This window comes from Macrotis lagotis, chromosome 5 (genome assembly GCF_037893015.1).
Source record: "Macrotis lagotis isolate mMagLag1 chromosome 5, bilby.v1.9.chrom.fasta, whole genome shotgun sequence".
Taxonomy (NCBI): domain Eukaryota; kingdom Metazoa; phylum Chordata; class Mammalia; order Peramelemorphia; family Peramelidae; genus Macrotis; species Macrotis lagotis.
The window spans coordinates 138,532,399-138,676,577 of NC_133662.1; the positions used below are offsets into that span (position 1 = coordinate 138,532,399).

Genomic DNA, 144,179 nt, shown 5'->3' on the forward strand with positions numbered 1-144,179 from the left:
TCACTTTTATTGGTAAACTTAAACCACACTAAAATTGCTGGACATAAATTTCACATTATGTAAGGTCTTACACTATCCTTCTAGCCTTGATGAATTGAAATTAGATCAAGCAAACTAAGAGTTGAATGAAAAATGTCAAGTAGCTGTTTGAATTTCCATTAGGCAGTTATTTCATGAGAAGGAATTATTTAAAAAAAAAAGCTAGGGCCAGTTGAAGTTTCACATCTTGGCCTTGAAAGATTACTAAAGTAGATGGACTGGCTTTTTTTCCCCTTTTTCAATCTAAAATTCTAAGATGTAAATTATTTGACTTCTATCTTCACAGAAGCAGACTGTCTGAATATAAGATTACTTTTAGTGTTCAAGTTGTTAAATTGACTTGATTTTCAAAATTAATTTTATGGAACATTACTCTCCAATATAACCTAATTGCTTTGGCAGTAATAACCAAGATAACTTTCTTTTTAAAATGTAAGTGGTGTGTGTAGTATTCCAGTGTGCGTTTTCCTGACAAATAGCTGTGAAATTAGGATGTCATTCTAGAATTTTTTTCCTACATCTGTTTGAAACTATATTCAGTTTCTCCCTTGCATTTATGCACATATTCTAGAGTTAAACCAAATGGAGACCAGAGAACAAAAAAAAATAGCTTCCATGAGGAAGTATAATGCAATTCTCTTTTAACCTGATTTATTGTTCAATAGATTTGTATACACTACCAATCAAATCACTACTTCTGAAACCTCTCAGATTCAGGGAGTAAAAATCTATTGTAATAATGTTTGCCAAGAAAACACATCAGACCTCACTCCAGTGCTAGTTTCTTGAAAAATTTCAGTTTTACCTTTTGTCTCTTATAAGTTAGCACTCTTCAAGAAACAAATTAAACCAGAAGAAAATCAGTTTGTGATAGGCTAGTCAGAATATAAATCTGCCTTAAGTTTTCATATAATTAAGTGGAAATGACTAACATAGACCTAAAAATGGGAGTAAATGAATGCTGGGGGGGTATTGATAAAGATAATGCTAGGTTCTTCTTATTCTTAAAGTTCATCCTAGATCTTTTTTTCATATTTTTAAAAATTTTCTTTAATTTATTTTCACATTGCTAAAATAGTCTTGTTTAAGAATAAACATAATACCCCTTCCACACAAAAACAAAAGACAGAGGAAAAAAAATGTTTCAGACTGTTCTGATACCATCAGCTCTGTCTTGGATGGATCACTTTCTTTATCATAAGTCCATCATAGTAGTTACTGCCATATTTTTCCACAGTTGTTGTAATGCTGATTGTAATTCCCTCCAGTCATTCCTCCCCACTACCATCTATTATATTTTCTCTCTCCTTTCACTCTGTGCCCTTTCGAAAATGCGCAGTGGTGCAGTCAAGTGGCACAGTGGACAGAGGCCCCAAGTCTGCATCCCACCCCAGAGACCCAGCAAACACCCAGCCCCTTGGGCCCAGACAGACTACCCAATCCCAGCACCTTGCAAAAAGTAAAAAAAAAGAAAATGTGTTATCTCATTTTCCTCTCCCATGATCTACCCTCTCCTCTATCATGCCCATCCCTCTCCCCTCCCCCATCCCTCTTCTCTCCTTTTTTTTCTAGATGTCTATATCCTTTTGAGTGTGTATGGTATTTCCTCTCAGCCATTTCTGATGAGAATGAAGGCTCCCTCATTCTCCCTCGCCTTCCTCCCTTCCATACCCTTGCAAAAGCTATATGAGATATCTTTTATATGAAATATCTTAGCCTATTCTACCTCTAATTTCTCTTACTCCTAGTATATATCCCTTTCACACACTGACCCCATTTTGCCATATATTATATTTTCAAATTCAACTCTCTCCTATGCCTCATCTCCTTCTACCTACTTTATTAAATGAGAAAGTTCATATGAGTATTATCAGTATCATCTTTCCATGCAGGAATACATGCAGTTCATTATCAAGTCCCTCATAATTTACCCTTCTTTCCCACTATCTATGCTTCACCTGAGTCCTGTACTTGAAGGTCAAACTTTCTGTTCAGCTCTGGTCATTCCTTTAGGAAAATTTGAAATTTCCTGTTTTGTTGAATGTCCATCTTTTTCCCTCGGAAGAAGATATTCAGTTTTGCTGGATAGTTGATTCTCAGTTGCATTCCAAGCTCTTTTGCCTTCCAGAATATTATATTCCAAGCCCTATAAGTCCTAAATGTAGTTACTGCTAAGTCCTATGTGATCCTGACTGTAGCTCCACAAGTATCCTTCTGGCTGCTTGTAATATTTTCTCTTTGACTTAGGAGTTCTGGAACTTGACTATAATATTCCTGGGAGTTGGTTTTTTGGGTCTCCTTCTGGGGAAGATCAATGGATTTTCTCAATTTTTATTTTACCCTCTTCTTCTAGGATATCAGGGCAATTTTCCTGTAGAAATTCATTAAAAATGAGGTCAAGTCTCTTTTTCTGATCATGAATTTCAGATACCCCATTAATTTTTAAAATTATCTTTCCTGGACCTGTTTTTCCAGATCAGTTGTTTTTTCAATAAGATATTTTATGCTTTCTTCTAATTTTTCATTCTTTTGGTGTTGAAGCATTGTGCCTTGATTTCTCACAAAGTCATCAGCTTCCTTTAGCTCACTTCTACATCTGAAGGATTTGTTTTCCTCAGAGAGCTTTTTTATCTCCTTTTCCATCTGGCCAATTCTGCTTTTTAAAGCATTCTTCTCAATAATTTTTGAACAGTTTTATCCATTTGACCTAAACTAGTTTTTAACATGTTATTTTCTTCAGCATCTTTTTGGATCTCTTTGACTAAGCTGCTGACTTCATTTTCATGTTTTTCTGCATCTCTCTCATTTCTTTTCCCAATTTTTCAAAATCCTTTTTGAGCTCTATCATAGTCTGAGCCCAACTTCTATATTTCTTGGAGTCTTTAGAGGCAGAAGCTTGGACTTTCTCATCTTCAGATTGAGTATTTTGATCCTCCATGGGACCAAAGTAATTTTCTATGGTCAGGTTCCTCTTTTTTTCTGTTTACTCATTTTCCCAGCCTGTGCCTGGTTTGGGGGTTCTCCCTGAGTTTTTGAGTTTTATTGAGACATCCCCCCACAAGGACCTCTCCTGGTCTGTGAATGACCACAAGTTTTCCCCTCTACCCTGGAGGCTGTGTGTGTGTGTGGGGGGAGGTCCCTGCTCTATGGGGGGGCCTAGACTACAACTAGGGTCTGATTATTGTCATAGCCCCAGAGTCTGTTCCAGGGACAGAGGACAGAACTTGGCAGACTCCCTCCATTCCTTTACCTTCCTTGGACTGAGTTCTCAGGGTGCAGCTGCCTGGAGGCTCCTGCTGCCATCTTGCTGTTGCCCCCTCCTCATCCTAAATCTAACAGTTACTAGCTTTGAGACCTGTAGCAAGTCATTTTACTTTTTCTAAGATTCAGTTTCCTAATCTGTAAAATGGGGATAATCCTTATACTGTTAACAATATTGTCTTGAATCAAATCTTTTATATTGACATTGGTATTATGGTAATTTGTTATCATTATTATTATTACTTTTACTGTTAATAGGGTGATATTGACTCAAAAGAATATTGGCATCTTAGATCATGGAGACCCTTAAAATTGCTTTATCTCTTGCACATTCTTATTTTGGTGAGGTTTAAAATGTGGGAAAAGTGTCTAGTCTTCCAACCTTGGTCACATGTCCAAGAAATAAACATTTCTCTATAAAGTATAGAGACAAAATAACACTTATATCAAATTTTCTTTATGCATTTTGGAGGAAACTATACCTATGATTTCACTGGTATAAGTAATTCTTATATAAATTTGAGAAAACTCTCTGCACTAATGGTATCTGCCCTGTAATTTTTAGTTATAGAGAATTACCTGGGTAATTGAGGGGTTAAGTGTCTTCTCTGAGGATACACAGCAGATCACTTTTAATTGTACAATTTTGAACCTAGATGAACCCCCTTGCAGAATACTATGCTGGGAAACTACTTTACTAGCCAGTTTAGAAGGGATAGTGGTTCTTCAATCCATGCTAATACCCTTAATGAAGTTTTGACTTAAGGTCCTAGATGTTTGAATCAGTCTACCTATTGTCTGTCTGTCTGTCTATCTGTCTCTCTTTTTTTGTGAGGCAGTGGGATTAAGAGGCTTGACTATGATCACATAGCTAGTAAATATCAAATGTCTGGGGGCAGCTAGGTGGCATAGTGGATAAAGCACCAGCCTTGGAGTCAGGAGTACCTGGGTTCAAATCCGGTCTCAGACACTTAATAATTACCTAGCTGCGTGGCCTTGGGCAAGCCACTTAACCCCATTTTCCTTGCAAAAACCTAAAAAAAAATATCAAATGTCTGAGACTGGATTTGAACAACTGTTAAGAACTCTTAGATATCTACTGCCCTGTTCACTGGTGACTTCCTCATTTCTGTCTGGCCTATGGTCTCTTGGGAAATAGCAGTTGCCTCTAATTCAGCCCGTAGTTAGTTCCACAGCTTATTTCATGAAAAATTCTTCACTCCTTTATACAACACGATGTAGTGCTTCACTGGTGTCTGGTACATAGTAGCTGCTTAAAAATTTTTGTGGGGGATTTTTGCAAGGCAATGGGGTTAAGTGACTTACCCAAGGTCATACAGCTAAGTAATTATTAAGTCTAAGGCTGGATTTGAACTCCAGTCCTCCTGCCTTCAGGGCCTGTGCTCTATTCACTCTGCCACCTACCTGCCTCAGTCCTTAATAATTATTGGCTGGGAAAGAGAATAGCCTAGAAGTCTAAAATCTTGGTGTCTATTTCTTGTTCTCCTGCTTGCTGTGGACAGTTCACCACATCTAAATTATGTACCAGTGTCAGGCAGAACTGTAAATTGGCCTTTATTTAGTGAATGTTTATAATTAGGGATGGCTAGTTGGTGCAGTGGATAGAGCACAGGATCCAAAATCAGGGGAACTGAGTTCAACTCCTGCCTTAGACCCTGAACACTTACTTAACGTGAGACCCTGTGTAAGTCACTTAAACTCAGTTGCCTCACAAAAATATTCATAGTTATCTTTTGTAATAATAATTTTTTTTTAAATTTCACAGTAACATGGAAATTAAACAAAGAATAAGAAGACTTGCATTCTATTTCTGATTATCTTTATAACCTTAGGGAAAAGGTATAACTTCCCTGCGACTCAGTTTTCTCATCTATAAAATGAAGACAATGAGGGTGGAACAGGCTGGACCAGACAGTCTTTAAGGTACTTTCCTATTCTAAAAATAATTTGAATCCAGGATCACCTTCAGGTCTAGTGGCCCAATCTTTACTTGGCAGTGCAGCCACAGTTTAACTGTACTGGAGAATTTAGTAATTCTCCTCTGGGTCTGCCTTAGAGAAACTACTCTGGTTTCATACCTCCTAATACTAGTTAGGTCTGTTGTTCACACCTTTGTGATCAGGGCTCTCTGCCAAATAGGGTGCTATTTTACACAAAAGGTGATAAGGCTGAAGAATGTCAACTTCTATTTTTTAGGGGGTTGGGAAGGCAGGAGAGAAATAGGGCTGAGAGCACCACTTCGATTTGTGTTCTATTCATCTCCAAGGAAAGAAATGCAAACTAAATAAAAAAGAAGCTTCAGTTAGGTGTATTAACTGTATTCTTGTGGTCTCTGTCCAGAGAATAGAGATGTTTCTGACTTCTCTACCTGTTTTATCTATTAAGAGAAAGGAGAAATAGCAATTTTTGTTTGGGAAGGAAAGGGAAAATTATTTTCTCATTTGTGTTTTGAAAATTCAATAAACATATCTTAAATGTGAGTATGAAATTTATATTTGCTATCAGTCTAATAAGACTGATTATCTGTCTTATCCTGAGTCTGGTAAGAGAATAGGACAGATAATTATAACATACCACATAACACAAGTCCATCACAGAGGTACAGGCAATCTGAGAAGTAGACAGATTTCTGAGCCTGGAAGATGGAAGTTCAAACCCTATCTCTGATACTTCCTAACTATGTGATATTGAGTAAATTACTTAAGTTTAGATAGCTCTCTAGGATCATAAATTTAGACCTGAAAGGGTTTCTAGAGGCCATGTAGATCAATTTCATTTTTAATAGTGAGTAAAGTAAGACTTAGAGAGAAGGAAAAATGTTGCCTAAAGTCATAGGTAAGGTGGTTTGATTCAGGTCTGATCTATAATTCAAGAAGTTCAGCAGATAAGAGAAGTTGGCAATTTAAATTATGATCATAATTTTATATTGAAAATGTGCAAACCTCTTCCTAAATTGTCTTTATGCTTGTGTTATTCTTTTCTACCATAAGACAATTTATTATCATAGAATAAAGCTGGCAATTTCTGTAGAATTAGAGAAAAATTCTTTACTCAGCTAAAATCACAGATACTGAGCAAACCTCATTCTCAAGTAACCAATAATTGTTTTTCTTCAGGCGTCTTTATGCTTCTTGAGGGCAGAATGTTCTGTTTTTATTGTGTCTCAACCCCCTAGCATATAGAAGATTCTTCTTAAATTCTCTTTTGAATTTAGCTACCAAACATATTTATTGCTATTTGGGGACAGAATTTTTCCACTGACCAGTGTTATTGAATACCTTCTACTTAAAGCCATTTAGGTCTAAGATTTCAATTCACATTCTAAGACCCCTGAAGTTAGTTGTTTAACCAAAATAGTAAAAATCAGAGCTGTTAAATAATAGTAGATTGGACTTCCTTTTTCACAGAATACTATCCTCCATCATCTTTCTGTCTGTTGAAATTTTGCCCAACCATTAAAATCCAACTAAAATGACACTTCCTTTGTGAAACCTTCTTTGACATTCCCTAGGAGGTAAAATGATTTTACTTTTCTTATAGCTAAAACAGCACTTTGTTTACCTTTCTGATTCATATTAGCTAATATAATTTTTAAATGTGTTTCATTTTTCTGCTGTACTTTAAGCTTCATAAGATCAGGGTTGATGTTTTGTTGCTATTTGTACATCCTTTTTTAGGTTTTTGTAAGGCAATGGGGTTAGGTGGCTTGCCTAAGGCCACACAACTAGGTAATTATTAAATGTCTGAGGTGGGAATTGAGCTCAGGTCCTCCTGACTCTTGACTCTATCCACTGTGCAACTAGCCGCCCCTATTTTTACATCTTAAAAGAAATCTTTATTGATGCTTTCTGTTTTAATATCAGTCATTTCCTGATATACCTTATTCAGTGAGTCTTGCCTTACAGAAGGAAAAAAAAAAAGTTCAGTTAAACCACCTATACAGCTACATCTGATAGTGTTTGCAGCCCATGGTCTCCCTACTTCCCCAAAAAGGTATGTTTCCTGTACTTTTTTCTCTAGGGTGTAGATTAATCATTTCAACTGTATAGTAATATGCTTTATTTTGGTTTTCTTTTCACTTATATTACCTTAGTCATTGCAAGCATATTGTTTTCCCAGTTATCTTTGCTTTATTCTGCATCAATTCAAGCAAGTTTTTCCATGTCTTTCTGAATCTTTATATTTTCTGTTTCATTTTTGACAATGTATTATTAGATTCACACACTATAGTTTATTCAACTACTTCCTTATCATTGAGTACCCACAGAGTGTGGCTAGGTGTTGTAGTGGATAGAGCATTGGCCCTGAGAGTCAGGAGTACGTGAGTTCAAATCCAGCCTCAGACACATAATAATTACCTAGCTGTGTGGCCTTGTGCAAACCACTTAACCCCATTGCCTTGAAAAAAAGTAAAAAACAAATCAATGAGTACCCACTTTGTTTCTGGATTTTAACTATCATTTTAAAATGCTACTGTCTCTTCATAATGAAATGTAATTCAGTACTTCTTATTTATATTAGCAAATGAGCAGGTTTTTTGCATTTAATTGTAGAAAACTACTTCACAAATTATTTCACAAAATTGTAGAAAATAATTTCACAAAATTTCACAAACTAGATCATGTAGTAATTTTTTGGCATTTTCCTGCAGTTTTTCAAGCCAAGATTTTATTGAAATTTTCTTCAGCAATATTCAATAGTGCCATTGGTCTGTAATGCTCTTTTTTTGCTTTATCCCTCATTGATTTATGTCTTAGGATAATATCTGGCTCATAAATGGTTCACTGCCAGCCTAGGTTAATATTATAATGTCATGTTATACTGTAGCTGACCTTGTATCATCACTTTTATTAAACTGTAGTTGTACCATATGCAATGAATGATATCCACTGTCCATACCCTCCCTCCATATACACACACATATTCATTGTTTTCTTTACTTCTGAAAAAAAGTGTTTTACAATTGTGTTCATGCAAGTCCTGAACATATCTTGGCAGAACACTTCCCAGACCCTCTGCATTGCTTGGCAGCCACTGTTTCCCCCAGTTCTAATTTTTACCACACAGAAATGCTGATGATTCCTTTGGGCCAAGTCTGCATTCTGATAGTTAACCAAAAATATCGGTTGTTTCAATTAGTTTCTTTGCTGATTCTCTGGGAAACAAAGTAAATCGTTATGTCATCTGTTAATTGGGATAGTTTTATCAATTCCTAACCAATATTTGCTAGCACTACTAGTTCTGTATCCTGAAGAGATCAAGAAAAATAATAAGGATCCCACATGTACAAAAATATTCCTAGCAACTCTTTTTGTAGTGGCAAAGAATTGGAAATTAAGGGGATGCCTATCGATTGGAGAATGATTGCACAAATTGTGGTATATGTATGTGATGGAATCCTATTGTTCTATAAGAAATCAGGAGGGAGAGATTTCAGAAAAATCTGAATAGATGCTGAGTGAAGTGAGCAGAACCACAAGAACATTATACATCCTAACAACATGAGGTGATGATAAACCTTTTGATGGACTTGTTCATTTCAGCAGTACAATAATCAGACACTTTTAAGTCTTGTGATGGAAAACACTACCTATATCCAGAGAAGGAATTGTGGAGTTTAAATGAATACCAAAGCTTATTATCTTCAATTTTTAAAGATCTGTCTTATGTATTATGGCATTTTTCTCTCTCTAATGTTTTCTTTCTTCCATTTGAATCTGATTCTTCTTTCACAACATGATTAGTATGGATCTTTCTTTAGGATGGTTATGAATATAGAACATATAACAGATTGTTTTCTGTAAGGGGGAAAGAAGAGGGAAGGAGAAAAAAATGTAAAACTCAAAATATCCAAAAAAACTCAATTGTTAAAAACTACTGTGGCATGTAGTTGGAAAAACAAATAAATAAAATATTTTAAGAAAGAAAGTTGCCAATAATTCTTTATTTCAAACAATACTAGAACCTGAAGTATTATGTAAATAGTGCCATTTTATGACTCTGTCCATTGGGATAAGAATAGTAAATAAATATTAATAGCTAGTACTTATATGGTGCTTTAAGATTTGTAAAGCACTTTATGAATATTATCTTATTTTAACCTTACAACATTAGAACAGTACTTTAACAAAGACTTTTATTGCATTCATGGATACAATAATGCGTTGGATTATTTTTTAACCATTTTTGCTTTTAATATGTTTAATCACCTCAATTTTTTCCATTGTTTTACTACTCAATTTTCTGCTCTTTAAGTCTAACTAGATCATTTAGTAATTTGGGGGGTATTTTCCTGTAGTTTTTTAAGCCAGGATTTTATTGAAATTTTCTGCAGCATTATTCAATAGTGCAATTGGTCTATAATGCCCTTTCTTTGCTTTATCCCTCATTGATTTTGGTATTAGGACAATATTTGGCTCATAAAGTTTGATAGCCTATTATCTTTCTCAATTATTGAGAATAATAATTGTAAGATAGGTGTCAATTTCTTTTTCAACTTTTGATAAAATCACTTGGAGACCAGAAATTTTTAATGGTTTCTTTAAGGTTAATCAGATTTTATTTTCAGACAAGTGGGTTAATATTTCTAATTTCCTGTTGTTTTAATTTGGATATTTAATGTTTTGTGGGTAATTATGTCATTTAAATTCTTAGTTTTGTTAGCAAATATCTATTATATTCTGGTGATTTTTATTTCTTCTCATTCATATACCTTATTTGATTTTTAAACTTAAAAAAGAACATTTATTTGAAGAAACATAAAATCAAGAAACTCAAGGGAAATAATGAAAAAAATGAGAGACTTGCATTTCCTATATCAAACTATATTGCAAAACAGAAATCAGCTAAACTATTTGGCACTAGTTAAAAATAGACATGTGAATCAATAGAACAGATTAAGTACACAATACAGAAACTAATGAACACAGTAGCACACTGTTCAATAAATGCAAAGACCATAAACACAAAGACCATAACTCCTGGGAGGGTGGGGTAGATGATAAGAATTCTAGACTAGGAGTCAATAAGACCTGGTTCAAATATGACATCAGATACTTTACTAGTATTTGCACAAATCACTAAACCCTATTTGCTTCAGTTTCCTCATTTATAAAATTAGCTGGAGAGAGAAATGGCAAACTACTCCATAATTGTTGCCAAGAAAACTTCATATGAGAACATAAAGAATAGTAATGACTGAAAAAAATGACTAAATGACAACAACATAACTACTGGTATAAAAATTCACTTTTTACCATCAACAATTAGGAAAACTGGAATGATGTCTTGCCAAAACTTGGTTTAGACAATATCTTATACAATGTAATGAGATAAACATGTTTGTAACTAATATAGATACTTGACTTAGATATAAAGGGAGAATCCATAAATGATCTAGAGAAGCAAAGAAAAATAGTTTTTGGCAACTATGAATAGAGAAAGAATTCATTTTCAAATAAGATATAGAGAGGATCAGAGAAGTTAAAAATGAATAATTTCATAAAATTAGATAAAGTATAAATACAATTTTTAAAATAATAAAATCTATATAATGAAAAATAAAATTGGTATCAAATTTAAAAGTTATAAAATCAAAAACTGTAATGTAGTTGCAATTAAAGGGAAATATTAACTGGAAAATTATTTTGAAGTAAACATCTCTGAAAAAGAGTACCATATATAATATATGTATAATGCATGTATGTATGTCAAATCAAATAACAAAGCATTTACTAAATGTTTAGTATGTGCCAGACATTGTATGAAACCCTAAGTATACAAAGAAAGTGAAAAATAGTCCCTCAGGAAGGTCACATTTTAATGAGGGAGGAAACATGCAAACAATTATGCACATACAAGAAATATACTGAGTAAATTTGAAGTAATCTTAGAAGGAAAACAGTAACATTTGGAGAAAGAACAAAGACTTTTTGCAAAAAGTAGAATTTGAATTGAGTCTTGAAGGAAGCCAGGGATACAGAAAGTAGAGAATTTCAGGTCTTACGTAAAGTCAATGAAAAGGCATAAATAAGGTAGGGAAATGGAGCTTCACATATGCTAAATATGAAGGACATTGTTGTGAGATCATAGAGAATGTATAGGGGAATACAATTTTAGAATGTTGGAAAGGTAGAAATAGGTCAGACTGAGATGGATTTTATATAACTAACAATATGATGTAACAGGGAACCACTGGAATTTGATTAGGGGACTGATATTGTCATATTGTGCTCTTCAGGAAAATCATTTTGGCAACTGAATAGAAGATGGCTAGAGCAAAGAGAAACTTGAGGCTATTGCAAAAGTCTAGGCAAGAGGTGATGAGGTCATGTACCATGGTGGAACCTGGGTCTGAAAAAAAGAAAGGAGAGTAGACAGGAGAAGTTGTGAAGGTAGAAATGATAAGACTTGGCAAGACATTGTATAAATGGGATGAATGAAAGTGAAGACTTAGTAAATCAGTAAATGGCCTGTAAATCAGGTGATAATGCCTCTTCCATGTTATTTCCACTGACAAAATCATATCTGCTTCTGATGTTGAATGACTTGATAGTAATAAAAATTTTGTTGACAAGAACTTTCTCTTTTCAGTCTTCATTAGTTTTGATATCACCAAATGGGTGGTTCCCTAGGATAAGGGTCATAGTGGCTGGCCTGGAAATACTGCCACTTTCAGTGCTCCTGGGCAATCTCTTTTGCCTAGTGGTGGTGGTGGTGGTTGGTGGTGGTCCAACCAGTTTGATGAACACCACCACCTATCTCTCCTTCAAGGCAACCACATCAGCTAGACTTATTTCCCCATACTATGATTGGCACTTGATTATCCATTGCTGGGGATAGCTTCTAGTGTTTTACCTTTTGAATTATTTCCTTTTTATTGTCTATATAGCTCGCTTTGTATATATTTGTTTGCCTGTTGGCTCTCTTGTTAAATTGTAAACTCTTTGAGGGCAGAGATTATCTTTTGCCTCTTTTCGTATCCCCAGCACTTATCACTGTGCCTGGCCCCAACTAGGAGCTTAATAAATATTTATTGATTGGTTGATTAAAAGACATTCACATTGGTTCTCTGAGACAAGGAGCTGTGGGGCTATAGGATCCCATTTCCCAAGAGTTAACATATGTTAGCTATGGTAAAACTGAGAACATATGCTCAGCAAATACTTTTCAATGAACTATTTCTAATTTCTTTGTGAATTACCATGTAGCTGCATTGCATTAGATTTAATAATTCCCAAAGGAATTGAAAGCCCTTTACCATCTGGCTCCAGCATATCTTTCTAAACCGATTTTACAATACTCTCCCTCATACACTTGATATTCCATCTAAGTTAGCCTGTTTGCCCTTGCACAGGCTGTCCAGTATGCCTGGAATGATGAACTTCCTTGCCTCTGTCTCCATTCAAGGCTCAAATCAAATGCTACTTCCCATAGATGACCTTTCTTTATCTTCCCAACTCTTAAGAATTCTACTCTAGCCCTGAGGTTATTTTGTTTTTCAAGATGTAAATATATATATATACATATATATATGTAAATAAACACATACATGTGTGATGCATATACTATACATATATGTGACAGAAGTAATATACATACTTTATTTCCATATTTGTGTAAATGCCCTTTGAGGACAGACATCTTTCATTCTTTGTCTTGTCTCCATTGTCCTGGACAAGGAGGTATTCAATAAGTCTGCTGAATTAAGTTGTATTTAATTGTATGTCTATAGTTTAATCAATAAATCCAAGCCCAATAGAAACTTTTCTCAGTACACTGTTCATTTGGAAAAATTATTAAAATTTAAAAAAAAACACAAAACTCTGATTGTGCACTAATAGTCTGATGTGAGTTAGTATATTTTCTATTCCTTTACAAGCTAAATAATTACACACTCCAGCCCTAGAAATGTCAGAACTTATAAAATCTACATTTCATTAGATGTGTGGCTAAGCACTTAAGGTGCGATTCTTATAAGCTCAAATAAACACTGTTAATGTGCCTGATCTAATGATTGGGAGTTGTTGCTTTTACTTAATATTAGCTGAGTATTGTATTCTACTAAAATCTATAATATTCTTGATAAGACTATTTTCCTATTTAGCTTCTGCATTCTTAATACACAGGTTTGGACATCTCAGTACATTTTTATTTCATGTAACTTTCATTTTAGGGAAGGCTTTTGGTTCAATTCTCACTTTTTTATTACATAGTACTTTGCTCGTGTTTATACAGGGCAATTTGATGTGAGTTTATATTTAATTCTGTAGTTATTGCAGTTAGCTATCTCTCACTTTGTTTCAATCTTTATTCTAACCTTGATTTCAATTATAAAAGCAGTTACAATTCTACTTGTCCCTTGGATGAGCAGTTTTAGGAGTCTGTATCCACTTATTCTTCTATGGTTATCTTTGTATAGCACCTAATCATCACAGCTTTACATGTTTTATTAAGACATCCAAAGGCTGGCCAGATTGGACTCATTGTAATATACACGAGCAACACTGTATTAGAAGGAGAAACACATCATTCATCACTCATAACCATGGTAGCAAAACTAGAGAAAGGCTTTTCTCCTGCTCTTTTGTAATTATTTGGCTTAACATCAATTACAAAAATAATCTGAACAGAAGCATTATTCTATTCTTAAACATCTACTATATTTGTCTTAAACTAGTTGTGATACATTCAATTTGGATCAATGTATACCATAGAAACAATATAAGAACTGGCAAATTGCCTTCTGTGGGGGGTGGGGGGTGGGGGGAGGGAAGTAAGATTGCGGGGGGAATTGTAAAACTCAAAATAAAATCTTTAAAAAGAAAAAAACTAGTTGTGATAACATGACCTGATTAAAGGATATCTATACTCATCAAAATTCTTTAAAGAGGATAAAATACTTAAGGAATACTAATGGAATACAGAAAACAGCATATCAATGGAAGAGGTGTTGGTGATGTCCTTCAGACGACATTGCATAAATAACATCAAATCCCAGATCATTACAGAATCTATTAAAAGAAATAAAGAATCACAGAATCAAGCAGTTATTCCAAAAATACACATTTTTTTAAAAAAAGCTAAAGAATAGAATGCCTATTGCCTACCACGGTTATATAACCTGGTTCCACAGACCTCGAAGAGATGCATGGGGATATTTCCTGATGGTTTGTAAACTTTTTTTAAAAGTAGGGGAAGAGAATAGAGTGCCAATTTTGTGCCAGACACTATATTAAGTGCTTCATCAATATTATCTCACTTGATGCTCACAACAATCTTGTGAAGTATTGGCTGTTATTAGTCTATTTTACAATTGAAGAAACTGATCCAAACAGAAGTTAATTGATTTATTCAGTTTTAGAAACCTACTAAGTATCTAAGACCAAATTTGAACTCAGGTCTTCTTCAGGTGCTTCAGGTTATTGTACCACCTAATTATGTAAAACTATTATTATTTCAATTTTACAGATAAGGAAACTGGCAAAATTTAAGTGACTTGTCCAGGGTCACGGACACTATTATGTATAGGAGGTTATATTTGAACACAGGTTTTCCTTACTACAGGTCCAGTGCTCTGTCCATCATACTGCTTAGCTGCCTCATTTATATTTAATATTCTGATACACTATTTCAATCTCATTATCCTTATTTTACACATTTAAAGGCATTTTGAGGAGTTCAAAGGTTTTATCAAAGAGGTTCATGATGTATCTCTTCTTGATGTACATGATGTATATGTTAAAGACCATTGAATGGCCACCCCATAATGATGGTCTGCCAATGCCTAAGAATTTGATAAAGTGTAGACAGTAATTTGGGCTTTGCATTGAATTAGAAAAAAGACAACAGGATGGATTACATTTAGGAATATTTACATTTCAATGACTCCAATATTTCACTCATAGTACTAAAGCAATAACCAAAAGAAAAATCACAAAAACAAGAACCAAAAACCTTCAAACAAAGCTAAAAACTTTTTACTATTCATTTCCTCCTGGAGTTCTTTTATGACTAGGGAATCACGGGCTACCACAAATTTCAAAGCTTCAAAATTATGAATTCTCTCAAAGGCAATGGAGCAATAAATAGTTGTTTCATATGAACTCTAGCACATTACCAATGATGACTCATACACAAGAGTTGTGAAAAGATATCAGCAAATATGCACAACCTGGAAAGGAAGTGGGTTGGTCTTGTATTAAGAGTGAAGGATGAACGTTCTACAGTCTGAGAGCTTCACTGGTATTCTTGAAATGTTAAAAAACATAGATTTTCTAGATAGATCCCTTAGGGAAGATTTCTGTCATGACAGATAAAAATCAAACAAGATAAGAAAGTTGGAGTGGTTTGATATCTATATCCATAGAGGATGCACCAACATCTATATGATCATAAAAACCATGGATTGTGCCAGGTTAGTTTTGTTGGTTAGGATACAGTTCTTCCAAGGTCCTGGGACTTAATCAAATGTTGACCAATTAGATTTCTTAGATCCACAGATTCTAGTTTAACCTTCAACAATTATTGTTCTATTAGGATCTTGTAATAAGGGGGGGGCGGGGGGGGGTCTACTCTTTTTTGAACAGGCTGTCCAACAGTGCTGGAAATGAATTCTTTCTTCATCTCCAGTTCCTGGAATCCTTCCCTTCATTCAAGGTTCAGCTCAAGTGCTACTTCCTGTTTTTGTTGCTGTTCAGTTATTTCAGTCATACCTCTTTGTGACCTCATTTGGGGTTTTCTTGGCAAAGATAGTAGTGATTTGCCATTTCCTTCTCTAGTTCATTTTACAGATTAGGAACTGAGCCAAATAGGTTTAAGTGAGTTGCCCCAGGCCACACAGTTGTTGTCAAAGGCCAGATTTTGAATTTGGGAAGATAAATCTTTCTGATTCCAAGCCCAGTACTAAATCTTCTCTGTCACCTAGCTGCTTTCCTACATTAAGCCTTTCTTTATTCTCTGCCCCCACCCCTTCCCAACGATTAGGAATTTTACCCTACCTCTAGTTACTTCTAGTATTTACATTTTGAAAAATTCCTTATCTATGTACTGGTCACTTCCTCCTTGTGGATTCTATATATTTGAGGGTAGAAATATTCTTTTCTCTTGGTCTTCATTGTACTGACCCATACCAGTGAAGATGTTTGTCCTTCATTCTCAAAGAAGACCATGACATCAGAGAGGTGATGCCATGACAAGCAAGGGAATTGGATTTGATTGAGGGAGTGCCGTGCTAAATCCAGTTTCACTTTCTCCTCCTCCTCCTCCTCCTCCTCCTCCTCCTCCTGGGTCTAGTGGCCAGATATGAATCAGAATGACTGGAGATGAACCTAGATGTGAGGCAGAGTTAAGTGACTTGCTCAAGGTCACACAAGTAGTAAGTTTCTGAGTTTGAATTTGAATTCAGATCCTCCTGACTTCAGAGTTGGTGCTTTACCCACTGTGCCATCTAGTGGCCATAGCAGAAACTTAATAAATACTTTTGAATTAAGTTGAATTGAATAGTATTTCTATAACTTAGCCAGTGAGACCAATGGAGACTTTTCTTAATAGAGTTGTTTGTTTGGATAGTGATAGGTTGAATGATAAATAAAACCCCATCTTAAAGGATATGAGAGTTAATAGTTTACAAGTTGTTATTACTGCATCCTAGTTCTGAGAGTCAGTCATTTTTAAACCTAAAACACTAAAAACTCCAAATTCCAAAGAGTATATTCAACAAAAATAATGACATATAATGCTTCAGAAAGTCTATATAAGGAGGATATAAAGAGAGATCAATCAGGACACTATCCCCTCATTACTACCAAACATTTATATAGATAGATAGATAGAATATCCTCCAGTAGAAAATGGGGGAAAGTGATTAAGCACGGTTGCTTAATGAAAAGGTTATTAAAAGAGAAGTATGGGTAAAGGGGGTGCATTATTAGGAAGGATTAAGTAAGGAATCTAGTATCTCTTAGTTTTTACCTTTCCATGAAAAACAGAACAAAGGAAAATATCAATTTTATATTAGAATAGAAAGTTATTAAAATAAAAATGTCCAAAGCAAAATACCCAACATTTCTCTGAGCTTCTCTGTTTTTTGTCTAGTGTACCACCGTCCATTGGATCTCCCAGATTCTTAATCTTACCATTATTCTTCATTCCTTACTCATTTTCAACTCCATTATCTAATCAGTTGCCAAACTGCCAATTCTATATTGTAGTAGTACAACTTATCAAGGCTGTAACTCTTACTCCTTACAAGGGAGTTTTTACTGCCTTGTGAATTTTGAGGAAGGATATCTATGCCTTTAGTGAAACTGTGGGTTCAGAAGTAGAGGAAGGGAGAGGTTGTGAAAGTTAGGAAGCTCTTGTCCATGGTTGACTTCTAGGTGACTTCTAGGACTTCACTGTCCCCAAATAGTTTCTCCTAAATAACTGAATTTTTTTTTCATTTTATTATTACTTTGATCCATGTCTCAAGTTCTTTACCAATTATAGCCCATCTTACCTACTTTTATGATTCTTATCTACATATTTATGTAGATAATAATAACTAAAATTTATCCCGCACCTGTTATCGTTATCTATACCTGTTATGTAAAGCCAGGGACCAGGCTTTACAATTATTGCCTTATTTTTCTCTTCACAATAAATCTGAGAGAGAAATATTATTATTATCCCCATTTTGCAGTTTATAAAACTGAGGTAAACAGAGGTTGTGAGTTGCCTAAGGTCACACAGTAAATGTCTAAGGTCAGATTTGAATTCAGATCCTCCCAACTCCTGATCCAGTACTGTGACATCAATTTTGTTGAACTGTTGAAATAAATGATCAGTTTGATTCCTTTTAGTCTTCCTTTAAAAAAGGCAAGTTTAGTCACAGACACATGAATCTAAATTATTCAATTAGATTGCTTTCTTCCTAATATCTATCTAAAATCAGGTACACTGAGAGTTTTGATAGTGAGGAAGTCTGGGAAAGGAGGTGAGAGTTAATTTTGGAGCATGGTATACTTGATGAGATAATACAGACCTGGGTAAGATATTTTAACCCATTGGATATAAGAAAATTTCAGGCTTTAGAAACTTTAGGAGAGAAAAAGGAGGACTCAGAAAGGGATGCAAAAGTGGCAAAGACAAATTTTATCTACTTCAAAATTTTGTTCATGCCTCCCTACTCAAAGGTCCTTAAGGGCTTAAGCTAGTATTGTTATCAATAGAATTCAGTTTCATTATGGGTCAAATAGACTTCTGTGTGCTAGCCTGGGAATCTAACCACTAATATTTGTAATTTTTTTTTCCCTATGGGAAAATTCATCTGCAGTTTTAAACAGCCATATTAACACAGAAACCATGGGAGCACAACACTAATACATTGTGGACTCTTTATTCCTTTCTATAGTGAGAAGCCACTTGTCTGCTTTTATTTCTAAACTTCAAAGTTCACTTAAAAAAAAGGTGACTTGTCCATGGAATTCTAAAGGCTTTGCTTTCATGTAAAGGAATTAACTTTAGGTTTTAGAAATTTATTTTGGAAACTTCTGATTTCAGCTACGCCAAGAAATCCTGTTGAAATTCAAAAGCTCTCTGAATTGTTCTTTGAGAGAAATTAGAGCTGCCTATTTCACAAATGCCTTAAAATTGTACTTGACATCTTATATTTATTTTGTTGTTCTAAGATGAATCTGAACCAAATTCATGTTTTGGTCTGGTGGGATTATAAGTGGTAGGAACCAAAGGTAAATTTTGTGAAAAACATTTTAGTGTTAACTAAGTAATCACTATTGGCAGTTCTTAAAGAGCTCATATCAGGGCTTCTTAAGACAGCTTTTCTTCTACCATGGAGGAAAATATTCTCTGGGCTATAGTGTTATCTGTGGTCAACATCATATTATCTCTTATGACAAATAGGATTAAGTTGTCAGATCTGAAATTCTCCCAACCAACTTTTAAATCTGTTAATATCAATTATTTCTCAACTATTCCATATTAAAGTCCATGCAGTAAGAACAAATATTGTTCATTGCTTCATCAGTTCTGGACCTTCACACTCATAGACCGCAATTCAAATTGTGGGGATTTGGGGGAGGCTAGGTGGCGTAGTGGATAAAGCACCAGCCTTGGAGTCAAGAATATCTGGGTTCAAATTCGGTCTCAGACACTTAATAATTACCTAGAGCTATGTGGCCTTGAATAAGGCACTTAGCACCGTTTGCCTTGCAAAAAAAAAAAAAAAAAACCTAAAAAAAAATTGTGGGGATTTAAAATATTTGAAAGCTGGTCATATCTGAAGTTAGTAGCTAGTTTAATAGCTCACTGTGCTAACAGATCCAGGCAATAGTTTTGAAATAAACTGGCATATTATTGCAGATATTAATGAATGGTAAGTTACTCATTCCTAAAGTAGTACTATGTCCTTATTCACATTTTGATATAACTCTGCCAGAATCCTAAGGCTTAAGTAAAAAAAAAACTTCCATGAATGATGCTCTAACCAGGGAAATCATGGATTTTTGTCTCCCTCTGCAACTTCTTTATGTACTGAGAACCAGGGGACAGAAAATGGAATTTTTTCCATTGACTCTTTTCTTTTATTTAATTAAACATATTTTTAAATTATAAAATATTTACTCTTTTTTTCTCCCTCCTCCCTCTCCCCTTCCCTGGAGAAAAATAAAAATAAAAATCTTGTACCAAATAAGCATAGTCAACCAAAAAAAATTCCCATATTGATCATGTCCAGAGATTTGTGTCTCATTCCTCATAATAGTCTCTCTCCTCTCTATTAAGACATACAGGAAGCACTCTTCAACATCTCTGGAATCATGATGAAACAATGCATGGATTAGAGTTCTTAAATCTTTTTAAATGATTTGTTTTATGTAAAGATTATCTGATTGCCTTCTGTGGGGGGGAAGGAGGGGGGGGAATTGTAAAATTCAAAACCTTACCAAAAAATGATAGGTAGAAACTACTTGTATATAATTGGAAAACTAAAAAAAATTATATAATTAAAAATAAAATAAAATTATCTTTCAAAAATAATTTGTAGGGCGGCTAGGTGGCATAATGGATAAAGCACCGGCCCTGGAGTCAGGAGTACCTGGGTTCAAATCTGGTCTCAGACACTTATAATTACCTAGCTGTGTGGCCTTGGGCAAGCCACTTAACCCCATTTGCCTTGCAAAAACCTAAAAAAAAAGATCAAAAATGATTTGTATTGATAAAGTTGATATTATAGTATAAATTGTTGTCTTGGTTCTGCTCACTTCAGTCTTTATCATTTCAAGTTCTTTATTGGGTAGTGCAGTAGATAGAACACTGACTTAGGGGTGGCTTAGGTGGCGCAGTAGATAGAGCATCAGCCCTGGAGTCAGGAAGATCTGAGTTCAAATTCGGCCCCAGACACTTAATAATTACCTAGCTGGGTGGCCTTTGCCAAGCCACATAACCCCACAGTCTTTCAAAAACCTACAAAAAAAGCCAAACCAAAAAACCCCAATGACTTAGAGATCTGGTGTCAGAAACTCACCTTTGCTGCCTCAATTTCCTAATCTGTAAAATGGGAATAATAATAGAACCTACTTATCAAAATTGTTGTGAGAATCAAATAAGATAACATTTGTAAAACACATTGTAGATCTTCAAATCCTATGTAAATGCTATCTATTATTATTCTTCCCCCCCCTCCATATTTTCTCTGAAACCCTTTCTTCATTACTTATAATACAATGATTGGGGTATAGGGTGTGTTGAAGGAAAACTAGTACCTTTGGTGTGAGGGTTACTGAGTCCTTTTCAGGATGTTTTCCACCTTTGCTCCCCACCTGAGCCATTAATTCTTACCTGTGACTCTAAGAAGCTGTGGCATGGAATGCTAAATGAAGCCTTTACACAGGCATTAAAACTATAGATCCCACCCAAAATAGAAAAGATCCAAACTTGTTTTCAACAATAGATATTGTGGAGAATCTTCAGTGAAGGTCTGTGGCTTCTGGGTTAAAAGGGAAATAGAACCCAGCTAGGGAGAAGAATAGGAAAACCAGTGAGAGACTTTTTTGCCTCGGTGCAGACCAGGTCCTGGCAGCTCGACAACAGCACAGGTCGGGGCAGCTAGATAACAAACTAACAGGGAGAGTTCCAAACCCAGACAAAGTCTGAACCCTAGAAACACTGGGGCAAAAGACAGGACTGGGCTGTGAACAAACCACTATGTAAGCAGAGCCTGGACTTAACGGATGAATCAAACCTCTGCATGGGCAATTCCTGGGCTGCACAGGCAACATCATAGCCAGCCATAAGCCAAGGATCAGACCCCAGTCCCAGTACAAAAAATATGGGTCTATAATCCCTATACCCCAGGACAGAGCTCAATCACAATGAGCAAAAAAACAAACAACAACAAAAAAAACAACAACCCTAAAAGAGTGCTAACCATAGAAAGCTACTATGCAGATAAAAATGATAAAAATGCCACCTCAAAAGAACAAAACAATGACAAATTACCTACATGGGAAGTTTCAAAGGGGTCTACAAATTGGACTCAAATCCAAAACCTCATAAAATCTTAAAAAAAAGAAGTTTAAAACCAAAATAGAGAGAAAGAAGAAAAATGGGGGGGAAAAAGAAATGAGAGCCATGCAGGAAAATATGAAAAATTCACCAAAGAAATCAACTCCTTTAAAAGTAATCATAATCAACTGGAAAAAGATTGCAACTCTTCGAAAAATAAAATTGACTCGACGGAAAAGGAATGCAACTCATTTAAAACTTAAATTGACTAACTGGAAAAAGAATGCAACTCGGCAAAAAGTAAAATTAACCAACTGAAAAAAAAAGAAAAACAAACCCTAACTGAAGAAAATAAAACTCTAAACATTAGAAATGGACAAATAGAAACAAACGAATCAATGAGACACCAAGATTCCAACAAACAAAGTCATAAGGCTAAAGAAGTTGAAGAAAATATAAAGTACCTTTTAGGAAAAACAACCTGGAAAATAGATCTAAGAGAGGTAATTTAAGTATTATTGATCTACCAGAAAGCCTAGATCAAAAGTAGAGCCTTGAAAATATCTTTCAGGAAATTATCAGGGAAAACTCTATAAATATACTAGATCAAAAAAGACAAAATAGGTTTTGAAAGAATACACAGAATACCTCCAGAAAGAGGACCCAGGATAAAAACTCCAAGGATTTTCATAGCCAAATTCCAGAATTCTCAAATAAAGGAAAAAATATTGCAAGCAGTCAAAAGAAAGTAATTTAAATGCAAAAGAAGCACAATCCAAATTACACAGGACTTAGAAACTTCAACATTAAAATACCAGAAGACCTGGAATAAGATATTTCAGAGGACAGAGGACCTTGGATTACAACTAAGAATTTGTTACTCTGCAAAATTCAGCATATTCTGTCAAGGTAAAAGATAGATAATCAGTGGACTAGAGGACTTCCAAAATTTCCTGATAACAAGACCAGAACTGAACAGAAAAATTGATCTTTGAATTACAAGACTCAAGAGATGCTTTAAAAAGTAAATTAAAAGGGCAGGGGGGAAAACAAATGTTGGTTGAGAATTAAATTTTTTACAACTTTTTTACAACAAGGGATGATTAAAAAAAAAGAAGCTGGAGTATGCACAGTGGCCATATTCTAGCAAATTATTTCAGCAGACTGGTTAAACTAGGTTATGGATAACTTCAGGATAAATGAGATAGGGGGGTGTCTACCTCCAATCACGTGAAATCTTCATCTGGTAAAATGGGTGGATGAGAACAATTCATTTCAAGGCCATGAAGATAACTAAAATAGGCTCTGTGGAGCACTTAGAGCTTAGTTAGACATTGTAGAAACTAAGATTAACTACTGTATCTAAGACCATTACCAGTTGTCTTGACTTGGAAGACAAGTAAGGCTAAAGACTTTATGCAGCTCTGCCTCACTTAAATCCAGTTTACACATGAATCAAAAAAAAAAAGACATCACCCATACTATTTTACCATTCCTATATCAAAGTCCTGTGGTGACAGGCAAGTAATGAAACAGCAGGTGCGCAGATACACGAGAGCTATAGTCACAACTCTGCACACAGGTATCCAGGTCATAGGGTTATTTCCTCACTGAAAGAAGCAATGGGGGGCAGCTAGGTGGCACAGTGGATAGAACACTGGCTGTGGAGTCAGGAGTACCTGAGTTCAAATCTGGTCTCAGACACTTGATAATTACCTAGCTGTGTGGCCTTGGGCAAGCCACTTAACCCCATTGCCTTGCAAAAACCAAAAAAAAAAAAAAAAAAAAAAAAAGAAAGAAAGAAAGAAAGAAGCAACAGAATTCAGCAGCCCCTTGGGTTTCTGAGCATCCCTTTTAAGGATTAGACTACTACTTCCCTCCTAGTGTGAGGAAGGGGCTAGAAAGGTGCCCTAAAAATTGTCTGCTTATCTAACCTTAATCTGATTACTGAGGCAGGCAGGGATCCCATCCTGCAGTTGAAAAACAAAAACAAAAAAAGTACAAAAGCTTCAAAGATTCCACTCACCAATGATGCATGGAATATGTGTACACTCATAAAAAAAATACAAGATCCAACAATCCTGAAAGATGAACAACTCTTGTTGTAAGAGAACTCAGCAGATATGTCCAAATAGCAGCCCTGAGTGAAACTGAGGTTGGAGGTGGATACATGTTTTGGTTTTTTTTTTCTGGAATGATCATAGTGAAGGGGTGTGCTTTGAAGTTGGGATAGGTTTGTAATCAGAACTAGTCTAGTCAGCAAGTTTGTATGCCTACCAAAAAGAGAAAATGATAAGTTCATGACTATGAGAATGCCACTTCCAGGAAAATGCCATGCCAACATCATCAGTGTCTATGCTCTCATCATGACAAACCCTGATGAAGTCAAAGAAAAATTTTATGAAAAGCTGGAAACCCTTATCATCAATGTACCAAAAGAGAAAAAGCTTATAATTCGAGGTGATTTTAAGGCTGAAGCAGGCTTAGACTACCAGGTCCTTGGGAGGAATGGAGTTGGAAACAGCAATGGTAATGGTTACTTACTATTGAAGACCTGTGTATTTCACAACCTTTTCTTCACAAACATTGTCTGCTATTTACCTAAACACAATAAAAATTCCTGAATGTACTCTTGCAGCAAATATTGGCATCTAGTTGTCTGTGATTGTAAGGAGAAGAGACACAGAATGTGAGAGTGATGTGGTCCAGAGTGTTGGACTGATCACAGACTTATCATTTCTAAGCTAAATTTTCATGTTCAACCAAAGCAGCCGACCCAAGGCAAAATGAATACTAGAAGAATTAATGTCAAGAGATTAGAGTATCTCTCTGAGAAGGAATAGTTTATTACTAACTTGGAGGGAAAGTTGAACTAACACAAAATTGGCAACAGTGGAGAAGAAAAGAAGCAGATAACTTTCAGAGATCTGGTGTACAGCACTACATTTGCTCATCTGGGTCAGAACACTTGCAAACAAGACTGGTTTGATGAATATGATGGAAAAATACAGAAGCTACTAAATGAAAAATGAGAACTCCACAGGGTTTACCAGCAGGAGAGTTTGTACATATCTAAGAAGGCAGCATTTAATTCCATTGAAAGTAAAGTACAAATGAAACTTAAAGAGATTCAAGATTCTTGGCTCAGTAAGAAGGCAGATGAAATTCAGTTTTATGCAAACAGTAACAAACTAAAGTGCTTTTACATGCCCTGAAGACTATTAAGGGACCAAAGATATATGGTGCCTCTCCACTACTCAGTGTTGATGGAGTCACATTGATTAATGATAGAGACTTGTTCCTAGAGAGATGGGCTGAAACACTTTCATAGTGTTTTTTAACAGACCATCATGAATCAATCAGAAGTCAATGAACATTTATATCAAGTAGAGTCAATCCATCCCTAGATGAAACTACAACTGAAGAAAAAGTTTTGAATACCACTAGACTCCTTTCATGTGGCAAAGCACCCGGTGCTGATTCTATTCTGGTTGTGATTACAAGCTTGGAGGGGGTGGTGCATTGCTCATACCAAAACTGATTGAAACTTTCCATGTTTTATGACATGAAGAGATTATTCCCCAAAAATTCAAGAATGCTTCTATTGTCCATCTTTATAAAGATAAAGGGAATATATTGTCCTGTGACAATCATAGGGATATTTCTCATTTAGTCATTGCTACTAAGATTCTTGCCAGAATCCTCATCAATAGGACTGATCATTCACCTGGCAGGTCACCTCCCTGAGAGCCTGTGTGGCTTCAGAAAGGGTTGAGAAACAGTCAACATGGTGTTTATTGCCTGACAACTCCAGGAAAGATAACAAGAGCAGAATAGAGGTCTGTATACAACATTTGTAGAGCTGACCAAGTCATGAAGGTTTATGGAAAATTGTCAAAATTTTGTTGCCCAGAGAAATTCATCATTATTTTACATCAGGTTTTTGCTAGGCAAATGGGGTTAATTGGTTTGCCCAAGGCCACACAGCTAGGTAATTATTAAGTGTCTGAGGCCGGATTTGAACTTGGGTACTCCTGATTTCAGGACTGGCGCTCTATCCACTGCACCATCTAGCCACTCCTTACATCAGTTTCTTGATGACATACTTGCCTGGAATCTTTTATGATGCTTCTATGATTTCCTGTTCACCAATGGAGTGAAACAAGGATGTATCCTTACTTCTCTGCTTTTTACTTTGATGTTTTCAGTCATGTTATCAAATGCCTTCACTGAGGATGAACATGGCACCAGTCAGCTACAACACTGATGGTAAATTCTTCAACTTGCAAAGGTTACAAGCCAAAACCAAAGTGGAGGGAGTGTTGGTACATGGTTTTCTGTTTGTAGATGATTGTGCTCAATGCAGCCTCTGAAGCTGAGATGTAATAGTGTGGAGCAATTCTCTGCTGCTTGTGCTAATTCTGGCCTAACAATTAACTACAAAAAAACACAGATGCTTCATCAGCCAACACCACACCATCCATATGTGGAACTATCAATTACAGCAAATGGAGAAGTTTTGAATACTTTGGATAAGTTCAATTATCTTGGCATTATACTTTCCAGGGAGTTTGTCACGCTGCCAATGAGATTAACACAGGCATTGCCAGAGCTAGCTAAGTATTTGGGAGATTGAAAGAAAGTGTGGGAGAGAAGATGTATTAGGCTGACTACCAAACTGAAAGTCTAGAGTGCTGTTGTACAGACTTCATTGGCATATGCCTGTGAAATCTGGACAGTCTATCAGCACCATGCCAGGAAACTGTATTACTTCCATTTTATTTTTCTTAGGAATATTCTGAAGATCACCTGGCAGGAGAAGATACCAGATACTGAAGTCTTCTCTTGAGCTAAACTACCTAGCATTCAAACATTACTATGTTGCACTGACTGTTTTTCAAATGCCAGGTATATGCTTTCCAAAAAGATATTTATGGAGAATTCACATGGGGCAAGCTCTCACAGGGGGATCAGAAGAAATGGTGCCAGGATATCCTGAAGGTTTCTTTTAAGAACTTTAGAACTGATGGTGCAGCTTGGGACACACTAGCACAGGACTGCTTAGCATGATGTGCCCTCATAAGAGAATGTGCTGTGTTGTATGAGGAAGGCAGAAGTGAAGTGGAGCAAAGGAAACATGAGATAGGCAAGTTCACATGGACTATTTGTGCCCAACCTTCAAACTCATATTGGTCTTCTCAGTCAGATACGCTGTAATTTGTCTCTATCATAGAGATATCATTTTGGTTTTCTTCAATAATAAAGGACAAGAACCCCGATAACATTATTTCTTCATATTCATATACCAGATTTATTCAGCCATTCCTTAAATGATAGGAACCTCCTTGGTTTTCAGTTCTTTGCCACCCCAAAAAGAGGTTTTATAAATATTTTTGTATATTTATGATCTTTCCCTCTTTGTCTTCTTAGGGTGCATTCCTAGTAGTGGTATTGCTGGGTCAAAGGATGTACACATTTTAGCAAGTTTGAGGCATGGTTCCAAATTCTAACTCTCTATTAGTTCCATAGATTCAACTTCCCAGAATAGATGGATCAATTCAGAGTTGAGCCAAAAGTTAAACAATGTTCTCTTGCCGTCCTTCTAACATTTATCATTTTCCTTTTTTTGTCAACTCTGCCAAAATGAAGAGCATGAGGTAGAACTCTAAAGTTGCTTTAATTTGCATTTCTCCCATTCTTGGTGATTTGGAGTGTTTCTTCATATAGGAATTTATAGTTTGAATTTCTTTCCTTGTGAACTGTCTGTTCATATCCTTTGACCATTTATCAACTGGGAAAAACTTTCCACTGAGAGAAGAGCTAGGTTGCGTTCCTTTGTCACTTGTGAAAATTTGTTTTTCAACTTCATATCTAGAAATTGACTAACTCCTAGCCAAAGGAATGAAAAGAGAATAGTATTGCCTGATTCTGTGATTTGGGAAACCAGGAAGAGAAAGATAGTACCCCTTCTAGGGTACTCTCCCAACTTATACTTGTTTCTTGGTATCTTAGGTTCCAGGAGTAAAGCTGTAGATGACTATACTTACTACAGTAGCTTCTGAGCCTCAACTGGTATAATTTCCATTACCATTCACTACAGTATATAATTAGCTCTTAGTAAAGGTATTTGCTCAAATGGCATAGTAAGAAAAACAGTTATTAGTGATCGCCCCAATTCTCCACCCCAGTAACCTGAGGGGCACTTTCCCACAATTGTACACTGTACTCAAAGGTAAAGTAGATAAACACTTAAAAGTTTTTTTAATGAGGCACACATGTTGGGAATACATATGACTAAAGCAACTCACAATTTCTGGATTCCCAAAATTCATGTTTTTTTTCTCTCTTCAAAATATTTACACAAAGTTCACCATTGAGTATAAGATCTCTCTTGATGAGCTAGACTCCATGGGACTGCTCCCTGAATAGTAGCTCTTGTCTCTACCATCTATCTCTTCAGGCAAAGCTATAATTCTCAGTTGATATAGTGCTATGCTCTTTCAGGAAGTTGAGCAAAACAGCCTAGAATTGTCAGAAACCCATCTAGTTTTATTTCCATTATGGCATGGATTTTGAGGTTTGATGCCTCTCAGGCATGAGATAGGAGAGGTCTCCTTTCTGATAATTCTCCCTCATTCCCTTTCCTCTGGATGATATTTAAACTCCAGTTCCAATTCTAACTCCAGATCCTTATTTCTCTTACATTCCTATAGAATATAAATGTATAATTAGTTTCAAGAAATGCAGACAATTAGTAGCAATTAAGGTCTTTAATATCTTATCATTTCATTGCTCTAAGAAATGAGATTTATGGGGGCAGCTAGGTGGCGCAGTGGATAGAGCACCAGCCCTGGAGTCAGGAGGACCTGAGTTCAAATCCAGTCTCAGACAATAATTACCTAGCTGTGTGGCTTTGGGCAAGACACTTAACCCCATTGCCTTGCAAAAACAAAAAAAAGAAAGAAAGAAAGAAAGAAAGAAAGAAAGAAAGAAAGAAAGAAAGAAAGAAAGAAAGAAAGAAAGAAAGAAAGAAAGAAAAGAAAAGAAAGGAAGAAAGGAAGAAAGGAAGAAAGGAAGGAAGGAAGGAAGGAAGGAAGGAAGGAAGGAAGGAAGAAAGAAAGAAAGAAAGAAAGAAAGAAAGAAAGAAAGAAAGAAAGAAAAGAAAGAAAAGAAAGAAAGAAAAGAAATGAAATGAGATTTATGGTTATAATTCATGGTATGTATAAAATCTCCATAACAGAGCAACTTTGACAAAGTCAAATGTTGGTTGAATTATTTAAAAGAATTGGGTCATAGTAGAGAGAATACTGGATTTATCAGGATGTTGACTATGAATAAAATACTTTAACTCTCCAAATCTCAGCATCCTTATCTGTAAATTGAGAGGGTTGGATCTCTAAGGTCTCTATGATCTGATAATGAAGAGATATTCTTATGTTTGATTTTTTAAAATCCCCCACAAAACCTTTCAGAAAGGTAATGAATGAATGAATGCTTCTTAAATGAGAAAGAAAACCCAGAAAAACTGTAGAAATAGCGATAATTGTAAAAAGGATCATATATTCCAAAGGATTGCCTTTTGGCATCCATTAAGAAAACTGCTGTATTTTAAAGATTTGGGGATGACAATTTTATTTTCAGTGGTGGGTTTTTTTTAATTCCAAAGGCTATATTTCATAACTGTGAAAAAAAATAAGATTTCCTCTAGTCAATTTATAGTAGTTTCAATCATTGGCAATGCAAAAAATGTCAAAAAAGTCATTGAAATCCCCTAGAATTTATCCATCTGGCTGAGAGATGGGAGTATTGTGGATGGTGCCAGAATGTTTTGTCCACATGATATTTGAAACTAATATTTGAAGGAAATACATCTTGATCAATAGAGTCCAGAAACTTGAAGAAGATGTGTAACATAAGTGCAAGTAAAGCTATTTAAATATTATACAATTAGATTTAATAACTATTTCAATCACAAGGATCACATGCTATCCACCAAATTTTCAAAAATCAAAGGAAAGCTTCTAGCACATTGGGTAGATTCTCTATGGGTGATTTTTGGAAAGAAAGACAAAAACAACACAGGGTAACAAGATGTGGAATAATTACCATCTGTCCTTGTAAAAGGAACATAAAAGAAATTGCTAATTCATTAAAATATCAAATTCTTAATGTCTCCCACTTTTGTCAGAATAAGTCTTCTTAAGGATAGGGGAAAAATAATCAATGGATTCATCAGTTTCTCACATCTAGATATTCCCTTCAAATCAGGTCTTTACCTGAATCTAAAAGAGAATTGCTGCTCCACTTCTGTTCTTAATAATAATAATAATAATAATAATAATGATGATGATGATGATGATGATAAACATTTGTATAGTATCTATTATGTACCAGGCACTGTGTTATATGCTTTACAGATTTAAGATCATTTTTTCCTCACAATAATCTCTATTATTATTATTATTATCCCCATTTTACAGTTGAAGAAACTGAGGCAAACAGAAATTAAATGACTTGCCTAGCGTCTTACTGCTGTTAAGTGTCTGAATCTGGATTTGAACTCAGGGCTTCTGACTACTGGCCCCACATTCTATCCATTGAACTCTCTAGCTATTTCTAACTTCTAGCAGAAAGACTTCCAGACTAGACTACATTGTTGGTTAGTCATTTTCAGTCATGCCTGATTCTTCATGATCCCTTTGGGGATTTTCTTTGGCAGAATAGCTGAACCCCAAATCACAGTTTGACCAGCAGTGTTTTTCAATTGATATCTTTGCATACCCCATTGACAGTTTTCAATTTTAATCATCTTTGCCAGATTAAAAAAAGTATAAAATAAGACATGAGAGATGTCTTAGTTTGAAGTTTTATAATTATTAGTATTTTGGAGTAATTTTTCAAATGATTAGAGATAGTTTACAATTTTTCTTTGGAAAACTTTTCATTTATACCCTTTGACCACCTCAGGGGTCTTATACATTTAGGTCAAATTTTCCTTCTATCATTCTTTTTTCAGATACAGATCATGCAAAAATGTTTCTCATTTGAACATTTCTCTTCTTGTTAACTGCATTAATCTTGTTCATGAAAAATTTTTTCATTTTATATAATCATATTTATCTATTATATATTAAGATTTCTTCTATATTTATTTAGTTAAGAATCTCCCCCTAGCTATAGTTGTCAATTTGCCATCTTCCATTTGCCTCTGGTTTTTATATGATATGATATTTATATTTAGGTCATGTATTCATTTAGATTTTATTGTCAGATATGACATATGGTGCTGTTCTAAACACTTTTTGCTATACTGCTTCCTAGTTTTTTCTCAATAAATGTTGTCCAATAGGGAATACTTCCTTCAGAAGTTTATTTTCTTGAAGTTGTTAAACACTAGATATCTGTATTGGATTGTTTCTGGATTTTGTTTATCTGGTTTGAAAGGCTGATGTGCCTTTCTCTCTCTTAACTAGTAGCAAATAGTTTTGGTGATTATTGACCTCTAGCAGGGATTCTTGATCTTTGTGCATCTTGAACCTCTTTGACAGTTCGGCGAAATTTATGAAACTTATCAGAATAATGTTTTTAATGTATAAAATAAAACACACAGGATCACAAAAGAAAGCAATTATACTGAAGTATAGTTATCAAAAGATTTTAAAGATAAGTTCACAGATCCCAGGCTAGAAAATTTTGGTGTATGCCATAGTTTAAATTCTGGTCATAATTGCACCTTTTTATTCCTGTTTTTTCTTTTTTTTTTAGTTTTTTTTGCAAGGCAAATGGGGTTAAGTGGCTTGCCCAAGGCCACGCAGCTAGGTAATTATTAAGTATCTGAGACCAGATTTGAACCCAGGTACTCCTGACTCCAGGGCCAGTACTTTATCCACTGCACCACCTAGCTGCCCCTTTCCTATTTTTTTAAATCTTAAATCTTGTAATCCTCCAAATTTATTTAATTATTATTTTTTCTTGATCTTTAAAGTGATCTTTTAGCTCTTTAATTGATGTACCACTAATTTGTAAATGAATTTTGGCAGTATTGAAATTTTTATCATATAGCTAAACCTGATCAATGATCTCTCTCTAAATTTTCCTTTATTTCTGTAATTGTATTTCTTTAAATTATGGACATATCTTAATAGGTTAATTCCCAGATATTTCATGCTTTTTATAGTTATTTTCAATAATTTTCTTTTTTTGTAATTTCAATCTGGTTTTAATAATTTCTTAAAGATGATCAGCATTCATTATAAGATTACATCTCAAGTAGTTCTGACACTCTGAAATATAATACAAATTAATAAAATACTATTTCTTAACATAGTATTTTTTTAGATAACATTTTATTTTATTTTTATTTTTTCCAAGCATTTATTTATTTTTCCAACTACATGCAACAGTAATTTTTGCCAATCATTTTTTTTTGCAAGGCAGTGGGGTTAAGTGACTTGCCCAAGGCCACAGAGCTAGGTAATTATTAAGTGTCTGAGGCTGGATTTGAACTCAGGTACTCCTGACTCCAGGACTGGTGCTCTATCCATTGTGCCACCTAGCCGCCCCATGCCAATCATTTTTCGCAAAGATTTGAGTTTTGCATTTTTCTCCCTCCCTGCCTTTCCTCCCCCATTCCCCTGACAGAAAGCAATCTAATACAAGGTCTACATTTATAACCACTTAGCATGATAGTTTAAAGGAAGGTGGAAGAGATAAAATTTTTAAGGGGATGGAATTTTGTAGAAGTCAACAATGACTAGGATGTAGAGTGAGTGATATAAATAGAACTCTAATGTGAAGAATAGGAAAAATACTGTCTGTATATATTTAAAGTAAGGGTAGATGAGGTAACAGGTGGCATGTATTTCTGATTGAATAAAGAAATTGAAAGCTCTGAATATTGCAGAATAGCAATCTTGTAATTGTGATAGAAAAATATATCATAAACAGCTACTTTATCTGGGTTGTAAATGCATTGTTAATAACCTTCCCATTCAATTCACTTCCAATTCACCCTCCTGGTTTCAATGGTCCTCTTTGAGAAGGAAGGAATAACAAAAATAACAAAAAACATGACACATTAAATTCTTTGGTGGGCTTTTATTTTTTGCTTTTGAATTTAGCAAAGTATAAGAGCAAAGTTCAATTTGGGTGCCTCAAAATGAAACCCCTGAAATCCTAGATGGCCATGCCAAGAGTTCACAAGTTCTGGGAGTCTTTGCCAAAATATGAAGGCTTTGGGTATAATCCACCTGGAAACTACTTCTATACATCTTCTGGCTTGCTCTTCTGGTTTTCCAAGCTCACAAGACGTATACATTTCCAATATTTTACCCTAAAGTAGGAAATGAAAGACATTTGAAAACAGCCATGCTGGGGAGGTGGGGAAGAGTCAAGATGACAGAGTAAAGGCAAGGACTTGCCCGAATTCTTCCCAAAACCATTTGAAATATCTTTAAATAATGATGCTAACCTAATTCCAGCATGGTAGAACCCACAAAAAGACTGAGTAAAACAATTTTCCAGCCCAAGATAACTTAGAAGATTCGCAGGAAGGGCCTGTTGCACTGGTGTTATAATAGACCCAAGGTGCAGCCTGGACCATATTGGAGCGAACCTGGTTCTAGCTATCCAGGAACAGACTGCAGGCCACCTGAGTCCATCGCAGAAGTAGCAGTTTCTAGATCTCTCAGTCCAGGAATTGCCAAGGACAATTTGGAAGGTCAGTGGGAAAACTCCACTGCATCATAGTGAGAGAGAAGTCCAGTTCAGCATGGAGAGCATCCCCAACTTCAGGGACCAGGAGCAGGCCTCAGGAACCACCTGGCTGCTGCTTTCAGAGGACTCTGTCCATGGTTGGTAAGGGGGTTAGGGAGACTGTAGAGGTCTCTTCACTATCCCTGAGGCAGGACTCTATGGTTTTGCTCATACTCAGATCTAGGTCTCAGAATGGGGCCCCAGTCACAGCAAGAGGAGCAGAACCACAACAGAGCTTACTGCTTTCACAAAGTAGGGACCCCACCCCCTCAACAAATACACACAATTCCAGGTTGGAAAGGAATGCTTGTGGTCAACCACAGACCAGAGCACAGGCCAAGAGAGTAATCACAGTCACTCATAAGACCTTGTAGGAAGTGAGAACTTGCAGATCCTTGGAGGGTATCCTTGAAAACAGTTGCAAAAATCCTCAAAAACTTGGGAGTGCATCCTCCATTCTGGAAGCAGAAAGTATTAAAATCAAGTCATAGGCTGGGGAAATGAGCAAATAACAGAAAGAAAAAAAAATCCAACCATAGACAATTACTTTGGTCCTATAGAGAATCAAAATACACACTCAGAAAAAAAAAGTCAAAGCTTCTGAATCCAAAGACTCCAAGAAAAATATGAATTGGTCTCAGGCTATGGAAGAGCTCAAAGAAGATTTTGAAAATTAAGAAAGGGAGGTGGAAGAAAAATTAGGAAGAGAAATGCGAGTGAGGTGAAAAAAATCAGGAAAACAAGTCAGTAGCTTGGTGAAGTATATTTTTTGTAAATATGCTGGAAGTATAGTACTGCAAGTTAAAAAATATTGAAGAAAATAACAACTTAAAAATCAATTTGGATCAAATGGAAAAAGCCGTCCAAAAGGCCAATGAGTAGAAGAATGCCTAAAAAAGAATTCACCAGATGGAAAAGGAGATTAAAAAGCTTTCTGAAGAAAATAATTTCTTAAAATATAGAATGTAGCAAAGGGAAGCTGATGACTTTGTGAGAAATCAAGAAATAATAAAATAATGACAAAAAATGAAAAACTAAAAGAAAAGGTAAAATATCTCACTGGAAAAACAACAGACCTGTAAAACAGATACAGAAGAGATAATTTAAAAATTATTGGAGCACCTGAAAGTCATGATCAAAAGAAGAGTAGATTTCATTTTTCAAGAAATTTTCCAGTAAAAACTGCCCTGATATTCTAGAAGCAGAGGGTAAAATAGAAATTGAAAGAATCCATCAATCACCTTCAGAAAGAGATGCCAAAAAGAAAACTCCCAGGAATATTATAGTCAAATTTCAGAACTCAAGGCGAAAATATTAAAAGAAGCCAGAAAAAAGCAATTCAAATATTGTGAAGCTAGAGTCAGGATAACATTCAGCAGGTTCTACATTAAGGGCAAAAGAGTCAATCACCCAGCAAAATTGAACATACTCTTCCAAGGGAAAAGATGACAAGTCAATGAAATAGGGGACTGTCAAAGTTTTTCTGATAAAATGACCAAAGCTAGGGGTGGCTAGGTGGCACAGTGGATAAAGCACTGGCCCTCGAGTCAGAAGTACTTGAGTTCAAATCTGGTCTCAGACACTTAATAATTACCTAGCTGTGTGGCCTTGGGCAAGACACTTAACCCCATTTGCCTTGCAAAAAACCTTTAAAAAAAGAAAAAAGAAATGACCAAAGCTGAATAGAAAGTATGATCTTCAAGTACAGGACTCAGGTAAAACATAGAGAGGGTGGAAGGGAAAAGAAAATCATGGGCTAATTAATAAAGTTGAACTACTTGTGTCCCTGCATGGGAAGATGATACTGATAACTCAGGTGAATCTTCTCATTTGTTAGGACAATTAAAAGAGCATATATAGACAAGGCATAGGAAGGAGTTGAATTTGAAGGAATATATTAAAGAGATGGCATTAATAGGGGAGAAAGGAATATACTGGGAAAAAGGGAAAGGAGAGGTAGAATGGGGGTGTTATTTTACATAAAAGAAGCAAGAAAAAACTTTTGCAGTAGAGTGGAAGATGGAGAAGGTGAGGGGGAGTGAGTGAGCCTTGCTCTCATCAGAAGTGGCTCAGAGATGGAATAATATACACACTCCATTGGGAATAGAAATTTTTTCTTACAGGACAGCTAGGTGTTGCAGTGCATAGATTACTAGCCCTGGAGTCAGGATGACCTGAGTTCAAATACTTACTTAGCTGTGTGACCTTGGGCAAGTCACTTAACCCATTGCCTTGTAAAAAACAAAAAACACAAACAAGCAAAAAAAGAAATCTTTCTTACCCTAGAGGATAATAGGAGAGGAAATAGATGGGGAAAGGGGAGGGAATGGGAGGGTGTAGGTGATACAAGAGTGGGAAGAATGGGAGAGGGAAATCAGATGCAATATACTTTTAAGGAGCGACAGGGTGTCAGGAAAAAGAAAATATAATTAATGGTGGTAGGGGAATAGGATGGAGGAAAATACAGCTAGCAATAGCACCTGTGGGAAAAAATATTGAAACAATTTCTCTAATGGACTTAAGATAAAGAATGCTATCCATCCTCACAATAATATCTATATCTATATCATCTATATCTATATATCTATATCTATATCTATATCTATATCTATATATGTATGCATATATAGTATCAGTGGGAATATCCTAACCTTACACAGAGATAACTTAAAAGCCCAAAGTCTCATATCTTACTTTTGTTAAAATAATTAGGGATTCATTTACTTGGCTAAATATGTTTCTGTCACCTGTTAAAATGATAATATTTGGAGCACAGAGACTCTCAGAGTAGAGCCAAGATGGTGGTGTGAAACTAGCATTTTTCCTGGAGCTTTTCCCTACTCAAAACTAAATGAAGTGTCTGCAAAGACATTAATGCTACAGATCCCCACAATAAAAGACCAGATTCAAAGAAATTTTCATCGGTAGACATTATGGAGGATCTTCAGAGAAGGTGTGTCACTTGGGGGAAAGGGGGAAGTAAAACCCAGCTAGAATGGAGAGCAGGAAAGCCAGGGAGGCTTTTAGCCACAGTGCAGTCCAGGTCCTGATGGCTCGATAACAGCATGGGTTCTGGCAGTTAGATAGCAAGGCAGAAGGAAGGGTCCTATCCCCAAAGTTTGAACCCAGGGAACACTGGGGCAAAAGACAGGACTAGGTTGAGAACAAATCGCTGCTTAGGCAGAACCTGGAAACAAGAAGCCAGGGATCATATCCCAGTCCCAGAATAAAGAACTTGGATCTGTACTCCCTACTCCCCAGGATTAGAAATCAGAAAATAAAGGTTACCAAAAAAGTTAAGAGAACTCACTACAGAAAGCTACTCTGCACATAAAGCTAGTAACAATGCCACCTCAGAAGAAGCAAATAGTGAAAAATTACTTACAGGAGAAGTCTCAAGAGAGTTTATGAATTGAATTAAAGTCCAAAATCATGGGAAAGCTTAAAAAGAATTTCAAAATAAATGAGAGGAAGAAGAAAAATGGAACATAAAAGTAATGCAGGAAAATAATGAAAAAATGACCAAAGAAATCAACTCATTTAAAAGTAAACATAATCAACTGGATGGAAAAAAGAACATAACTCTTCAAAAAAATAAAATTGACCAACTGGAAAAGGAATGTAACTCAGTGAAGGGTAAAATTAACCAAATGAAAAAAGAAAACACAAAAACTAACGAGAAAATAAAGCCCTAAAAATTAGAATTCAGCAAATGGATACCAATGAATCTACAAGACTACAAGATTCCATCAAAGTAAAAAGACTGAAAAAAATTGAAGAAAACATTAAGTACCTTTTAGGAAAAACAAATGAACTGGGAAATAGATCCAGAAGCAATAATTTTTGAATTATTAGACTAATAGAAAGCCTAGACAAAAAACAGAACCTGGAAAACATCTTGCAAGAAATTATCAGGGAAAACTGACCAAATCTTCTAGAGCAAGAAGTCAAAATAGCCATTGAAAGAATACACAGAAAAAAAAAGAATACACAGAACTCCTCCAAAAAGAGAACTCATAGCCAAATTCAAGAATTCTCAAATAAAAGGGGAAAATAATATAAGCAGCAAAAAAGAAGAAATTTGAATGGAAAAGAAATACAATCAGATTTACACAGGACTTATCAGCTTCACACTTAAGATCCAGAGGACCTAGAATATCATATATCAGAGGGCAAAGGACCTTGGATTACCATCAAGAATTTACCACCCTGCAAAATTCAGCATATTTTGTCAGGGGAAAAGATGGATGTTCAACAAAATAGAAGACTTCCAAAATTTCCTGATAAAAAAGACCAGAACTGAAGAGAGAATTCAATCTCCAAATACAATATTCAAGAGACACATAAAAAGTTAAACAAACAAAACAAATGTTAGTCAAGACCATCAAATTGTATATAACCATATACGGAAATATATAACACTTGAATCTCTTGAGAATTATATTTCTTGGGCAGAACCAAGATGGTGGCCTGAAGGTAGCATTTCCCGGGAACTTCTACCCCCAAAGCTCCAAAAAACAAACAAATGATGACTCTAGCCAAAATTTAGAGTGGAATAACCCACAGAAAGACTGAGTGATACATTTTCCCATTCCAAGATAACTTAGAAGGTCTGTGGGAAATGTGTGTTTTACCAGGACCAGGGCTTGGAAAAAAGCTGCAGCCACAGCCCAGCCCAGAGATCACTGGCAACAGCCTGAAGGGGCAGTGAGAGAACTCCTTTACAACAGAATGAGTGTGGAGTGTGCAGAACCTGCAGCAAGAATCTGGAGAAAGCCGTCTGCACCCCCAGAGACAGTAAGGGAAGTCTGCAGAGATTTCTCTGCTCTCCCTCAGGGTAGGACTCTGTTGTTTGCCTACACTCAGATGCAGGTTGCAATTTGTGCTTCCATACTAAAATATCAGGGACCCTCCTTATAGTCCCAGGGCAGAGGGAAGTATGGTGGCTATCTACATGTCAAAGCACAGGCAAGAGATCATAAGACCTTGGAGGAACAAAGGTCCCAGTGGGGTGTACCCCCCCCAAAAAAAACCCCAAAGCCTTGGAAGTTCTGTAAATTAGTCTTGGGCTGAGGAAATGAGTAAACAAAAGAAAAAGAAGAATCTGACTATAGAAAATTATTTTAGTCCCATGGAAGATCAAAACACATACTCAGATGACAACAAAATCAAAGCTTCCATATCCAAAACCTCCAAGAGAAATAGAAAATGAGCTCAGACTATGAATGAGTTCAAAAAAGACTTTGAAAAGCAATTAAGGGAGATGGAGGAAAAATTGAAAGGAGAAATGAGAGAACTGTATTTCTCTTAGGATAGTTACAGGGTTGAATATAATTGAAGAGGCTGGATTTAGAGAATATAAGTATGACTGGTTCTTGCCTTTCCATTGCAGAGAACCAAAATGACATCACTATGTTTGAGAAAAAAAGTTCAGCTAAAAAGCTAATATGTTTACTCTAAACTTATTCTCATTTTCCTTTGATCTACTTATATTCTGCTTTGCTCATAAAGCTTAGCACTTTTTCTGATGAGGGTGGCATGGAGCCAGTATCTCCCAAACCTTGAAATCAATTGTAAAATTCTTATGAGAGTCCTTTAAAGTGGCCCAATACTTAGAGCACTTAGAGACTCTATAGTTAATTAAATCAGAAGTAATTTAGGGACAGAGGATGGGGATCTATTTATAAGGGTTAGACTTAATCCATACTTCAGCTAACAAAAGTTTAAGAATCATGGTTGGGGAGCTAAAGGAAGGAGTATGGGAGACAGTATGTTGGGGGGTGGGTACAAATAGTACATGAAATGCTTTGACTTTGCAAGATGTTTCAGCTCATGAAGATTGTGTGTGTCCTTGGAGGATTCTTGAAAAGGGGGTAAGGGATAAAATGATTATAATTTAATGGGATTCATTACTCTTGAGAAGGGTATTTCTAATGAGATAGAAGACAGGAGGGTACTTAGTAACTATGAGGCAATGCTTTTTATCAAACAAGCAATCAATCAATAAACCTTTGATTGATAGTACTCTGATTGATGGTCCTTGATTGATAGTACTTGATTAGTAGTACTTTTATCAATAAAAATAGCAAGTGGAGAGGTATAAAGATCTTTAATAGTAGAGGGAAAGAAGGGAGGGTGTGAATACTGAGTAAATTCTATTCAATTGATTTGACTGAGAGAGGGAATAAGATACATTCCCACTTGGGTTTAAAAATCTATCCTTCTCCATAGGGAAGTGGGGTGGGGGGAAGGGAAAGAAAAGAAAAGGGAAGAAGGTACTGATAAAAGGAAAATCTAAATATCAGTGAAAATAAGCTGAAAGTTAAAATTTAAAAGAAAAGTTAAAGGGGAAAGGGAGTAAAATTTGTGAGGAGGAATAAGAGGAAAGTAAAGAGAAAAATATAAATGGGGAAAGATAACATGGAGGGAGATGCAGAATTAGTAATCTTGACTGTAAATGTGAATGGGATGAACTCTCCCATAAAACAGAAGCAGATTGCAGAATGGATTAAAAACCAGAATCCTATAATATGTTGTCTTACAAAAAACGCATTTGAGGCAGAGAGATACACACAGTGTAAAGGTAAAAGGATGGAACAAAATATATTATGCTTCAGCTGAAGTTAAAAAAGAAAACAGGGGTAGCGATCCTGATCTCAGATAAAGGAAAAGCAAAAACTGATCTCATTAAAAGGGATAAGGGGAAAACCTACATCTCCTTAAATGTCACCATAGGTAATGATACTATATCATTATTAAACATGTATGTACCTAGTGGTATAGCATCCAAATTTCTAGAAGAAAATCTGAGTGAATTGCAAGGAGACATAGATAGAAAAACTTTAATAATGAGGGTCCTCAACCTCCCTCTCTCAGAATTATAGAAACCTAACCACAAAATAAATGAGAAAAAAGTTAAGGAAGTGAATAAAATGTTAGAAAACTTTGATATGATAGACCTCTGAAGAAAACTTAATGGGGATAGAAAAGAATATACATTTTCCTCTGTGTTATCTGGCACTTATACCAAAATTGACCATGTACTAGGGCATAAAAAACCTTGTAATCAAATGCAAAAAGCAGAAATAATAAAATGCATACTTTTCAGATCATGATGCAATAAAAATTACATGTGATAAAGGGTCATGGAAAGATAAACCAAAAATTAATTGGAAACTAAATTACATAATTTTAAATAACGAGTGGATCAGCAGCAAATCATAGAAATAATCAGTGCTTATATCCAAGAAATTGATGACAATGAGACATCATCCCAAAATTTATGGGATATAGTCAAGACAGTTTTTAAGGGAAATTTTATATCTCTAAATGCTTAAATGAATAAAATAAACAGGAGATAAATGAATTAAATATGCAATTTTAAAAAAGTGAGAAAAAGAACAAATTAAAGATCCCCAATTAAATACCAAAATAGAAATTCTGAAAATCAAGGGAGTGATTAATATAATTGAAAACAAGAAAAACATTTATCTAATAAATAAAACTAAGAATTGCTTTTTTGAAAAAAAAAACAATGAAATTCATAAATATTTGACTAATCTGATTTTTTTAAAAAAGAAGATAGACAAGTTACCAGTATCAAAGATAAAAAGGGTGAACTAATCACTAATGAGGAGGAAATTAAAGGAAATTAAAATTAATTTGGAGCTTTTTGGTTGAATTGTATGCCAATAAATTTGATGACCCAAATGAATTGGATGAATATTTACAAAAATACAAACTGACCAGATTAATAAAAGAGGAAATAAAACACTTAAATAACCCCATTTCAGAAAAAGAAATTGAATAAACCATCAATAAACTCCCTAAGAAAAAGTTTCTAGGTCCAGATGAATTTACAAGTGTAGTCTACCAAACATTTAAGAATCAATTAATTCCCATTCTATATAAACTATTAAGAAATGGGAGGAGAAAGAGTTCTGTCAAATTATTTTTATGGCACCAATATGGTGCTGATACCTAAACCAAGAAGAACCAAAACAGACAAAAAAAAATTATAGACCAATCTCTCTAATGAACATTGATGTAAAAATCTTAAATAAAATATCAGCAAAGAGATTACAGAAAATTATTACTAGGATAATACACCATGATCAGGTAGGATTTATACCAGGTAGGCAGGGATGGTTCAATATTAAGAAAACACTGGGGGAGGGGTATGGCTAGGTGGCACAGTGGATAGAACACCAGCCCTGGTGTCAGGAGTACCTGAGTTCAAATCCAGCCTCAGGCACTTAATAATTACCTAGCTATGTGGCCTTGGGCAAGCCACTTAACCCCATTTGCCTTGCAAAAAAAAACCTTAAAAAATACCCAGTATAATTGAACATATTAATAACAAAACCAACAGAAATCATATGATTATATCAATAGATGCTGAAAAAGCCTCTGATAAAATAACAAAAAAAAATCCATTCCTATTAAAAACATTAAGAAAGTATAGGAATAAATGGAATTTTCCTTTAAATAATAAGCAACATCTATCTAAAATCATCAATAAATATTTTATGTAATGGAGATAAACTAGGAGCACTTCCAATAAGATCAGGGGTGAAATGCCCATTATCACCATTACTATTCAATATGGTATTAGAAATCTTAACTTTGACAATAAGAGAGGAAAAAGAAATTGAAGGAATCAGAATTGGCAATGAGGAAGCAAAACTTTTATTCTTTGCAAATGATATGATGTTATACTTAGAGAACATGAGAAAATCGTCAAAAAAAAAAGTACTTGAAAAAATTAACAAATTCAACAAAGTAGCAGGATATAGTGCTTCTCTGACCAGCAGAGAGGCTATATGACTCCGGTGAGAAATGAGACTCCTGGGTGGAGTTGCTAGCAGGACAACTAGCAGTGCCATTTAATGAGAGCATCAGACAATCTTTTATAGCAGAAAACCACACCATTACCATCTGAGAAAGACAAATTTCAGTAATTGCATCAGTGGTACCCTTGTATAGGATTTTGCTCTACATCTTATGATCTAGGAGAAAGTTCCACATGTTCCGAAATATTCAAAGCAACTCTTTTTGTAATGACAGAGAATTAGAAATTGAGGGAATATCCATCAACTAGGGAATGACTGAACAAGTTATGATATGTGAATATTATGGAATACTATCATTCTATAAGAAACCATGAATGGTCCAACTACAGAGATGCATGGAATAAATTACAGGAACGAATTTTGGGAGAAGGAAGCAGAACCATGGGAACATTGTGCATATCAACATCAGCATTGATCAACCTTGCTGGTTGCAACTTCTCTCAGCAGTTCAGAGAGCCAGGACAACCCCAAGAGACTGACTATGGACTATCCCCATCCAGAGGAAGAAAAACAAACAAAACAAAACAAAACCCTACAGAATCTAAATGAGCACTACAATCACATTTTTAAAATTTCCCTTTTGTATTTTTCCTATCTCATGGTTTTCTTTATTTTCCCTTAATCCTAATTCCTCATACCAAAAATGACTAATCTATAAACATGTTAAACAAAAATGTATATATACAATTTTCAACTGTTCACCACTGAAGGGAAGTGGGGTGGGAAGGGAGGGTGGAACAAAAATGTAACTTAAAAAATATACATATGCATGTTAGTGAATGTTGAAAATTGTTCATAACATGTAATTGGAAAAATAAAATAAAATATCAATTAAAAAAATGTTAATACTTGTAAAAGAGATTATATTTTGTTATCCAATACAAATGAATTTAGTCAATCATCAATAAAAAAGGTTAGACTAAATATCAAACATCCCTTCCAGCTGTAAATCCTATGAACCTAGGGCCCAGAGTCCAAAGAAATTTGACATCATAATGAATTATCCCTCATGAAATGTTATTTTTAAAAAAATCTCAGGACAGCTAGGTGGTGCAGTGGATAGATTACTGAACCTGGAGTCAGGAGTACCTGAGTTCAAATCCGGTCTCAGACACTTAATAATTACCTAGCTGTGTGGCCTTGGGCAAGCCACTTAACCCCATTGCCTTGTCAAAAAAAAACCTTATAAAAAATCTCATTTGTGCTCCCCTTAACATTACTATTGTTTTATTTTTCTCCTTTGAATTAAGAAGTAGAGATCTGGACTCTTAGAAATACTTGGAAAATTAAAACTAAGAGAAAGCTTAGAGATCATTTAATTCAATCCTATCATTTTTGGCACAATGTTAGAACAGAAAGCATTAGACCTGGAAGAGACCTCCTTGCCCATTCCCCTCATTTAGAGATAAGGCAACTGTCACCCATCTCCAGTATCATCATAAGACTGACATGGTAATAAAAAAAAGAGTTTATAGCAGATTGCTTTCTGTCAGAGGGGAGGAGGGAAGAAAGAAGGGGAGGGAGAAAAATTGTAAAAATCAAAAAAAAGGAAAGAAAACAACCATGTGGAAATGAAAGTCTTTTTTTTTTTGAATGATCAATTTATTCTGACTACATCACAGTTTTGGCTATGCAACCAATCAGCAGTCATTCTTTTAATTATGTGGTTAGCAGACCAGAACCAATAACAGAATGTTTATTCATACTTTAAGTTGAAGAACACGACTCCTTCATTATACATCATTATGCCTTTTTTGGGAGTTGGTTCCCCAGTTTCTTCCTCTTGGGGGCTGTATCATTTGAGTATACCACACATATTCACTAACCTTCCCCTACTCTCTCCCCTTCATTTTCTGTGTGCTTTTTAACTTTTAAAGTATTATATAAATGAAACAACTTTTTTATCTCTGCAATATGGTCTCTTTTAAAAATAATTATATTTTATTTAGAATATTCTAATACAATATTTTTGTTATAAGAATAAACATAACCCCCCCCCAGAAGATGAGAAACCTCAAGAATAGTGAGAGATAAAAAAAATGTACTTCAGTCTGTGTTCAGATTCCAATGGCTCTGTCTCTGGGGTGAGTTGTTTTCTTTATCATAAGTCCACCAAAGAAGTTGCTTCAAATATTTTTCCCACAGTTGCTATTACTAGCTGTATTTCCCTCCACTCTATTCCTCCCCACTCTCATTTATTCTATTCTTTCTCTCTCTCTCTCTCTCTCTCTCTCTCTCTCTCTCTCTCTCTCTCTCTCTCTCTCTCTCTCCTCTTTCATTCTGGTCCTGTCCAAAAGTGTGTTGTATCTGAGTACCCTCTCCCACAATCTTCCCTCTCTTCTACCACCTATTCCCCCTTCCCTCCCCCCATTCCTCCTTATCCCATCCCTTTCCTTCACATTTTTTTCTAGGGTAATATAGATTTCTATACCCTGTTAAGTGTATATATTATTTCCTCTCTGAGCCATTTCTGATGAGAATGAAGGCTCACTCATCCCCCCTTGCCTTTCCCCATCCCACTCCATTGAAAAAGTTTTTTCTTGCCTCTTATGAGAAATTTCTTAGCTTCTTCTTCATCTCCTTTTCCTTCCTCCCAGTACTTTCCTTTATTACCCATTGACTCCATCTTTTTACTATGTTATACCATTATATTTCACTCCTTCCTGTGTCCTGTCTATATATATATATATATATATATATATATACATATATATATATATGCTCCTTCTAACAGCTCTTATAAATGAGAAAATTCATATGAGTTATCAACATCTTCTTCCCATGCAGAAATACAAACAGTTCAATATCATTAAGTTCCTTATAGTTAGTCCTTCTCCATCCACCCCCTCTATGGTTCACCAGAGTCCTGTACTGAGAGATTAAACTTTCTATCCAGCTCTGGTTGTTTCAATAGGAAAGTTTGAAAATCCCCTGTTTCATTGAAAGTCCATCTTTTCCCCTGAAAGAGGATGTTCAGTTTTGCTGGATAGTTGATTCTCAGTTGTAAACCAAGATCTTTTACCTTCTGGAATATCATATTCCAATCCCTATGAGCCCTTAATGTATATGCTGCCAGATCCTGTGTAATCCTGACTATGGAGCCTCAGTAGTTAAATTGGGCAGCTTTTAGAATTTTCTCTTTGATTTGGGAGTTTTGGAATTTGGGTATAATATTCCTGGAAGTTTTTCTTTTGGGATCTCTTTCAGGAGGTAACTGGTGAATTCCCTCAATTTCTATTTTACCCTCTGCTTCTAGGATCTCAGGGCAATTTTGCTGTATTATTTCTTGAAAAATGAAGTGTAGGCTCTTTTCCTGGTTGTGACTTTCAGGTAGCCCTATAATTTTTAAATTATTTCTTCTGAATCTGTTTTTGAGGTTGCTTGTTTTTCCAATGAGATATTTCACATTTTCTTATAATTTTTGGCTTTTTTTGAAAGAGTTTTATTTCTTTCTGATTTCTGCAAAGTAATCAGCTTCCTTTAGTTTCTTCAGAGAGCTTTTTTATTTCCTTTTCTAGCTGGCCAATTCTGCTTTTCTAAGGCATTCTTCTCCTCATTTGCCTTTTTGTTTTGCTTTTTCCATTAAGCCTAAACTTATTTTTAACATATTATTTTCTTCAGTATTTTTTTTTGTATTTCTTTCACCAAGATGCTGATTTTGTTTTCATGGTTTTTCTGCATCACTCTCATTTCTCCTCCCAATTTAGCCTCCACCTCCCTTAATTGCTTTTCAAAGTCTTTTTTTGAGCTCATCCATAGTCTGAGCCCATTTTTTATTTCTCTTGGATGTTTTAGATATGGAAGCTTCTCTTTTGTCATCATTTGAGTAGTGTTTTGACCTTCCATGGGACTAAAGTAATTTTCTATGGTCAGATTCTTCTTTTTCTGTCATATACTGATTTCCTCGGCCCAAGACTAATTTACAGCACTTCCAAGGCTTTGAGTTCTTTTTCTTTGGGACATCCCACTGGGACCTTTATTCCTCCAAGGTCTTAAGCTCTCTTGCCTGTGCTTTGATATGTAGATGACTATAGCACTTCCCTCTGCCCTGGAGCTGTAAGGAGGAGCCCTACTTCACTGTCTTAGTATGGAAGCCCAACCTGCAACCTGGACAAACAGCAGAGTCCTGCCCTCAGGGAGAACAGAGAAATTTCTGCAGTCTCCCCTGACCCTCTTATCATCTGTGGGCTGTGCTCTGGAGGTGCAGGCAGGTTTCTCCTGATTCTCGCTGAAAGTTCTGCAGCTGGTGCTCCTCACTCTATGCTCATTCTGATGTAGCAGAATTGTCTCATCACCCCTCCAAGCTGTTCCCGGGCTGCACTGCAATTGGGGCTTTATCCAACTCCCCATCCTGGTGAAACATACCTTTCCTGTGGAACTTCTAAGTTATCTTGGACTGGGAAAATGTATTAGTCTTTTTATGGATTCCAGCCCTCTAAATTTTGGCTAGAGTCATAATTTGACGGCTTTTGGAGTTTTGGGGGGGAGGAGTTCCCAGGAAATGCTGCCTTCATCCTACCATCTTGTCTCCACCCCCCTGCAATATGGTCTCTTAAAGTGCTACTTTAAACCTTCAAGAATTGAATGATGGTATATGTATATACTCCCTGACTATAATGCCAATGCTTTTATGACACATGGTATTCTACTCCTACCACTGCCACTCCTACAGAATGTAAATTCACTGAAGTTGTCTCTCTTTTTTTGTATCTCCGAATTCTCGCAGATAAAAATGCTTAATAAATGTTTGTCAAATTGAACTGAATTTCAGATGAAATGTTGTAGCTGAAAAAGTTTATGAGTCCATGGCCAACTTTGTGCTGATGAGACTACTCCAACTGGGCTCTGGACAGGTCAGTGTACCGGGACCTTTTCTGGGTCAGGTTCAAAGACAATTTCATACTGCTAGGTCCACTAGAGCTTAACTTCTACTAGCACAGCCTTCATACCACCATAAGATATCAAGAAGCACTCTACAGAAATGATTGGTTAATAGTAAAATTCAAGAAATAATTGCTGGTAGATTGATCCTATTATTCAGTTTCATCTATTATTTACTAGATATTAAAAATGTCTGTTCAGCCCTGGAGTCAGGAGTACCTGAGTTCAAATCCAGCCTCAGACACTTAATAATTACCTAGCTGTGTGGCCTTGTGCAAGCCACTTAACCCCATTTGCCTTGCAAAAACCTAAAAAAACCTAAAATATAAAACCTAAAAAAAAACCCCTAAAATAAAAAAATCCAAAAAACTCCTTTGTAAATACTTTGGGAAATAAATAATTAAACTGAAAATCTTACTCCTCTAATCTCAACTTTTGTGGGGGTTTTTAGGTTTTTGCAAGGCAAATGGGGTTAAGTGGCTTGCCCAAGGCCACACAGCTAGGTAATTATTAAATGTCTGAGACCAGATTTGAACCCAGGTACTCCTGACTCCAAGGCCAGTGCTTTATCCACTACACCACCTAGCCGCCCCACTAATCTCAACTTTAAGCATTATTTAAATCTTATTAATTGTCTTGCAAGTAATTCATAGAAAGAGTTGAAGAAGGGAATTAGTAATTTGTACAGCTGGGTAATGCATTAGGTCATCAGACCTGGAGTCAGGCAAAATCATCTTCCTAAATTCAAAACTGACTTCAGACACTTATTAGTTATGTAATCCTTGGCAAATTGTTTAACTCTTCCTCAGTTCATTATCTGTAAAATGAGCTAAGGAAGAAAATAACAAAACTTCTGCTATCTTGCCAAGAAAACCTAAAGTCAGTTATGACTGAAATGTCTTAATAACTATAACAAGCTTGTACATTATATAAAAATGCAAATTATACAAAAAGAAAGGTTTTAGTTAAATTATATGCTCAAATCCCAATCAGCTATATTGCCCCCATTTTAGAGACTCAATGACTAGCAACTAAAATCCATTTATCAGATTAGTTTTAAAGGGATAGTCTAAAATATAACAAGAACAAACAAATAAATAATTTTTCATCCAAAATCTCAGTGGCTGTAGTGGAAAGCCTAAAAGAATAAGTATCTTTCCTAAGATTAGATGGAAAAGTGTCTGAGGCAGAATTTAAATTCAGGTCTTCTTGATGCTAAATCTAGTACTCTGTCCCCTATGTCATGCTACATTTCAATAATTTTGAGTGTGTGTGTTAAGGTTGTTCTGTGTCTTAGAAGAAATATGAGGAAGGACTTGTCATGTCATGGTTTCTCTTTTAAGAAATTTGCAAACCATGATCTGTATTGAATCTGTCAGGAATAGAGACTGGAGATTAGACTCATTTACATCTTCATATACCTGTTACTGAAGGCTTCCCTTTTAATAAAATCTGAATTGCTCTGAAGTTCAAGTCTAAGGGCAGCTAGAAGGTGCAGAGGATAGGATAATAGTCCAGGAGTTAAGAAACCCTAAGTTCAAATCTAATTTCAGCCACATTTACTAACTGTGTGACCCTAAGCAAGTCACCTAACTGCTCTCTACCTCAGTTTTTTCATCTGTAAATTGGGGATAACAGCACCTCACTCCCAATGTTGTTATGAGACTCAAATGAGACAGTATTGTAAATTGCTTAGGATAGTGACTGGCATTTATTAACTGTCATTATTATTATTATCATTATTTATAAAGCACCTAGCCACAGTGATTGACACATAGGAAGAACTTAATCCTTTCTTACTAAAGTAATTTTTAATTAATTAAGTAAATTAATTAAAATTAATTAAAGTTCTTTCTTTCTTTCCTTTTTCTCAAGTCCTTTGCAGAAATATGTAGAAAAAATTAAATTAAAAACAAACAAGCACATCACAAAATTGTGGCAATCCCTTCAGTGTACAAAAAGAGTTGTCATTTTGTTCAGGAAATAACTTCCAAATATTAGCACCAGTCTAATGATGAAAAACATCATTTTTAAAGTGTTAATAGCATTTCACAGCAAGCAAATAATTTTGTGAAATTATATCTGTAATATTGTCTAAAATGATTTTTAGCATGGATGCTTTATTAATTTTTATACTGATATACTATGCAAGCCCACATCTTCCTGATGTCAAGCAACATCATGTGAAACCAATAATATGAAGTTACTTTCCCTTGGTTTATAGTTCATATGTTGTAAGGGATTTGTGAATAAATGAAGGTACAGATGCATTCAAGAAGAAATGAAATTGAGAAGTGTGGAAATGTCATGAATTGTATTGCTTTGCAGTAGAAATTGATTTAGCTGGTCTCCCTGGAACTATAGTCAAAAATAGCTGGAAGTTGACTCCAAACCAGTTTTTTCAGAGACTATTTGCACCAGGGATGACCAAGGAATGAAGTCTAGTATCTTGGTAATATAGTCTGTCCCTCACTTCCATTTAAACTCACTTCGTGTGGGGTCAATCCAAAAGAGAATGAACTTTTAGAGGCTGTAGAGTCTTATAAATCACATACAGTTCCCTCCAATATGCATTTGCTTCACATAATTCCATTCCACTTTGGTCATTTTGTGTTCAAATGCAAATGCTAATGCAGATGACCATGGATCTATGGAGCAATTTTGCATGATCTGTATTCTGGAATGTTTTTTTACCATGTAGTACTAGACCTCCAGAGTAGTTGGGTGGCACAGTGGATAGAGTCCATGCCTCAAGGCAGAAAGATGGCAATTCAAATCTGATCTCCAGATTTTTACTAGTTGTGTGACCCTTGGTAAGTCACTTAAACATGTTTGCCTCAGGTTCCTCATCTGTAAAATGAACTAAAGACAGTAAACCACTCTAATACCTCTACCAAGAAAGCCCCAAATGGCGACACAAAGATTCTGGGAGGAATGAACAATAATACTAGAACATCATTTTATTTCTCTGAAGCATATTAATGCTTGTAAAGAAGGACTAATGGTGGAGCCACCAGAAGCCTTTATAACCCTGCCACTGATTTCCAGTAAGCAGCAAACATTTAATGAGCCTGCCATTTGCTGAATGTGGTGCTAATTAAATTTTGCTTTCTCTTCAATTCTCAGTAGTGCACATCTAGTTCCAGTCCTCTAAAGTGGATCACAAAAGATCCTAATCTGTTCAAAAATTAGTTTCAGTTGAAATCCTGGAATTGATGCAAAGCAAAGAGGATTCCTGGGGTGAGTGTGGGGGAGGCATGTGTATTTATGGTTTCCTCCGTCAAATTGAGTTCTGAACTTCCACTAATAAATAATAACCTCCCTCTGTTATTTTGACTTGGTTATTTTTTTGTTAATGCTAATTAAAGGACTTTGACAAAATAGAGTTGGCTCTCCAAAAGAGTAGACAAAACTCCATGCTTATAGCATTTTTCCTTAATATATAATGGATAAACAAATTTAAAAGTACATGACAACTAACATACAATGCATAATAAAGCAGTAGATCATCTTCCATGTGATTGTGAGTAAAAAGCAATCAAACATGTCTAGTAATGAGTTGCAAACCTTCTATTTTTCTAACTCTCAGAAATTCATAGAATTACCCTGGATGCAGGCGGAATTCTAGAAAATGTGTAAGTTAGTCAGTTAACATGTATTAAGTATTGATTATGTGTCAGACATTGTGCTAACAAGGATACAAAGAAAGGTAAAAAATAATCCCTCCTCTCAAGGAGCTCATAGCCTATTGGGGAAGATAACAGAAACTACTATGTACAAATAAGATACATACAGGATAACTAGGAAATAGGAGCATTGTGGGTAGTGGAAGGGGGATGCTATTGTTTGAATACTCAAGACTGGCAAAACAAACATTATAAAAACAACTTTGATGTTGTTTCAGGTTTCTTCATTCTTATGTGGCTACTTAGGGTTCTCTTCAGTTTATAGCAGTCCCAGAATTCCAAACTAAACCAGAATGGAAACAGATCTCTTATGTAGAGGAAGGGTAAAGAGAGGCATCATCCTCCATCTCTCCTCCAGGGATTGGAATCACCCTGATTTGACTTCCTGGATCTGCTGTCTCTCAGATTGAATTGATTTATTAAAATGCTTTACTTATTAATTGAAACCATTATACATAAAAGCCAAACTTCACCCTTTCAATGAAGGTGTAGCTGCATGGGAGCAAAGGCAGAAAGATATCCTTCTTCATAAGAATAGGTAGAAACTTCAAGAAATAGAAATGTTCATTGAGTTGAGTTGAATTAAACAGCACTGATAGGAAAATTAGTTCACTTTTAGTGAGGAAAGGAAACCTTAATTCCTAATTAAGTTAAGCTGATTCATGCTTGGGGCATATGAGGTTTAAAAAGCAGCTAAGATTATCAGTTGTTATCATTTCCAGATCAGGCTTTTGCAGAGATAAAGTATTTTTCATCCCATTGTAGCTGCTATAGCTCACATTTCTCATAAGAACCAGGTGAGATAGGAAAGGCAAAATTTATGTCCATTTTGCAGATAAGGTTCAAAGAGCTTAAATAACTTGCTCAAAGTCACTTATATAATAAATGGTTGATTATCTAGGTTATCAGACTCTAAGAAAAGAAACAAACATGCCTACTATATGCTAAGCAGTTCACAAATGTTACTTCATTTAAGACACAGAACAATCCTGGGAGGATTATATTTCCCAATTAGCAGTTGAGAAAATTGAGTCAAACAGAGGTTAAGTGACTTCCCCAGGGTCACAAAGCTATTAGATGTCTGAGGCTGAATTTGATCTTCCTGGTTTCAGGCCCAGAACTCTATCTAGGGATAAACCTTTATCTAGGGATCTACTTCTGATCTAGGAATCTTTTCAAAATACCAAACTACTTCTCAATAGTTTTTTCTTCTTTCTCCCCCCTTTTTTTATCACGAATTTAATAATGATCAGTAAACAAATCTTTTTAGAAAAAAATTGAAAATAATTTGTAACTGCGGTTAAATGGATTATGTCAGCAATTAAGTATCTTGTTTGAATGCCTTGGGAACTTCTTTGTCTTCTTTTGTGTATATTTTAATGTCTTATTGATTTTTTCTATACTATTTATTTATTTCCATATCTCTATCACTACCTACTAATTCAGCCACCTAAAATAGAAACCTTCCTGTATAACAAATATCAGTCAAGTAAAACATACTAACATTAATTATATCTAAAAATGAATACCTTTGTTGTAGCTCTACTCTATTTCAGTAATCTTCCTAAGAGCTCATCTGTGATAACTTTTATACAAGAGAAACCAGAAGGAAAAACTCCAAAACTGAGGTCTTGATAGCCCTAGAAAATCCTAATTCTATCTTTGGCTACTTGTTCAAGAGGTGAATAAAGTTTGACTTTGAATAACATTGACTTCAGATTTTTAAACAAAGGTCTCATTGAAATGAAGTAAGACCAGTTTTCTGATGCTAGGATTCTTATAGAACAAATGTTTGTCAAGTTGAATGTAGCATTCCAAGGGGTGTAGAAACACTTTAATCTTATAATGCATGAAGATCATTGGAAAGAAAAAAATCTATTTTATTCTTTTTTTGTGGTGGCAAAGAACTGGAAATTGCAGGGGTAATCATAAATTGAGCAATGACTGTACAAGTTGTGTTATATGATTGTGATGGAATACAGCTGTGCTATAAGAAATGATGAGGTCAATAAGCTTAGAAAAAATTTCCATGAAATAATGAAAAGCAAAATGAGCAGAATCAAGAGAACATTTTATACAGTAATAGCAATCTTATTTTATGAGCAACCTTGAATGAATGTCATTTTTACTATTATAAATACTCAATTATCTACAAATTATTTATGAAGGAAGATACTATCTGCATCCAGAGAAAGGACTTATGAATAGAATGATTTTACATTATATACATGCACACACATGTATATATATATATATATATATATATACATATATATGCATATTTTTGTCTAATGATAGTCATCTTTAGGGTGAGGGAAGGGGAAAAAATATAAAAACTGACTTGATAACTATCATACATTTAAAAGAAATAGCAAGTTATTTGCAGTTTCATGTGTAGTTATCTTTTTTTAAATTAAGCTATCTTTTGGAAATGCTTGCTTTATTCCATAAATTAAAAATAAAATAAATATTTTTCTTAAAAAAGAGAATTTAATATAGAGAAAAATGAGAGAGTAAAGGAATGATGAGATGTGATTTGAACTTTGTCTATAAATGCAGTACTATCAAGTGAGAATTAGTCTTCTTAAGAACAGATAATTGGATAAACCTCTGGTCAATTTGATTTAAAAAAAGAAAGAAGAAAACCGAATTGCTAGTTTCATAAATGAAAAAGGTGAACTCACCACCAATGAGGAGGAAATTAAAGTAATAATTAGAAATTATTTTGCCCAACTCTATGCCAATAAATTTGATAATCTAAGTGAAATGGATGAATATTTACAAAAATATAAGTTGTCCAAGTTAAATGAAGATGAGATTAAATACCTAAACAACCCTATCTCAGAAAAAGAAATTCAACAAGCCATTATTGAACTTGATAAAAAAAATCTCCAGGGCCTGATGGATTCACAAGTGAATTCTACCAAACATTTAAGGAACAATTGGTTCCAATCCTATATAAACTCTTTGGAAAAATGGGGAAAGATGGAACTCTGCCTAACTCTTTCTATGAAACCAATATGTTACTGTTACCTAAACCAGGAAGAGTTAAAACAGAGAAAGAAAATTATAGACCTATTTCCCTGATGAATATAGATGTAAAAATCCTAAATAAAATATTAGCAAAACTATTACAAGAAGTCATCACTAGGGTAATACATTATGATCAAGTAGGATTTATTCCAGGAATGCAGGGTTGGTTCAATATTAGGAAAACTGTTAATATACTCAATTACAAACCTATCAGAAACCATATGATCATATCAATAGATGCTGAAAAAGCTTTTGACAAAATACAGCATCCATTCCTATTAAAAACATTAGAGAGTGTAGGAATAAATGGACTATTCCTTAAAATAATTAGCAGTATCTATTTGAAACCATCAACAAGCATTATATTCAATGGGGAGAGGCTGGAGGCATTCTCAATAAGATCAGGGGTGAAACAAGGGTGCCCATTATCACCACTACTATTCAATATTGTATTAGAAATGTTAGCATCAGCAATTAGAGAAGAAAAAGAAAATGAAGGAATTAGAATTGGGAAGGAAGAGACAAAACTTTCACTCTTTGCAGATGACATGATGGTCTACCTAGAGAATCCCAAGAAATCATCCAAAAAACTACTGGAAACAATTAGCAATTTTAGCAAAGTTGCAGGTTACAAAATAAACCCTCATAAATCCTCAACTTTTCTATATATGTCTAGCAAGAAACAGAAGGAAGAGCTAGAAAGAAAAATCCCATTCAAAGTAACCGCAGACAATACAAAATATTTGGGAGTCTATTTGCCAAGACAGACTCAGAATATTTTTTGAAAACAATTATAAAACATCTCTCACACAAATTAAATCAGTTTTAAATAACTGGGCAAATATCAACTGCTCATGGATAGGTAGAGCTAATATAATAAAAATGACAATTTTGCCAAAACTAAACTATCTGTTTAGTGCCCTACCAATCAAAAGTCCAAAAAATTACTTTAATGAGTTAGAAAAAATTATAAGTAAATTCATATGGAGAAATAAAAAGTCAAGAACTGCCAGGAGCTTAATAAAAAAAAGTGCAAAAGAAGGTGGCTTAGGCTAAAATTATATTATAAAGCATCAGTCATCAAAACTGTTTGGTATTGGCTAAGAAATAGAGTGGTGGACCAGTGGAATAGAATAGGTGTAAAAGCAGGAGAGGATTATAGTAATCTGCTGTTTGATAAAGCCAAAGAGTCTGGCCATTGGGATAAAAACTCCCTCTTTGATAAAAATTGCCGGGATAATTGGAAGTTAGTATAGAAGAAACTTAGATTAGACCAACACCTCATACCCTTTACCAAGATAAGATCCAAATGGTTACAGGACATAGACATAAAAAACAATACTATAAGCAAATTAGAAGATCAAGGACTAGTCTACCTGTCAGATCTATGGAAAGGGGAACAGTTTATGACTCAGGAAGAGTTGGAGAAAATCACCAAAAACCAATTAGATGATTTCGATTACATTAAATTAAAAAGCTTTTGCACAGATAAAACCAATATAACCAAGATCAAAAGAAATGTAGTAAATTGGGAAACAATCTTTACAACTAATGATTCTGACAAAAGACTCATTTCTAAAATATTACAGAGAACTGAGTCATATTTTTAAAACAAAAAGCCATTCCCCAATTGACAAATGGTCAAAGTATATGCAAAGGCAATTTACAGATGAGGAGATCAAAGCAATTCATAGCCATATGAAAAAATGCTCTAAATCATTAATTATTAGAGAAATGCAAATAAAATCTTCTCTGAGGTACCACCTCACACCTCTCAGATAGGCCAATATGACCAAGAAGGATAATGATCATTGTTGGAAGGGTTGTGGGAAATCTGGGACACTACTACACTGTTGGTGGAGCTGTGAACTCATCCAACCCTTCTGGAGAGCTATTTGGAACTATGCCCAAAGGGCAACAAAAATGTGCATGCCCTTTGACCCAGCAATACGACTACTGGGTCTATACCCTGAAGAGATGATGAAAAAGGGTAAAAACATTACTTGTACAAAAATATTTATAGCAGCCCTGTTTGTGGTGGCAAAGAATTGGAAATCAAGTAAATGTCCTTGAATTGGGGAATGGCTTAGAAAACTGTGGTATATGTATGTCATGGAACACTATTGTTCTATTAGAAACCAGGAGGGACGGGATTTCAGGGAAGCCTGGAGGGATTTGCATGAACTGATGCTGAGTGAGATGAGCAGAACCAGTTAAACACTACATCCTAACAGCAATATGGGAGTGACGTTCAACCTTGAAGGACTTGCTCATTCCATCAGTGCAACAAGTGGGAGCAATTTTGGGCTGTGTGCAAAGGAGAGTACCATCTGTATTCAGATAAGGAGCTGTGGAATTTGAACAAAGTGCAAGGACTATTCCCTTTAATTTAGGAAAAAAACCAGATATCTTATTGTCTGATCTTGTTACCTCTGAGACTTCTCTTCTCTTCTTTAAAGATATGATTTCTCTCTCATCACACCCAATTTGGATCAAGGTACAACATGGAAACAAAGTAAAGACTGACAGAGTGCTTTCCGTGGGGAGTGGGGGGTGGGAGGGAAGCAAGATTGGGGGGAAAATTGTAAAACTCAAATAATATATTTATTAAAAATAAATTTTAAAAAAGAATAATTGATGGAAGATGAAGAAAGGTAACTTTAGGGAGAATCACCTATAAATTTGAGCTTTCCACAGGTGGAATGGGCTGCTACAATAAGTGTTGGGGTTCCTTCTCAGTTAGTACCTTCAACTGGAAGCTGGATAGCAAGTATATATGTTATAGGGGGAATTCCTTTTGAGTATTCATTGGTTTTACTATCTGCATGTTGAACTCACTTTCTTTTTTTGTTTTTAGTTTTTTTTTTTTTTTTTTGCATGGCAAATGGGGTTAAGTGGCTTGCCCGAGGCCACACAGCTAGGTAATTATTAATTGTCTGAGATCAGATTTGAACCCAGGTACTCCTGACTCCACTACGCCACCTAGCTGCCCCTGAACTCACTTTCAACTCTAAAATTATGTTATTCTGTATTTTTTGAAAACAATTAATGAAGATGTAGTTATTTTTGGATGAAAGCTTAATTGAGGTCTTGCTATGCCAAAAGTAAATTAAGCTTTTTTTCCTCTTTTTGATTATACAGTATTACTGAATGGAAACCCTATTGGTTTTAACCTTGTTGACAGAATGGTAGCACTGCTGAACCTCCTAGTTAGAGCAGTTCAATAGCCAAATAATTGTGTATGTAGCTTCGCCTTCAGAGGCATAGAAGATGGAGTGCTGGACTCCAATTCCATGTTTGGATTCACATTCTTCCTCTGACACTTACTAAACTCAGTGTGACCCTGGGCAAGTTATTGATAACTCAGATAACTCTGTAGAGTTAATCTCTTTTGATGGAGAAGTTTCTCTCCTTGGAGATCCCCACTTATGAAATGAAGGATCCTTTTCAGAGTTTGACACTAACAAAATTGGTGCTTGTGACTATGTAGACAAGACACTGTAGTATCTGGATTGTAGACTATAAGACATACATGATTTTTGATGCTAACTGTATTTTGATTTTTGATTCTTCCATTTTGGGAAGCATGAAATGCTTTTCTTTCTTCTACCAATTTCTGAAAATTTTTCAGTTTAATCATTGTCTTCATTCCCATTGTAGATAACACGTGTTTATAAAAGTAATGCATGAGGGGCAGCTAGGTGGTGCAGTGGATAGAGCACTAACCCTGAAGTCAGGAGGACTTGAGTTCAAATCCAGTCTAAGAAGCTTAAATAATTACCTAGCTGTGTGACCTTTAGCAAGCCACATAATCCCATTGCCCTGCAAAAAAAAAAAAAAAAACCCAAAAAACCAAAAACAACAACAACAAAAAGTAATGCATGAAAGAAAAAGAAAATAGACTGGGGACATAGAGACATATAGTGAAGTATAAGAAATAACCATCCCATATATTCTTCTGTTATTATAGAAGAAACAAGGACAACTTTGAGAAGATTGGATTGGATGCCTTGTAATGAATTAATGGAAGTATATGTACAAACTAACATGGGTAGAATAGGCAAGAATAAACTATTTGCATGATTGGAGGGGGAATAAAACCACATTAATACAATCTCAATCCACTGGAGTAAGAAGTATTTGAGCAAAGTAAAATATTCCAATGTTACTGTCAATGGTATCATATCCCATTCTGTCTGTCACAGAAGGATATTTTATGCTTCACTAAAAGTTATCCCTTATTAAACACCCCAGGTTGGTTGTGAGGGTAAAAATTGTAAACTTTCCAAACCAGTAAACACTGTTTGAATGTCCAGGGAGGTTTTCTTGACTTTTTTACTTAAATTACAACATCATGGAGAATACACTATACACTGAAAACCCAAAGTGATGTTGGGAGGCCTACTACTATTAAGATATGAAGACACAGAACTTTCATTTTCCAGAAACATACCAAAGCAAGCTAATTACAGAGCAGCTTCCCTGGAGTACCACCAGTTAAAATCTGCCATCTGGGATGAAATGACTTCTGTTTTCATTTGCAATATTGCATTATAATGAAATTCCTCTCCCTTTGCAACAATTACATACACCATAATCACCTGCCAGGCACCCAAGGGGTTGCCAAATTTAATTTTTCAGACAATATAGGAAATATAGATGGCAGAGATCAATTCTCTTTTTGGCAGGACTCACTCCCATTTATCAATTCAAAATAAAAAGTATTTATTAAACGTTTACTATATGCCAGCCTTGGTATGTCCTAGTATCTCATGTTAAGAACAAAAATGCTATTGTCATGGAAGGATGATTTTTAAATTTATATATTACAAATAAATAATAATAATGTAAAATAATAAATATTAATTTATTAAAATTATATGTTTGCATATAATTATTTATAAAATTTTGAGCAACTAAGTGTCTCAGTGGATAGAGAGCTGAGTCTAGAGTGAAGACTTATATTTCTTTATTCAAATCTGGCCTTAGACATTTAACAGCTGTGTGACCCTGGGCAAGTCACTTAATCCTGTCTGCCTCAGATTCCTCATCTGTTGAAAGAATTGGAGAAGGAAATGGCAAACCATTCCAGTATCTTTGCCAAGAGCACCTCAAATGGGGTCATGAAGAGCTAGTTCAGTCATGACTGGAAAAGCTTAAAACAACAACAAATCTAGTATCACATTTTAAGAACCATAATAGTACTGATACTGAAAGATGATTTACTATAATTTAGTGTAATGTGAGACACTTGGCTATGATTCTCTCTCATTTTTTGTTTAGAGGCAAATATGGAATGTATTTTCAAAGTTATTACAAGATGCATGTAATGACAGTATACAGTTAACCTCAGATATTATTAATCATGTGTATAATTATTTTATTTATTAGTGATTTACTTTTGCTCTTTTCAATAGAATCTAATCTTGAGGACAGGGGCTGTTTCACTTTTTTGTGTACCATTGCCTAGCCCAGGTAAGAGCTTAGCAAGTGCTTTGTGCTTGCCTGTTTGATTATTTTTCCCTTTCAAGAAAGACCTCAATTTGCCTTCAACTTCTTTTTCTCCAGAGATAAGTTACCACAGTCCTTCTCCACACAGCCACAAATATATTTATTTTCTCCTTGATACACCATCAAAGCCTAAAACTTTCAAAAGCAATTTTACTAAAAGCTAAAGCAAATAAAACAAAGCAACCAAATTACTAGATGTGACTAAAAATGATAAAAATTGGGAAGAAATTGCTTGGTCACTAAACCAAAATACACTCAGAGGATGAATCTAAGGTTGGCACAGTTTCCATAATGGTGTCATTTGTTTGCTTCTTTCAGAAACTACTTTCTACTTCTTTCTATGGATGTAGACCCCCAAGATTTGAATTGTGTCATAGAGTCTGCTCTGCCATTTCTCTTGGTCTCTTCTGAGACTTGGCTACCTGGAAAAAGTAAGTTGCTTTCCTATTTGTATCCCTAAGTTTCAGGCTGACTGGAACACTGGATGAAACCATCTCACTTAGTAATATCCTCAAATTTTCCCAAGTTCTGATGTCCTATTTCATTTATCTAAAGCCTATTCCTTTCCTAGGTGGGTGTTAAGAAATGGATTGTAAAAATCATAGCACCTCAAAGTTGGAAGAGACATCAGAGACCATCTAGTCCAACTATTAACTGAAGAGAAATCCACATTAGGGGTGATCCAGACCTTGCTATTCCCTCTCTGAGGGAGAACCTTCCACCTAAGGCTGCTCATTTCACTTTTAAATACTACTCATTGTTAGGGAGTTTTCTCTTACATCATATCTACATTTGCTTTTCTGTAACTTCTACTTGAGTCTGAAGAATCCTTATTGGTTTGGACCCATCTTCCTGGCAGTCATCATCTTATACTCAAGAATTTGTCTCAGGGGATTCTCCTGGGCAATCAGCACCCAGATTCAGCCTCTTTAACTTATATTGATTCTCATAAGGCTAGGAATATCCATCTGAAGATTGTTGTTTGGTCATATATGGTCAAGAAAGAAAGCAAAAAGCAGAAGAGGCAACCAGAGAATTCATGTCCAATCTCAGGTTTACCTAGACAACACAGGTTGACACATGTCACTGCTGAAAGAAGGAGGGGAAGACATGTACCCTTTATCCCTTCATGAAAAGACAAAGGGAGAGGTTTAAAAAGTCCCCAAACACTCAACAGATAAGAAGGTTATGGGAGTTATTTCTCTTTTTTAAAGTCTACAGTGACAGCTGGGTGGTTTAGTGGATAGAACACTGACCCTAGAGTTAGAAGGTACCAAGTTCACTTACTAGCTATGTGAGCCTGAGCAAATTACTTAACCCCAATTGCCTCCAAAAAAATAGGTTAAGTCTACTGAGTGGACAGATTTTCCTGACTCAGTAGTCAATCCTATTTGGCTCAACTTTTTTTTTCCCCCTATCGAAGGAACCAAGGGTCTAATCAAGGTTTGCTGGGTCATCCCAAAACACAAATCCTTCAGCAGTAACTTGGTTAACATGTCAGGGGTGGAGGCACAGTGGATAGAGCACTGGCCTTGGAGTCAGGAGTACCTGAGTTCAAATCCAGCCTCAGACACTTAATAATTACCTAGCCATGTGGCCTTGGGCAAGCCACTTAACCCCAAATGTGACCCTTCAGACAGGGCCAGGGTACACATGTGATTGGAAGGAACCCAGATCTAGGGAATACATATGTATATATATATATATATATATATATATATATATATATATATATATATATATATATATCATTGGAAGTGACCCAGAACTTATTTGTCACCAGAAAAGTTTCTATTCTATTTCTATTCTGAAAGCATGACCACCATTACATTTATGTAAAATTTTCCTTTATTTTTTTCCTTGTTCAGGAACACAAAACCTAAAATTATAGCATTCTAGCTATAATAGGACCTTTTAATCTTTTGTTTTATTTCAATTGTTAATTATTTTGGTTTTAATCCAGAAAACCATCATTTACATTAAAAAAAAATTCCAGAGAGCATTTGCCATTTTTTCAATACAGCTCCCCTCAATCCTCAACAGAATGATCAGGTATAATAAAAGCTGATGTCCTTTGGAAGGAAGTCTAGCCTTGCTTCCAGACCTGAGGCCTAGCTACATGAAGAACTAACAGATTCGTTGGACCATCTGTCAGCTCCAAAAGGCTTCTTCTTGGGTGTTATCTTGGTGACAGATTCTTAATTCCATGCAAAGTTATTCATTAATTTTGTTCACCATATTCTCAGTGGGATGTAGTTTGTTTATTTCTCTACCTCTGAATACACCCCGTATCATTCAAAACAATTTGTTGATACGGCATCTTATTTGCAAATGCTCAGGTGGTTTCACAGTTTTGAGCTCATATCAGCTTCTCAGGATGACTTGATTAACTCTGGGTTTTCATTCAGTCACATAAGTACCCATTTAATAAGTTCTCAAATCCATTAATGTAACTATATGCAGATTTATTGATGCTTAAGATCTCTCTGGGCCAAATCAATTTAGATAAAAAAGTAATTGAAGATGGAAAAAGGAAAATAGTAATTTAAAAAATTGTCACTTAAGAGGCCAATTAGAAAGCCTTTTGTATTAAATCTTACTCAGATCTCTCCATTCAAGACAAAACTTCTGCGAATGGGCTTATGAAGCAAGGAATGCATATCAAATGAACTTGGTTCAAGTGTTCTGTCTATGGAATTCTGTAGAGGTGAATTCAGAGGTTTCCAAATTTTCCTCACAAGTTTTATGATCATCTTTGAATGACCTTGGGAAATGCTGGCAATGAAGGCAATTAAGTGCCTTGAAGATGGATCTGATAAAAATTTAAGAAAACCCTGCAAGGTGAGATCACCTGTTCTATGGTGTATCTCTGCCAAGCATTTATTGTCTACTTGAATACTCTAGAAATGGGAAACTCACATCCTCAACCATTTTACTTTTGAATCTCTCTAATTGTAAAGAAGAATACTTTCATATTGAAACAAAAGCTGCTTTTCTTGAACTTTACTCATTGTTTTTAGAACTGTTTTCCAGAGCCAAACATAACTGACCCTTTTCCATATAATGTTCCTTTATTTGACATTCACTAACATATCCCTTCTAAGTTGGAAGTTTATATGCTTTCTGTGTGTCAGTCTCCCGATGTGGTCTATATAAGGCAAAGAATAGCAGGACTATTGCTTTCTATTTTCTAATTATGATACTCTTCATAGTCTTTATGAACCTAGTTGGGATTTTCTTGGCAGAGATATTGGAGTGGTTTGCCATTTCCTTCTCCAGCTCATCTTACAGATGAAGAAACTAAAAGTAAACAGGTTTAAGTGACTGGCCCAGAATCATACAACTAATAAATGTCTGCATTCATATTTGAACTCAAGAAGATGAGTTTTTCTGACTCCAGGTCTCTATCTACTGTACCATTTATCTTCCTCCCCCATCCCCAACCCCCAATACCTCCAATACTCCCAACAACCACCTCCCTTGTCCTAAATACCATACTTTTCATATATACTATCTAATGTTCATATAGCTGTTTGAAATGCTTGAAATGCTAGAATGAGCTAAAAATGTCTTAGACATTCTCTACAATTCTCTTTAGTCAAATTCTTTTAGGTAACACATCACATTAGGAACCCATTTTGATAATTTAGTCCCCCAAAACCCCAGGTATTTTGTATATGAACTCTTAACAAGTTACCTCTCCTCTACAATGCTCAAACAAGATGATTTGGATTATATCTGATAATCTCTCATGGTCAAATGAGATAATATTTTAAAATGGGTCTAGAATACTGCCTGACACATATCAGGCATCCTATAAAAATTTATTTCATTTCCAACCCCACAGCCCTGCTGAGAGATGATGTGATATAATGGAAAGGAAAGTGACTATGAAATCAGAGAATGTCAGTTAAGATTCTCATTTTTCTACTTAATTTGCTGTAAGACCTTGAGCAAGTTGTTTAGTATATCAGGGCTTTGGTTTCCTTATCAGAAAAATGAGGTTGCATTAAATTATATCTAGATTTATGATCCTAAGATCACAGTTGGCTTTTGGAACTGAAGTACAACACTTCATATTTATTCCCATTAAATAGTATCTTATTTGATTAATAACATTATTTTCTATGGACAGTTTTTTGGATATTGATTTTATTGGTCAACATATCTGTCACTCGTCTTATCTGTTCTCTGCAAATTTGACACCATCTAAGTCACTGATAAAAAGTCAGACAAAATAGAGCTTCCAGAGACATTCCAATAGAGGCCTTGGGCCAGGAAACTGGCATTTCATTAATCATTTTCTTGGGTATAGCTAATCAATGAGTTTTAAATAAACCTATATGTATCTTACCTACAGATTCCATCTAGCCCAAGAGAATATAATAAAAAATTAAAATGCCTTGCTAAAATTTTTATTTATTATGCCTATGTCAGTAGAGGCATATATTTCAAAAAAAAGAAAATTTTATGCCACAAATTGTTCTTGATGTAGCTATTCCTGCTGATTACTGCTTTCCTTTCTAAATTCTCATAAACCAATTCTTTAATAATTATAATAAGTAATAATAATAATAATTAAAATAACTTTAATATTATTCTCCATAATTTTGCTGGAAGTCAAAGTCTAGATTATTGCCTTTTAGTTGGACTTCATTCTTCCCTCTTTGAGGATTTAAAAATTGGGGTATTTGCCTATTTCTGAGTCTATAGCACATCTCTCATAGCAATCACACATAACAGTTTTTCATAATTCATTTGTTGGTTACATCTAGTTTAACTTCATATCTACATGGATATAGGTCAGTGAAATTTTTTTTTGGCTTTTGCAAAGCAATGGGGTTAAAGTGACTTGTCCAAGATCACATGATTAAGCAATTATTAAGTGTCTGAGGTTGTTACATTTGGACTCAGGTCCTCCTGACTCCAGGGCCAGTGCTGTATCCACTACATTACCTAATTGCCCCATCAGTGAAATTTTGATTTCACTTTTTTCATTGCCTAGGTAATCCTCGGAAGATTAGGGTGAGCTCTAAGACTGCCCTGATTTTTCCCCCTAACATTGATCAATAAATTTGGTTACTGATTACCTTAGAAGCAATTTCTCTCTCTCTCTCTTTTTTTTTTACTTTAGTGGAGTTGTTAATTCAAGTGGCTCCTGTGACAAATACTAGGATGGGCTAAAAATATCTTAGACATTCTCTACAATTCTGATCATCTTCTTTGGATTATTTTATTCAGACCTTACTTAGTCACTGGTCTTCAGGGAGTTTTATATTCATCCCTTTAATTAAATCTTTTCCTGAATTGAAACTTTATGGGTCTTATGTATTTGAAGGAGAATTGCAAGTAATTAATGGCTATATTATTTAAAAATCTCTATTGGTTTTTTAAGATAAAAGGATTTAAAAATACACAATTCTAAATTTTTATTTTTACTTTGAGTCTAACTATGATTTATATCAGTCAATCATTGTTCTTATTATTACTACTGTGGATTTATTCTCTATTGAATGTTTTAGATTGGGCATGGGAATAATTTCATAATTTAAACTACTTCACTTTTGTGTTGATATAGTATCTATATCTATATCTATCTATATCTATATCATCTATATCTATATCTATATATTTATATATCATCTGTTTCTGAATAATAAGGCAAATAGAGGAGAATTAAAGGAATTCTCTATATGAATCAAGAGAGTGAACAAAAAGGGACAGGAGGAGGTAAGGGTTGAATCACCTGGCTTGACAGTCAAAATGGATTGTAATTACTGGTATTTTCTCCAATTATTCATTTGACTTCATGTACAATATGTTTTGAGTCTAATTGATTTATGTATCATCTGGGGTACCCCACTCACAGTGCACTTTTAGAAAAGATATACTGGATGAGAGGTAGCATAGCAATCAGCAACCACTTAAAATCATAGGTCATAAGCCCCACCAACAGGTTGCCCAGAAGACATGTTAGCTTGAAATAAAATACATTAAATGTCATTTTTATCAACTGCCATGATGAGAAATGATCCAGCCTTGTATTTTCCAACAAATTATCATACCCCCCAGCAGGAAAAGTTACAAATAGATAACATATGAGGCTGAGGATTCTAATCCTCTACCTACTCATAATTATTATTCACATGTGTGAAGGGGCACATCCTTGGGACATGTGTGTCTAGTATACTTGCATCCAGTGTACACACACTTAAGGAACCCATGTGACTATTTCACATGTGAGGCAATTACATATAAGTATTCTTAACTTATTTTAAATGAAAAAACTTTTATTATGTGCCTACTATGTGCTAAGTCCTGAGGATATGAAGAAAAAAATCCCTATTCTCAAGAAGCTCAAAGTCTGATGGTCAAGACAACATGTAAACAAACTATATACAAATAAAATAAATAGATAGATAGATAGATAGAGATAGATAGACAGATGGATAAACAGATAGACAGATGATAGATAGATAGATAGATAGATAGATAGATAGATAGATAGATAATAAGATGGAACTATGCCTTAAGGCTAGGTACTGGACTTTAGGGGAGCTGGCAAAAACTTCTTACAGAATGTGGGACATTGGTTATAATTGGAAGAAAGCTATAGAAACCAAAAGGTACAGGTGAGCAAGAACAACATTCCAAGTATGGAATACAGTCAGTGAAAAATATATAGAGTTGGGAGACTGAGTGTCATGATTGGGAAAAACAAGGAAACTAATGTCATTAGAACATAGAACAACTCAAGGGAAATAAGGTATAAGAAAATTGAAAAGGAAAGGGGTCAGCTTGTAAAGGGTATTAAAAGCAAAACAAAGGGCTTTATAGTTGCTATTGAAATCACAAAAGTGTATTGAGTTGGGGTATGTGAAGCAGTCAAACCTGCTTCTTAGAAAGATCATTTTGAAAGCCTAGTGGATGTTGGATTATTGTGGGGAGAGAAGAGACAAAACAGGGGGCAGTAGAGAGCTTACACAAAGGTGGTAGCAGTGTCAGAGGAGAAAAGGTATATATATATATATATATATATATATATATATATATATATATATAGAGAGAGAGAGAGAGAGAGAGAGAGAGAGAGAGAGAGAGAGAGAGAAATTTGAACCAATAGTATTTAACGATAAGTGACTTATGGGAACAGGGTGAGAGAACTTGAAGAGTCAAAGATAGCAACTAGGTTGTAAGACTAGGAGCCAAGAGGTTGTAAGTGTCCTTAATATAAACAGAGAAGTTCATTAGAGGTGAGAGTATGGAGGAAAAGATGACTTTAGTTTTGGAAATGTTGAGCTTAATATGATGATAGGACATCCAGTTCGAGGTGGCCCATGGACAGTTGGAGATTTGACACTAGTGGTCAACACAGGAGTTAGGGCTAGGTAAGAAGATGTGATATATATCGTAGTTTATGTGAGCCCATGCCTGTAGCCAGGATGGAAGCAGTCAGTAGATAGGAGGAAATTGAAGATTAAAGAGAGAGTAGAGATGATAGAGGGGGGCAATCAATGGAAAAGATGATATAAAATGGGATCTTTTGAGCATTTATAAGAATTTTCCCTAGAAAGGAAAAGATGTGAGATATGGAAGGAGGGAATAGTGTAGGGGAGAGGAAGAGGGGGAACAAAAGAGGTCTCCCTCTTTTTCCAGAGCTTACATTACAAGATCTATAGTGCTTAGTTGGGGAGTAATACAATTAAGTGAAATTTTTTTTTTAGTTTTCTAAAAGCATATAATCATTGTCATCATTCATCCAGCCATCTATTCATCCAACCACCCATTCATCCATTCTTATTAACCTAATATCTAAATGTTTTCTGTTCTTTAAAAACAGTCTGTCTTGTGAAAGATCTCTGTTCCTTCCATTGTGTATGATAGTGAGTTTAGATCCTTGGGGAGAATTTTTTTAAATTAGAACTACTTCATGAATTTTATTTCCTCAATGTCAAACTGATAACTCCATTTTAAAATTTAATTATCCTTTCATTTAAAAGTACTTTTCATTTAATGAAAATATTTAAATTATTTTTTTCAAGGAGCAAAGTACAATGTACCATACTACAATCTATTTCCAATGTATCCTGCATTTATATAATTCTGGTTATGAGCTTAGGAACACAATTTCTTTGAACATTATAGCTTTGGGTTATAATTTTCATATTATAATTTTTCTAAGCAATAAATATTCTGCTTCTGTTGAATTTAGAATACATTAAGTGTGTGTTGCACAGATAATTTAACACCTGTAAATTCCTAGGCTCTGCAATAAGAGATTACATAGCTCAAAAACATGTCTGTACTATATTGCAAAAGTAATGACCTGAAGTCTTATTGAAAATTTATTTTTATTGTGATTTTTCACCAATTTTCCTGTTGCACTAAATGGATAGATCTTCAGACCTGAGAAAGCCAGTAAATACAGCAAGTGGGTGGTTTTAACTGTTTAATGGACTTTTGCAAAGTAACTCAAAATGCAGATTAATTCTCCTCCCTCACATGGCAAGAATGAGGACTATGTTCTTTCTCCTACAGTACTAGTGTGGGGCATTGGATGGGTAATTCCCAAGATAGACTTGACTAGGGTAAAGCAGAAGATAGCAAGTTAGAGACAGGAAGCATGTGTAAACATCAGATGCCAGGGATTATAGGACTTGAAATATGTAAAGATACTAGGAGGCCATTTGGTTGAATATCCCCATTTTACAGATGAGGAAGCAGATTTAAAACATGAAATGAATTGACAATAATTGCCTCTTGGTTAAGGGCAAATTCAAAAAGTAGAAAAAGGTGTATTGTCAATTGGTAGAGACAGTCAAAATAGGTGACCCTCTCCTCGGAACCTCTATGATTCTTAAATCACTTATATTACTTTTATCAGTTCTAACAAAAGAATGAGCAAGGGACAGCTAGGTGGCACTGTGTTTAGAGCACCAGCCTTAGAGTCAGGAGGACCTGGATTCAAATTTGACCTTGGACACTTAATAATTACCTAGCTGTGTGACCTTCAGTAAGTCACATAACCCATTGCCTTGCAAAAAATAAAACAAAACCAAAAAACTAAACAAAACAAAAGAACAAGCAAACTGATTGGTCAACATGAAGGGAGCTTGCTTGAGATGGGTAATAAAAGAAGTCTTTTTACAATCCTTTTATCAAGCTTCAGATTTCCTGAAAGAGCTTTTAGGGTTAGCAAAACCTCCCATTCTGAGTTAAGCATTAAATTTGGTCACTGAACAAGTCTGCTCTCTCAGTCACACAGGAATGGATTCAAACAATTCAGCGTTTTTCCACATGGCAGAATCAGGTCCCCTGATTTCAAATATAGCACTCTCTCATAGTAATGCAAAATACCTCTAATTTCTGATCCTTTGAACCACAAACTTTCCTCCCCAGAAAATTCTTCTATTTTCATGTAATTACAGAAGGGAATTATGTTATAAAGCAAGTTGACTCTTGGTAATTTCCCACATTTGAATTATTTCAGTTAAAAAATATTTTCGGGGGCATGTGAATATTTGTGATGAAGCTAGAAAATGAAAGGGCCAGCTTCACTGCTTGGGCCAGGCAGTGCAATATTAATAGCTAGCAGCAGGAAATGAAGAAAATGTATTCAGGCTTTATATTGTTCCTTTTCTTTATCAAGGAAAGTCACCATCTAAGTGGAAAAACCCAGAATTAGAAAGGGGAATCTTTGGACCATAGCCCAACAAGTTCAGTTTTAATTCCTGATAAAATTATAGATGATATCATTAAAAATTTGACTTGTGAGCACTTAGGAAAACCAAGAAGTGATTGTTGAGAGCCAGCAGATGATTATCTAAAGCAGGCCTTGGCATACTCATTCCTATTTTTTGCTGGGGTTACTGGACTGAGATATCTGAGTAGTGAGTATATATAGTATACAGTGCTGGCCTTAGAGGTAGGAAACTAGGGTATGAGAGGACCAAGAATTACAGCTTTTAGTTCAAGCCATAATTGAACAGGATGCTCTCTATAAACATGTATGACAAGTGGTCCTTCAGACTGCTTGAGAACCACCAGTGAAAGAAAGCTCCCTACTTCTAAGAACAACCTTTTATTGTTTTGAACAACCCTAATGGTAAGAACTTTTACTTTTATCAGATCTAAGTCTTCTTCCATGTACCTTCCACTCAATCATCTTAGTTCTGCTCCCCAAATTCCTCTTCCATATAAAAACCACTTTGAATATTTTAAGATATCTTCTTCCTTAAGTCTTTTCTTATTCAGACTAAACATCACCAGTTGCTAAACTTTCAAGTTACTTTTGGATCTTAATTCTGTTGTTCATGGCACTGTGAAGGAGATATCTCTTCCAAAATCCATGAAACTCAAAATGTAATAGAAATACCATTTATGGCTTCATTGAGATAACTGAAAAATAAAATGTTGAAAGGAACCACATAAAGAATCATTTTCTTTAATATTCTACTAGGAGCCTTTCTCTCAGTAATCTAACCCATTAGTCAATATTTGTTGGGTCTAGTAACTTCATCATTTTGTTCTGACAAATGGATTGTCAAAATCTAGGTACTTTATAAAGTTCTTTATGTCTATAGGAATTTCCCATTTAATTTTTTGAAGATCAGAGTTGTGATTTCATTGTTTTATGGAAAACTCAGGTAATGAGATGTTAAGGACCTTGGTCAGGGACTTGTCAGAGTATATATCAGAAGCTGATGGAATAATCTGCTGTGATCCAATGTCAACCAGAAGGACTAGGAATGGATTACCTCAACTACAGAATAACAATAGAACCTAATTAGAGAAAACCTCAACCACAAGGCACCAAATAGTTGCCTAAAGGTCTCAAAAGTCAATGGGACACATTGTCTAACTTTGGTTACATCCCAAGCTCCCTTCTTCAGGAGTATTTATGAAAGGATCTGCATGCACAAAATTGAACCAATTATTGTGGCAATAAAGCTTTGTGGTTAAAAAGGTCAGGAATCAGGAAAAGTATTTTGTATCATGATGGGAAAGACCTTGTGATTAGAAATGGTCTTGCCAAGTTTCCTTGCAAATGAATCACTCTCCTTTCCAAATGTATATTCATTGAAGAGCTGGGGGACTATGAGTGGAGAAGAGTACATGTACTATCAGTTTCATCTAATATCTTAATTACTTTTTCTGGACTACTTTTTCTCTTCCCCTCCCCCCCCCTCTGTTTTTTTAAATAAAGGATAACTCTCTTGGTAGGAGAGGGGAGGGATATATTTGGAAATATTTTATATTAAAAACAAAAAAGATCAAGAAAATTAAAAAAAAAGTCTGGCTAGATCTTACCTCTACTCAGCAAAGGAGCTCACCTAACATGATACAACTTATTTTTAATGACTTTTTTGGACCAGGTAGTAAATGACTCTTCTTGAGGAACACATTTGAAGATGTCAGCCTTTATGTTCCCCTGTGACTTTAATCTTCTATCAGATGTGGTAAAGAAAGTCTGTTAAGGATAAACCTGACATTAGTCTCTCATTAATTCAGAGTCAATGTTGGGAGGAGATGAAGCACTTTATAGGTCATTGAATAATTAACATAAAGGTTAACTTAGTCCTAATATAGCAAGGATATGCAACAAATATTTAGTAGTAGTTCCATTCAGTAGAAATGAATTCCTTGAGTGGATGGATGTGATACCCTTAGGCAAGTGACTATTCTGAAACATTTCACTACTATATCTTTTTGTACTGTAGAAATGACTCTGGGTTTTTGAAGATACTCAACAGATTACAAACTCTGGCAGACTCTAACCAACCTACCAAGTCTATGAGCATGATCCCATGAATATATTGTATCGCTATCTGAGGATCTGTTTATCTAAGTTTGAATATACTCATCAGCAGTAGACTTGTCACTGGATGATGGAATCTCTGGCTACAACAGCTCATAAAACAAATAAAATTGAAAATGAACACTTAGTTATATATGTTTCTCTTCTGATCCATAATGAGAGCATTGGAGAGGTACTAAAAGGGGCTGAGAGCACCACCTATTAAAATTTTTAGATTCTTTAAATTTTAATGTATTTTTCATTCTGAATTTTTAAAATTTTCTTTAATTTAGTCACACATTACCAAAATATTCTTGTTTTAGAGTAACATAATACCCCTCCCCCACAAAAATATAAAACCTCATAGGAAATAAAGTGAAAGAAAGAAGAAAAAATGCATTTCAGTCTGTGTTCTGATACCATCAGTTCGGTCTCAGGTGGGTCACATTCTTTATCATAAGTCCATCATACAATTGACTTCCAAATTTTTCCACACTTGATTCTGCTAATTGTAGTTCCCTCCATCCATTCCTCCCCACTAACATCTATCATTATTTTCTCTCTCCTTTCACTCTATCCCTCTTCAAAAATGTGCTGTGGGGCAGCTGAGTGATGCAGAGGACAGAGCACTGGCCCTAGGGCCAAGAGGCCCCAAGTCTACATCCCACCCTAGAGACCCAGCAACCACAGCCCCATGGTCCCAGACAGGCCACCTAATCCCACCACCTTGCAAAAAGTAAAAAAGAAAATGTGTTCTGATTGTCCTCTCCTATGATTTACCCTCTCCTCTATCACCCATATCCCTTTCCCCTTCCCCTGTCCCCCTTATCTCCTTTTTTCTTCTAGATATCTATACTCTATTGAGTGTGTATGCTGTTTCCTCTCTGAGCCATTTCTGATGAGAATGAAAGCTCCCTCATTCTTCCCTGACTTCTCCCCTTCCATACCATTGCAAAAACTACATGAAATATCTTTTTTACATGAGATATTTTAGCCTATTCTACCTCTCCTATCTCTTACTCCCAATACATTTCCCTTTCACCCTTTACTCCATTTATACAATATATGATATCTTCAAATTCAGCTCCCTCCTGTGCCTCATCTATAAAAGCTCCTTCTACCTACTCTGTTAAATGAGAAGGTTCATATGAGTATTATCAGTGTCATCTTTCCATGAAGAAATACATGCAGTTCATCATCATTAAGTCCCTCATAATTTACCCTTCTCATCCACTTTCTCTATGCATCACCCAAGTCCTGTACTTGAAGGTCAAACTTTCTGTTCAGCTCTGGTCATTTCAATAGGAACATTTGAAATTCTCCTGTTTCATTGAATGTCTTTTCCCTTGAAAGAGGATGTTCACTTTTGCTGGGTAGTTGATTCTCAGTTGCATTCCAAGCTCTTTTACCTTCTGGAATATCATATTCTAAGCTCTATGAGCCCTTGATGTGAATGCTGCTAAGTCCTGCGTGATCCTGACTGTAGCTCCATGATATTTGAATTGTGTCCTTTTAGCTGCTTGTAATATTTTCTCTTTGACTTGGAACTTCTGGAACTTGGCTATAATATTCCTGGGTTTTTTTTTTTTTTTTGAATCTTCTTCTAGAGGAGATTGTTGGATTCTCTCAATTTCTATTTTACCCCCTGCTTCTAGGATATCAGGGCAATTTTCCTGTAGAAATTCTTTAAAAATGAGGTCAAGGCTCTTTTCCTGATCATGACTTTCAGGTACCCCATTAATTTTTAAATTATCTTTCCTGGATGTGTTTCCCAGATAAGTTGGTTTTTCGATGAGATATTTCACATTTTCTTCTAGTTTTTCATTGTTTTGTTGTTCATTTATCATGTCTTGATTTCTCTTAAATCATCAACTTCCTTTAGCTCCATTCTCTATCTGAAGATTTTGTTTTCCTCAGAGAGCTTTCTTATCTCCTTTTCCATCTGGCCAGTTCTGCTTTTCAAAGCATTCTCCTCCTCAATAACTTTTTGAACTGTTTTATCCATTTGACCTAAATTGGTTTTTAATGTGGTTTTTTTTCAGCATTTTTTTGGATCTCCTTGACTAAGCTGCTGACTTGGTTTTCATGTTTTCCTGATCTCTTTCATTTCTCTTCCCAATTTTTCTTCTACCTCTCTTACTTGATTTTCAAAATTTGTTTTGAGCCCTGTCATAGCCTGAACCCAACTTCTATATTTCTTGGAGTCTTTAGAGGCATAAGCTTGGACTTTCTCATCTTCTGATTGTGTGTTTTGGTCCTCCATGGGACCAAAGTTATTGTCAATGGTCAGGTTCCTTTTTTACGTTTACTCATTTTCCCAGCCTGTGGCTGGTTTGGGGGTGTTTCCTGAGCTTTTGAGTATTATTGGTACACTGCTCCACAAGGACGTCAGTATGTGAGGCTCTGACTGCTCTCCTGGTCTGTTGAATGGCCACAAGCACACCCCTCTGAGGCCCCAGACTGCAACTAGGGTCTGAATGTGGTCAAAGCCCCAGAGTCCTATCCCAGGGACAGAGGACAGATCTCAGCAGTCTCCCTCAACTCCCTTATCTTCTGTGGGCTGAGTGCTCAGGGAGCAGCTTGTCCAAGTGGCTCCTGCTGGGTGGCTCCATAGACCTGCTTCCATTTTATGGGATCTGGACTGCACCGAGGGCTGAGGCCACACTGAGGAGGGCCACACTGGCCTGGGCTTTGTGCTAGCTCTGGCAGAGGTCTCCCTGTTGATCTTCCAAGTTGTGCTTGCTACTCCATGGGGTATAGGTCAGGAAACTGCTTCTGCTGCCAGGCACCCTGGGGCTGCTCCAGGAAGGCTGAAGCTCCTTCTCTCTGGGGCACTGCCACCCCTCCAACCCCATGGAACAGAGCCTTCCTACTATTTTCCAGGTTACCTTGGGCTGGAGAATTGCCTCATTGGATCTTTCTGTGGGTTCTGTCTCTTGCAAATTTAAGGTTTTAAAAATATTTTGGAGAGAGTACCTAAAAGAGGCTGTTCTCCTGCCACCTCCTAGCTTCCAATTCTTTAAATTTTAAATGAATTTGGTACTCTAACTGCAAACACTTTGTCCAATAACTGTTAAGTTTTTAGTGTAAACACATACCTCTGAATTCAACAAAAATCAGGGCTTAATGTATTATTATTATTTATTATATTTTTATTGTCTATATTTAATAATGTAATGGAGAAAAATATTAATAATGCAGATTAAATTTAAAAGTGTGTTGTATTTATTTTAGAGAGTTTGTTGTTAAGCATTTAGTAGCATAACCCCTGATGACAGGCACACAAAATGCCTTTGCGCAGAGGATGATAGGATATAGAATTTCTTCAAAAAAATCCTGATATGAGCCTCCAGGGTAAGTCAATAAAGTTAGAAACTTAGTGATATAGTGTGAAGGTGTCTACCCATGAAGATAGTAAAAAATATATTGGAAAAAATGATTTGAGAATAAAAAATAAGTAGACTTCTCAGAAGCCTCACATTTTCCTTTAAGAAGGAAGATTACTTTAATAGGCAAAAAGCAACTGATTACTGATGTGGGGAGTCATTTCTATATCAGGTAGCCTTGTCTATGTACAGTTACACTTGTATGCCATGGTTAGTCAGTTAGACTAACTTTAAATCTAATTTCTAATCTTAAATCCCTTGTCCTACCGCCAGTCACATATTGCCAAACTCACAATTCTTTTCCTACTCATCTTTTTTTCCCCTGAATGCTGTTGGAGAAAGTCACACAAATGTGCTGACTAGGTTCCAAACAAATTTATATAATTTAATCTCAACTGCCTCTTTACTGCTTTACAGCAATCCTTTTATTAGTTGATGAAAAACTCTTTCAAACTCTCCACAAAATCTCTCGCTCTCCAAACCTTCTTGCTCCACATAAGCCACTTACTTGTATCTTTCTCCTTCCTCTCAACAGGGGATCTTGCTGCTTTACTCAGAAAAGAGACAAATCATTATGAGTTTCTTCCCTTTTCCTTTATTCCCCACCTTAAAATCCATGTTTGTTATTGCTCATTCTTGAGTGCTTTGCTAACATGTCAGATAAAGAGTTCAGTCTTCTTGTCAAAATCAACTTCTCTATTTATACTTTTAATACCATCTTCAATACTTCTCTAGGAGTTTATCCCTTAAAAAGTTTTTCTCTCCCTCTTCTTATTTTCAATCCTTCCTAAGCAATGGCTCCTTTTTCTGCTACAACTGTGTCTAAGTTTTTAGTATATTCATTTACTTAATTCCCTCACTCCCCTTCTCATCTCTTAAGCCATTGCAAACTAACTTCCATCCCTACCATTCAATTCAAAGTTACTAATTATCTCTCACATGCTAAATCTAATGACTTGTTTTCAGGTCTCATTCTCCTTGATCTTTCTTTGATTTTTTTTTACACTACTGATTACTCCCTTTTTTCCTAAATCCTTCTTTAACCAAAGTCTATATATTAACTTACTCTTAAAATGCAATATTAATTAGGTTTTGTTGTATTTTTAACATTGTGTTGAATATTTCCTGAACTTCAGGCTCTTTCATACTGTTCTTTTTAGGTGCTAATTCTGGGATTTTGCAAGTGTTCCATGCTTCCAAGTTGGTGTAGTACTGGTAGCGGTGGGGTCACTGCTCTCCTGGTCTGTGCTACAGTCTTTACTTAGGATGAAACCTTGATCCTTTGTCTTGGGACTGTGATCAGGGCTGCCTTCCTCTCAGCCCTGAAACTATGACCCAGAAATGTGTATGGTAATAGTGTTGCCAATCAGTGCCAGTACACTCAGTGCCAGCAAAGGGTCCCTTGTAATCTCTTTATGACTGAGATCTTTCAAAGCTGCTGCTGCTACCATGTTGCCAGGCTGCATGTGTGTTCTGGACAACCTGTGTCACACATAGGTTTCTGTTGACCTTATGTTTTCTAAGCCTGGAAAGATAACTCACTCTGAACATTTGTTGCCTCTGCTGTTCCAAAATTTGATTTGAGGCAAAATTTTTTTACATTTTTTAAAATTTAAGGCAATAGGGTTAAGTGACTTGCCCAAGGTCACACAGCTAGGTAATTATTAAACATCCAAGGTCAGATTTGAACTCAGGTACTCCTGATTCCAGAGCTAGTGCTCTATCCACTGCACTACCTAGCTGCCCCTTGAGACATAATTTTAAAGTTTTTAGGAGGGGAATGTTAGGAGAGTTCATTTGGATGAGTGCCCCTAATCTACCATTTTGGCTTTCCCCCCCCAAATAAAGCAGTCTTAAAGGACTAATACATTTTATCTTAAGAAAGTTTAATTATTAAAAACTACTTATAAATAAATGGTAGAGTATTAAAAGAGCTGGAATTTCCTTAGTTCAATCATAATCTCTTTTAAGAGGTATGACTTGTATGCTGCTGCACTGTATATTTTGCCCATGCAGGATATATGTATCTACATTGGTTTATCTAGATAAGGTGGTTGGAACCAGAGGGATTGGTCACTCTGCTCTTTTCACAGAAAGAAGATACCAGAATATATCTATGTACCTTTTTTTTTAGGTTTTTGCAAGGCAAATGGGCTTAAGTGGCTTGCGCAAGGCCACAGGGCTAGGTAATTATTAAGTGTCTGAGACCAGATTTGAACCCAGGTACTCCTGACTCCAAGGCCGGTGCTTTAGCCACTATGCCACCTAGCCGCCCCTCTATGTACTCTTTAAAGTACTCCTAGTCTAGAAAAAAATTTAGGTTCAAGTTGTGCTTTTCATCACTATTCCTTAATGGAGAAGTGTGCCAAGTTATACATGTACCCAAGATTTGATTCCCTAAATGCCAACTCCAAATGAACACACACACACACACACACACACACACACACACACACAAACACAGAGTGAAAAGCAAATAAACCCATTTATCCAGGTCAATAGGAAAACAAATCAGAAAGAGTATACATATGAAAAAATATATATATCAAATAATATACAAAAAATGAGCTCTTCTATTGGGAGCAATATAATCTAGTTCAACAAAGAAAAAGAGTCTCAGATCTCAACCAAGGGGAAATTCCGGAAGTCTCTGGTGTATTAAGCTGGAGCTAGGGACATGATTGATACTGCTAGCTCCTCTGTCCATTGACTTCCTTCACTCCAATCCTCCTGCTTTTCAGGTCTTTCTTTCCCTTCAGTGACTTGAGAATCTACAACTATTTGTCTTCTCTTTTAAAACAGGAAGTCAAAAGATCAAAATTCCTCTTCTTTCAGAATCTCCACAACTCCCTCTCCAACCAAAAGGAAGAATTGTAAGTAATGAGTTTTCAACAATAAGGAAAGTCTTATGCTAATAGACTTTGCTATGCTTTATACTCTTATCCTTCTATTTCTCCCTGTCCCTTACATTAAACTTGCCTTCCCAGATTTCTCCCTAATCTTCCACTCTATCTTTTTCCTTCAGGCTTCACTAATCCTCCCTTGAAGATATTCAAGATCTAGTTTCTCTGTTCCTGCTCCCAGACTGTTGGACCTGGTGATATAGAATTGTGTTGATACCTTAACCATAGTATATAAGCTCAGTTGGACCCTAATTGCTGTAGGTGCTATCAATCATTTTATATGCTTCTTTTTTTGGTTTTCATTGACTTCCTATAATGATTAATTAAAACCTCTTATTTGGGGGGCAGGGAGGGAAAAGCCAAGATGGTATAATTAAGGCAGGAAATCCCAGAAACTATACTCGAGACCATTCCAAATGCCTTTAAATTATGACTCTGGCCAAATTCTAGTGGAGCAGATCTCATAGAAAAACTGAATAAAACAATTTTCCAGTCCAAGACAACTTGAAAGATCCATGGGAAAAGTCTGTTCCACCAAGATTGGAAAGGGTTATTCCAGTGGAGCAAACTAGGTCCAGTTACTCAGGAATAACCCACAGGCTGCCTGGGACCTGGAGGCACCTGTGTCCATGGCTGGAGAAGGGAGGAAGATTGCCAAGGACACCTTGGAAGGTCAGTGGAAAAACTGTCACTCCAGAGTGAACATAGAGCACAGGACAATGGAGGCCTCAATGCAGCTTCAGCCCCAGGACACAGAAGCAGACCTGCAGAGCCACCCAACAGCTGCTTCCAGAGTGTTCAGTCCAGGGACATTAAGGGGGTGGGGATGACTGCAGAGGTCTCTCCACTATCCCTGGGCAGGATTTTGTTGCTTTGCCCATACTCAGATCCAGGTCTCAGTCTAGGGCCCCATTCTGCCATAGTGGAACAGTGTTATTTTTCCTCCTCATAGTTTTGGGGCAGAGGGGAGTGTTTGTGGTTGTCCAAAGACCAGAATACAGACCAGCAGAGCAGTCTGCAAAAACCCTCAAAAGCTTAGAAAAGTGCATTCTCCACTCTGGAAGCAGAGCCCCACCTTAACAAAGAGTTAAAATCAAGTCATAGCCTGGGGAAATGATCAAACAACAGAAGGAAAAGAATCTGACCATAGACAATTATTTTGGTCCCAAGGAGGATCAAAATATACCCTCAGAAGATAACAAAGTCAAAGTTTCTCTAGTCAAAGCCTCTAAGAAAAATATGAATTGGTCTCGGCTATGAAGAGCCGAAAAGATTTTGAAAACTAAGTAAGGGAAGGAGGAAAAATTGGGAAGAGAAATTACAGTGATATGGGAAAATCATGAAAATCAAGTCAGTAGCTTGTTTGAAGGAGATATAAAAAAACTGAAGAAAAAATGAAATAGAAAATAGAAATAGAAAAATAGAAAATGCTAAAAACTGAAATAGAAAAAAGTAGTCCAAAAGGTCACTGAGGAGAAGAATGGCCTAAAAAATAGAAGTGGTCAAATGGAAAAGGAGGGAAAAAAAGCTTTCTGAAGAAAAATAGTTCCTTCAAATGTATAATGGAACTAAGGGAAGCTAATGACTTTGTGAAATATCAAGAAACAATAAGACAAAATTAAAAGAATGAAAAAGAAGAAAATGTGAAATATCTCATTGGAAAAACAACTGACCTGGAAAATAGATCCAAGAGAGATAATTTAAAAAATTATTGGACTACCTGAAAGTCATGCCCAGGAAAAGAACTTAGATTTCATTTTCAAGAAATTCTCCAGGAAAATTGCCCTGATATCCTAGAAGCAGAAGGTAAAAATTGAGGGAATCCATTGATCTCCTCCTGAAAGAAATCCCCAAATAAAAACTCCCAGGAATATTATTGCCAAATTCCAAAACTCCCAAGTCAATGAGAAAATATTACAATCAGCCAGAAGGAATCAACTCAACTATCATGAAGCTACAGTCAGGATTACTCAGGATTTAAAACTTCTTCATTAAGGGCTCTCAGGGCTTGAAATATGATATTCTGGAAGGCAAAAAAGCTTGGATTACAACTGAGAATTTAGTAAAACTGAACATCCTCTTTCAGGGGGTAAGATGGGCATTCATTGAAATAGGGGACTTTCAAACTTTCCTGTTGAAACAACAGAGCTGAATAGAAAGTTGGATCACCAAATACAGGACTCAGGTGAAGTATGGAGAGAGGGTGGACAAGAAGGATAAATTATGAGGGATTTAATGATGTTGAACTACTTGTATTGCTGCATGGGAAGATATATATACATACAGGCAAGGCCATAGGAGAGAGCTGAATATGAAGGTATAATATATTTTAAAGGTGGAATTAAGTTAGAGAGAAATGTACTGGGAGAAAGGGAAAGGAGAGGTAAAATGGGCTAAGATATTTCATATAAAAGAGTCAAGAAAAAGCTTTTGCAATGGAACAGAAGGTGGGGGGAGGTGACAGGGAATGACTGAGCCTTCATTCTCATCTTAAGTGTCTCAGAGAGGAAATAATATACACACTCAGTAGAGTATAGAAATCTATCTTATCCTAGAGGGAAAAGGGAGAGGAAGAAAGGATGGGGGAGGGAAGGGGAGGTATAGGTGATAGAAGAGAGGGAAGATCATGGGAGAGATCAGATACAACACACTTTTGAGGACAGACAGGGTGAAAAGAGAGAAAGAATAGAAATAAAAGGGGGTGAGGAGGAATAGGATGGAGGGAAATATGACTGACAATACCAAATGTGGAAAAAATATTAAAGCAACTTCTGTGATGGACTTATTTATTTATTCTTATTTTGTACAAATGATGGTTTTTATACATTACTAAAATATTCTTGTTAAAGAGTAAATATAATACCCCTTCCCCAAAAAATATAGACCCACATGAGTGATAAAGAGAAAAAATTAAAATTAAAATATAATAATAATAATAATAATAATAATAATAATAATAATAATAGGTGCAGCCAGGTGGGACAGTGGACAGAGCACCAGCCCTGGAGCCAGGAGCACCCGAGCCCAAATCTGGCCCCAGACACCCAACAATCCTCCAGCTGTGTGACCCCAAGCAAGCCACCCCAACCCCATTGCCCTGCAAAAACCAAAAAGAAGAGACCCCAAATAAAATAATAATAATAATAATAATAATAATAATAGTAATAGTAGTAGTAGTAGTAGTAGTAGGGGTAGCCAGGTGGCATAGCAGACAGAGCACTGACCCTGGAGCCAGGAGCACCCAGGTGCAAATCTGGCCTCATACACCCAACAATCACCCAGCTGTGTAACCTCAGGCAAGTCACCCAGCCCCATTTGCCCTGCAACCCTCCCCCAAATAATAATAATAATAATTAATAATAATAATAATAATAGTGCTTCAGTCTGTGTTCCAACACCTCCAGCTCTGTTGTGGGTAGATCACATTCTTTATGGTAAGTCCATCTGATGGACTTACGATAAAGAATGCAATCCCTTCCAAAGACAGAACTAAATACAAACTGAAGCACAATGAAAAACTAGCAACAAAACCTCTTCTCTCCTTAGTTTAGTGTAGTGCAAAGAACATTAGACTTGAAATCAGGAAAGACATTATCAAACCTTGCCTCTGAAACTTATTAAACCAAGGGGAAGGTAGACTCATTCCAATTATCTGAATAAAAAAGAATGGTGAAAGAAAGGAATAGTGAATTGAAAGAAATTATACTCTCATTCTATCCTCACAAATATAAGGCAGGTTCCAGGCATGTTAGGACAGTACCCTATGTTGAATTTATGGAAAGATATGGAAAAAGATCATTCCATAAAATGTATGAATAGTACTGGCACTACTTACCTTGCAAGATTGTTGAAAAAAATCACAGAATTATAGGATCATTGATTTAGAACTGGGAGGGTTGATAGTGATCAGATTAATTTAACCCTCAACTGTTAGCGATGAAAAAATGGGTAGCAATGAAAGCCAAAATGATTTGCCCAAATGGAATAAGAAGTGAGATTTTGATAGGATAAACTAATATTATAGTACATAATTTGTGTTTCTCACTGCAACCAAGATGCCATTTGACTCAAAATGAAAAATCATTAACATGAGCATGTTTTGGTTTGTTTTATCCTAAGAACCCAGGTAGATGAATCATTGAACCCAGGCAAAAGAGTTCTTGCTTGTAAGAATTTCTGAATCTGTTCCTTGAACCCTGGCAACTGTGTTCCTGTTTTTAGCAACCTCTAGATAGCAGTACTGGCAACTTCTGTATATAAGTTCTTACTTTTAACAAATTTCAAAATATTGCTATATAAGCTCCCCCTCCCCTCTCATTATCAGTCAACTAAGTTGACCTTGTTCCTTGAGTCTACATATCATTTTTTTTTCTTTTTTGCAAGGCAATGGGGTTAAGTGACTTGCCCAAGGTCACACAGCTAGGTAATTATTAAGTGTCTGAGGTTGGATTTGAACTCAAGTCATCCTGGCTCCACTGTGCCACCTAGTTGCCCCTCTGCTGATCATTTTTGCATTATCAAAGGCTTTTGGCTCAAAGAGATTCCTATGGATTTGCATTCCTTCACTTTTGCTTTTAGACCAAGCTCTCCACAGTCTTAGAGGCTATTTAAATAAAATTATTCATGTAAAGATTATCAGATTGCCTTCTCTGGGGGGGAGGGGGAAGGGAAGAGAGGATGGGGGAAAGTGTAAAATTCAAAACATTACAAAAAATGATAGGTAGAAACTACTATTGTCTATAATTGGAAAACAAATAAAATATCTATATAAAATTAGTAAATAAATAAATATATACTTAAAAATAAATAAAATTATTCTTAGTATCTTCTACTTATCTGAGGATGTCAACTCAGCTCTCCCAACTTTACATCCAGCACATTTCCCACTATACCTACCTGATACCTGATATCAATTTGATAATAAACCATTTGCCTTCTGAATATGAAACTTCTAATATATTCATTCCAGTGCTGAACTAAGATTGTGGGCAGACTCCAACATATGGAGGTAATGGGTTGGATTTAAGGGGTAGTGAAAATAGGAGAAACCAAGGGATTTTTGACAAGCAGGAACAGAATAAGGAGTAAAGTCTCATAAGACAATGTCTTCAAGTGGAATGACTCAGGGAACTTCACCTTTATTAATTTTAATCCAACTACATTTTGAGTGAAATAGATATTTGAGAACTGAATAAAAACCTAACCACCCTTTAGAGTTTAGACTGCAACTTACAGGCAAACATTAGCAATCTGGGTCACTCTTCCTTCTGTTTTAAAAGAAGAGAGATGGATTAGAGAATCTCTAGAGTCTCTTGCTCTCAATTATAGGATACTTTGATTCTGGATTTTGATTTTGGAGAACGATTTGCAATTGTATGTATTTCCTTGAGAGCAAGTTTGAAGATTGCAGAGGAGTCACTAGGTGGCAGCAGAGTTAGATCTATTCCACAAAACACAAAGAAAAAGGTTGTGATAAGACCAAATACCTAGCAACTATTCTTTTCCTGACATTTAAAGGTTTACAATAGAAGTTGTGAATGAGAGAATAGATAGGAAGAGAAGCCAAACAATAAAAATCTGTGAAACACTCTCTGGGATTTGAAGTGAGACTATTTATAAGCAGCCACAATGGAGGTTTTGTAAAGATCAAAACAGTGAATATTGTCTGCTATAATCTTTAATTATTCTCTTGACATGTGAAATTCTAGGATAGAATTAGGACAAAAGATGCCTCTTCTCCTTCCCCATATACAGTCCATGCTTGTCCCATCTGAAAATTCATATCTTTTTTACCAACATGTGTTTCTTTCCTTTCCAGGCTTCCATCAAGATAGACATCCCCCATCTTTAGGAAGACTAATTCTATATTATGCCAGCTATTCTCATCTATTGTATTAATAAACTGACATTTATATAGCATTTTTAAATTGGTCAAAGCACTTTTTATGTCTCACCCTTGACCAAAAAAAAAAAACCAAACAAACCTAAATCTGTGAGATAAATAATATATTTTCTTATCCAATTTTACAGATGAAGAAAGTGAGGTTCAGAAAGTTTATGTGACTTGCCCATGGTCCCACAGCCAGTAAATGTCAGAAATGGAATTCAAAATCACGTCTTCCTGAGATCTGATCTAGTACATAATTCACTATTTTACACACACACACACACACACACACACACACACAGATTTACAACTGTACGCATGCAAACAAAAACACATATATGTATCTGTGTGTATGATGTATAAACATACATGTATGTATTACACACATATGAATCTATTATTGCTTCTCAAAAGTTGACTTCCTGCCTCAGCATTTATAAATATTGCATTTACTATACCGCTGATCTCTTTTATGCTCTCTTCTTTATATTATCCAACTAATGATTCATGTTATCAATATGTGGACTAAGAGACTAGGACCATGTCTTCTTTTTTTTGAATCCATCTTATGCTTATGTTATATCTTTCCATGGAAATTACTGATTTTGATTGACTTTGGGGGATTTTCCTGAGTTGTTCATGGCATTTACCAGTCCCTTCTTCCTCTGTGACAAATGTTTGTGCACAAAATACAGTTACTGTTTTGGTAATCTTTTTGCAAAATGAATACTGCAATATGAGATAAATACATTTATTATGAAAGGATGCTTCTTATTGTCTTAGAGCCCATTATTAACTCAAAAGTCAGCTTCTTTATTTGCCTCTTCAAGGATAATCTGTGAGCCATACTTTCATTGAGTTGCAAGTTTCTTCTTTTTTATATATTTATTTATAATGAGAATGACATGATTAATATGACTCAGACCTCAAAGAGTATATCTACCTGTTGACCATTGGACAAGGATCTTGAAGCTAGAGAAGCAATAGCTAAGTTCAAGTTTTAAGTTGATTTAAAAAGTTATTCATAGACCCCACCCACCCAGACAAAAGGTCCTTTCAAAATACTCACTAATGCTTCTTATTACATAGTATTCTAAAAAAGTATAGTACTAGGGGTGGCTAGGTGGTGCAGTGGATAACGCACCGGCCCTGGAGTTCAAATCCGGCCTCAGACGTTTAATAATTACCTAGCTGTGTGGCCTTGGGTAAGCCACTTAACCCCATTGCCTTGAAAAAAACTAAAAAAAAAAGAAAAAGAATAAAAGTATAGTATTAAATTTTCATAGAAAGACAGTTAAAATTAGATTTATTGAATTATGGAAGGTTGTTTCTAGAATCAGAGTGTTAGCAAGAGAAGTGATCTTAGAGACCATCTAAGTCTAACCTTATGTTATAAATCAAGAAATTGAACCCCAGATGAGATAAATTTATTTGCCCAGTGTCACACATTGGTTGAAAAAGACTAAAATCCAGGACTCTCAGTACCATACTCTTCATAATATATTGTGCTATTTTCCCTAGTAGGTTATTTTAGCATAGACAAAGAATGACATTATTTCAACTCTGCTTTGCTATTCATTAAAACAATTATTGGAAGAAATTATTTCAAAATTTTGTTTTTTTGTAGGAATATGTGGGTTTATATAATTTAGAATCATTTTTTCAATACTAGAATCTTCATAAGGAAAAATTAAATTTCAGTCTATTGTTCTGGTCTTGAACTTTGCTAATTCTGAGACTTAGGATAGGATGAAAATTTCACAAATGTTTATTCTTAATTGTTTTGGATAGAATTACTATACTCTCAGATCATTTCTTTTTTTCTCATAGAGAAAATAGATTAAAGTTCTGTTCATTGGAAAATTGAGTTCTTCTAAGGTCAAAAGAACTGATAAAAAAATCAACTTCTCAATTGATTCTTGGACTTCAAAGATCTGATCATCAGAGTACACATTGCACATTGATGAGCAAGCCAGAAATGCTTTGAGTCTCAGTTTCTTCATCGGTAAAATGGGGGAGTATAATAATTACATGAGGGTCATTATTATTATTATTATTATTATTATTATTATTATTATTATTATTGCTTAACTGCTCTAAGCCTCAGATTCCTCATCTATAAAATGGAACAATCATTTTTACAATACCAACTTCACAGGGTTGTTGTGAGAAAAGTGGTGGATTTGAGGATATTTTTTAATACTTAAATTGCCATATCAATGGATTATTATTAAAATCAATAAAAGCGGGGAGGCTAGGTGGCATAGTGGATAAAACACTGGCCTTGGAGTCAGAGATTCAAATCTAGGGTTCAAATCCAGTCTCAAACACTTAATAATTACCTAGCTGTGTGGCCTTGGGCAAGCCACTTAACCCCATTTGCCTTGCAAAAACCTAAAAAAAAATCAATAAAAGCAATCTGGAGAAAACCAATAAATTGGCATTTTCTGAGAGAATTTTGCGAATAAGAAAATTTTAATTCATGCAGGGTTCCTGCAGTACATGACAGCAATCATCTCACAGTCTGGTGCCCCCACATTTCACACAGCATCAACTAATCCTTTGTGGAATGTGCCAGTGAGAGCCCCATTGCCAAGTGACTTACATTGCATGCTCTGAGAGAAGTCACAGCTTTTTTTTTCTCCCCTTCAATGAGAGGTTTTCCATTTGTTAATTAAATATATTCCTCATGTCATAAATATCTACACAGCTTCAAATGAAATATTCCAGCTGCAGTTCAGTCCTAGAGATTGACAGTCATTCATGAATGACTGGATCTTGGTTCTTGTTGTTCCCAATTTGAGCAGAATTCTTTGGTTCAATTACAGCATTGCTCACTCAAGAATTATACATCCCCTTATAATTCTGGCATAAGACATACACACTCAGTAGTACTTGATATGAGTGTGAATATTTCCTGTTTGTCTAAGTAGTAATGTTTGTTTTTATTTATTGAGGAATGGGGTAAGGAATAGAGAAAGAGGAAAAAAAAAGAGGAAGAGAGACTACTATAGGTGAAAAGCATCTGTGATAGCAACAATAATAATTAATTTAGGTGGTATAGAGGATAGAGTACTGCACTTAGAATTAGAAAGACATGTTTAAATTCTCTCTTAGGCACTTGCCAGCTATGTGACTCTGGGCAACTTGACCTTATTCAGCCTCAGTTACTTTATCTCTAAAACAGGGACAAGAATAAGAACATCTACCTCACTGTGCTATTGTAAAAATCAAATGAGATAATAAACATAAAACACTTAAAGTTCTATATAAATGTAAACCAAATCCCAAAGACCATTGGTATAAGTCTCTCTCCTCAGTGGTGTAAATGAATAACATGTGCCTTGGGATGGGAGTAGTATGTAGAGTTGATAAGAGCTAGAAAGAGGAGAGGGTTGGTTTCTTCAAACTCTAGAGGATCTTTAAATTGCTTCAAGTTTCTTTGGGTTCTTTAGCCTCTTTGGACTTCAGGAGATTCTGGTTTCCAGCCTTGAGAGAAAATATGGAAGATACCAATGCTACTTCAGGGTGCTGAAAAAAATGACCCTGGGAAGAAGCTGATATGAGAGGAGTTCCCCATCTTCTACAGCAATGACTGAAGAAATTCTCTTTGCCTTAGATTGGTAAAATTCCTTTACTCTGTATTGCCTGGCATAAATTCTCCTATATACTTCCTCCAATTTCTGTTTTTCTAGTTTGGAATCATGCTTTTTTGTGTTTTTTGTTGTTGTTGTTTGCTATTTGCCTTATGTGTGTTCATTGTAGAACTGGCATTTGGTGGGAAAGGGAGTCAAACTTTCAAGAATATTGAGCATGGGATTCTATGTTCCATATTAATGAAACAACAATCAAAAGTTTAAACTTGGAAAATCACATCCTCTAGACTAAAAATATTTATGGGAGTAGATAATTATAATTCTATCCCAACACCTCCTTTCTCTCTGAGGAGAACAGAATGATCAAGCTTCTGGCCCCAACCTCCTTTTTCCCTTCTTGATAGGCCTTAAAGTATTCCTTGTTTGAGGTAGAAGAGTCTGGAAATGTTTATTTTGCCAATTTGAGTCACTTAATGGCACTTCCATGCTACATGGGGGCAATAGCTGTTTCAACCTAAATGTTGCTATTATTATTATTACTATTATTATTATTATTATTATTATTATTTTATAACTACTTCCTATGTCTATCTTGTATATGCTCGGGAGACTATTGAGTCCGTTTAATATTATTGTAACATGCAAATTATTAAATCATAACATTTTTAAATTAAGATGTACAGGCCTACAACCATATTTATATATTTATATGACACATATTTTCATTAGATTTCAGATTGTACTCTGACAACCAAATGTCATTTTGTTTCTACTAGCATATGAAAACATTTTTTTTTCTTACAACAAACATTTGTGTTAACATGAGACATTTCTTTTTTTATATACAAGTTCCTCACAGTTTTATCTCTTTGTTAAATGAAGCATACATTATTCAATATTCTGCTTCAGGGTCTCCAAATAATGCGTAGTTATTCCATTCGTAATGTTCTCTTTTGGACTTAAAATTAGACTATTAAGGACACCTTGAAAAGAACATACATTAAATACAATTGGAGCTATCACTAAGGTAAGGTGGTCAGAGCTTTATCCCAGGGCAGGAAATTTATAGCATTTTCCTGGTGCAAATTAATACCATCTCTGAATTGTAGGTAAAATTCTGCTTTTTTTCCAGTCTCGTCTCTGCTGGCATTGGCTGCATTGTGGGTCACACTTTCCCCTAGTGACCACACTCCAGATGAAACAGCACTTCACTGCTTGTAAGTACCCCCCAAATCACTTGCAGCAGCACTGATAATGAGAATAGGAGGGAAGGAAATGAGTTTTAATTTGGTTGTCTTCAAGTAGAAACCATAGTTTTGCTTTCAGGGAAGGAAGGTCAAGCCTGAATGACTATCATAAAATGCTTAATTCACAGATGGAGTCTTTATATGCTAGCTGCACCTGGGAAGTCACACAGAGAACATAACTCTCAGAAGCAATTCAGAGATGAAGAGGACTGAAATTTGGCAATTTTGCTAAACCATTAGCAAATTATAAAGAAATAAGCAACAGCAACAAAACAGATAACTGTGTCAAGAAAGCCCACCTGAGACACTAGCCACATTGAGCATTGATGTGGTTTCAAGCCAGAAAGAAAGTTTCAGGTTCAATTGCAGCTAAGCCTGCTTATGGTGTTGGTGAGTTTACAACCAGCAAGGGGAATTAGTGAAAAAAGTGAAATATTCTAGGATAAGTTTGGAGCAGCATCAAAGAATCAAAACATTGTAAAAGAATATTGAAGAGTTAAATCAATAGGGGAAAACATTCCCCTGAAAATAAGGTGGTTGACTGATCCTTGAGTCTGACAGCTCTGTTAATCACCTTCTTGGTCTAGTTAGGCTCTGAAGGAGTCATTTGAAGGGTTTCACAATTTACATATAGCCCTCTGTACCAATAACTTATGCAGACCCTGAATGAGTGTTTGAGTCTGACATGGCCTCTAAAGGGGTCCTCCTAATTCTAAAAGGTCCAAGATCTGAATATATGAGGGGAAGCTAGCTGAAGTTCCAGACCATTGTTGAGAGGGTTCAGAAAAGGTCAGAATGAAATTGGTTGATTTGGGGTGAGTTCAAACGAGTGATTGTTATTTGTTGGTTTGTCAGCCCAAGTGCCACAACCTGCATGAAGCATTTCCTAATCCCTGTTTATGTTTCTCCTCAATCCAAATCATCTTGAATTTTCTTTGTGAATAGTTTGAATTTACTTAGGTGTTAGTATTGAATGGAAATTTCCTTTTTTCCTCTCCCATAATTTCTAACACAATGTACATGCTTAATAAAGTCTTGTTGATAGAATAATTAATTAATTATGCATACTTACATGCAAATATATTTTCTCTTCCAATAGACCTAAGACCAGAGTATAGAGCCTACTGAATGTGTCCTGTGTGATATAGCATTAATAACCAATACATTGTGTTTGACTGTGACTGATCGGTTCAATATGTGCTCAGAAGACTATACACTGTGCCTTGATCCCATAACATTGACCCTCTTAAAATACAAAGGACAAACAATAGCTCTAACAATACAAGATACAAGTGACATGGAATAAATGATATTCTATTCTGTTCTTCGGCTGTCTGAAAAAGCTTGCATATTGTATTAATAATTCCCTAGTACCCTCTTTGGAATTCTACCCACAAAACCTCCAATAGTGTAAATCCCAAAATGGTGGTGCTGGATCAGGAATGTTTCCAGAAACTGAGTCAATGGTCCTCCTCCTTTATTCAAATTCTTCCCATCAAGAATAAAGATCCAATAAATCTATTTATGACTGTTCATCTGGAGTAAAAACAGCTGGTAAAGTGAGCAGTGTCTGGGAAGAGGCATTAACCATTTGCCCGAAGGCATATCTAATTTCTCTGGCAACTTCTAGAAATTCCCAAATTGTGAGATTCCATTCTCTCCTGAAGTGCCCCAAAAGGATGGAAGCAAAGTTTTTTTCCTCTTTCTCCTAAAAATGAGCTTTTTCAGTTTCTGCAAGAACCAGCAAATACTAAGCTACCTCCCATAATCATTACATTTGAACAAACAAACCTTCATATTAATTCTGCCCCCCCCACTGGAGAAACATTAATTTGGAAATAAATCCTTTTTATAAATTAAAACTCATTTGTAGTTTTGGAGTGATGGTGATGACAAGACTCTTGTGGACAGGTACTGTTTCATCTTTATATTGTTACTCTAGAGCTAACAAAGCAATTGGCACATAGTAGGTATTTAATCAGTGTCTGTTGATTAAGTTCGTGTCATTTCTGTCACAATCATTTACAATGAGTTACGTTAAAATGAAAAACTGAGGCTATTATAACTGTATTTGCCATTGCCATCTTGGAAATGACTGGAATAGTTAAGGAAACTGCCTCCCTCTTTTTGACTGGTGATATCTGTGTGTCATAATTAACATCAGAGTGGCAGGGTCACCCATTATGAGTTCCTAGAGAGCAGAAGAGCCATACAATGAAGTCACCTTTGGGGAAATTCATTTACAGTGATGGTTATGAGAGGAAGATGGAACATTTCCAGGTACATTAGGAATCTTTGAATTATATAATGAAGAAAGTTCCCTAAGAATAATAATAAGTAGTTATATGGATAACAATATCTATATTATCTATTTCAGGGAAAAAAACAAGTAAGTAAAGGAAACCTATTTTCAGATGGACAGTCTGTAGAGCTCTCTGTGTCTTTTTCTGTCTTTCTGTATATACATACGTATGTGTATATGTATATGAATATATGTATATGTATGTGTGTGTGTGTGTATATACATATACACACACATATACATATGTGTGTGCTGGATGCTTTCTCCTTCAGTTTTTGAAGGGAACATCAGACTAAAATTTTACCTGTAGGGGCTTTATCTACTTGCCAAACCTAAAATATCTCTGATCTTGGGGTAAGTCTGGTTGAAAAGGAAAGCCATTTTCCTGATCACTTAGTCTCCTTCCCATTAAAAGATAATAGTGAAATGTCGATTTAATACATTTAAACAAGAAGCATTGCCAAGTTGGCATAAAGATAGGAAGCAATGGAGTGAGCTTCTCTCCATTAAACTACTCTTATTAGATCCAGAAAATGCACAAAACCAAATCTTGATGAGAAAATCCAGAAAAGGTTAGTGATTCTTTTATCAGTCCAACTCAACATAGGAGGAAAACAGGGAAGTCTGTGGACCCTAGAGATAGGATCAGGCCAAAAGTATACTATACATGGAACCTTTTAGTATGCAGGCTAAAATGAGGTAGCAGGCCCCTACTGGGAAATGACTTTCTTTCTGAGCCAATCTCTCATCCTAAGATCAGAGATATTTTAGGGTTGCAAGACAGATAAAATTTTAGCCTTGTGTTCCCCTGGGCAACTGGAAGAGTAAGCACCCAGCCTCATGGACCTAGCTTCTGCTTATGCCCTCCCTAGATTGGCTGCTAACAATGATATCATGTGGCACTCACCATTCCTTAAGAAGATACTGTGACAGGGATAGGTGCCAACTTGTAGTTTTGTTACCAGCTACCCGTTTTGTATTTTCACCTGGAGCAATGGGGAGCCAATGAGTTTATTAAGTAAGGAGGTGACATTATTGGATCTATGCTTTAGAAAATCCTTTTTGTGGTTGAGTGGTTGAATTGAAGTAGAAAGAGACTTGTTGAAAGCAGATCCACTAGAAGAATATTGCAATAGTCCAGGGACAGGGTTATGAGGGCCTGAATTAGAATGGTGGCAATGGCAGAGGAGAGAATTGAGTGTATTTGAGAAATTTAAAAAGAAAATAGATTAATCTGAATGAGAGATAAATGATGGATGGCCTTGATGTTCCATTGTTATGTTCACCATGTCAAAGGAGCTTGAGAAAGTCCACTAATACACTAGATATACCATCTGAGGTAGATGTTAACAAAAATCATATAGGGGGCAGCTAGGTGGTGCAGTGGATAGAGCACCAGCCCTGGAGTCAGAAGGACCTAAGTTCAAATCCGGCCTTAGACACTTAATAATTATCTAGCTATGTGACCTTGGGCAAGTCGCTTAACCCCATTGCCTTAAATAAATAAAATTTTTAAAAAGAATCATATGATATAAGAAGCTATGGTTGGAGTTCAATTATATCACTAGAAGAAATGCTCATATCAATGAGCATTGATTATTCATTGATGTCCTGGAGTATGTACAGCATAGCAATGTTAGAGGGAGAGAGGAAGCTGATGAAGTAGTATGATTCAAGAAAGCATTAATATCGGGTTAATTCTTGCTCCACTATTTACTACCTGAGTGACTAAAGAAGAATTAGTTAATCTTCCTAGACTTCATTTTTTTTTCCCATTTTTGAAATGAATGAATTGAACTAGGGGACCTTTAAGATCTCTTCTGAAGTGCTTTGTAAACATAAAAGAGCTAAAGAAATAAATATAAGTTATTATTAGAAGTATTGTCTAAAATCTTTGATTACCAAGAAATAATGCCAAGAGGTAGATTAATGTTTCTGGTACTTTGAGATAATTTATTTTCTTTAGTGCATTACAGTTACAAAGGACTCTATACATCCTCATCTAATCCTCATGACAACCAAGCTCTGTGAAATAGGTTGCCCAGTTATTAGTATCTTTCATTTAGAGTTGTGTCACTGAAGCTCAAAGATTAAGTGACTTTCCCAAAGTCCCACAAATGGTAAATAGTAGTTCTGAAATTTGAGCCAACAGTTAGGGTGAGAGCTGGGAGTCATTTAGAGTCAAGTTTAGAGTTCTTTTCATTGCACCATTTTGCCTCTCAATTTCAGCAAAGATAGCATATACTAGGTCTGTTTAACAGCAGGCAAATCTGTTACCCACAAACAGGCTGCGTCGGCGCTCAGTGTGAAATGGACAACAAGTCATTCATCACATAGTCTGCATGCAAAGTATTTAAAATATTCATAAGAAAAAAACACACCTGGCAATATGAATGGCCTTTTCTTTGCACTGTGGGGGATAAGTAAAGGTGTGACATTAGCAAGGTAACACTTTCACTGCTGTCACTCTCATCAAACCTCTTTTTCTGACCCATCATCCTTTGACAAAGCATAATAAAAAATGAAGACTAGGTCCTACACAAAAAAATACTCTTTTAAAATCACAAAGTAGATAGAGCCTTTATCCAAGCTGGTCATCTGTCTAGCTTCACCTATTAATCAACAGGGTAAGCAAAGCCATAAAGGATGAGATGACATCTGCTGCTGAAATAAAAAAGATCAAATATGACATCCTAATGTGTGAAGGGCAGCACATGCATTTATAGCAGGTATTAGACAGGATATAAAAATTCCTTCTCTTGAGGAATTTACAGTCTAGGAGATGGATTCGTGTAAGTTATAGCTTCTTAGTCAATCACATAACCATACATGGGATGCTCCAAAGGGCTTGTTCCATTCTTCTCTATCTCCTGTAAATAAAATGGAGATCCTGTGGGTAAGTGAGATTTCTATTCAGAGATGAAGAGTTATCATCACAATATATGCTTTACTGTGAAAGTATCTTTAGTGCTCCACAAATTTCAAGATGGTTAGTTCCTTGCAGAAAATATAATTCATGTGTCTGAAATAGGCAGTGATATTTCAGTTCCCTGGAAAGCAAGAATTGTAAATCAAAGACCATGCCATGAGATATTTCTGGTGTTTGAGTCAGATCAACTCTCAACACTTGACTGTTCTTATCCTTACTAGTCAAGGCAGAGCTTCTGGCTGTCCCACTGGTCAAAGCTAAATTAGTTGCCCAGGTACTTGCTCTTTGTCGAGATGGATGTGTGTCTTCTTTCCAGTCTCATCGCCAGAGGGGAAATGCAGTAACTCCACAAGCTGTGCCTCTTTGGGGAGTGTGCCACCAGCTGGACAAGGCTGAAGTGGGATGCTGAATGCCATTTGTTATAGCAATGAGCCCTTCCAAGTCCATCTTCAAGAGAGGAGGTGGAATGTTTCCAAAGGCAACAAACTTATTTATGCACATACTGGTTTGGGAGGGGTTGCAGGGTGGAGAAGCAGGGCATGCTACCTAAAGACTATTACATCACATGAAGTGAAGCTTATAGAGAAGACTTTGTCATTCCAATTCCCTTTGCCTATAAAAGGATGCATTTATATACATGAGTAGGTTGGTATTAGGGGCTATGTGTCAGCTGTGAAACACAGTTTATGCCTCACTTTAAGCCTAACCGGGCTGTGATAAGATGATTAACACAACTGTTAAGAGATAAATGTAGGACAGTTAGCGGGCAAGCTTTCAGTAAAATTGTTAGTCCACATAGTTTGGCTTCTGGAGCTGGTATACCTCGCTGTCTGCCTCCTTCCCTTTCCCTTCTCTACGATGCTACTACAAAGAGTGTGTCATAATACAAATCTGGCTCTTAGTAAAAGAATGTTACAAACATTCACCATATTGTAATTTTTTTTTCTTTGGTGGGGCTATGGGCTTAAGTGACCCATCCAAGATCACACAACTGGAAAGTATCAAGTGTCTGGGGTTAAATTTGAACTCAGATCTTTCTTACTCCAAGGCAAGGACACTATTGATTGCACCACCACAATATTGTATTGAGAACTGATGAAGTTTAACATATTTCTTTTCCAAGGATTTTTTTTATTTGAATATGGAATATAATTTCAGGATAATGGAATGAATCTGACTGGAATTTTAGGCATCAGCAGCAGTTGATGAAACATTTTCTTCTGTTTGTTTTGTGTGTGTGTGGGGAAATCTTATTAGTAGACCTAAAATCATATCCCATATGTGTTCAATTCTTTCAATGATATCTGACTCTTTGTAAACCCATTTTGGATTTTCTTGGCAAAGATACTAGAATGTTTTATCATTTTTTTCCTCTAGCTCATTTTACAATTGAGAAAATTGAGGCAAACAGGGTTTAGTGACTTGCTCAGGGTCAGGCAGTTAGTGTCAGAAGCCAGATTCAAACTCAGGAAGATGAGTCTTCCTGATTTCAGGACGGACAATCTATCCACTGAGTCACCTAGCTTCTCAATTCCATACGTGATGTACTAAAATACCTAAATATAAAGCGAGTCATGCACAAATATGATCCCCCTTCCCAACTCCTCCCTACTGCCCATCCAGTAATAATAACATATTGCATCTGCATGATATAATAGTATTTTGTGCATTTTGATAACAATATACAATTTTATATGTAAAATGTTAGAGTTGAACTAAATAATTGCAAAGATTATCAGAAATGGTATGACTCCCTTACAGTGATGTTGTAGATAGCAGTACTGTATTCAGCAAATTTTAATTTAGTAACATGTCTTTTATGAGCTTGGAATGGATCTGGGTGCTGAAATATATAGAGATGAAAAATACAGCCTCTGACTTAAAAAAATCAGTCAAATTGGGCAGTTAGAATTTATTCTGAAATTTATTGTGAAATTTTAAAGAATTTACAGTCAAATTGGCAGTTAGAATTTATTCTGAAATTTATTGTGAAATTTTAAAGAATTTCCTTTCTTATTTTCCATATCTAGTGGCTGTAGAGGAAAAACTGTAAAATAAAAAAGGGTGGATAGGAGGAGAAAAAAGTAAAACTAAGTTCAAAAGAAATAGAGTTTACATTTTAAAAATGAATTGAATTTTTTTCCCCCACAAAACATTCTCTATCTCTTAATGTAACAGAAGACCCTGAGTAATTCTGAAAGTAACTGACTATTGGAGTGGATGGATCATTAGTCTGACTCAGTTTGTCATGAATATTGTCCTCAAAGTCTTTATCTTAGCTCATGGTGATAACCGCATACATTTTTGGCACAGATATCTTTGTTCCTATGAGGTTCCATGCTACTAAACTTGATTATCTGGCCTCATTTATTATTACTTGGAGATTATATTGCTTGAAATTGAGATTCTTCAAGCCATGAAAATTTTTCTCTTGCTTTGCTAGTGCTCAAGTGTCCAACTTTAGATATTCTTCTACTCAGGGGAACAAGAGCTGTCTGGAAGTTGAAAAATAATGGCAATGGCTTGCAAAAAGCTGTCCAAGCAGAGGGAAGTTTTGGGCCCCACAGTAGCTTTCTGTGCTTCTAATTGATATGAAGTTTGATGTTTTATTGGCATGAAGTTACACAGGCTTGATAGTCAAATTCTGAAGTGATTTGGATAGGATGCCTTGAAAGTTCCTACTCTGTTATTTCCTTCTTTGACAGCTCACTGACAAGACAAGAATCTGGTGTCAGCTGCCAATATTAGGCTGTCACTGAACATTTTTTGATGGTGCATTTTGGTTGGGGCCAGTAAATGGCATCAATCTTCTAGCTGACTGACAACTTGGATTGTTCTGTGGATAGTGAAAAATAATCAATAATGAAATGCCTTCCAAGACAAAGATGGCACATGGTTAGCCACAAGATTTGATATCCCTTCCATCTGTCGCAATGTACTGATCTCATACAGTATTTTTTTAAAAAATTTGTTAAGGTTTAGCCAAAACAAAGGCTATCTCTTTTTCTTTGCTACAGTTGAAAGCTTAGTGATCAGGTTTAAATGTAAGAAGTGAAAATAGCCAGATTCATTTCTAACATTAGAATTAAGATATTGCATCTAATTACCAATTAGATGTATCTAATTACTAATTAGATCAGGAGTTCTTAATTTGAAGTCTGTGAACTTTATTTCTTTAATATTTTTTATAACCATTTCAGAATAACTTGTTACCTTTTTAACCCTATGGAGTTTATTTTGGGCATTTAAAAATATTTCAAGAAGCTGATCATCAGATTACCAGAATGCAGAAAAAGTCCATAACACAGTGGGCAGCTATGTAGCACAGTACATAGAATACTGGTCTTGGAGTCAGGAGGACCTGAGTGAAAATATGAGCTCAGACACTTGATACTTAACTCCATTGCCTTGAAAAAAAACACACCAAAAAAAGTCTATGACACACAGTAGAAGACTATGGAGTTCTGTTTTATAATTTAAAAAAATCAAATAAAAACAAACTCTAGCTTTCTGTACTGCTGAAATACTTGGTGCATAAAGAAATGATGTATGCTGTTTTCACCTGTTGATTCATAAAGTTATTCCTATTATAGACACTATTGGAAGTGCCTAGGACACCACTAGAGAGAAGGGACAATTTGTTTTCCAATTTGAACATGTTCTTTTGGGACCTTCTGCATAATAACAAGTAGAACTAGATAATAAAAGTAGGAAATTTCTCTGCATTTTCTTCCCTTGTCCTGACACTGCTAAGTACGGTTCACAGATAATTATATTCACACTCCCTAAACTCGCTTAAATGTACATTAGTAAATCATAACAATTATACTCTGTCCTCTGGAAAGGCTATATCTAACTATAGAGAGATAGATGGTTAGATAGATAGATGGTTAGATAGATAGATAGATAGATAGATAGATAGATAGATAGATAGATGGATGGATAGGTAATGGAAAGAATGAAAGAAAGACAGAAAGAAAGGAAGAAAGAGAGAAAGAAAGAAAGAAAGAAAGAAAGAAAGAAAGAAAGGAAGGAAGAAAGGAAGAAAGAAAGAAAGAAAGAAAGAAAGAAAGGAAGAAAGAAAGAAAGAAAGAAAGAAAGGAAGGAAGAAAGAAAGAAAGGAAGAAAGAAAGAAAGAAAGAAAGAAAGAAATAGGTGTGCTTTTAGGGAACTTTGTTATTTTGAAGGGGGAAAAAATCATCCTTTCTCATGACCTTTACAAAGAAACCAGTGAAGAGCAGAAGATATAACTTTGGAGTGCTTTTTGCAAGATGTTGCTACAAACCTCAAAGTAAATGAGCATATTGGGAAGATAAAACATTCTTCTTTTGAGTTATTATGCCAAAACTAATTGCTATCAATGGAAAGTTAATATACTATTATAAACATGTTACTTTTTGAACAGTTTGTATATTAAGAACAATTTCTAATGAATTCTAGTTGACTTCAATTTTTCTTTTAAAAGTTCTTATTTGTATTCATAGTTTACTTAAAGGTATGGAGAGTTTTATTGTTATGACTGAAATTTTTTTAGGCTTTCTAGTCTTGAAGGGAAAAAAATAGGAAGCAGAATCATCTATCCAGAAATTCACAATTCTATAAAAAAATAACACTTCTGCCTTAACAAAAAGTTGTTCAGAAATGTGACTCTACAGTTGTAATAGAAAAAACAACTGGAAATCCTGGCAAGTATTACAGAGGATTATATATATTGCACATTTAGCAGTATTTGGCTGATATTATTAAGAAACATGAATGGTTTAAATGAAATCTCAGGCTGCTGCTTGGTCAAATCAAAAGTCAGTCAGTACACTTCTTTTTAGAGCTTATTCTGTACTGAATAAAACTATTGAGGAAACTTCCCCAAAGGAGGGATGTTTTTACTATTTATTGGGAGGTGTGATCTACTAAAACTTCACCTCCAGCTTGTCCAAACAAAGAAGCATAAGGCCCCCAATGTAGAATGGGGTATGGTCAAAGTGCAGAAGAGGCAGAGGAGGAGATAAAGGGGAGAAGTAGGGGAGGAGATGTCCTGGTAAGAAAAGTCTAAAAGACCTTCAGAGCAAAAGTATGCCTTGATTGATGACATTAGAAGGTGAGCCTTTTGTTTTGTTTACTATTAAGAGAGTGATTCTAAGTACCCTTCTCAAATGCCAGGTATTTTAACTGGACCTCACCCACTACTCTCTCTGTTCCCTAATTTGATCAAAAGGAGGATTTTATGAAATAGGAGAATTTCAAGTGACTTGTTACCGAAATGAGTTTAAAACTCATTCACCTTTGACCATACCAAGCACTGTACTATTTTATTGTTGTTTGTCATTTGGTCTCGAAGAGGACCATGCTATCTGGGAGATGATGCCATGACATGCAACTGAATTGTATTTAAGTGAGGGGGTGCTGTGTTAAGTCACCAGTATCCCTTTCTCCTCTGGAGTTACCTGAGTCCAGTGGCCAGATATGGATCAGGGTAACTAGAGATGGCTCTGGATACCCTAGGAGAAGTTTTTAAACAGGTCTCAGTTTGTCGTTAGGTATACAAAGAAAAAATAACACAGTCTTGTCCTCAAAAAAATTACATTCAGAGGTAATGAAGAAAAAATTTAGATTCATACAAGATATATACAAATTTGAGATGAATCTTCAAAGAAAACAGAGGTGAGGAGGGAGAATTGCCCCATGTAAGGAGAAGAGCAAACAAATAACTTTTCAGTCTCTGGAGGGGAATAAAGTATAAAAAGATTGGAAAAGTAGGAAGGACCAGGTTGTGAAGAGGTTTTAATGTCAAGCAGAACATTTTATATTTGATCCTGGAGGTAGTAGAGAGCTACTAGTCCAGAGTCTTGCCTGAGGGATAAATCCCAGGGCTGTCTATATTTTACACAGCGAATTAAGAATGTTTTTTTTTTCATTTTTCAATACTGTAAAACTCATTTAAAAAATGAAAAGTCATTCTAAGCTCCTGACTTAGTCCAAGAGACCAATGTCATCATCATCCCCCCATTGAATAGACCCAGGCAGGGTGCTAGATGCAGGTCCAGTTTTACTCTTGTCTAGTTGAGCATTGCCTCCTTGAAAAACAAATCTTAACCTCCATGGAAACACCAAACAATCTACAACCCCTATAGAGATACCAAATGACTCTTGAACTCCCATAGAATCAATAACACCCAGCTTTCCTATAGCATTCATCCTATAAAAAGCATGATCTCCCAAATGTCCAGTGTAGAGTTTGTTCTGACCCAACCTAAGGCTCCTTCCTTCAGTAAACAGCTTTACACCCACCTCCATTTATCTTTATTGCTGTACTAATACTGTGGGTTTTCTGATCTTACATTTCACCTTTTCACAGGGATTGACAATCACACCCCATCAGATTGCGCTTGGTCTCTTTAGTGCAGGAGCCTAGAAGATAGAGGCAACTCTCTTCAGGAGTTGAACCAAAAAAGAGAGATATAATAAGGAGAGAAACTAAAGGATAAGAGATATAATAAAGAAGAGAAATAAGATGATAATCTACTGAGGATATGGAAACAAGTGAGATTTTGGAGGATGGGAAACACATGGTAATATTTGTAAGCAATTTGAAAGGAGTCTTAAGTTTAGGGGAGATTCAAGATAAGAGAAAGTTGAGGCAGCCTAAGTTGGCATAGTGGATCAAGTGCTAGACCTGGATTCAGGAAAACCTGAGTTTGGATCCTGTCTCAGATACTTGATAGCTGTTTGACCCTGAGCAAATTACTTAGCCTCTCTGTGGCTCAATTTCCTAATTTATATAATGATGAGGTTGAACTCATTGGACTTTAAGGTCTCTTTTAGCTCTAAATCCGTGATTCTGTGATAGGAAAAGCAAACTGATAGAGAATATGGAAGGGAGTGGAATCAAAAGTATATGTAGGGGTGACTAGTTGGCGCAGTGGATAGAGCACCGGCCCTGGAGTCAGGAGTACCTGGGTTCAAATCCAGTCTCATACACCTAATAATTACTTAGCTGTGTGGCCTTGGGCAGGCCACTTAACCCTATTTGCCTTGCAAAAATAAACCTTAAAAAAAAAAGTATATGTAAGGAAGTTGGCTTTGGTAAGATGTGCTATTTCCCCCTCTGATATTGGAATTGAAGGAGGCTAGGAAAGATATATAAGTGATGTGAGTGGAGGAGGAGGGGAGAAGAAAGAACTATATGGTAATTTTTCCATTTTTTTATTTTGATGAAGTGTGAGGTGAGCTCCTTAGAGGAGAAAGGGTACTGTGGAAGACAAAAAGAGAGGGGGAAAAAAAAGTTTAGAACAAACTATGGGGAGGAGATAGGGAATGCATTGGGAAGGAGTAGAACCTTCTAGCTGTAATGAGGAGCCAGGTGTGATTAGATAACACAATTTTGTAGATGATGCCATCAAAAATTTTAATATTTCCTCTAATTCCATTTAAATGCAAGTGATAAGAGGAAAGAAAGTGGGTAGATAATAGGCAGATCAATAATGTAAGCACTTTCTATATGCTAACTGTTGCTCAGTCATGTTCAAATCTTCATGACCTTATTTGGGTTGGGCTTTTTTTAGTAAAAAATACTAGAATGGGTTTCCATTTTTTCTTCTCTTGCTCATTTTATAGATTAGGAGACTGAGGCAGTCTTAAGTGACTTGCCTAGGGACATGAAACTAATGTGTCTGATAAGGCTAGATTTGAACTTAGGTTTTCCTAAGTCCAGGTTCAGTGCACCTAGCTGTCCTTTTCTATGTCCTGATACCAAAAAAACAAATAAAAACAAGTAAATCATTCTCTGTCCTCAAAGTATTTATATCTAATGGAATGAGACAGCACTGTTTGGAAATAGTAGCTAGAAGTGACAAGGAGTCCTGGTACTGGGGAATTTAGATTGAAAGCTCCCATATCAATGGCAATGTTTATTCAAGGAATAGAGTCCAAGGTTCTAGTCAGGAAAGATGAGGATGATAGCCAGAGTAAATATAGAATTATCTGAAAATAGTGGCCAGGAAATGGAAATGCTTGGAGTAATTCAAGGTTTGATTTTTTTTTTAGGTTTTTTTGCAAGGCAAATGGGGTTAAGTGGCTTGCCTAAGGCCACACAGCTAGGTAATTATTAAGTGTCTGAGACCGCATTTGAACTCCTGACTCCAAGGCCCGTGCTTTATCCACTACACCACCTAGCAGCCCCCAAGGTTTGATTTTCTAAATACTTTCTCCTCTCTAGGTTTTCATGGCTGGTTTCTGGTTCTTCTCCTATCTATATGGTCAATTCTTTCTCCTATCACTGTTGAGGAAATGAGGTAGAAAAACCTTAAGCTAATCACTAAGGGAAGAGAAATGTCCTGAGGGTCAATAGGTAAAGGTTATTGGAATTTTAATTGAGTGATGAATTTGGATGGCAAGAGCTTCAATGAATATTGATGAGAGTACTAGTGGTGAAGTGAGTGTCTGGAAGTGGCAAGGAGTATTTTAATTCTTCTATATTGGCCAGAGAGTTGGGGCAGGGTCTTATCTGGGAGATGGATCATCTGGTACTGGATAGTAAAGGGTGAGGAAAAGGGAGTGTTTAATGTTGACAACACTGTAATCTAGTGTTTCAAGTAATTTGATAGTAAAAAATAAGAAAGAAATATCTCAAGAGATATATTAGGAAAGGTTTTCTTCCTCTCTGCTGTAAAGAAACCATGAATTAGAGACAATCCATGGACTTTACTAGCGTTTCTATAATGCTTCATGAAAATGAATAACTGAGCAAAAGAGCCTGGGCTCTGGAGTCAGAGGACCTGGGATCAGATCCACCTACCCCTGTAACCCAGGAAATCACTTCACCTCCTGTGGTCTCAGTTTGCTGATCTATAAAATTAGAAGATTGGATTAGATGGGCTCAGATATTGCTTCTCATTGTACATCTTTGATCCTAGCTATTAAAACTATTGCAAACAGTCTTAAGAAAATATTTGAAGGGCATGATGTTCTATTAGCACATTGAAGCAATTATTAAGAAAAATGTCTGGTAAAAAAAGTCAAAGTTTTGAGATAGGACATACGTATGCATCAAGAACTGACTAGATATAGTAGCATGCCATTAAGACTGGGACATTCAAATCCAAGGAGAGTAAAGATAGTCCTTTATAATCTTGCAGAAAGGAACATAAATTGTTTGTTACTTCTAAACTGAGGAATGGGCCAATCCATGTAAGAAAAAACATTTTTGAAGAGAGAAATGTACTCAGTAGGATGCTGTGTTTAGGGGAAAAAAACATAGCCACAAAACAAAACCTTAGTCACCAGATACCTTGTCAAGATCTGAAAACAGGAAATACCATTGAGGCTGCAGGTTCCTTGATAATTTCTTTCATTTGGAGGCACAGCCCTCACAACTTTCTTCCAAGTTCAGAGGTACATCTGCATTTTGAGCAAACTGAGATCTGTCAGTAGTCTCAGAAACCATGTAATTTAATTAGTAGCTGTAAACAAAGTTTCATCTTTATGCTGATAGAAGGATATGTGTGTGTGTGTGTGTGTGTGTAATTCCTTAGTTTCTTTTAAGCTCCAACTCAAGCACTACCTTTTTCATACTTTCCTAATCCTCCCGATTGCTAGGATATTATCCTTCTCAAAACAGTCTTGCATTCATTGCACAACTGAATAGAGTTGTCCCATTAGAATTTAACCTTCTTGAGGAAATAAATTATTTTATTTCCATCTTTATGTGTCTGACATTTAGCCTGGTGACCTGGCACTTAAAGACCTAATAAATGTTTGTTGCTTGATGGATTGATTGTGTCTGAAGCCATCTTGAGAAATTCCCTTTTAAATAAATTTTTTAAACATTTCTATGGTTTCCTTCCAGTCCTGTAAGATTAGAGAGTATTTAAAAATGCCAAAATAAGATAAAGAAGGTCCATTATTCTTAGCCACTGCTCATCTCTGGTCAGCTTATTTAGTTTAAGTTAAAGTAGTAATGTGATTGAAAAAAAAAAAAGCATGAATTTGCATTTTTACTAACATTACCATAGACAGAGCTAACTTTTCTAGAGAAGTCCATACCTCTGTGTATGTGTGTACCAATATCTATGTAGATAAACTACATATGAAGTCATATACACTAGGAAGTATTTATGATATGAAAGGGAGTATGATGTAGTGGATAGAGCACTGGACATGAAGTCAGGAAGTCCTTGCCTCAGATACTAGTTGTGTGAAATTGGGTAAATCATTTTACCTTTCTGAATCTCAGTTTTCTCATCTGTAAAAGGGGAATAAAAATAACATCAAGGGATTGAAGGAGATGATTTCTAAAGATTCAATTAGCACTAAAAGTTATCATCCTCATTATATTATAGATTTTAACTTTTTGTTTGCCAAATCTTTAACTGATTGGCCATTCTCCAATAATGCCGTCAGAAAAAATTCAGATGTAAATGATTATATTTTTAGAAAAGTAGTAAACTTTCAAAACTGAACGTTAACATCATCATCATCATCATCTAAAATGAGATTTGATTAAACATATTGTAGGGATGTTTGTTAGTAGCAAAAGGTTAATAGTGGTATAGTTGGCAATTACCTCATGTGGCAACATACAACAATTTGTTTTTGTACTAGATCAGTTTAACAAGTTTGAAGATTTCCTTGAAAATGAATGTGTTGACATTTTCTCAAGCCCCAAAATAAATATGCAAATTGGTTTTCCTTCCCCTGCAAAAAACACTAACTACATTCTATTTTCCCAACAACGTGGCCTAATTACAGTCTACACATGACTGTAAATGATTACTGTTTACAAAGTTCATTTGACTATGTATGGATTACTATTGGGTGTAGAATTCATGGAATCAGATTTATATTCCCTTTAAAATCAAACAATACAGGGGCGGCTAGGTGGCATAGTGGATAAAGCACCGGCCTTGGAGTCAGGAGTACCTGACTGCAAATCCGACCTCAGACACTTAATAATTACCTAGCCGTGTGGCCTTGGGCAAGCCACTTAACCCCATTGCCTTGCAAAAACTAAAATAATAATAATAATATAAAAATCAAATCAAACAATACAAGTCAATTTGCTTTCCTTGAATGACTATATGTATTTGATATCAAGAGGTAGAGAGCTATGAACTTCTCATCTTTTGTCACTTAGGGGGCACTAAGCCAAACATTTAGTTGAGAAATGCTGAATTTAAAAGTAGTTAACCTGAAGTTTTTGGATATTTATTGGTAGCACATTTTGATAGCTTGCACCCCACAAAAATCAGACACAGAGAGATTTCGCCATAAAAAATATTAGGAATAGTATTGTTCTTCAATGCATGGGGAAATATTAGCTCAGAATTTAAACTGTTGATCTGTTGATATGACTTCTACTCAGAATGAATATGACTAATCTTAGAGTCCATTTAAACTAAACATTTATATAAATGGACTCTAGACCTAGCCTATTCATTTAGACTTAGGAGAGGCACATAGTCCATGTCTGTAAAATATTTGTGTTTTTGAAAGAGACAGACTCCATACCTTTCCTTAGTCTCAATGGAATGAGTATTGAGTTTAGAGATCTAGAAGTAAAAAACTCTAGGCCATGCCTCCAAGGAGAAGGCCCCTCCCTAGAGTAGCTTGCAGGTCTCCAATTGCAATATCCATCTTGCCTCTATCTATGGAGAAGAAAGATTAAAAATACATATCTGTCTTCATATTCCCCTGTCATTCAAATTCTATTGGAAAGATTCTTTGTCACATTCTATGTTAAAGGCCAAGACCCTGTCTTTCTCTTTGGCTCTTCAGTTCCTACTAGTAGGACACATGGAATGAAGCAGAGATGGTTCTCATGTTTTTGCCATTTCTATGTTTGATGAATTATAGACAAAGTTAGCTGGGATCAGAGAGAAGTTATGGGGTCTACTCCATGATCCACAGAAAATTGTCTCAACAATTCATAATAATGTGTGAGTATTCTTTCCTGACACTTTTACTTTGGCTAAGGAGACCCTTTACAAGTGCAGTTGGAATTCAAAGTGTCATTGGTTCATCTATTGCTGGACTAGATAGGCAACAGAATGAGACTAACACGGTTTGTTGTCAAAGTCATACTCCTTCTTTGGAAATAAAATCTCTTCTCCTAAAATCCTACAGTTAAAGATAATTCCGAAGAAAAAAATCAAGGCACCCATATCACAATCACATATCACAATACCTAAATGTAACTCAAGGAGGTAATGCAATGAGGCACAACAAATTAATGGCTGCAGGGGAAGAGGTGATTCTCCCCCAAAGAAGGACATGGTTCTGGGTGATCTCTAAATGGAGAAGAGGGGCAGCTAGGTGGCACAATGGATAGAGCACCAGCTCTGTAGTCAGGAGGACCTGAGTTCAAATCTGTACTCAGACACTTAATAATTGCCTAGCTGTGTGACTTTGGGCAAGTCATTTAACCCTATTGCCTTCAATAAATAAAATTTAAAAAAGACTAATAATCAAAATAAATGGAGAAGGAGTATTCTAACTCCCTCTCCATGGGAAGTATTTCAAGGATTATGAGAGAAAAGTCAACTCACATTGGAAAAGATGACCATGGATGCAGCATTGTCCAAAATGAGCCAAGTTTGTGTGCCAGAAGATGGAAGAAATATGATAAGAAGTAGTTGAATATGAAAGGAAGTTAGTTACTAATGGAATGGAAATTTGAAAGGGTACCATGTAAGAGGTGGGAAGAGCTTTAATGGCACATTTCTAGAGAAAGGTTAAGATTAATGGGGCTGAGAGAATAGGAAATGGAGGTTAGGGAGGGAATTTTCTTAGGTAGTTTCCTTTTCAATCCAGGATACATCATAATGAAGAAAGTAAAAGAAGGTGGGAGGTTCCAAACCACAGAGAGAGAGTGCTGACATAAAGAAAAGTAGGAGTTACACCTTGATGGTTAAGGGACTCAGTGACCACTTAGTGATCACACAGTCTGACTGTATTGGTCCTCATCATTGTGTGAGAGCAAGCTGGATGATCCAACCCTTTACTGAGGTGGGTAATGATATGCCTAACCTTTATGAATTTTCCTACCCCCATACGTGTGAGGGTAATCTGCTGCTTCTGGTCTCCATTAGATGGTCATGAAACCTGGATATCTCATTCACGCTTCCTTCCTTCAGTGGTATGTGGTCAAATATAGATTTGAATGTGATCTGCATTGAGATGTTCATTGAATCCCTGGGAAGAGCTGATAGTACCAAAGGAGAAAATGTAGAAAGGGAAAGGAAGAGAACCTTGAATAAAGTGGGGGTACTTATATTTATGAAGCAGGAGAAGGAAGATAAACCATTTAACAAATGAGAGTGATTATAGTTACAGGCAGAAAGAGAACCAAGAATGAATAGCATTATGGAGCAAGGTTTAGTTTAGGTTCTACCTCCTCTGTGAAATCTGACTTCATTCCCCAAGCAAATAGTATTCTCTTTTTTCAAATTACCTTGAACCTTTCTAGTAGAATACTCCTTGAAGGTACAGCCTCATTAGCTTTTCTCTTTGCAGTTTCACAGACTAGTATGAAACCTGACACATAGTGTTTGAGGAATAGTTATCGAATTGAATTGAGGAAACAGGATTCAGGAAAAAAAGGTCCTTAATGATAGTGTATGCTATAATAGGAATCAGGATTAAGTATTGATTCATCTTGACGAGTGAGTAATTAAAACTCTTGTTCATTTTTTTTTGAGATTATAGCAATTTATTACAGAGATCAAACACAATGAACTGGTAGAATTTTTACCAGGAATACAGGGATGGTTCAGCATCAGGAAAATATCAGTATAACTGACCACATCAATAAAAACAACAACAAAAATCATTTATATCACTAGTTGCAATAAAAGATCTTTGTTAAAATACAGCACATATTCCTATCAAAAACACAAGAAAACATGGGAATCAATGAAGCTTTTCTAAAAATGATAAGCAGTAGTTATCTTTAAGCAAGATCAAGCATTAGCTCTAATGGAAATAAACCTAGACCTTTTGCCAATATGATCAGGATGTCCATTATAACCATTATTTTTCGTTTCTTTTTTTAATTTAAATTTATTTTTATTAAAGATATTATTTGAGTTTTACATTTTCCCCCAATCTTGCTTCCCTCCCCGCCTCCCGCAGAAAGCACTGTGTCAGTCTTTACTTTGTTTCCATGTTGTACCTTGTTCCAAATTGGGTGTGATGAGAGAGAAATCATAGCCCTAAAGAGAAGAGAAGTCTAAGAGGTGACAAGATCAGACAATAAGATATCTGGTTTTTTTCCTAAATTAAAGGGAATAGTCCTTGTACTTTGTTCAAACTCCACAGCTCCTTATCTGGATACAGATGGCACTCGCCTTTGCAGACAGCCCAAAATTGTTCCCGATTGTTGCACTGATGGAATGAGCAAGTCCTTCAAGCTTGAACATCACTCCCATGTTGCTGTTAGGGTGTACAGTGTTTTTCTGGTTCTGCTCATCTCACTCAGCATCAGTTCATGCAAATCCCTCCAGGCTTCCCTGAAATCCCATCCCTCCTGGTTTCTAATAGAACAATAGTGTTCCATGACATACATATACCACAGTTTGCTAAGCTATTCCCCAATTGAAGGACATTTACTGGATTTCCAATTCTTTGCCACCACAAACAGGGCTGCTGTAAATATTTTTGTACAACTAATGTTTTTACCCTTTTTCCTCATCTCTTCAGGGTATATACCCAGTAGTGGTATTGCTGGGTCAAAGGGCATGCACACTTTTGTTGCCCTTTGGGCATAGTTCCAAATAGCTCTCCAGAAGGGTTGGATGAGTTCACAGCTTCACCAACAGTGTAATAGTGTCCCAGATTTCGCACATCCTTTCCAACAACAATCATTATCCTTCCTGGTCATACTGGCCAATCTGAGAGGTTTGAGGTGGTACCTCGGAGAAGATTTAATTTGCATTTCTCTAATAATTAATGAATTAGAGCATTTTTTCATATGGCTATGGATTACTTGGATCTCCTCATCTGTAAATTGCCTTTGCATATCCTTTGACCATTTGTCAATTGGGGAATGGCTTTTTGTTTTAAAAATATGACTCAGTTCTCTATATATTTTAGAAATGAGTCCTTTGTCAGAATCATTAGTTGTAAAGATTGTTTCCCAATTTACTACATTTCTTTTTATCTTACTTACATTGGTTTTATCTGTGCAACAGCTTTTTAATTTAATGTAATCGAAATCATTTAATTGGTTTTTGGTGATGTTCTCCAACTCTTCCTTAGTCATAAACTGTTCCCCTTTCCATAGATCTGACAGGTAGACTAGTCCTTGATCTTCTAATTTGCTTATAGTATTGTTTTTTATGTCTATGTCCTGTAACCATTTGGATCTTATCTTGGTAAAGGGTGTGAAGTGTTGGTCTAATCTAAGTTTCTTCCATACTAACTTCCAATTTTCCCAGCAATTTTTATCAAAGAGGGAGTTTTTATCCCAATGGCCAGACTCTTTGGGTTTATCAAACAGCAGATTACTATAATCCTCTCCTGCTTTTGCACCTAGTTTATTCCACTGGTCCACCACTCTATTTCTTAGCCAATACCAAACAGTTTTGATGACTGATGCTTTATAATTTTAGATCAGATAGGGCTGAGCCACCTTCTTTTGCACTTTTTTTCATTAAGCTCCTGGCAGTTCTTGACTTTTTATTTCTCCATATGAATTTACTTACAATTTTTTCTAACTCATTAAAGTAATTTTTGGGGATTTTGATTGGTAGGGCACTAAACAGATAGTTTAGTTTTGGTAGAATTGTCATTTTTATTATATTAGCTCTCCCTATCCATGAGCAGTTGATATTTGCCCAGTTGTTTAAATCTAATTTAATTTGTGTGAGAATTGTTTTCAAAAAGATTCTGAATCTGTCTTGGCAAATAGACTCCCAAATATTTTATATTGTCTGAGGTTACTTTGAATGGGATTTCTCTTTCTAGCTCTTCCTGCTGTTTCTTGCTAGACATATATAGAAAAGTTGAGGATTTATGAGGGTTTATTTTATAACCTGCAACTTTGCTAAAATTGCTAATTGTTTCCAGTAGTTTTTTAGATGATTTCTTGGGATTCTCTAGGTAGACCATCATGTCATCTGCAAAGAGTGGGAGTTTTGTCTCTTCCTTCCCAGTTCTAATTCCTTTAATTTCTTTCTCTTCTCTAATTGCTGATGCTAACATTTCTAATAAAATATTGAATAGTAGTGGTGATAATGGGCACCCTTGTTTCACCCCTGATCTTATCGGGAATGCCTCTAGCCTTTCCCCATTGAGTACAATGCTTGTTGATGGTTTCAACAGATACTGGTAATTATTTTAAGGAACAATCCATTTATTCCTACACTCTCTAGTATTTTCAATAGGAATGGATGCTGCACTTTGTCAAAAGCTTTTTCGGCATCTATTGATATAATCATATGATTTCTGATAGGTTTGTTGTTGATATAATTGAGTATACTAACAGTTTTCCTAATATTGAACCAACCCTGCATTCCTGGAACAAACCCTACTTGATCATAATGTATTATCCTAGTGATGACTTGTTGTAATCGTTTTGCTAAGATTTTATTTAGGATTTTTGCATCTATATTCATCAGGGAGATAGGTCTATAATTTTATTTCTCTGTTCTAACTCTTCCTGGTTTAGGTAACAGCACCATATTGGTTTCATAGAAAGAGTTAGGCAGAGTTCCATCTTTCCCTATTTTTCCAAAGAGTTTATATAGGATTGTGACTTTTATTGCATTGTGATCTGAGAAAGATGTATTCACTATTTCTGCCTTCCTGCAGTTGATCATTAGGTTTTTATGTCCTAGTACATGGTCAATTTTTGTATAAGTTCCATGTACTGCAGAGAAAAAGGTATATTCCTTTCTATCCCCATTCAGTTTCCTCCATAAATCTACCATATCTAATTTTTCTAACAATCTATTTACTTCCCTAATTTCTTTCTTGTTTGTTTTATGATTCGATTTATCTAGATCTGATAGCAGGAGGTTGAGGTCTCCCACTAGTAGAGTTTTGCTGTCTATGTCTTCCTGTAATTCTTTCAGCTTCTCCTCTAAGAATTTGGGTGCTGTCCCACTGGGTGCATATATATTCAATATTGAAATGACTTTATTGTCTATGGTACCTTTTAGGAGGATATAGTTTCCTTCCTTATCTCTTTTAAAGCTATTTTTGCTGATGCTTTGTCTGAGATAAGGATTGCTACCCCTGCTTTTTTTTACTTCAGCTGAACCAAAATATATTTTGCTCCAACCTTTTACCTTTATGCTATATGTATCTCTCTGCTTCAAATGAGTTTCTTGTAAGCAGCATATTGTAGGATTCTGGTTTTTAATCCACTCTGCTATTTGCTTACATTTTAAGGGAGAGTTCATCCCATTCACATTCAAGGTTATGATTACTAATTTTTTATTGCCCTCCATGCTATCTTCCTTCTGTTTGTATTTTTCCCCCTTTCCTCCCTTTTATCCATATTCCCCAGTCTTTTGTTTCTGAAAACCACCCCCTTCAGTGTGTTTGCCCTCCTATATCACACCCTCCCCTTTCTTTCCCCTTTCCCTTTTCCCTTCCCTTCCTTTTATTATTTCCCCTTATTTCCCCCCACTCCCCTTCCCTTTCTCCATCCCCCCTCCCCTTTTCCCCTTTTAATACTTGAAAAGTTAGATGTTTTATAAGTTAACTGAGTATGTGTAGGTTGACTTTAAGCCAAGTTTGATGAGAAGAAGATTCAGGTGTTTCTCCTCTGCTCCCTTCTTCCCCACTATTCCCATAGTTTTTTTGTACCTCTTAGTGTAATGAGATTTACCCCATTCAATCCCCTCCCTCCTCCCGTCTCTTTCCTGTCCCCCTTTTTAGGGCAGTGGTGGTTTTTTTTAGATCATTCTATCTAAGTCATAGAAAATTCTGAGTGTCTGCCCCTTCTGTTAATCTATCTGATCCGGGACTGATCCTCCCTCTGAGCCCAGAGACAAATCCTGAGGTAGATGTTCTTTCTCCTGGCTTTTCTTTCTGGGTTTTGTGGGTTGGATTTCTTTTAAGATGTTTGTTTCATGTGATAGATGGGGAAGAGATCAGGAGACTTTAGAACTGTGCCTGTCTTCTCTCCGCCATCTTCTCTTGTTCTTTTTAAAATAAATTTTGATTTTTTTTTAGTTACTAAGTATTAATTTTTACTCTTCCACCCCTACTTTAGGAAGGAAGGAAGGAAAGAAGGAAGGAAGGAAGGGAAGGAAGGGAAGGAAGAGAGGGAGGGAGGAATGAAGGATGAAAGGAAGAACCACCCCAAATTGCTCCTGTTGATGTGATCCCCATCTTTTCAAACCAAAGCCTATCATCCTGGATTCTCATACATGCCCCTTCTCTTCTGTGCTATTATCTGTCACCACTCTTGCAAAGCCCTCATCATGTCATGCCTGTACTATTTATAAAACCAATCAGTTGATCTCTTTGCTGAAAGTCCATCTTGACTCCAATCCATCCTCCACTCAGCTGCCAAAATGAATTTCCTAAAGTTTACTACCCTTCCCCTACTCCTAATCAGTACACACCAATTCTCCCTATCACTTCCATGAATATATCTCATTACCCAACTCAAGACATGGGGCACTCTCACTTCTAATCCTTGCCTCTAGTTTCCTTCAAGTTTCAATTAAAGTCACAGCTTCTACAGGAGTCTTTTCCTCTTTAATCTCCTTTAATTCTCCTACTTTCTATTGATTATTTCCAGTTAATCCTATGTAAACTTCATTGTACATTGCTGTTTGCATGTGGTCTTCTCCAGTGGATTGTGAATTCCTTGAAAATAGGGATTATCTTTTGCTTTGCTTTTCATCCCTAGCAGGATACCTAGCATGGTAGAGGCATCTAGGTGACACAGTGGATAGAGCACTGACCTTGTAGTCAGGAGGATGAGAGGATGGGAATTTGATTCTGGTTTCAAACACTTGGTCAAGTTACTTAACCCTGATTGCCTTGCATCAAGGGTCATCTTTAGTCATCCTGATTCATATCTGATCCAGTTGGCCCTGGAGGAGAAAGTGAGGCTGATGACTTAGCATAGCTCTCCCCTCACTCAAATCCAATTCACATGTGCTTGTCATGCCATCACCTCCCTGATATCATTATCCTTTTTAAGAATGATGGACAAACATCATCAACATGGTACTCAATATATGCTACATAATAAAGATGCATTTATTCGTATAACAAAACACATGTCCACATTGAATATGTTAAAAAACGTAATTCTGATTCTGCATATTAGTCCATCATCTTTCTGTTGTGAAGTGGGCAGTATTCTTAATCATACTTCTGGAGTCATGATTAATTATTTAGTTGATAAGAGATCTGAAATCATTCAGAATTACTGATCTTCACAATATTGTTCTTACTATATAAATTTTTCTAGTTCTGCTCACTTCATTCTGCATCAGTTTATATGTCTTTCTAGATCTCTATTTCTTCATTTCTTGCAACATAATAGTATTCTATTATGTTTCTAAATCATGATTTCTTTAGTCATTCCCTAATTGTTGTGCATTTCCTTAGAACAAGAGAGAATTTTCTTTTCTCTGCTGCAGATAGGCATGTTCCCAATTGTATTGTCAAAAGCTTGGAGAATAATTGAGCAAATGATTCACTGAGGAGTTCATATTTATAAGAGACCAGAAAGAACAACCACTAGCATCAGCATCATCAAATGAGAACTTTGAAAAGAAATTAACTTTTGACTTCCAGGGGCGGGAGGGAATATAAAATTGATTTTGGAAACAGGGAAGTTAGGTTTACATACTGGTTCTGTCCCATACTAGAGTGGCTTTAAAGATACCTCCAGGGTTGTGGTGAAGAAAATGCTTTGTTAACCTCAATGAGTATAGAAGTGTGAGCTATTATTTTCATATTCCATTACATGCATAACAATTCAGTAATCTCTCCCTGTTTATTTCACTTGAATTCTTAATTAATGCTCTTATAAGAAAGGAAAATTTCAAGGTATCTGACCATAAATAATTTTCAAAAATCAAAATGAAACAAGAAATTTTTCTTACCTTAAAATTTTGCATTTGTAATATCATATTTACTTAGATAATGAATTTTTCCTTCTCATGTATTACTTTTATTCTTATCTTACATTTTGAGAAACCAAAATAAGTATTTTCCTTGCATAAATCTCCCTTCCTTCTTTATCCAACTCTCCTCTGTATGGAAATAGCACTGGGTCAATAAAATAGACAAACCTCTGGTTAATCTTATTTTAAAAAAGAAAGAAGATAGCCAAATTACCAGTATCAAAAATGGAAAGGGTGAACTAACCACCAATGAGGAAGAAATTAAAGAGATAATTAGGAACTACTTTGCCAAACTATATGCCAATAAATTAGACAACTTGAGTGAAATAAATGAAGATTTACAAAATTACAAACTGCCCAGATTAACATAATAGGAAATAAATTACTTAAATTAACCCTATTTCAGAAAAAGAAATTGAAGAAGCCATCAGTAAACTCCCTAAGAAAAAGTCTCCAGGTTCAGATGGATTTATAAGTGAATTCTACCAAACATTTAAGAAACAATTAATTCCTATTCTACATAAACTATTTAAAAAATAGGAGAGGAAGGAGTTCTGCCAAACTTCTTTTATGACACCAACACGATGCTGATACCGAAACCGGAAAGGATCAAAATAGACAAAGAAAATTATAGACCAATCTTGCTAATGAATAGTGATGCAAAAAATCTTTTTTTTTTTAGATTTTTCAAGGCAATGGGGTTAAGTGGCTTGCCCAAGGCCACAAGGCAAGGTAATCATTAAGTGTTTGAGGTCAAATTTGAACCCAGGTACTCCTGACTCCAAGACGGTGCTCTATCCACTGCGCCACCTAGCTGCTCCCACTGCGTCACCTAACTGCCCCTTGATGCAAAAATCTTAAATAAAATTTTAGCCATGAGACTACAGCAAGTTATTACCAGGATAATAGATCATGATCAGGTTGGATTTATACCAGACAGGCAGGGATGGTTCAACATTAGGAAAACTCTCAACATAAACATGTTGATAGTAAATCAGAAAACATAAGATTATCTCAATAGATGCTGAAAAAACCTTTGATAAAATGCAACATTCATTCCTATTAAAAACACTAGAAAGTTTAGGAATAAATGGAATTTTCCTTAAAATAATAAATAGTGCTAACTAAAACCATCAACAAATATTATATTCAATGGAAATAAACTCAGAGCATTTCCATTAAATTCAGGGGTGAAATAAGGATGCTCATCATCACCATTACTATTCGATATAATATTAGAAATCCTAGTAGTAGCAGTAAGAGAAGAAAAAGAAATTGAAGGAATCAGAATTGGCAATGAGGAAGCAAAACTTTCCCTCTTTGCCAATGATATGATGATTACCTAGAGAACCCAAGAAAATCATCTAAAAAGCTCCTTGAAACAATTAACAAATTCAGAAAAGTAGCAGGATATAAAATAAACCCACATAAATCATTAACATTTCTATATATGAACAACAAAACCCAAGAAGAGATAGAGAAATTCCATTTACAATAACTGTAAACAACATTAAGTCCTTGGGAATCTACCTTCCAAGACAAACACAGAAATTGTATGAACATAATTATAAAGCTCTCCTCAAATAAAGTCAGATCTAAATAACTAGAAAAGTGTCAAATGCTCATCGTTAAGTAGAGCTAATATAATAAAAATGACAGTTCTCCCAAATCAAATCACCTATTCAGGGCCATCCAATCAAATTACCAAATAACTATTTTACCAAGCTAGAAAAAAAATAGTAACAAAATTCATCTGGAGCAACAAAATGACAAGAATATCAAGGAAAATGATGAAGAAAAATGTAAAGGAAGGTGGCCTAGCTCTACCAGATCTAAAACTATACCAGTCATCAAAACTGCCTAATACTGGTTAAGAAATAGAGCAATGGATCATTGGATTAGCAAAGGTTCAAAAAGAAACTGCAATAATTGACTATAGCAATCTACTATTTGACAAATCCAAAAAACATCAGAATGGAATGAGAACTCACTATTTGACAAAAATTGTTGGGAAAACTGGAAAATAGTATGGTAAAAACTAGGCATAGATCTACATCTCACACCCTGTATCGAAATAAGATCAAAATGGGTACAAGATTTAGTCATAAAGAATGATACCATAGATAATTTAATAGACAAAAAATTACTCTACCTAATCTATGGAAAAGGGATAAATTTATGACCAAACAAGAATTAGAGCACATTATAAACTGCAAAATGAATGATTTTGACTCTATTAAATTAAAAATTTTTGCACTTAATAAAATTAATGCTGCAAAAATTAGAAGAAAAGCAGAAAGCTGGGAAACAATCTTCACAACCAGGAGTTCTGATAAAGATCTCATTTCTAAAATATATAAAGAATTGCATCAAATTTATAAGGTTACAAGTCATTCCCCAATTGATGAATGGTCAAAGAATATAAACACAGTTTTCAAATGATGAAATTAAAGCTAAATATAATCATATGAAAAAAATGCTCCAAATCACTATTGATTAGAGAAATGAAAATGAAAACAGCAATGAGGTATCATCTCACACCTATTAGATTAGACCAGATGAGAAAAAAGGGGAGATGATCAATGTTGGGGGGGTTTGGGGAGGAATGGGACATTGATGCATTGTGGGTGGAGTTGTAAATGGATCCAACCTTTCTGGAGTACAATATGGAACTATGCCCAAAGAGCAATGAAACTGTTCATGCCCTTGGACCCAGCAATTCCAATTCTAGGACTATATCCAGAAGAAATTGCAAAAAATGGGAAAAGCCATACATGTTCCAAAATATTCATGGCAGCTTTTTTTTAGTGGCAAAGAATTGGAAATTAAGGGGATTCCCATCAATTGGGGAAATGGATAAACAAATTATGGTATATGAATACTATGGGATATTATTATTCTATAAGAAACAATAAATGGTTGTACTCTAGAGAAGCATGGAATGACTTATAGGATCTGATGTTGAGTGAAGGCAGTAGAACCAAGAGAAGAAGGTACACATCAACAACATTATGAGATGAACAACCTTGATGGAAGCAACTCCTCCTGACAGTCTAGAGAGCTAGGACAATTGCTTAAGACTGGTAATGGACTATATTATCCCCAAACACAGGAAGAAAAACAAAGTAAAGCACACAGAAAAAAACCCATCCCTACCGAATCTGATGAACACTTTATAAAAATTATCTTTTTATGTATCTCCTTCCCTTAATGCTAATTCTTCATGCCAAAAATTACTAATTTGTAAATATGTTTAACAAAACATGTATGTAAGATGCTCACCTGACTGTTCCCAACTGAGGGGAGGGGAGTGGGAAGGGAGGATGGAGGGAAACTTTGTAACTTGGAAATCTACATGTACAAATGGATGAAAATAAATAAATAAACAAACAAATAGATAAATAAATAAATAAAAATAAACACATACATGCATACATACATAAAAGAAACAGCACTGGGCTCTGTGCAAAGGTTTCTCTGGGGTTTTAAGAATATCAATCAGTTTCACAGTTGTCATACTGCACTAGTAAAGAACCTAACACCTGCTTTCATTTGTTTTCCACTAAAGATCACTTTTGCCCTGCTAAGGCTCTTAATCTGTATTCATGACTTTGGAGCTACATATAATCTCACGTAATACTTTACATTTTATGTTCATTTAGCTCAGCTACAGAAAGATATGTTTAAAGCCCCTGATTCTCCCAAATGTATGTTTTCATAATTAATACATTAAAAATGTATTGGCATCTATTAAGCATGCATTTACAGAGTTCCAAGAGTGAGAATATTGATTTTGACTCTTCAACATTTTCCCCATTAAGTTCACTCTTTATTTCAGAGTAAAAACCTTTTCTGAAAATGTCAATGGCTAACATATAAATCTGACTGCTAGAAAGGAGCTTGGAATTTTGGAAATTTTTTCAAGATTGCCCTTTGTTTAATCTACCACATTTAAAAAAGTTTTGGAATAATATTTTATTTTCCCCCAATTACATGTAAAAACAGTTTTTAACATTCATTGATTTTTTTTGTCTTGAATTCCAATTTCTATTCCTGCCTCCCTTCCCTTTCCCCTCACTGAGATGGTAAGCAATATGAGATAGATAATACATGTGCAATCATGTAAATTATTATTTATTTTGTGCAAGAAGACTCAAACAAAATAGAAAGGAAGGAAGGAAAGAAGGAAGGAAGGAAGGAAGAAGGAAGGAAGGAAGAGGAGGAGGGAGGAAGGAAAAAGAAGAAGAGGAGGAGGAGGAAAGGGAGGGAGGGAGGAAGGGAGGAAGGAGGGAAGGCAGGAAGAAAGGAAAAAGACAAAGGAAGAAAAAAAAAAGAAAAAGAAAATACTGTACTTCAGTTAATATTCAGATATCAATTGTTCCTCTGGAGGCAGATGACATTTTTTGTCATGAGTTCTTTGGAATTGTCTTGGATCACTGTGTGGCTGAGAATAGCTAAATCATTCATAATTCTTTGTATAATATTGCTGTTAATATATACAATATTCTACTGTTCTGCTCACTTCATTTTATATATATCATAGAAGTTTTCCGGGTTTTTCTGAAACTATCTTATTTGTCATTTCTTTTAGCACAATAACATCCATCCACAATTATATCCCATAGCTTGTATTGGAGCTATTCCCCAATTGAGGGGTAATCCCCTCAATTTCCATTTCTTAGCCAACATAAAAAGACTTGTCTACCACATTCTGCTAGTTAATTTCTCTATGGCCCAGTTTCATCTTTATAAAATTGGCCCATAATGCTGGCTATTTATGTAACCCTGGTGAATATGCCCCCCCAAAACCCCCCCAAAAGATTAATTTTGAAGTAAGGGACTTGTTAGTGAGAGATACTGTTTGTATAATTCCTATTACTTTAAAGAGAGATATGGGGCTAAATGTAACATTTCTTCCCTAAATACTTATAGTTACCTGATTTTTTTCAGTTGGGGAGACACCAGATATTTGCTAAAAAAAAAAAAAAAAGTGATTTACCTAAGGTAGACTCAGGTAAAACACACAATGACAGGGAAGAAATTACAGCATCTCTAGTCATTCAATTAAAATTTTTCAGGTAGCTTTTATGGGCCAGGTACTGTGCTAAGGTCTGGGGTTACAAAAGATGGTAGTCTCTACTCTCAAGAGACTCCCAGTGCAATAGGGATACTAATATGCTATTAACTATGTACAAACATGATATATAGAGACCAATTTGAAAGAGAAGGAACTAAGATTAAGAATTTGTCTATGAAAATATTGTTAACACTGTACTTGGAGAACGTATTATTCTGAACTATCTGGGAAGGCACTTCTCATTTTAAAAGGAAATGTGCTTCTACTGTAGTCTTCCTTTTCAATCTCAATATTTTTTTTCTAAATCAATGAAATTTGCTAATGTAAAAAGGAAGATATTAGATGTTTCACTCAAGTCCAAGGCAATAGTAGTTTCCTTATACAAAAATAGAATGTTGACAATGGAATATAATGTAAATATTACTCTACTTGTCAAAAAAGTTTGAGTTGTGTGGATCAAATGCTCCTTTATAGTTGTAGAAAAAATATTTCATAGATTATAAAATACCATGTAATTGTAATATGCTATGTTTCTCTCATTTCATGTTTCAATTAGCATTTTTTTATCCCATAAGAAGATATTCTAACTTCAGAGGGAAAATTTCTTGGTTTCATCACCTTCAGGAAGAGATGTGGTTTCTAGTTATGTCTTTGGTATAAACAGGAGAGCAAGGAGATTTAGTCCTCCATGCTGAGGTCTGAGACAGTTCAGGCCACTACATTAGGAAGCATACTGTTTCAATAAGGGAGGCCCCTCATCATTCTCGTTAGAAGTGGAGGAACCTTCCAGAGGAGAGAGAGCACAAAGGGAAGTGGGCAGGAATACTGTATTTTGGCTTGTCAGCTAGTAGGGAGCTAACTGTGACTGTTTGGCTTAATTGTTTTTTTTTTTTATTATTTTGATTGTAGGATATTTCACTTCAGAGATATTAAAAGAATAAATAGGCCGGGAAATAAAAAGAAACAAAAAAATGTAACTTTTAGTCTAACACATAAAGTTGTGGCTGGAGACCTGGTGACCAGATTCATTTTTCTCAATCTAGTTAACATCTTATCTCCTGGAGAAGCAAATGTCAAACGTTATGGTCTTGGAAACAATAAATATCTAAAAATTGAATATATTTTTATGAGTTATATCTATATTTATCATATTAGAAATTGAGAGCAGTTAGGTGGTACAGTGGATAAAGCACTGGTCTTGGAGTCAGGAGGACCAGATTTCAAACCTGACTCAGATACTTGACACCAACTAGTTGTGTCCTTGGGCAAGTCACATAACCCTGATTGCTTGGCATCCAGGGCCATCTCCAGCTATCTTGATTCACATCTGGCCATTGTACCCAGATGGCTATGTAGGAGAAAATGAGATTGTTGACTTATCATGGTACCCCTTGCTCAAATTCAATTCATGGGCTTGTCATGGTATCACCTCCCTGATGTCATAATCTTCAAGAATGAAGAACAAACATCATCATCATTATTAGCAATTGAAATATTTTAGTATTATTATAAAAGTCTTGATCTCCAGCATCTCCCAAGGTTCCCTGACCATTCTTGGAAAACCACTGTTCTAGAAAGAATCTTTTCATATTAGCCTATGTGTATTGAAGTCCTCCCTTTTTATTACCAAAAATAAACTTTCCTTTAAAGTACATCTTCACACTTAACTTAAATCACAGAATCATATACTCAGAAAAACACAGAATTTCTGCATTGGAAGGATTCTTAGTTGTCATCTAGTATCACTGATGATCCTGAATTTGAAGAGAAATTATTGTTTTCTTTTTCCACAAACCTCCAGTGAAGGGGAAACTGGTTATCCATGGAATCATCCTGTGCCACTTTTGCATAGCTTTAAGTATTAGGAAGATTTTCCTTAAATTAAAATTTGTTTCTTTGCGTCTTCTACCCATTACTCCTTGTTCTGCCCTCCAAAGATGAAAAGCACGAGTTCGATGCCCCCTCCATCGAATAATTTCAAAAAGCGTTTGCCTCATGGCACAATATTACTCCTATTACCCTGGACCCCCACTAGATAGTGACTCAAAGGGATATGAATTTTTATTCAACTTGTATTTCCGAGTTTTAATTTAAACTCTACCCACTGGGTTAGCTGGTGGTGTACAAATAATCAACACAACTGTATTTTTAAAACTATATTATAGCCATGTATTATTTTAATTATTAAATTCTCTGCAGATAGAGTAATGAGGGAAAATTCTCAGGGCTTTTAAAGGCTCTTAATCCCCCGGCTTCTGCTCCCTGCCTCCAGCCTCCTGCCAGTGCTTTCTTGTTGACCATGAAGAAGCTGAGATTTACCCTGTTATTTAGCTTTACCGTGATGAAGAGTTTGAATCTTATTAGAACTGTCATCAAACCACTATCTCCCCTCCCAGCTCCGACTGGAGGCTTTCTCTGTCTCTTGGCTCTCATTTGGGGAAGGGCAGAGTTGGCCAACGGGTGGCGTGAGTGGCAGCCAGGATAAGGGTGACAAGGGTGCCAGCTCTGGCCAGGAGGGAGAGAGAAGGAAGTCTAGCCAGCAAGCCCGACTGAGCCCGGGCGCAGAGCCCCAGCAGCCCACCAGGGGGACACCCAACCCAACCTGCCAACCCCAGAGAGTTTGATGTGCAAGGGAACCCAGAGGCGTGGACCAAAGGATGGGCAGGCACCGGCCGAGCCCCAGGACCTGCCCAGCAGCTCCTGCAGGGGGGCTTCTCTACTTCCTTTATGGAAACTTGCCAGCCGCAGAGTTCCAGGGCTTTTCAGACACCCCAGCCCCAGGGGACCCACAAGTGGGTGTATTTGAGTGCACAGCCTCTTATTTTCTTCCTTAAAGGATAGAGAAAGAATCGATTAAAACACACACACACACACACACACACACACACACACACACACAATAAAAAAAAAAAACATGAGTTTATTCTATGGAGATGGTTTTAGTTTCTATGGAGACAGACTTCATGCTAGCTTCTGGTTTTAGAAGAGAAACTTTGCCTCGGGGAAAAGGTGTGTGTGTACGTATGTGTGTGTGTGTGTGTGCATGTGTGTAGTAGAGAAAGAAGAAAGGTCCAGAGTAATGGGTGCCTGATGGGGGGAAGGGAGGAGAGAAAGAGGAAACAAGATTCCAGCTCTCCTTCCCTTCGGGAGAAACTTTGAGAGGAAGAAGGAGAAAAAGAAAGATAAAGGGGGGGAAAGGGAGACAGGGAAGCATGGGGGAGTTTTCCCTGGGAAGAGAGGAGGCGGGAGAGAGAGTGTGGAAAAGCTTGGCTCTGTTTCTTGTCCAGATTGCAAGGGACTCACAATGAGATGCTTTCCGAAAACCCCGCCCCTGCATCCCTCCCTCCCTCTGGAGCAGGGTTGAATTAATTTGATTTGATGTTCAGGAGCAGTCGAGAGATGAACTGAAAACTTTTCCCTTCCTTCCTTTCCTTTCCCTTTCCCGTTTTGTCTTCTTCCCTGGACAGATGTGCAGCCCCAGCAGCCCCAGCAGCAGCATCTGTGTCTAAGGCTTTGGAGCTCCCTTCTCTCCTCCTTCCCCGTCCGTTGCCCAGCCGGGCCGCCGAGGGCAGGAGATGACTGGTCCTGCCTGGTCCGATGGCACTTGACTAGCTTCACCTTAGTTCAAAGTGGGCAAGAGCCGCACCAGGTGGACTGCCGAGAAAGCCCAGCCGGACCGGGCATCACCACTACCCCCAGTAGCACTGCAGCGTTCTCCTCCTCCTTAGATCCGGACTAGAGGCTCCCCCCTCCCGCCCCCCACCCCACCCCCACCCCTCCCTCCTTGAGCATTGACTCATCTGCCCACCATGGCATCGCCGGCGTCCTCAGTCCAAGCCCCTGCGAGGCTGATGGGCAAGGCGGGCCCGCACTCGGTCTGCCTGCGAGCTCCTTGCTGAAGGCTCCCACCCAGCTCTTCTGCCTTCTCGCCCCCTGGGGAGGGCCCCGGTGTCCTAGGAGTTTGTGGAGCTCACCGCTGCCCCTGAGCTCCTAGCGGGAGAGCTAAGAGAAGAGAAGGGAAGAGAGCAAGCGAGCCAGCGAGCGAGCCAGCGAGCGAGCGAGAGAGCAGCCAGGCCACCAGCTGAGGCTCCGCACAGTAAATTGCAGGTGAGAAGAAAGAAGCGGATGCTTACCGCTAGCTCCCTTGCCAAACCGCCAGCCGCCTTTGAGAAGACAGCTTTTCTTTTAATCTTTGCTTCTAATTCCCCGCATCCTTCCTTGTTAGGCTAAACACGGTTTTCTGAAGTTTGGGGAATCCTCCCTCCCCCAAGCCCAGGCTCTCATCCCAGGCTAGTAAGCATCAGGCACTGAGTGGGAGAAGCATCCAAGCAGGGGGAGCATCGGACTGCCTTTCCCTTGCTACACCCTCCTTTGTCTGAGTTCCAGAGTCAGCATTCTCTGCTAGAGAGAGCCATTGCTTTAAATGGTAGCAGCCTCTGGCAAAGACAAAAACCTCAGGGCTTCCGGAAGGCACCGTCTACACGGGCAAGAGTCAAGTGGAGAGGTGAAGCAAGGATCTGTGTAATTCAGTACTGTCCACTCCCAGTCCCTTTTGAGGAAAATGGAGAGACTGACTGAGTCTTGCTCCAGGATTACCTAGAATATAGGTACAAATTTCAGGATAGGTGTCTGGGTCCCCACGGACACTTTGCCTGGGGAGATACAACACAACTGCATGTTGATGGTCACTAGATTTACTTGGGTCCGTGTGATACTTGTAAGTGGGAACAATGTACAACAATTAATATTGGTAATAGCTGAAGGAAGGATGGACTGGAACGCAGAAACAATCTCTATTTCCCACCCCACCCCCGGGTTTTATTGACTAGTAAATGAAGACTTTGCTAAACTCATAGGTTGCCAACCTTAACCTGGTGTTTCAGAACTGAATATGTTGTACTCTAAAGCCTTACCATGTGATACAACTTCACATTTTCTGGCCGACAGAAACATTAGTAATACAAATAGTAGGGAAGGGAATGACAGTGTTTAAGGGATTAAGAACTGAAAACAAAGCAGAGAAATGCATAGCCAGACATTCAAGAGCTGTCAGATGCTCTTATTTTTCTTCACCCATAGTTACTTTTGCAGAAAATTGCTTGGTTGGTGTTCTAAACTCAGTCTCAGATCACTATTCTTGTCATGCTTTTCAACTTAGCAAAAGCAACCTAGTATAAAAGCAAAAACCAATCTCCCCCCCCTTATGTGTATTTTGCCTTTTCTAATATGATAGAAACACCTATTTGTAGATGACCTTCCTTTTTTTTAATCTTTTATCTTATGAAAGGTAGGTTGACTTTGAAGTTTACTTCAGTTTTCCTTTCTTCATCAATGTACGTTATTGCTATTGGGCTATAAGAAACATCTCATGGTAGACTTGGAGAGTTTTTTTTTAACACCTTACATTAAGTAGAAAAACTTTTCTAAACAAAAAATAACACCTCCATTGAATGAGAACTGTAGTTAAGTGCTTTTGTAATATGAACTTTATGGAATTTTTATGTTTGTAAATATATATTGTTTGTAAATATGAATACACATTATGTATACAATTTGGAATAGATTACACTTAACGATATGTAGATTGCATAAGTATGGGTTAATTAGCAGTAAATTGGGACACAGATCATAATATGTTTGATATTGTAAGGCAAGAAAGTTTTCACTAAGAGGAAGACCTAGTCAAATAATCATTTAGAAGAAAATTTTATTTAGAATTTATCCCTAAATGACAGGAACATTTAACCTGTTGATTCTCAGTGCATAATCCAGTCAAATGTCTATGATAGTCAAATAGAAGACCACTCTTATCAAAGTAAATTCTTCAGTGGAAGATCATAAGAGTTGATAAGATGATACTTTCTTATATTGAAATGTATGTGCTTGCTATTTTAATTTTGGAAGAATATTAAGTTGAGCTTTTGAAAACTCAGAAAATTAGGCTGCTAAAGTTGAATGCAACCTCACTCTGGTAGTTGCTCAATTATTTTACTCTGTTGGCCTTTTGGCAGAGGCTCATTGGACAGTGACGGATTATTCCTGCTATAGAGTAGGAGACAGATCAGAACTAATTGGTTAAATGCTCTTGTTCCATTTTGGCCTCCCAGGAAAAAGAGAAGGAAATCCACACTTAGCTTGGAGAACAGATAAAAACAAATATTGATAAAGCATGAAGGTTTCATTTTTAAAAGAAATTACAAATAGAGAAAGTGAAACAATACATCAATGGAATACATATTAGTTTCCTAGCTGACGGGTGTTTAATAGACTAGGAAAACTTTTTTTTAATTAGATTTCATTTGAACGTAGTCTTCGAACAAAACATTTGGGAGTCGGGTAGGGGAAGATTTTACCAAACAACGAAAATAAGAAGAAATTAAGTAGCAGCAACAACAACAAAACCCCTAAAGCTATATAGACACATTTATTTTTCCAAAAGAAATAATTAGAATAACAGCAGCTAACCTTTATATAGTGCTTTATAATTATAAATTTTTTGCACTTGTCATTTCATTTGACCTTTACAATAATCCTGGTAGATCGATAGTATCACTATTATTATCCCCATTTTATGAGTGAGAAATTAAGACTCGGATTGTTAACTTGTTCAAGGTCACACTGCTAAAAAGTGGTGATAAGTGGTAAACCCAGGACATAAAACCAAGACTTCTGACTGCCAGTCAGTGACTAGCTATAGAGCATAATTATTTGCTTGGTCTCAATTAAATTTTAGTGATATTTCAGTTTATGTTTGATATATTAATCTATGAACTTCAATATATTGAATATATTTCAATGTCTTAAATAATATCAAATAAATCATAGTGCATCCCAATTTACTGCAAATTATCTCACTTATTCTATCTACATGCTGTTAGACATAATTCATTCCAAATAGTAGGTGATGAATATTCATATTATATATATATATACAAAAACACATATATATTAATCTACAATATAATAATTCCATAAGGCTCATATTGCAAAAAGCAGAGTTAGGTGCTAAAGAAAATTTATACAAAGATACATAAAATAGTCTCAAAGAGCTTAAAAACCTAATCATCAAATGAGACATTTACATACTGAAAGATTGCTAACCATATATAAGACAGTGCAAATTATCAAATTAATGAAAGAAATAGCACCAGCAAGTACACTGGAATAGGAGTTGTAAGAAGTGGGTCCTGGTTATGCCACTAATTTGCTGTCTGGCTTTGGAAAGAAGTCACCTTCTTTAGACCTCAGTTTCTTTATTTACAAAATGACAGGATTGAACTAGATGGCCTCCCAAGTGTTGTCCAGATCTAAAATTCAATGATTCAAGAGCAAATATTTTAGGAATCCAGAAGAGGAAGAGAGTCCTACTACCTTGAACAAGAAAGGAAGGCCTTGGTAGAAAAGTTAGCAAAATACTTAGCCAGTTAGTGAATAGCATTTGAGCTGATTGTGGACAGATGGAAGGATTTGAATAGATATGGGAAACTGTAGAATTCTGGAGATGGGGGGGAGTGTAGAGATAGGAAGGAAAGAGTATATGTAGCCAAGAACATATTAGAGTTTTGTACATAGTAGGTACTTAGATATTTATAGAGTTGAATTGAATGCAAGGTATGTGGTAGAGAAGAGGGCACATTAATTTATATAGGTGGGGAGGTTTCTTGTTGATATTGTTATTATTATTTTCACCATCTTTATGGAAGACCTTGAATATCAACCTTTGGAGTTTGGATTTTATTCCTGAGATTACCAATTAGGTGATCTTGGACTTTGTGGTAGATCAGCACCATTGGATATCACCAAGATATGTTTCAATTCTCGATAAATGCTCCCCTCTCTGCTGTATTTTCAAGTTGAAGATATTGGTAAAGTTACTCAATTCAATAAGCATTTATTAAGTACTTGACTTAAAAAAGATCATGTAAACATCTCTAAGTTACCTTCTAGCTCAAAATTATAGCCTGTAGGCAAGTTTGTAGAGAAAGAGGTTTATGGTTACTATGAACACTGAGGACAAATCTAATTCCAGTGTATGGGTTAACAGGTTATTTTTGAGGGCTGGAGGAGCAGTCTGGGCTTGGCATCCAGAGGACTAAGCTAGGGATGAACCACAAGAAGAGGCAATGTCAGGGTTGGATGTTTGGCCATAATACAGGGTAGGCAAGTTAGCATTCAGAAGTCTATGCCATGAAAGAAGTGAAATTTATAGAGGTCTGGGTTTAGGGTTCACAGTTCAAGTTAAACATAAAGAAATAGAAAATAAAGTTTAGTTTAAGAAATAGAGAAATATGGGGCTGCTAGGTGGTGTAGTGGATAAAGCACCAGCCCTGAAGTCAGGCATACCTGGGTTCAAATCCGGTCTCAGACACTTAATAATTACCTAGCTGTGTGGCCTTGGGCAAGCCACTTTACCCCATTGCCTAGCAAAAAAAGAAAAAGAAAAAGAAATAGAGAAATAATGTCCCAGATTTGGAAGAAGTGAATAGATCAATGTGATAGCATAATTAAGGTATAATTCTTGGACATTAGTCTTGGACATTAGCCAGATAAAACCTAGCAGTAATAAGATATTTCCTATACTGATGAGGGGTTCTACAGGCTTTTAAAAACTATTTGAGGGGAGGCTAGGTGGCAAGGTGGATAGAACACCAGCCCTGAAGTCAGGAGTACCTGAGTTCAAATCAGACCTCAGACACTTAATAATTACCTACCTGTGTGGCCTTGGGCAAGCCACTTAACCCCATTTGCCTTGCAAAAACCTAAAACAAACAAACAAAACTATTTGAATGGAAACAATATATTAAAATAAAAAAATATTATTTCATCCTTGCATTATTTAAAATCTTAACTAAACCAAGTATCTCTCAAAACTCTCTTTTTATTTTTAAAAGAATTTTTAAATCTCAATTTTGGTTAAGGAAAAGTAGCAATAATAAACTTCTTTATAGATCAGATATAATGACAATCTATGTTGTCACATAAGAAATAGTTTCTTCTGCAGATTTTGGTTTCATAATAGAAGGCAAGATCTCCTTGGGGATCTTCCCATTCTAACAGAGAATATTCAGATAACTCGAAAATTTCTAGCCTGAGTTATTAAGAATGTGATGGTGCCATTATAGAAATAGAGAAGAAATCAAGAAGTGAGTCAGGGCATCATTATGGAAAAAGCAATAAACTTGGAATACAAATTTTTTGAATCTTTTGACCTGAATTCTTATCTTGATTCTATCCCTTTTTACATATGTCACTTTGAACAAGTCACTTAACCCTTATGAGATTTAATTTCCGTTTGCAAAACTGAAGGGTTAGACTAGATGGAATGGCAGCTAGAATGGTGGACCTGGAGTCAGGAAGGTCTGAGTTCAAATCCAGTCTCAGATACTTGACTAGCTGTCTAAACCTTGGCAAATCATTTAACTGCTTGTATACCTTAGTTTCTTCATTTCTAAATTGGGATTAATAATAGCACCCACCTCCAAGTAGTATTGAGGGCTAAAACAAGGTAATATTTGTAAAGTGATTTGCTACAAAGTGTTATATAAATGTAAACTATTATTGTTATTATTTTTTATTATTATTAATTGACCTCTAAGTTCCCTTGCAGCTCTAGATTTGTGATCCTATGAGATGGTAAGCTCATTTTTTTTTCAGTTCAGCAACCTTTATTAAGCATCTTCAGTACACAGGGGACTTTGTGAAACTCTGTGTTTTTCTGATGAAAAAATGAAATGGTTTCTGTTCTCAAAGAGTTTAGACAATGATGTAAAGCACTTTGTAAAAGTTAAAGTTCTATGTCAATGACAGTATTACAACCTAGTAATTTTTGAGAAGAGGCATAAATTCAAGTTAGGAAAAGATTAAGTGGATAGGAGAAGTCAGATATATTCTGGAAATATTATGAAGGGATGGATCTCTTCTCATGAGGAGAGATCAGGGATTTCAGAATGGAGCAGCAGAAAGGATGATGGATCTGAGATCAGAGGATCTGGTTCAAATCCATTTTCTGTCACTTAATGATTGTATGGCCTTGATCAAGTCAACCTCTCTGACTTCAGTTTCTTTATCCATAAAATGAGGCTATAGGAATACATGACTTTGAGATTTCTTCCATTTTTTGTGATCACCTGGATTGCTCTTTGAATGAGAAGAAAACTTTAAGGAATTGAGGTTAGAGCAGGAAAAGTCAGTATCCAGAGATCTGTGTATGGAAGAAGGTACAGTTGTAGGGTGCATGTAATATAGAGTTAGCATTTATAGGGTTCATTTCAGACATGGGGAATCTTGTGTACAAATCATGAGGTTGGAAGAGAGAATAGGAATATCTGGGATCAAAAGCACTGAGTTCCCTCCTAAGATTGCTGAATTTAAGGACATTCAAATGAAATTGTCCAGTAGACTTTGGCAGAAGAATTGGTGACCCAGGCAGTCCTATCTGTGACTGTAGTTATGTCAAATAAGTTTCTAGACTAGATTTTTGGAATATTTGCTTTTATTCATTGATATAAATTGAACAGAATACTTTTAGTTGCTGGATAATTATCACTAATTTCATACTTACATGCATAATATAGTCACAATACATGCATGTGTGCTTGCATTTCTTCTTGAAGATGCTGAAAAAACCCAGGAGTTTTCAGATGGACTATTCACTAATTAACAAATTTTTATTAAACATCTGCCATGGGCTACATACTATTAAAGATGCCAGAGAAACAAGTGTAAAGAATGAAACAATCTCTACTTGCAGCGATCTTATATTTTAATGGGAGAAACAACAAGTACATGCAAAAATATATTCACCACAAATATAAATAGATAAAAAGTAGTTGAACACAAGGAAGTTTGAGAAGGACAGTCCTTGCTGTTGGGGCTACCAATAAAGTCTTTATGTACAGATGGGAAGAGAGTGTTTGAGCTATTTATTAAAAAAGGAGAAGTGGAAGTAGGGAAGAAGTGTATTCCAGTTATTTGTGAGGGCCAGAAGATGAAGCGAGTGTGAGGAATAGAGAAAATCCAATTTGGTTGCATCACAGTGTGTATGAAGCTGAGTTGGGTACAGCTATTGTCCTTTGATCTCAAAGAAGGTCATGACATCAGCAAAATGATGTCACAACTTGCACATGAGATTGATTAAAGTGGAAGGGATGTTGAGCCCAGTTGCCTGATGTAGTAAGATCAGGATGCTTGGTGATCAATGGGAGACCTTGATTTTTTAGAATCTTTCCCATATCATCGATGCTATTTGGCAGAATGCTTTTTCACCCTAGTTCCAGTGCAGCTGGAAAGACAGGCTGTAGTCAGATTGTCTAGAATTTTAAAAACTAAACAAAGGAACATCAAGGTTACATTACCAATTCAGTAAGCATTTATTAAGCACCCAGTATTTTCCAGGCATTGTGCTAAACCTGCTAGAGATATAATTAATAATAACAGTAACAATAATAATAGAAGACTATCCCTGTTCAGAAAAGTTTACAGTTTATGGAGACAAGACATGAAAAAAGGCAGGAAATGAGAGGGGGAAAAGGCGAGACACCTGGGATACCTGGTATAGAGGATTTTGTTCCATGGAGCTGAAACCAACCAGAGTGGTAGATACAGACTGGAGTGAGCAAAAACCAGTTTTTGCCCTTTATAAAGGAAGGTACTGAGAGAAGTGCACTTTCAAACCGGCTAATCTTTGCATGGGAGAGGAGGCTGAGGGAGGTGATATTTTTATCAAGACCCGAGTTAACAGCAGAATGATGAGATTAGAGGTGCTGAGTTTGATCTGGGAGGATCATCTTGATTGTTTAAGTCTGGCAAAGCAGAAGATGCAGAGTGGAGAGATCCACTCATATTCCTGAAGGTATAAGTGGATGCCCAAGTGGATGGCATAGCCAACTAAAACATAACCATGCATTTGGCAGTAATTGCCCAAGTACAGAGTAGGTACAATGAATGTTTATAAGATGTTGGAGAAAGAGCAGAGAGGCTACACAATAGGTGAAAAACATACTCTTAAAGAGCCTATAATTTTAGGTAGAGACAAATCAAATGTTTGAAATTTAGAACCCATTTTCCCATCAGAGTCTGCCTTATTGTGGCTGCCATTACTCTGTTCCCCAAATCCTTCCTGTAGGAGATTCCTCAGACCCTGCACTCCATCAAAAGATATTATTGCAACTCTGATAGAGGCACAGAATTATAAAGTGGCAATAGCTGGACTAAGACAGGAGGATAAATTGCAAATGGTCATTCTGGACTGAACAATAGAGTGCCCTCTATACCCTGTGGATCATGTCAATTGTCAGGGACGCATCCTGGGTAGCTGGAATTCTATGATGAGCAAGGGGGACAGCATAGTGACATTACTCCACTCTTCCTCCAGATCCTTCCCTACCACTCTATATATTCATAGTGTTTTTCTCTAATATAGTAGGAAAAATGCATTTAGGGCTTGAACTCATATCTTCTAATTCCAAATTTATGAGGATTCTATTATATTTATAGAATATATTCTGACATATTCTATATGATATTGTTTCTTAAGCAATGCTACTATGGGGAAAGTAATGAATAAATGATGAATAAAAAACTATTAAATGCATACTGAATGCTAGGGATATCAATTTAAAAAGTAAGACATTCTCCATTCTTTAGAAATTCACAATCTAATTGCAGGAAATAACACATAAATGAAAGTAAATAAAGTGAATGGAAAGTCTCAGAAGTTCTAAAAATTCATCAGAAAGATGGTTGTTAGGGTCTGGGTTATGTCAATAAGTCAAATGAATTACAAATTTCAAGTATGGCTGCTAGGATCACATCTGTCCTCACAATGGACGGATCTGAAACTCCTCTTTCTTCAAGCCCTTGTGGTGGCACCTGTGATTTGGAACTCGGACACAGCTAGAGATGGGAAGTAGTAGGTGTATAGGGACTGATAGGAATGATGAAGATGAGGTTATACAGAATGGGAATTTCAGCAGGGTCAGGCTCTTTTTCCCAATTTAAAATCAGTGTAGGCTTACTTAAAGAAATCTCCTTTCTCTTCTACCACTATTCCCAGGGATTAGTCCACTTGCTTTCCTTTTCTACTACACCACCTATTGCTTTCTTTCCCTATATATTCTGTAACAGCACAGTTTCACAGCTTGCTCTTTGCTTTAGACAATACTCCTGTGTCTGACATGAGATTGGAACCATTTTAGAGTTTTCTAAGGATTTTTACTGCTAGAAGCAAGAAATAGCTGGAATTAAAAACCAAAACATTATCACTATCCTTCTCCACATTAAAAATAATGTCTTTGTTTCTTTCACTTAAACCCTTTAGAAAGAAATAATTTCATTTTAAGTGACAATGATCTCAAAGGCCAAAGAATTGCAACAAAATTTATCTCTGCCACTGGAACTAGGCTCAAACTATTTAGTATATTTTATCATTGGAATTGGGATTGGGAGCCCTGGAATAAAAAGCAGGATGTTTGAGGGACACTACGTACGCAGTACATTAATACTAGATGAAAGGAGTCTTCAGAAGGGTTTGAGAGTAATGTGGAAATATCCTCCTTGGTTTGTTTACCTTCTTTTAATCCTTTCTCTTCCTGTTCTTCACCCACAACACACCATCTCCCATCTATGTGCCTTTATATTGACTCTCCTTGTCCTTCCCACCTCCGTCCTGTTTGTAAGTTACTTCTTCACCTCCACCTCTTAGAATGACTTGTTTTCTTCCAGACTCATTTCCAGTGTCACTCTCTCCAAAAAGCCTTTCCTTCTTCTCCCACATGTAGTGTCCTCTCTTTTCAAATTACCTATGCATTAAAGCTTGACACAGTAGAGATGTTTCATAAATGCCTGTTGACTGATTTGATTTCTCCACTTCTGTTAGTGAAGTCACTACAGAATCTACTTTGTGATGCATAAGACAAAGTAAGGGTGGGGAGGTGATCCCTGAAAGAAGGGAGCCTAGAAGGCAAAAATTGAAGTGATGGGAAGTAATAAAAGGATAAAGAAGTTCTTTTGACTACTGACTCTTCATTGAATCATAAATTAAATACTGTGTATTTGAAAAATGACTTTTATAGAATTAGTCTTAGAAAGTTAAAATTAGATCATCCAACTCATCCCTCTTATTTACAAATAAGGAGACTGATACTTGAGGAAAGGTAGTAATATAATAGTACTATACTACTAATACCACTACTGCTATTACTGTTAATAATAATAATAAAATTTATGATAGTAATGAATTGCTAGTATTTATTAAAGCACTTTAATATATGAAAAATATTTTACATATATTATCTCATTTAATTCTCACAGTAACCCTGGGACATATGTATTATTGTTATCTCCATTGTACAGATAAGGAAACCTAAGGTTGTTAGAGCAAGTAACACATCTCAGAAGTATCTAAGGTAGAATTCAAATTCAGGTTTTCTTGTTCCCAAGTCTAGTTGTTCTATCTATTGTACTATTTGACTGCCAAAAAGAATTAAGTGAGAATTAAAGTTATTTATTTATGGAAGTTAATACGGGAAGGGATTGTGTGTGTGTGTGTGTGTGTGTGTGTGTGTGTGTGTGTGTTTGTGTGTGTGTATGTGCCTGTGTTGCCAGAAAAGAGGTAAAAGGGCACTTCAAGTTAAAAAGGGACTTTACTGATATCTGGGAAATGTTTCCAAGTACTCTGCTTTGTTCTATTTGTTAACCATTTCTTCTGATGTTATGACTGCATTGTGTCTCTGGTTATCATTAGACCATACTTTTTCCCAAGACTCATAATATGCTAGAATCAAAGGAGAGTTTAGAGATTACCTAGTTAAAACTTCCTTTTTACAGGTGAAGAAGATCACATCCTAATAAAGTGAAATGACTAATCCAAAATGGTTAGAGTCAGTGCTAGGACCCTGAAAGGGTACTGAAGGTCAGTGTGGTACAACATAAAAGATGTTGGATTTTGATTTTGTAGAAGTTGAGGTTCAAGTCTTGGCTGTACTCCTTTTCTCATCACTTTCATTATTTGACAGATGAAAGATTTGGACTATAAGAGCTATTCCAACTCTTTATCTATGGTCTCATTTCCAGTCAATGTCTTCTTTACAGCAGCACCATCCACTTTATTTTTTATAAAGGTTTACTTGAAAAGAAAGGCAAAAGTACTTGGACAATATTGAGGTAATTAGGGAGTTTCCATAAGTGGGCTTCTGAACAATCAGAAGTTTGAGGCAAAAGAAAACATTGTTTATTTTTTTATATCTTCATCTTTGGCATGAATCAAAACTCTCAAGTCACATTCATCATGGGTGTCCTTTTCATTCAACATTAGTACTTTTCATTCACCTTGTATGTATAAACACACCAACGCACTATTATTATATTGTCAATAATGGGTGCTCTCCATGATGTGCATAAACAGTTGATTGTAGAACAGTAGTACTACAATGTAGTACATTTATAAATAATGCATACACTGAATGTAATGGAATTAGCATATCTTTGTAGGAGATTCCTTTCCCCCTTTCCATTATAATGTCTGCTGATGGCTGTCTGAAAAGACTCTTAATTTTATTTTATTATTTTATTAGTATCTGTGGGTCTCAGTGGGGAGAGTACAGCTAGTAAAATTGATCAGGCTGTCCTGGGTAGAATTTTGTGTTTATATGTAGAACACTATACAAATCGCTCAACAGTCAGACAGCTGTCCACTATGGAGAAAAAAAAATAATGTGGCATATTTCAAAGACAAAAAACATTTTTATTAGACATTCATAAGACCAATTTCAGAGACACACAGAGAGACTAGTCTCTTTATTTTATTTTATAGTTTATCTTATTTAAAAAAAATACATTCTTAGCTTGAACTTATTCAACAATCTTGGCTTCAAATTGACATTTAAAAAATGAAAACTATGCTCAGAAAATGAAGTTTTACCATTGAGGTAGTTAGATGCTAGACTTGGAATTAGGAGGTCCAGTTCAAATTCCACTGCAGGGACCTATAGCAGCGTGACCCCAGGAAAGTCATCTTTCTATGCCTCCTTTTCCTCATCAATAAACTAGGAATAGTAGCATCTACTTTCCAAGGCTGTTGTGATGTTAAAATGAGATAATATCTGTATAATACTTTGCAAACTTTAAAATATTAAACACTAGGTCCTGCTACTTACGAATTTGTTTTTAAAGTCAGTTCTCAAAGAAAAGGTTCAAAATATTTTGAGCAATGGCAGTGTTAATTAGAATAAATACATAACTACCTAAAGGTGACTATTTGGAAGGTGGCAACATTCACTATGATCAGTTAATAAAGACATTGTTGATGTTAGTGCTTTCTATGTGCTAAGTGTGATGCTTGATCCTAGGGCACTCAAAAAGCAAAAGGAAATACTTCCTACCTTCAAGGAAATTTCATCTATTGGGTAAAGCAACATATGCATCTGTTAGTATGCACAAAACATATACAGTGTAATTTGGTGAGGTGAGGAGGAAGACAATAGCAGATGGAGAGAATATAAAAGGCTTCAGATAAAAATAATGCTTGAGGTGAGTTTTAAGGGACACTATGGTTCTAAATAAGTATGTGTTATATAGGTTGGTTTTTTAATTGTGTTTTTAGTTCCTTTTGTTCATGCATTTCTTTCTGTCAGAAATACCTTTTATTTCCCTCTCTTTCCTAAGTCCCTAAGGTCCAGCTTAAAAACCTACCTCCTCTAGGAAGCTTTTCTTCCAGTATGCACTTAAAAGTAAGTTCTCAAACCACTGAGTATTCATATCATTAGCGCTCTCAACTTGCTCTCATATTCTGTTATATATTATAGTTATTGGTGTCCTTTGGTATCTCCTACTAGACTACACTCGCTAAGATCAGGAACAATTTCACACTTAACCGTTTTAAACCTACCTACCAATTCATTCTCCTTGCCTACAGTTCATCACTTAGTATTTGTTGAATGAATAAATCTAGAAGTCATACTGGAGATGAATAAAGTCTGGTTGATAACAGGAAATTACATTAATTACATTAATTAAATAGCAAGGGAGAAGAAGGATCTCTAGTTTATTAAGAGAGATATCTAGATTAAAGAGTGATGTCAACTTTTAATTACTGTAAAAATCTAGATCACTCTCCCTCTTACCGCATCCCCCAAATTCCACAAGTTGTAGAATTTCAGAGCTAGAAGGGATAGATATTATAAACAAATATAAACTTTTCTAATCCTTATTTAACAGATGAGTAAATTGAAGTACAGAGGTGAATTAATTTGTTCAATTAACTTGCAAATTGGTGGCAGGACCAGGATGACAAACCAGGTCTCCTTACTTATCAAGGAGATAATCCTTTATTCCAGGACATCCAGACATCTCCTGAAATAGAAGGAAAAACATATTTTGGGTCTGTTGACACTGCAGATCTGGTTCAAGGTTACTTACTTCTTTGTGGGACCTTGGGCAAAAAAGAGATAATAACTTCTCGGCCTTAGTTTCCTTTCTTGGCATCTCCAAAATAAGGGCATTGAATAAGATGAACTAAAATCATTTCCTTTCATTCAAATTATTTTTCTATGATCCTTTCTGTTATAAAGCAATTACCAAGAGGAAAAAAAATGAAGTTGTAGGTTAGAGGGCTTTATGATTCATTTACCTCTTTCTGGGATGGAGAGTTTGATGCAAAAGGAGGACAAGTCTGTATATCCAATGTCATTTGGTTAGCAGGTAACCAAGCCCAGGAACAGAGTACAGGAAGGTATAGTCTATATGAGGTACAGAAAACTTGTCCAGGAATGGGAAAAAAAGGCTATACTATATAACAGAACATTGATTCTTCCTTAGGAACTGTTATAGACTAATTTCTATGATCTCATTGGGAAACAAATACCTCTCCCTCCACCATCTGCCTTTTTTATTTTTGGTCTGGACCTGTGAGTTCATTAACATAAGAAACTCCTGGTGTGGAAACTTCTTCAAGCAATGAATATTAACCACTGTTCTATAGTTTAATCTCAGAGAGTTTTCTGAAGCCTCTAAGACATTAAGTGACTTTCCTATGGTCAGTTAGTCAGTCAATAAACATTTATAAAGCACATACTCTTTGTTAAGGACTGGGGTTACAAAGAAAGGCAAAAGATAGTTTTTGTTCTTAAGGACTCCACAGCCTATATAACAATTACATATGACTTACCTAAGGCGCTGCAGCTAGTTTTGTTGTTGATCAGTCATTTTTCTGTAGTGACTTTTCATGATGCCATTTGGGATTTTTTTGGCAAAGACACTGAAGTGGTTTATCATTTCCTTCTCCAGCTCATTTTACAGATAAGGAACCTGAGGCAAACAGGGTGCCGGGTCACATAGTTACTAAGTGTTTGAGGTAATTTGAACCAGGAAGATGATTCTTACTGACTCCAGATCTAACACTATCCACTGCGTCACCTAGTTGCTCTTTCTACAGTTAGTAAGTATTTGAGAAGGGTTTTGAACTTGGGTCCTTCTGACTCCCATCCCCAACATTCTAACTACTATGCCACACTATCTCTGCCTCAGATTTCTCTGTCCCTGAGCAACTTTGCTGAATTTGTTGTACCCGTTTTATAAAAGGGGAGTCCCATCTCCCTATCCAAAATAAGAAATTGGGTGTTTGAGAAAATGTAAGCTCAGGCTGATGGTACCTGCTTTGAAGGAAAGGTGACCTCTGTGGGAGTGGCGGAAATCTGTGCGTGTGATTGCTAGAACAAATCACATTGAATTTCTTTCAGTGTGATATGAACTGAATGATTGTTTCCCTTTAAAAGAATCTAAATGGAAGCATACCTACCACGAGTTCACTTAGTCATAAAGAGAAAGGACAAGTATCTTCAAAATGATGCTTCTCAGCTAGTTAACTATCAAGAGGTTAATAAAAACTCCCCCTTCTGTGAAGACATAAAAATCCCCACCACTCACCAAACACACTGCTGGTATATTTGATGCACTTTCCAAGAGAAGGTGCTAACCACATCTCAGCTTCCACCTTTGATTCACTCTGCAAGAGGTGGAAATTTAGGTGTTACTTTGAAAACCTCTCTGATTTCACATACTTGAAAACATCGTTTGAGGCCACAGGGGAACTATTGAACTTCCCACAATAGTCAAGTTGAAGGTGGTTGTGAGGGCCATTTGAAAGGTTTACACAGAGTATTCTGCTGGGAGGTGCTGTTTTTAAGTCCATAAAAATAAGTGAAGAATAAATATTTTCTAGCTTTAATAATCTTTTTTATAGATAATATTTTTTTCTTTTATAGATAAATTTTGCCTATTAAAAATGTTTATTCATTCAAAACTATGAGCACTCTTGTCAGCTAACACCACCACCACTAGCAGCACCATCATCATCACCATCATCATCATTTTATTCTTCATTTGAATATTAGTTCCTTTAAGGTAGGGTCTGTTTCATTTTTTCTGTTCATATCCCCAGTGCCTGGTACAGAGACTCCAGTAGGTACTTAATAATGTTTGCTGACTGATAATTGATCCCTAATTTTTTTTTCTGTCTATGATTTCATCAGGGTAAGAAACTACTTGTGTAGAAAACATCCTCCACTGATAATTTATCATCTCAGCTAATTGCCTGGGTTACTGAGAGATTCAGTGAATTGACCATAGTCTGAAAATATGTGTCAGAGGCAAGGACATCAAGGCCACCTTAATATACTTTGCCTATATTTAGCATCTGGCCACACTAATGAGAATTAAGGGCATCTATACAACATAAACTAAATTGTGCAGTGGATCTGTATAGGCAGTGACTTGAAAATTAAAGCACATTTTTTTAAGAAAATGACTTATCCTTTTCTTGAGTGAGGAATGAGTTTAAGAAAACAGAAAAAATTCATTACAAACAATAATTCAGTGACAAAAAATATCATTTATATATCAATCTGTGTTAAAATGAGAGAGGAAACCCCTTGTAGATAGTGACTGTGTTATTGGAACCAAAAAACTGGACATATTTCATTTGAGAAACCTGATTAAAAGTATTCCTTCTGGGGTGGCTAGGTGGTGCAGTGGCACTGGCCCTGGAGTCAGGATAGACCTGAGTTCAAATCAGGCCTCAGTCGCTTAATAATTACCTAGCTGTGTGGCCTTGGGCAAGCCACTTAACCCCATTGCCTTGCAAAAAAAACCTATTAAAAAAGTATTCCTTCTTTTCTTGACACAAGGATAGTCCCCAAAAGGCTTTATAGACACTGTAATCATATACATTGTAGATATGATAACATGACTTGATCACTAATATATCAAAGTCAAATTTTACTATAAATGTGTTCCTCTCTGTGGAAAAAATCAACTGTAATGTTAATTTCTGTTCTGTTCAGGGAATCATGAAATTTAATCATTATTAAATACTTCCTATGAGTTGAGGACTGCATTAGATGCTGATAGCAAAGCAGAAGTAAAACAATTAATTAGACATGAGGTTTTCCTCTTAGGGACAAAGCAATCAGTGTATAAAGCCTAGATGCTCCAAAGAGAATACAGGACCAAATGTGGAAACCATTTCAGGATAATGTCACATTCTGAAAATGAAACCAATTAAAAATCAACATAAAATAGATAAAATCAGCCAAGTGAAGAACTAATTCACCTTGGGATGATTTATGAATGGATTTGTGATAAGAAGGATCTCTCCCAAATCCTGTAAAAACAAAACAAAGCAAAAAATCCAAAACTACGTCTCCCAAAGTATATTCTAATACAAACTCTAATGTAGACAAAATTATATAATCTACTTGGTTGTGCTCTATCATAGACCCAGAAAATTAGAAGAGACCTCAAAGGTCATCTACTCCAACCTTTACCTGAAGAGGGAATCCAATCATAATAATCCATCCCATGATTGAAGACTTCCAATAATAGGGAACTTATTTCTGAGGTAACCCATTCTATTTTGGGCTGCTCCAAATTGTTTGGAATTTTTTCTTATCTGGTATCCAAATCTCTTACCATCTCTCACTGACTGATCCCCACCTATCCTTCTTCAGAAGAAGAGCATTGTGAAAGATATTGTCAAATTTCTTGATGGAATTCACAGATGCTATGGATCAGAATAAGACTAATTTCTTTCACATGCAACCTTTTAACTTCCTTCATTGAATCTTTTTTAGTCTAGATATCTCTATCCAATCTTTGTATAGGTTAATTCTGTTTCCTCTCCAACTTAGTCTTTTCCCCCAAAGTGTTCTCCAGTTCTTTTCCATCTCTTGTTCATTGGTTTCATGTAACCAAGTCTCAGTTATTACTATAAAGTACAATTTACCTCCCTCCATCAAGGCCTTTTGTTTACTTTATCTTCTATCCATACTCTTCATGCATGCATAAGTATTTGAGGTCATGATTCTTCTTAGCTCCTCCTTTTAAAAAATATTTTTCCTACATATTACTAAGTCTTTCTATTGATAATATTATTCCAATGTTGCCTGTTTCCTCTGTGATACCTGACTTAATAAGTATATATGACCAGGGTTCTTCTCCCTTCATTAAAGTTTTCTTAGGAGCGACTAGGTGGCATAGTGGATAAAGCACCGGCCCTGGAGTCAGGAGTATCTGGGTTCAAATCCGGTCTCAGACACTTAATAATTACCTAGCTGTGTGGCCTTGGGCAAGTCACTTAACCCTGTTTGCCTTGCAAAAACCTAAAAAAAAAAGTTTTCTTGATGAGAGTCCTAAATCTTCAGGTTTTTACTAACTGGTTAAATTCATTCCTTCTAGGATAAGAACCTTTAATTAATTCAACAAAAGTTCTCATCCAAAAATACAAATATCTCATACCAATTTCTTAACTGTTTGCTTTCCAATTCTTCCTTTCTAATGAAGTTATTACCTTCATAATAGTAACAAAATACCATTCCTCCATTAAAAGTCTAATTTCTTGTCCAAGATTTCATAATCCTTAAGAATTCTTTTCAGTTGCCTTCAGATGGTATTTGTTTTTTTTCCATGGGGCTCTTCAATGTGGGTGGAGTTTATCACATTTGAAAAATTATGTTATGTTCTTTTCATGCCCATACTTAGGAAGAAAGTTTGCCTGACATCATTCATGCCAGGTAGTCATTGGGTTACCTCAAGGCATCCTAGAAGAGATGGAATGATTTACAGGATGATGAATGACTTTTGAGACATTAGGCTATCTCTTGGTATCTCAATAGAGATGGGATGACTTATGGGAAATAGGGCATCCTAGTAGAGATGAAATGACACAGTCTCCTATTTTCTCCCTAAGATGAATATTGGATGGCCTCTACCAGTAAATACTAATTCATTGTTTGTGAAGGAACATGCCCCATATAATATTGGAAGATAGGGATAAAATATCATCAGTTATATTGATTGAAGAGAGAGACAGTCTCATAGTCAGAAAGACCCAGGTTCAAGTCCTGACTATGCCATACTGGTGCTGTTACCCTGGGCATCTCATTTAATATCTCAGTGACAGGCAACTTTTTAAGACTATAATTTCAGAATAGTCATTAAGTTCATTAGTAAAGAGAGTGTTCTCTCTGGGAATTCTATTAACTAATTAAATTCCAAATCAATCCAAAAATATTAATGGAAAGCAATGAAATACTAATAACATATTAGTAATAGTGTTATTCTTATATTCTACTTCATGGGAAATGAAAATTTTACACAATTCCAGAAATTTCAATGACATTATTTCCTTTATTGATTCTCACACATGATTTTCACAGTAGAAATGGAAATTTCTAGGAGTTAGTGTTTTAATAAAATGCTTCTTTATAGTTCTATTTTGATAACAGATAAATCTTTTGCTTATCTATTTTGTAGGAGACTTTTTTAGGATTTGAATTTACTATCCTGTTTTAAAAAATCTTTGCTAATACCTCTAAAATTAAATATGTAGAAATCTCAGAAAATTGCTAACCCAATCAGTATTTAACTTTGGAGGTTTGACTCTGAGTCTTCTAGATGAGGTAGACTGAGAACAAGCAGAGATATTTCAGTCTTTGCATACTAACTTCTAATTTAAAAGTAACCTGCTCTTATTAGCTTGAAACAAATGCCTTCTAGATAGCTTTTAAATGTCTCCCTAAAGAGGAACAAAATGATGCTTGCTTGAGAATCTTTCCATTGTGATAAAAAAGAAATAAAATGAAGAATTCATTCTCCAAAAAAATCTCTTTCCTCTTTTATTTATTTTGTGGTTCTTTTCTTCTATATTGTCAATCAGCACACATTTATTAAAACATCTACTGTGTGCCAGTACCAAGCTTTGTGATATAAAACCAAGAGTCAGATAGTCCCTGTCTACAAGGAACTCACTGTCCAATGAGCACATTGTAGATGGACATGTAAAATAGGTAAACTATTCTATTTCTTCGATGGTAAGACTATAATATTATAAGAATCATTAATTTAGAGCCAAAAAAGAATTTAGAAATCATCTAATTCAGTTCCCTCATTCTAAAGACAAGGAAACAGAGACCTGGAGATATTAAGATTTATCCAAGGTTCCAGGTGGTATTGGCACTAAAATACAGATTATCTGATTCCAAATTCTAGAAGGAATCTCACAAGCAAAACTAGACAGAAATTAAGTTATACAGGAATATAATATCACACTTATTTGTTATCTTAAATTCAATATAATTTCTTGCTTCTCAACCTATTTTCATCCATAGTTCCAGCCTAAATACTCTCTCCCTCTCTCTTTCCCTCTTTCTTAATCTCTCCTCTTCCTCTACTTTCTTTCATCTCTTTCTCCAGCTCTCTTCCCCTTTCTCTGTCTCTTTTCCCCCCTAATTCTTTACCATTTTCTTTCTCAACCTGTTTCTTCCTCTTCTCCTTTGTTTCCGAGAGACACAGGATATTTCTCTATATAGACCTCAGACCTAGCTGTTGATGTCACTTTTTAATTTTTGTTTTTTTGTGGAGCAATGGGGGGGGGGGGGATGGGGAATTTGACCAAGGTCACACAGTAAGTATTAAATATCTGAGATCACATTTGAACTCAGGTCCTCCTGACTTCAGGTCTGGGACTCTAGCCAGTATGCCACTTAGCTGCCCCCAGGTGGTGTCAATTTGTAAAGTATTCGCTTGAACCTGACTTTGCCTTACTAGACTCTTCCACAAAATTTTTTTTTCACTGGTCTCCCCTATTTGGACAATGTTTATACCCTATATAGCTCATCTGAACTGGGTGTTGTGGTAGCACTGTCATTCCTCTCTCCACTTTTGGATTCTTAGGCTCAGAATTCTGGGCATGCAAAGGGACTCTTGGAGGTGATTTAGACTAACTTGGGTATGAACATGTATTCCCATTATAATATTTTTCAACAAATGGTCATTTAGCTTTTGCATAAAGATATCTAAGTAAAGTAGAATCCTGATTTTTCACAACTATGCTTCTAGAATAGATCATACCAATGTTATCCACTGGCATGATTTCTAAAGGTATAATGGACAGAGATTCAGACTTGAAGGCAGAAATATGATCTAGCTCTGATAAACCAAGTTCTGATCAACTTTGGCTTTGTGACTTTAGGCAAATCATTTATTCTCTCAGAATAAGTCTTAATTGACTAACTAGGCAACTTTCTAAGACTAGAAAAATCCAGAAAACCCACAAACTTATACTGGTAGAGGAATTTTCCTCATCTGGGTGTTATGATGAAATCATAAGTTCAGTCCTCATTCCTGTTTTATTGAAAAATTTATGTTCCTTAAAAATAAATATTTCTACATATTCTGCCTTTGAATTATTTTTTTTTTTTAGCCTACAATGACATATCTGTCCCAACCATCTGGGCTTGCCTACAGTTTTGCCATCTGCCCTGCATCTGCACCCTTAAGACCATGGGGCCTTATGTTAAATTCCTTTTTTTTTGTTATCTTGCCCAATTAGGATGTAAATTCCTAAAGATCAGATCAGATTTCTATTTATATCTGCAGTACTTAGCACAAGTTTGAGCTATAACAATGTTTAATAGATAATTTTTAAGTAACCATTCAGTGAGTTTGGGGAGAAGGCATTTTTTTCTTTGAGGCAGTCACCAGATTAAGGCAAAGCTGAAAATATAATGAATATTGTTTCATATCAACTGATTCCTGAAAAGAAGTCATAGCACACATGGTGGGCAGAGGTATATACATCTCTTCTGTCATAAAGGACAAAATACTATCCCCTCATAAAATTGTAAGCTCCATGGTCTCCATTTTGCAGTTTCTAGGAAAACTGCAGGTTTCATCCCTTCCATGTGGACAGTTAGAAAGGGGGAAGGCAGAAATTGTGAAAATCTCGAGGGTTGTCTATTCTTCCAACCATTAGACAGATGTTAGACACAGCAGGTGAGTAAAGAGGAAAGTGAAAGCAGCAGTAATTTTAAAAATCAATTCATTTTTTCCTTCCAATTTTGTAGCATTTTTATTTAAACTTTTGAATTCCAAA

At 35.9% G+C, this 144,179-nt stretch overlaps 1 protein-coding gene and 1 long non-coding RNA gene across 2 annotated transcripts in view; both read left to right on the forward strand.

The window, feature by feature from the left end:
* Positions 1-7,220: 7,220 nt before the first annotated feature.
* LOC141489896 (uncharacterized) lies at positions 7,221-77,831 on the forward strand. Its single transcript, XR_012469019.1, has 3 exons — positions 7,221-7,314; positions 77,525-77,595; positions 77,748-77,831. It is a non-coding gene; the product is annotated as an uncharacterized LOC141489896 (long non-coding RNA).
* Positions 77,832-122,613: 44,782 nt separating this feature from the next.
* The window catches only part of TMEM200A (transmembrane protein 200A), a 242,088-nt gene continuing 220,522 nt past the window's right edge, over positions 122,614-144,179 (forward strand). Inside the window, exon 1 of the mRNA XM_074187574.1 lies at positions 122,614-122,860. The gene's annotated coding sequence lies outside the window, so the exon portion shown is untranslated. The remainder of the gene's footprint in view (positions 122,861-144,179) is intronic.